The sequence below is a fragment of the Sceloporus occidentalis genome, unplaced genomic scaffold (genome assembly GCF_023333645.1).
Source record: "Sceloporus occidentalis isolate IW3139 unplaced genomic scaffold, rSceOcc1.0.p SCAF_2, whole genome shotgun sequence".
NCBI lineage: Eukaryota > Metazoa > Chordata > Lepidosauria > Squamata > Phrynosomatidae > Sceloporus > Sceloporus occidentalis.
This window is the reverse complement of record NW_028316982.1, coordinates 21,137,913-21,259,808: the sequence shown is the minus strand read 5'-3', so window position 1 is coordinate 21,259,808 and position 121,896 is coordinate 21,137,913. Positions and strand designations below refer to the sequence as shown.

Here is a 121,896-nt window from a genome sequence, read left to right as displayed (position 1 = left end):
CCTGACACCATTTTGAGAGGAGCTGTAAAGGATAATGGAGGTATTTGGGGGAAGTACAGCATTTTGAGGTGCTTGTAGGATTGGAATAGGAGATTTGTTTGTTTTCATCCATTGGGGTGACTTTCTGCATGGTCTGAGGGCAAAAATGGACCGAAAACATGTATTTTTAAAAAAGAACCCAGGGTGTATGAAGAACTGGAAGCTTTGGATACTGGTGGAGAGCTTCAGGTGTCATAAAAGTGAGATCCAGTGGTTGCACGTATCCCACTGGCTGCACTATACTCATTCTTGGAGTAGGCTATTTTGGAAGTATATTTCCATTTTTGGAATTGTATTTTCAAACAATTTGGTTTGCTCTTCAGTAGAGTTGTTGCTGTAATCCCTTAGAGCAAAATCTCTGGCCATTAAAAACCAGTCATGGTTTGTGCAGCCTGCTTCAGCAATTAGATTTGTCAAGCCACAAAGGAGATGATGGAAGTGGGTGTCATCAATTTGAAATGCTGGCACTGAAAACCGTTGGCAAGAAGAGAGGCATATGGAAGTATCTGTGTCAGATCTCAGCTGAATATTTGAAAAAGCAAGTCAGTGCTGCTGTTGGAAACAGAAAATATTATTATGGCAGGTTTCCCCCTCATTTTAAATGCTTCTTTCCTTTTGGGTTTTTTAAAAAATTAGGGTCATTAATGTTAGGGATGATGGGAGTTGCAGCTCTTCTCCTGGCTTTCACTCTCACCCCCCTGGTCAGCGGAAGAACAACCAGTTTGACCAGTAGCTCTGAGAATTGGCTGAAGATGTTTTCCAATCTTCTCTGGAGTCTGCTGGTTCTTGTTCAGCTCTCAAGACACCAGTCAACACAGTAGTCTTCTATAAAAGATCTACTTTTATTCTAATATATACATAGGGTTGCCATTTCACGGTGGTGGGCGGGACTTTCCCGCCCCCTGGGGGGCGTGCCTGGTCCCGCCCCGCCCCCGCCCCCATTCCCGGGTGGCTGCCCGACTCTGAGCTCCCAGGGCTGCTGCCTGCCTTCTATAGAGTGCTGTGCAGTGCAGCATGTTTGGAGCAAGCAGCAGGACGACTGAAACGAGCAGGGCGGGGTCTGCTGCTCTGCCCTGCCTCTATTGGCAAGCCCTCTGCCTCCTTATTTGGCATGCTCCAACGTCGAAGCAGGGAGGGCTTTGCACTCAGGCAAGCTTCTTTTAGTCCTTCCCCTCTTTCTCTTTCTCTTTCCCCTCCTTCTCTTCTTCTTGTTATTCCGTATTTTTCTCCTCCTCTTCCCCTCCTCTTTCTCCTCTCCTTTTTCTTCCTTTCTTCCCCTCCTCATCTTCTTTTTCTCTTTCTTCCTCTCTCTAAGCCCCCCTCCTCTTCTTCTCAGGGGCCCAGGGCTTCTCAAGGCTTTGCCCCCATTAGAAAAGAAAAAAGGCTTTGGATCTGTCCCATAAAACCCTCCTAAGTTGAGACATACCTGGGAAAAAGAGGGGGCGAGGCGTTTGGGGGGGGGGTTGGAGGGGGCAAGGAAAAGGAGGAAAGGGGGGAAATTGCTAAGAAGGCTTGGGAGTGTGATGCTTTGATCTGGATTCCTGCATGGCAGGGGGTTGGACTGGATGGCCCTTGTGGTCTCTTCCAACTCTATGATTCTATGTAGTTTGCAATGGCACAAGGGGCTGCCTGTGATCTTGCAAATGCTATGCCTGCTTGGGAGTGGGAAATGTAGAATTGGGCGGTGGGGGGTGTTTGGCCAGAAAGAGAAGTACATTTCAGCCTTCTGTCTAGGAATAATGCCAAAATGTCCTCCATTTTGAGCATGCCTAAGAAACATGCATTTATATTAACATTTTAAAAAAATTATCAATTTTTTCATGTGTCCTCCATTTTTTTTATAAAAATGTGTCCTACATTTGAAAATGTGGCCCTACATTTGTCCTACATTTGTCCCGGTTTGGAGGTCCTGCCTTATGGCAACCCTATATATACACTATGCACAAAACAATTCACTACTCACAAAACTCACACTACTATACTCCTCAATACCCACACTACTATACTCCTCAATACCCACAAAAAATATTGCCATACATTGTTGCTTATATAGGCATTTGTCTCTCCATTCATTATACAGTTGCCACCTCCTGGGCGTGTACATACATTATGATTGACATATCATACTTGGCTCAATCTTTACCTCACATTGCATCATACATTGCTGTCCACTCAATGACTTTCAGGTGATATCAATTTGCACCTTTTCACTTTGTCCTTGCCACATGTGTCCTTGGCTTTTAGGAACTTCTAATTACATTATATGCAACACCTATGTGCCATTTCAATAGCTTTTGCTGTGTCATGTTACTTTCAAATACATTCATATACATATTATATTTCTTGTGACTATATATCCCATGTTACTTTTTCCTGACAATTAATAGAAAATGAATTGATCACACTGGCCAGTTTAAAAGTGGTGCACGTTTCTCTGCCAGAGGGACTTATGAATTTTGGATAAACTTTTGGAATGAACTTCTTAAACTTAAATTTCACAATGTTGCACATGTTCTAGCAAAACTATGTTAGTTGTTCCTTGGCCTTCACATGGGTTGGTTAATGCATCCTGTAAATGAGGGTAGTTATAGTATCCTGTCTTGTTGTCCATAAGTAACACAATTAACATATCCCAATGAGCATTTTTGAATCCCATAACACATACCTTTCTTTTGATCTCTGCTTTCAGAGAATGTCATAGGATGTGGTGGTTTAGTGGCTAAGACACCAATCCTGACGATTGTAAGATTACAGGATGGCAGTTTGAGGCCTGAGTGCTGCATGGTGGGGTGAGCTCCTGTCACTAGTCCCAGCTTCTGCCAACCTAGCAGTTTGAAAACATGCAAATGCAAGTAGATAAATAGGTACCAATTTAGTGGGAAAGTATCAGCGTTAGGTGCAATCATTCTGGCCACAGGACCACCAGAGCAGTCCTCTGACAACCCTGGCTCTGGCTTAGTAACAGAGATGAGCACTGCCCCCTACGGTTGGTTACAACTAGATATCCATGTCAAGGGACTACCTTTACCTTTCAGAGATTGATCCCTGTTTGAATGGTAATGGAAGGTGTTTACATATCTGCCAAAACGAGAGTGGATTTGCAAAGTGTGAATGCTACTCTGGATACCACCTTTCTGCAGATGGGAAGTCATGCACAGGTAAAAAGTTTCATGGTATGTGGGGAAGGGGAATGGGTATATGGAAGAAAAAATCTGAATGCTTTGTACTTTCATAATCAGGTTTGTTGTTAATTGCCCTTGAGTCAACCCCAACTCATGGTGACCCAATAAATGAGACTTCTGTAATGCACTCTACATGGGGCAACCCTCATGCCACACTTGGAAGCTGCAGCTGGTCCAAAATATGGCAGCCAGATTGGTTACAGGGAGTTCGAAATTTGATCCTATTACACCTATCTTAAAATCCCTACACTGGCTGCCTATTAGCTTCCGGGCACAGTATACGGTGTTGGTCATTACCTATAAAGCCCTGCATGGCTTGAGTCCAGCTTACCTGAGGGAACGCTCCTCCCATATAATCCTTCCCACACTCTCAGGCCCTCTGTGAAGAATCTCTTGCAGTTTAAGAAAACCAGACTGGTAACAACTTCCCAGAGGATGTTTTCTGTTGCCACTCCAAAAATCTGGAATGATCTGCCGGATGAGATTCGCCATATAACATCTTTGGAGGCCTTTAAGAAGGCAATAAAAACGGATCTCTTCTGGCAGGCATTCCCAGATTGACCTCCTCAGAATGTTCACTCTCCAGTTGGGAATTGTCGTTTTTAATGGTATTTTAAGGTGGGAGGGAGATAGGGAAATTGATTTTATATGTTTTGCTATGTTTTTTCTTGAGGTTTGTTGTGTTTTATTTTTATTGTTCTTATGTTTGTTGTTACCCGCCTCGATCCAATACAGGGAGAGGCGGGATACAAATAATAATAATAATAATAATAATTATTATTATTATTATTATTATTATTATTATTATTATTATTTGAAAGACTGTTTATCCTTCACTGCTCTGCCTAGGTCCAGCAGATTTGGGCCTATGACCTCCTGTGCCACCAGGAAGCCCTGGTGGTTCAGTGGTTAAATGCCAGTACTGCTGCCACAAGGTTGTGAGTTCAATCCCAGGCAGGGCTTCAGAGTCCACTCAGACCTCCCTCCTTTTATAGGTCGGTAAAAGGAGTACCCAACTTGTTGAGAGCAATTGATTTACACATTGTAAACCGCTGAGAGAGTGCTAGTTCACTGATAAGTGGTATAGAAATGTACTTGCTATTGCTATTGCTATTGCTTGAGTCCATCCATCTGGCGTGTGGTCTGACTCTCTTTCTACTACCTTCTGCCTTTCCTAGAATTATTGTCTTTTCTAATTAGTCATTCTTTCTCATGATGTGGCCAGAGTATAATAGCCTCAGTTTTGTCATTTTGGCTTCCAGGGATAGTTCTGGAATGATCTGTTCTAGGATGCATTTGTTTGTCTTCTTGGCTTTCCGTGGTATCATCAGCATTCTTCTCCAGCATCACATCTCAAATGAATTAATTTTCTTCCTGTCTGCTTTCTTTGTTATCCAGCTCTCACATCTATACATGGTGATAGGAAATACAATGGCTTGGGCGATTCTAACTTAAGTGTTCAGTTGTTTATGTGTACACTTTAGGATCTTGTCTGGTTCTTTAATAGCTGCCCTTCCCATTTCTAGTCTTCTGATTTTTCACTGTAATTTCCATTCTGATCATTATTTGATCCAAGGCACAGGGAATCTTCAAATCTTTTTTACATTGTTCTGTATGTCTACTGTTTGCTTTCCTGTCTTTTTGAGTTCTGTTGTTCCCTCTGCCAAGTCTTTGGTAGTGACTGCCCTCCTATTCTCCCTTTTAATTCTGTTTGTACTGTATTCCGGCCTTTTGATTTCTTTTGGGTTGTTTCATCAGAGAGTTTTCTTGATGAAAGGATTTCACAAGGAGGCCCACTTTGCCTCCCTTCACAGAGTACTAAGATTTGTTAGCTATGGTGCCACTGCTGTTGCCTCTGTAAGATCAAATCTTCCACCAGTGTCATCCACCAGTGTCACCCACCACTACTGTTGCTGCCCAGTAGCTTTTTGTCCCATTGCTTTCTACAATTTTGTTCTAGTCTAGGTTGACTCACTATTACTTTCAAGCTCTTTTCCTTCTGTTCTTCTAATCTCTCCTCAGGTCATCCCTCTCAGGTCCTCCTTCTTTCCTTCCCTTTCAAATCTTCCCCTTCCCAATAGTCCACTCAAGCTAATCAAGCTCCTTCTTGACCATTCTTTCCTAGGACCTTTGCCCTCCTTGTGTCCACTCCCCATTATGTTTTAGGGCAACTGTGGCAGTGTGGCTGCTATCCTTCTGGACTCCCCCCCCCCCAGCCCTGCTGCCTGTTTCCTCTGGCCCTCAGCTGAAGCCCTTGGTGGCGGCAGCAGCAGCACAGGCTTCCTGTCTTTGGCTCCTTTCAGTCCTGCTGCCTGCCTCCACTGGCCCTCAGTTGGGGCCTCAATGTTTTCCCTTGACAGTGGTGGTGAATTGCATAATAAAATTAAACACAGTGTATGCAAGCGTGCAGCTCTGCTTTGATGGTAAGGTCCAAGGAAGAACTCTATAGGACCTTAGTTATTGGTCCTGGCTTGTGATGTTGATGCTTCCTCTTCCCCACTCTTGTTCTCCTGATTAATTCCCATGTGGCTAGAGAATTCCAGGAGTTGTGGCCCTAAAAACTTGCTTCCAAGCTTTTGCCCCAGTTTTATGCTCAGATTTGTAGACCTAAATATAACTTTCTCTTGCTCTAAACCCAATGGTATTCTGGATTTTTTCATTCCCAAAGTAAATTTTCCCAAGTCCAGTTCCCACTGTGTTCTGGAGAGCCTTGGCTTCCCTTGGAAGCTTTATAGGAACTTCTCAATGAAAAGCCAATTAATGGCAGATCAGTTTCCCTGAGATATAGCTTACACTCCACTATTGATCTTCCAGCAAACAAAGCACAACTGTAGGCATGTGAATTCTAGGGGGACATTTTAAATTCATATTAGGCAACAGTGAAGCCCAAAAAAGATGAACTGGTTCTCAGTGTGGGGAAAAAAACACCCCAAAATATGCTCCCTTTTTAGCTATATGAACAGATCAGTTGAAGCTGGTTGCTTTGATGGCAATGTGGCAGTTAATCCTCTATGTGGTTTAGTCTGAACTTTAAAGGAGTTGTCCAAGGTGCTGAGGCTATTTGGGTGAGAGGATTTGGTACCTTGAACGGCTCTTTTAGAATCATAGGCGGGATACAGACCGCCGCTTTGCGGCGGTCTCCCGCCGGCGCCATTTGCTCCGCGAGGGAGCTGCAGCAGCCAAACCGCGCGGCTCCCGCGCGGAGCAAAAAAGAAGCTCCATTTTGGAGCTTCTTTTTGCGGCGCCTTTATGACGTCGTTAGGCGCCTGGCGTGGACTCGCGACGTCATAGGCGCCGCGACACGTACGGACGCTCAGCGTCCGATACGTAAACATGGCGGCCCCCATGTGGAAGGGGCGCCGCCATGTTGTACGTATTCTATACGTACTAGGGTTAGGGGGGTGCGGAAGCACCGCCCCTTCCTAACCCTAGTACGTATAGAAGACGTACTATATGGCGGTCTGTATCCCGCCATAGAATCATAGTTGGAAGAGACCGCACGGGCCATCCAGTCCAACCCCCTGCCATGCAGGAAATCCATATCAAAGCATCCCCGACAGATGGCCATCCAGCCTCTGCTTAAAGACCTCCAAGGAAGGAGACTCCACTACATTCCGAGGGAGTGTGTTCCACTGTTCAACAGCCCTTACTGTCAGGAAGTTCTTCCTAATGTTGAGGTGGAATCTCTTTTACTGTAGTCCATTGTTTCGGGTCCTGTTCTCTGGAGCAGCAGAAAACAAGTTTTCTCCCTCCTCAATATGACATCCTTTCAAATATTTAAACAGGGCTATCATATCACCTCTTAACCTTCTCTTCTCCAGGCTAAACATCCCAGCTCCCTGAGTCATTCCTCATAGGACATGGTTTCCAGACCTTTCACTATTTTTGTCGCCCTCCTTTGGACACACTCCAGTTTCTCCACATCCTTTTTAAATTGTGGTGCCCAGAACTGGACACAATATTCCAGGTGGGGCCTGACCAAAGCAGAATACAATGACACTATTACTTCTCTTGATCTAGACACTATACTTTTATTGATGCAGCCTAAAATTGCATTGGCCTTTTTAGCTGCCGCATCGCACTGTTCACTCATGTTCAACTTATGGTCTATTTGGACTCCCAGATCCCTTTCACATGTAGTCTCATTCAGGGATCTGGGAGTCCAAGTAAATCAGTGCAGGTTCACTGTCCCAGTGACATCAGTGCCACCAGCTGCCATTGACATGGATTCCAAGGCACTCATCCATTTGGAAAGGGTCCTTCAAAGGTAGATGATTGAGAGGAGATTATTCATCTGTTCTAATGCTAATGCTTCTTTCTACCCTCTTTTGTCCTACAGATGTTGATGAGTGTGCAGAAAGGACATCCAGGTGTACTCATCACTGTGTGAACACTCAAGGGTCCTTTGCCTGCATTTGCAATCCTGGATTTGAGCTAGGGCATGATGGAAGGCAATGCTACCGTAAGTGATCTATAACTCTGTAAAGATAGATATATTTCCCTGCAGGGTCAATGAGATTATGGCAGGACAGACTCCTTGATGCACTGGAGGACCATTTAACACATTAGGGATTGTGTGCCTGTTCTTGATTTCAGGTTCTTAGCTTGTTCTTGTTCTTGTTTTGTTTTTGTTTATTAAAAACAGCCATTGTGATCAGAGCTGTCTGGCACAGCATACATGTACTTAAAAACATGTGCCAGGCTACAGGTTTCCATGTTCATGGATATGAATTGAGAATACTAAACTATGTCTCCTGCATTTCAAAAAGCAAACAAGGCTGCTGATTTACCATCAAGATACAGTGAATGATAATGTGTGTCTAAGCGTTCTTAAGAGTTACCCAAAGTACATGCTCAGACTACTGATTTTTAAGGCTGAATTTTTCCATCCATTGTCCTCCTAATTTTACATCCCAGGCACAGCCACAAAAAGAAAGAAAGAGGGAGGGAGGGAGGGAGGGAGGGAGAGAGAACAACTCACCTCATATATGCAAGCCCTTAAGTCTCCTAACTGACTTATAACTATAGTGTGATCAAGCCTGTAGTTCAGCCCACAAATCTCTGTTTTCAACACTGAAAATAATGAGGACATTGGAAGTCCAAGGCTACATAATTCTGAGACTATCAAATTGATGGCTTGCTGTTCTTCCATTTTATTTTTGCCTGAGTGATGCTCCTTCTGCAGATGGGGATTGTCAGCATGACAACACTTGATAGGCAGTGGTCAAGCAGCTATCCTTGTTGGAAGGTTGAAAACAGACGAAGGACAAAGTTAATTTCATCAAGTAAAGAAGCCATAGAAGTTGTTTTTAAAAGTATTATGTTTTAGCACATAGCTGCAAGGTATGTGAATAAGACAAAATCAGGGAAGGAATCATACAGTCCTCCAAATGTTGTTAGACTACAGCACCTCATCATTGTCTGTACTAGTTGGGGCTACAAGGTGTTGTAATTCAACAACTGGAGGGCTTCACAGTTCTCACCCCTTGGCTAAATAGTGTAGATCAGTACTGTAGATCAGCTGAGTGATGAAGGAAGATGGAAGGATGACATTGCCAGAGGATGCTGATGGCACATGGAGAAAGTAGAAGGTGCCTGGAGGCTTCCTAGCAGCACCCAAAACAGGTTGATAACATCAATATAATGACTTTGCTTGTGCACTATCCTGAGATCTTGTGATATAGGGCAGGATAGAAATAAATAAATTATACAGTCTATTGCATCCATGGAACTTACATAAATACTGACATACTAAGTTTCCACTGGTCTCCTCTATTTGAGATTAACAATTAGATTTCTGTCTTAGCATCTTGCATGTACAGGTTGAGCATCCCTAAGCCAGAAATCTGGAATCTGAAAACCTCCAAAACTGAAAACTTTCAAAGCACTGACATGACACTGTGCAGCTTCAATTCTGTAATATTTTGAATTGTAGAATACAAGTAGAATTGTAGGTACCTGTATTATATTTTCATGGCTTGAGAGAGATGTGGCTAGAGAGGGGTGCAAGGGTCTGTTAAATGCCAGGAGGCATGGATTCACACCAAACTTGAATTCTTGCTTTTTCTTGTCTCTCTCCAGCTGCTTCTAACTCCAGCCTAGCAAATTCAGTACAGGTATGTAGGGGTGCTTTGACTTAGTGGTTAAGACATCAGTTCTGATGACCATAAAGTTAGAAGATTGGCAGTTAGAGGCTGAAGTGCTGCATGATGGGTTGAGCTCCTGCCAACCTAGCAGTTTGAAAGCATGCAAATTCAAGTAGGTACCACTTTGGTGGGAAGGTAACAACATTCTGTACATTCATGCTGGCCACATGGCCACCAGAGTCGTCTTCAGACAACGTTGGCTGTTCAGCTTAATAACGGAGGTGAGCATTGCTCCTTACAGTCAGCTACAACTAAACATTCGTATCAAGTGGAAACTTTTATTTTTAACTTTTTTTTGTATTATGCTACCTGTTTTTCAAAATCTGAAAGGAAAAATAACCCAGTTCCAAAACTTTTCTGGTCCCAGGTGTTTCAGATAAGGGATACTCAGCCTGTACCACCATAGTGATTACTTATTTTGCCTCTTTATAGATGGTGCTATGGGATAAAATGGAGGACATTTGGCTTTTTTCCATCAAGTAGATCTTTCCATAACTAGAAGGCCATTAATGGTTACTAGTCAGGATGGCTATGCTTATTTCCCATTAGAGGGTACCATATATCAGTTGCTGGGGGACATGAGATAGGGTATGTCATTGCTCTCATGTCCTCCTAGTGGTCTTTTTGTAGACAACTGATTCTGGGTCTTTGTTTTGAGGGAAAGGCAAGATCTAAAAGTAATAGTAACAAAAACAAAAACTCTATTAGAATACAACTATAAGGGATAGAGGGATAGCACTTTTACTGTGCTTTATAATTAAATAATAATAATAATAATAGCACAACCTTCAAGGTGGAAGATTTGTAGGGAACGGAGGTAAAATATAAGAATGTTACACTTTGAAGGGTGTAAAATTAACATCTGCACCCGTTCAGAACTTCCTTCTGTATTTTCTTTGCAGAGAAAGGAAATGATAGAGAACACAGACTACAGCTATTTAGTTTGTAAGCAGGAGGTAAATATTTTTATCAAAATGAATTGAAGGAAAATGTATTGCCTATCAGGGATGAATGCATCATATAGAGAATGTTTTTATAGATGGGAAGGAGTCTACCAGCCTCAGTTGTATAATTTCCTTATATTAAATTAATCCATATATTAAAAGAACTTGGAATTCTTTTTGAGCTGCATAGAAATTATGCCACCTTTGGCTTCTTCCACCACTTCCTCTTGAAAATGGGGGAAAACCATACATACTGAAACTTTTCTGTTTCAGGTAAAAATACTGAGTTTCCAGGGAAATCTCTTTCCTTGAGTGTGTGTCCTTCTATGATCTAGGCACCATATATGGGTAAGAGGGATGTGTCCGGAGGCTTAAGAGTTTTTCAGGGTTTGCAACAGTACTCAAAATGTTTGTGGGGAGGAAGAAAGAACCCTAGGAGAGATGAAAAATTCAAAACAGCCTAGTTAGGTCTGAACATGCTCATTTGGCACAGAATGCTGACTGTCTTTTTGAGAGGAGCATTGAAACGCAGGGGAGGAGGGTGGAATAGTGTATTGTGAAAGGGGTTGATGGCTGGCAACATGAACAAGAGCACTTCCACATACATACAACATGTGTTTACATGTTACCCACTGGACACATCACTCATTGAATCTACCCTCTCCTGACACTGTTGCCAGCTATTATTGCTCCACCTCCTTTTCCCTAGCTTTACAACTACTTGATTGCCTGACATAGAGGCAGTGAGCAAGTAGACAGTGGTATCTCCTGCCCCCACTTCTAACCACTGTGGTCCAGAACAAGAAGCAAGTGAACAAGTGCAATTTTGCAATGGTGAACAAAGGGTAACTCCATGTAACGATTCCCCACCAATTCACAATTCTTTACTTCTTTGTGTCCCAACACCCCTGTGGGTTTTTAAAGGTCAGTAGCGTGGATGGATGTTAAATCACAGGCCAAGTGGATAGTTAAACAAGAATAAAAACACAGAATAGGCAAAGGTAACTTTGACATAAAGTTGTTACTATGTCTTCTTTTGTTACATATATATAAGTCTGGTTTTAACCACACCTATACTATCACTCAAGAAATTATGTAACCCAAGCCCCTCTTTCTGAGTCTGGCTACAATGAGTCTCTCCTTTCTAGACTCTCCAGAACTAATACTGTCCCTCTCTGGACCTAACAGACCCTTCATTGGTCTATCATCAGAATACTGTTCCCTCAGTCTTTAATCCTAATTATCTCCCCCGGCTCCAGCTTCATCTCTCAGGATTCCAAACCCCTAATTGACTCAACCCAACTGCCAAGCGGAATCTTTAAACTCTTCAGCCAGCACCTGATTGGCTAGCGGATCTCTGGCTTCTGATTGGCTGGTTTGTAAGTCAGTTCGTCACACTCCACACTACAGAATTATAACATATTGATGCCTTTAACTTCCACGACTATCCTGTGAAATTTTGGGATTTATAGTTTTTCAAGTACTTAGTCCTGTCTGCCAGAAAACTCTAGTCTTATTGTTCAGGAAAGTGCACAAGAGAATTGTGAGTACCTCACTCAACCACAAATGGGATGAAGTTATGACAGTTAAAGCGATAGCAAGCTTCTATAATTGTGCAGTTTGGATAAAACCAGGAAGAGCAAATTTAGCATCCTGTCAATGGGATCCTGTTCATCCTTGGCAGAGGCCTTTCCATGCTTAACCCTGATGCTGACCTTGCTCTATATTGCATCATTTTATTGCTGATCCCATTTTGTAGCAGGTCTCATCATATTTACTTACTGACAGTAATCTGATCATTTTCCTGAAAGGCATAGAAATGGAAATCGTCAACAGCTGTGAAGACAACAATGGAGGTTGTTCTCATCACTGTGAACACTCCACCAATGGGCCACTCTGTTCTTGTAAGCAAGGTTACCTCTTGGATTTGGATGGGAAGACATGCATAGGTGATGTATAATTAAATATATAACCTCTTTGAAGATTACTGTAGCTTTAACTGCCTAACAAACTGTTGTAGTGGGCTCTTGCTAGAGTTTGGTTCCAGGAAGCCCCATGGATGCCAAAACCCATGGATGATCATGTCCCATTAAGTATAATGGCATAATGAAATGGTGTCCCTTATATAATATGGGAAAATCAAGGTTATATATTTTTGGAACATTTTCAAGCCGTGGATGTTTAAATCCATGAATATGGAGAGCCAACTTTATTTGCATTGTACCTCTATGAACCTCTCCTCTCCTGCAACAATTCCTGTTATTTAAGGATGGAATTAGATAAATGAGGAAGCTGATGCCATGATTCGTTTTAGTAGGCCTTTGTCAATTTGCTTCCACATTTCTAACAAGATGTGTGCAAAGTGTGCAAAAATAAAAAAAGGACAGGGAAACCAAAAACAGAGTTGATCCTTCCCCCAAATCATATAACTATAGGATAGTTATAGCTGTGAAATCATTGATTTATAGGAGGCAATGGAAAAGTTAATTGTAGTCAGATAAAAACAAGGAAATTTTTACAACTCTGTCTAAATAATACTTTTTACACATTTGTCCACTGTCTTTCTGCCAGAAGTCTGAAGGCATGTAGAGTCAGGGAAATCCTATTTTATTTTCAAAGTAATCCTGTGAGCTATGTTATGAGAGATGGATGTATAAATGGATGAATAAATAGATACTTTTAAAAAATATGGCATGTGTATATCTGTTTATACATATAACCACATGTTCACATGCTATTTCTGTCACAGAGGCTCCCAAATATGGTGAACACAGCATATTAGTGTGATGGTAGAAACAATAAAATGGTGCTGAGATAAATGAGCCCTCAGCCAAAAACAATGCAAGGCAGCAAAAGCACTAGTGAGGCATAGGAGGGGGGAGTCAAACAGGAATGAAAGAAAGCCTTTCCAAATTGAAAGATTAAAGCAGAGATAGGCAATGTGTGGGCTATCGATTTCTGAAGACACCCCTCCCACTGCATCCCTTGTTACTGCTGTCAGTTTTGCTACCAAAACTCACCAGCTTGGTGAAAAAGCAGCATTTCATATTAAACTGCCACTTTCCCTTCAAACAAGGTGTGTGCTGCCTACATGCATTGTTTAAAAATAAACCTGTGTTCCTGAAAATGCAAGTCTAATTGTAAACATGATGTGTGGGGAGCAAATGCCTTTTAAATAAAAGATAAAGAGACTTTTAAAGCAAAAACAACCAATTTTTCTGTCATGCCACCAAAGTTTGGTAGCATATTCAGCAGTGGTGCAGTATGTGCCCTCACAATTTCTAGGAGAAATGACCTTTGACTCCAGATAAGCTCCTCACCTATGAATTAAAGAATGTTCTCACCAAGCCAGTACTGCACACAAACTCCATGGCTCAAAATTCCCTAGTGACCTTTATAGCTGAAGAAGGATTTGAACACTTGTCTCTTTTGTTCAAGTTTAACCACCTGTCTACTCGACTTTGCAGGTAGAAAAGCAATCAGAAAACATTTAGCTTTGAAGAATCAATGCCTAGAATAGGTCTCTAATTTTTTTGTTAGAAGCCTAGAAAAAGTGATTGGATGGCCTAGTGCCTAATGGCTATGTTTGTTTTTACACTTCTGTATAAACTATTTACTGTCAGCCCAGCCTGTCAAATACCTAAGCTAGCTCAGGGCAGGAAAACCATAAAATAGTCATACCTTTAACCAACAAAAGCAGCAAATACTTAATTTTGAAAGCTTTGTGTTACAGTGTTTGCAATAAAATATCCAGAGCAGGCAGCATTTGTATAACATTTCTAGTATTCAAAGCATTTCATAAATGTTTTGTCCAGTTTGATATTTGGTAGAAACTGGTAGAACTAGAAATGTCTACAGATGATTGTTATGAAAATGAAATGACAGCAGAGGCAGAGATTATCCCCCCCCCCCCCCCCCTTTATACCAGCAGTGGGCAACCTTTTGTCCTCTAGATGTTTTGACCTACAACTATCATCAGCCTCACCCAGACAAGGGATTATGGGAGCTATATTTCAAAACATCAGGAGGTACCACACTTTAGTATATACCTTGCATTCAGTGAGCATGACACTTGGAAGATTTTATTTGCCAAATGGTATATAAATGAGTTAGCAGCAGCAGCAGCCGCATGATGTACAAATATGGGAGGATGTGCTTGTAGTCTCCATCAAGAGAGGGACAAATAAACTATTTTGCAAAGGAAGAGAGAAGTATTTTCCCTTAACCGTGGGTTGGCAAATTGTGAGGTGGGGTGGATTTGAGGAAGAGGAAAAGCCTAGGAGCTGTGGTATGTTCTGAAATATTGCCCACCAGTTTTTTTGTGACATTTTTAGAAAAAGCAGTGTTGCTGGTTCCAATAACTTGAATTAATCAATTCCACAGTGGCCTTTAACCTCAATTGATTGATTACGCTTTTCTCTCTTCTCCTTGTGTTGACTGTACCCCCTAATAATGTTAGCACCCTTTCCAAGGTTAATTGCCACACTGACCTTTCTCTCCCCTTGTTGCTTCATTCAAGGAATTTTGCACATTCAGCATCAACTGATCATCTTTGAGATAACCAATCAACTCAGCTCAACCTATACTTTCTCTTTTTTTGGCCTTGTTTCATCTTATGTGGGTCAGCAGTTTTAGGACAAATGGAATCCCAGTTACAGCTAAAACACAATGTGATAGTGATGTTATTGAAGTGTCAGAAATTTTATTTTTAAAGAGAGAGAGATTATTGACTTTAAAAAAGTTACTATCTGAGCGAATTTTTTGTTCTGAGCATTTCTTGATTGTCTTTGTATTCTCTCTGATGTTCAGAGAGAGGCTTTCTACAGGAGAAATTTTCATAAGAATTCAAGTGTTGGCATAATGTATAAAAACCTCCAAAGAAGGAGATTCCACCACATTTTGAAGGTTTTTAAACAGAGGCTGGATGACCATCTCTCAGGAGTGCTTTGAATGTGAATTCCTGCATGGCGGAATTTGGACTGGATGGCCCTTGTGATCTTTCTAACTCTATGATTTTATGATTGGCCCTAATGGTCCATTTTAAAAGAAATATAGAGAGAGTAGTGTTATGGCTTTGGGTTCATCTATAAATGGTCTTTCAAGGAATCTCTAATTACAAAGAGATGTGGAATCCTTTTCAATTCTGTAATTTCTTAGTCTAGTGTCATGTAGTATAGTGGATTGAAATCTTTACCTAGCCATGGAGCTCAGTGGACAACCATGCCAGGTTCACTTTCCTCACCCCCTCTATCATCTTTCCCAAACATTCCAGTGCAGGACAGCAGAGTTGGAATCATGCTCAAGAAAGTAGGATCCATAACAATGAGGACTTTGATTAAACATTAGCAAGAATTTCCTGACAGTCTGAGCTGTGGGATAGACTGTCTCAAAAGATGGTGGACTTTCTTTTAATAAATAGTTTCAAACAGATGCTGCATTACAACATATTAGTAATGGTGTAGCAGCATATTTCCCTCATTGGCAGGGAACTGGATTAGATTATCCACTTGTACGATGAGCCCTGAGCTTTCCTAGCTACAACATGAATTTTCCCTACTTCATCAGTGTAGTCAAACATCATTTTCTAATGAAGGCATTTTTTTAAATTATGGGGTAGGGTAGGCAACATTGCTGTTGCTGCAGATAATGGTAATGAATGCCTTCAGTTCATTTCCAGCCTATAGTGATTCTAAGGAGAATCTATCATGGGGTTTTCTTGGCAAGGTTTGTTCAGTTGCTCGGAAGGAGTTTACCATTGCCTTCCTCTGAGGCTGAGAGAGTATGACTTTCCCAAAGTCACCCAGGGGCTTCCATGGCCAAGCAGGGATTTGAACCCTGGTCTCCAGCACCCTAGTCCAGTGCTCAAACCACTGTGTCACACTGGCTGTCTAAGGTGGGCAACACACAGCCCTTTAAATGTTTGATTGCAGCTTCTACCATTCCTTACCATTGGCTATACTGCATAGGACCGTTGGGAGTAGCAGTCCAATAATATCTAAAGGGCTGCTCTTTAGCCATCTTTGTTTTGTCCAGTCGTCTTAGGGCTCATCTGTTAGTGTGTATTTTGAACTCTTTCTTGTGTAAATTTCTTCTACATGTTTTGGAGAATGTGTTCACTCTTTTTCTAGACCTAGACGAATGTGAAACTGGGGATGCCTGCTGTTCACAGTTCTGCATAAACTATATTGGAAGCTATGAGTGCAGCTGCAAGGCAGGATTCCGGCTTCATCTGGATGGCTGTGGGTGTGACGGTAAATATTAGGGGTTTAATTCTTCCTTTCTTTTCCTTTCTTTCCTTTCTTTCCTTTCTTTTGAAGGAAGCAATGTGTACCAGATATAACTATAAGTCAATGTCATATATAAGTCGAGGACAAGTTTGGGGGCCAAAATTACAAATTTTGATATGGCCCATACATAAATCAAGAGTAAGACCTAGGGACATGTAACAAAAGATGTAGACAATGAAGCAAGGTAAAATGATGGCACAGAACTATAAAATTCCAGCATAACTATTTGTGCTCACCCTAAAGGATGGATAGATGGGGAGGGAACTCTAGTAAATGGTGGCTGCACTATTTGAAGGGGAGATGAACAGGGACAGGTGGGGCAAAGAAAACCCACACATGTCAGAAAGGATGAAACGGTAAAGCAAAGAAAATGGCAACTATGTTAGCAGTTATGATAGTCTTTAACTTTAATGTTATAACTTTGCCTGATTTTAAGGTTGACAAACATACATAAATATCTTAGATCAATATCACACTATATTGTTATATTGCTATTATACCACTTTAACTGCTATGGCTTCCTCCTGTCGAATTATGGGATTTGTAGTTTCGTGAGGCCTAAGAGCCGTTTGGCTAACCATTGCAAATGTCCCTCTCTAAACTGCAAATCTCAGGATTCCACAGGAGGCAGACATAACAGTTAAAGTGGAATAATGATAGCATAATGTGATATTGTTCTTATTCAAATCCTTTAGAGCCCAATTCCTCTTGGTCCTCCTTTGAGGGCAGTATCAAACAGCTGTAATTGCCACCATTTTCCTGGCCAGGCATTCAAAAAGCTCAGAGGCCATGTTGCAGCACAGAGAGTAGAGGGTTTTGCTGCTTTTTTTAGGTGCACCGAGGACAGGCTAAGCTCTCGCCTTCTGCCACTTAGAGAAGGAGATGGTTCCTTTTTAAAATAAGCATTGAAGTATAGTACTTACATTGACCCATGGATAAAATGACTCAAGTTTTTTGGGTTAGTTTTTTGACCAAAATTTCTAGACTTGTACACAAGTATATACAGTATTCTTAATCCATACTGACTTGTGCATTCTTGGTTTACTCTTCTTATTTCCTCCTAGATGTCGATGAGTGCCTGGCTGACACTGATGGCTGTGACCAACATTGTATTAATTCTTTGGGTTCTTATGAATGTATGTGTGAAGAAGGATACAGGCTCAGTAGCGTGAACAGACAGTCTTGCATTTGTAAGTTCTACAATGTATTTAAAAAGTCTTCTTAAATAAAAAAATCATATTATTTGCTAGGAGTTTTATAAGTTATGATGCTTTTATATTCAGAGTGAGACATTATAATAGTATGTAGTTCTTAAAAATGAGGTCCATTTGATTAGTTCCCATGCCAGTAAGTCTGATTTTGTTCAAATCCTGCAGTTCATTCAAACTACTTTTTAGTTAAAGATTATCATTTTGCAACAAACATCCAAATGACTTTTAGTGAGTTTTTCTTCATAGCTGTTGGCCAATATACAAAACCAAGGTACTCAGGGTAAGATTCTTCATCCCAGGATAGTTTTGTCATCAGTATAAACTCAATGGCTTTAGATAAATGACTCTGGAAGTTTTCATTCCATTTTTGTATTGTTTCGTGCTGCTTGTGTTTTTCTTGTTTACTGATGTAGATACCAGATTGGATCAATATTTTGATAACAGAGCTATCTAGGCATTAAAGAGGTCATGTGATGAGAGAAAAGGGGGATGTATTACCCTCTCTGCTGCATCTCTTTCTCCAGGGATCTAAGTTGCATGTGGAGCCCATATGACTTAATGGTCTTCCAGTAGTGGTGGGCCAGATGATGAGGATGTGACAGTAAGGGCATAGCCAAATAGCACCCCCTCATTCCCATCTAATCTAATTTTGTTCACATGGGAAAAATGAACACCTTTAAGAGGGCTCGGGGTCTATATACAAGACAAATGTAGTATTTAATAAGATGAAAATGTACAGACTACACTTCTTGTCTTAGCATTAGATGAAGATGAACTGGAAGAGGAAGAAGAAGAATTGGAGGTCACTGGGACTCATGATCTTCGTTTCAGGTGGCCACCCCAGCTTCTACATCTTAGCACTTCACTAGGCTCTTTCTATGATGGGGAAGAAAATGGCCTTCGTGGAGAATTTACTCATATTCACAAAGTTGGTGAGAGACTCTTTTAAATGGCCATTTATACTTCTCAGAATGAGCATACATACAGTCTCATATTCTAATCAAGTGAAGCACTGACCCTGATTGGTTGAGAACTTTTATAGTGGTGTATTTCTACACTGTGAAGAATTAGGAATCTCCAGAAGAAAAAGAAGCAAAGAAGCATTTGGCAGGGTTTTTTTCAATCAAGTTTCTGTGTGATGGAGCACTCTTTTTCACTAACAAAAACACTTAGAAGTGTTTTTTGTTTTGTTTTGTTTTGTTTTTTTTTACATCTTTAGTCTAACCACATCACTGTAGTTGCACTTCAGTTGTGGAACTCCCTCCAACGGCAAACAGGCTTTGAGTAGGCAGCCAAAACTACATTTTTTCATGTGGCCTTTTTTTTAATCTGAAAAACTTGTTTTAAAAAAACGCTTCTACAATTGTTTTTTAAAAATAAGAAATGAAAATGTCTTATTTTACTTGTGGGCCCTTGGTGGGCAGGAAAGTGATGCATAAATAGATGCTTTGAATAAATAATTATGGCTGCAATCTTATTGATTAGTCCCAAGTACAGGCAACATAAAGGTAAACCCCCTCAATTTAATGGGTGTACTCTAGTCAGAGTGGTAAGATTTAGTCCTATAAAAAGTATTTCCTCTTAAAGTTGTATTTTTATATGTATTACATTATGGTTTTTTTAGCTGAAAAAAATAATTGTAAATCAAAGACAACTATTTTGTATCTGCTCACTGATTCTGGATATGTGGATTTGGTCAGTTGCTTCCAAAGACAGACCAGACAAAATGCATGAATATCCCCAAACTTGCATTGAATTGTGTTTCTTTGATGAGGGCCAGGTTTGGTTTGCTATAAGTAGTTGTTCGCATTAAGGATGTTCAATATAAATGGAAGTAGGTGTGTCTAGACTACAAGTCTGACTCTTCTGTCTTTTTATTTCAGTTTGCCTGGGTAACAGGTTCGGTATTGACTGCAGCTTAAGCTGTTCAGACTGTATGAACGGAGGAAAATGCAACAGAAAGAACAATGGGTGTGATTGCCCACCTGGGTGGACTGGCATTATCTGTAATGAAAGTGAGTATTGTACTTATGGCAATATCCTGAAGACTTTCAAGTGGCCTTGTATATTATCAATATTAATATTATATGGCAAGTTTTGGTATCTAAAGAGCAAGGCACAACCATTTCTGTCACCACAATGGCAACCATAATTGGAGACAAAGAGAGGGGAAAGATTTTTTTAACATTTAGGCCTACAAATTGAGATTCTGTGCCATCAGAAAAAGAAAATACAGTTGGCCCTTCTTATACATGGAATTTTTATAAATGGATTCAAGCATCCATGGTTTGAAAATGTTCAACAAAAGTATAAATTTCAAGTATCAAACCTTGATTTTCCCATTTTATATAAGGGAAACCATTTTGCTATGCCATTGTATTTAATGGGACTTGAGCATCCACGGATTTTGTTATCTACGAGGGATTTTGGAACCAAACTCCACTGTATAACAGGGGTCCACTGTAACTATAGATCCAGTGGTGATAGATACTCTGGGAGCAATTCCAAACAGATTGACAAAAAATCTGAATGAACAGGTCATGGAGAGGATCACAGAAGCACAAATTACTAAAGGCAACACTACTTGTAATATGCCACATTATCTGAGAATACCCCAGCAATTCCTAGATTCCTGGGTAGATTCTGAATAATTGATGGTTGAAACTCCAGACAGTAACATTAGAGACTCTTTCACATCACACACTACAGTGCGCCCGCGCCATACGTGAGCGCGCCATATGCGGACTTGAGCGTATGCGCTCAAGCCATGGCGCGCACGCGGGGTGGAAGAGGCGGCGCATCCCATTCAATTGAATGGGCATGCGCGCCTGTTGCCCCCTGTGCGCGCCTGCGCCGCCGCGCCGCCGCGCACGAGCCCCATTGTTTCCAATGGGGCTCAAGCATAGGCAGAATTCGCCTTACGTGGAGGGATCCAGAACGGATCCCCCGCGTAAGGCGAGGACGGACTGTATCTAGATTTCCATACCTGGCTCCAACGTGGCTCCAATGTGGCTCAGTCGTTGCTCAAAGGTGGTGGAAGCACTCATGACTGGAAGCCAGGCATTCTTCCTTAATCATCATGGAAATGTGGTTTATTTATTTATTAATTTAGGTATTTGTATCCTGCCCTTCAGCCCTAATGGCTCTCAGAGCGGCTTACAATTATTATTTTTAATCAGACAGTTCCCTGCCCTCAGGCTTACAATCTAAAAGACACGAAACAAAAGGAGAAGGGAATGGTGGAGGGAAAGGGGATGAGGTCCAGTGGTTCTTCTCTCCCCGAGGCCTGGACCAAGGCAGATGGACAGGAGGGAGGGATCTTCCTTCTTCCAGGCTAGCCCTGATGGAGCTGGACCTGCCTGGTGACCTCCCTTTCAGGCCGGCGGATGGCAGTTATGGAGGGCGGAGTCTCCTCTAGCGTCCCTGATTTGTCACAAGGGGAGCAGATTTCCTATGAACGCAAACTTTGCGTTCATAGGAAATCTGCTCCCCAGGAATGATTCAGGAATGCTAAGGAGGGAGTGTTAATTGAATGACAATTAAGGAAGCGCACCTGGCTTCCAGACACGCTCACTTCCGCCACCTTTGAGCGATGATTGAGCCATGCTGGAGCAACGTTGGAGCCAGGAATGGAAATCTATATCCCAATTTAACTGCCATGACAGCATTCTATGGAGCCCTGGGGTTTGTGAGGAACTAGAGCTCTCTAATCTTTCCTTAAATGGCAACTCCTAGAATTTTGTGGGGTAGAACCATGGCAGTTAAAAGTGGAGTATAGAGCTATAATGGTGTCATGTGAAAAACTATAAAACCAAGGTCATTGTGATGATAATAGTGATAATAACTTTGCATTTCTTGGTTGCCATTTTCTGACAAAAGACTTCAGGTGTCTTACAGATAAAGATGTAAACTAACTAAATCAGAAATGAGGAATCTGTGACCCTCCAAAAGTAGGAGGAAACATAACTCCCATCATCCTTGACCAACAGCCATGGAATCCAACAGTCATGGAGTTTGGAAAGCTAAAAGCTCCCCACCTGGAAGAAATAAATCAAACTACACTATAAAGGACTGTGTGTTCTTCTGTCTGTATGTCTCTCTCTGTGTTGGTCTGTCAGTCTAACTATAGCTTCAAGAAAGCAAGACACTGAAACTTGACATGCACACTATGGCACACTAGGGGTGTGTGCCTTAAAGTTGCTTGTTTTTTTTCAAAGGGATCTTGCAGAACCTTTGAGACTAACAAAGAGAAAGAAGCTGGGAGAATAAACTTTCATAGACTTCTGTGAAAGCTTATGCTAACAACTTCTTTCTCCTAGTCTCAAAGGCACTACAAGATCTCTATACAGCTTAGATCCAGGCTACTTGAAGGACAGTATCTCCCTGTATGAGCTCCCCAGAGTATTGAGATCATCCAGAGAGGCCCTTCTCTCTGTCTCACTACCCTCTCAGGCATGTTTGGTGGGAACAAAAGAGAGGGCCTTCTTAGAGGCTGCTCCCAAGCTCTGGAACTCCCTCCCTAGAGAGGCCAGGATGGCTCCATCTTTGCTTTCTTTTTGATGGCAGATAAAAATGTTTTTTCTGCCACCAGACCTTCACATATTGATATGGGTGTTGTTTCGTTTTTGTTTTAAAGAGTTTTAAAATTTAAAAATTTAATCTAATGTTTTTAATTGGTGGAATTGTTCTAACTACTGGTTCTAACTACTGGTATATTGCACTTATTTTAATCTGTAAGCTGCCTTGAGTCACAATTTTAAGGAAAAGATGAAATATTAAGGTAATACCATCATCTCATTTTATCACTACAAGAATCCTATGAGTTAGAGTATGAGAAAGAGACATGTTCAGGACCATATATAACTAGCTTGATGGCTTAGTGAGAAATTAAATCCCACTTTTCCCTATCCAAATCCAGAATTATTTTCTGTAACACCAGTGGAGACCTAAGAAAATTATTTACCCATTGAAGAAATAGCCAGTGTCTCTCTATAAATTCCAGTTTTGTGTTCTGGTGTGCATTCTCTGGTAGGGATGTAATTCTTTGCTAATTTTGTTCTTGAAGGAAGCAGTTAGTAACTTTAGCAATTTTCTTCTTACACAGTTTTTGAAGACTTATTCTGGCCAAAATTCATGGGGGAAGGTTTGTATAGAAAATAGTATAAAAATATTTTCTGTGTAGAAAATGCTTTAGTTAGGGACTACTGGTAAATGCACATGTAAGTTTTGTGCAGAAAACCACCTTTTCTGCACAGAAAACAGCATTCTCTGTATAGAAAATGGAGAATAATATGTATAGAAAATAATATTGTTGCATAGACATGTGAAACACCTCCCCACAAACACCCAAGGATAGAGAAAACTCTATTTCTATAATCTGCTTTCCAGCTGTGAAGATTCTTATCCAGGATTCGTTTCATCAGGGTTTCCCAACACTTGAGCAACATTTCCCCACCATTTTGAGTGGAAATTTTCAAAATATTCTTTCCATCCCTATTCTTCATTAATATGAGATGTTGGGCAGTATATTGGGATCTTCCAAGACACCACATGAACTGAACCTAGGTTCAATATTTTATTGCATCTACACATTATAAAGAAAGACCAGTAATAATGGACAGCATGTGTTTCCAGAAACTGACCTGCCATTGTCAAAGATATCGCCAGATATTTTAGCCTCCTTGAATTCCATTTTGGGAGAAAAATTGAATGTAAATCCAATAATAATGATAATAATAATAATAATTTTATTTATATTTCCCACCTCTCCCTGCGGATCGAGGAGGGATTACAACAATAAAAACAACATTACAACAATAAAAGCAACAGTATCATATCAAATACACTCAGTAAAACAATAACACCACTATCAATATAATGCATAAATTAAATCGTTATCTAAAATACATACTATTACAAATGGAGGTTGAGCATTTTTTAATCTCTTATAACAGTTTGGGTGGATAGGCCTGTCAGAAGAGATCCATCTTGAGTGCCTTCTTAAAGGCATCTAAGGTGGTGATGAGACGGATCTCCAGCAAGCCATTCCCCAATTTAGGGGCTATGGCAGTGAATGCTCTGTGGAAAGTTGTTAACCTGGTCTTTACATGCTCTAATAAATTCTTCCCGGATATTCTGAGAGTGCAGGGCGGATTGCGTAGGGATAGGCGTTCCCTCAAGTAACTCTGGCCCTGGCCCAAGCCATGTAGGGCTTTAAAGGTAATAACCAACACTTTGTACTGCGCCCGGAAACTGATTGGAAGCCAATGAAGAGATTTTAATACTGGTGTTATAGGGTTTGACCTAGATGTTCCAGAGACCAATCTGGCTGCCACATTTTGCACCAATTGAAGCTTCCAAACTTGGTATAAAGGTGTTTCCATGTAGAGTGCATTACAGAAATCTAAACGAGAGATTACCAGTGCATGTACCACTGCTTCAAGGTCCTTTTGGTCCAGGTAGGGACGCAGTTGGTGTATCAACTGAAGTTGGTACCATGCACTCCTGGCCATCATATGCACATGGGATGATAGCTGTAAAGATGGGTCCCAAACTGTGAACTTTGTCCTTTAGGGGATGTGTAACCCCATCCAGGACTGATTGACAAAATTCCATCCCTGGACTTGGGTCTATTGCGAGTACCTCCATTTTCTCTGGATTCAGCTTGAGTTTGTTTTCCCTCATCCAGTCCATTACCAACCCAAGGGGGGCGTCCAGAGGAGAGATACCATCCTTAGTCACTGCAGCAGTCGGAGACATAGAGAGATAGATTTGGGTGTCACTAGCGTACTGATAATACCGTGCCCCATGTCTCCAGATGATCTCTCCCAGCGTCTTCATGTAAATGTTAAACAGCATGGGGGATAGAATGGTGCCGTGAGGGATGCCAGATGCCAGCTCTCTCCTAGAAGAGCAGCTGTCCCTCAGCCTCACCATCTGGAATCTGCCAGAGAGGTAGGAATGGAGCCATTGGAGTGCAGTGCCCCCAGTACCTAACTCCCTCAGGTGTTCCAGAAGGATACCATGGTTTATGGTATTGAAGGCCGCTGAGATGTCCAAGAGCACCAGCAGGGTCACACTTTCCCTGTCAATGCCCAGATGGAGATCATCATAGAATCATAGAGTTGGAAGAGACCGCAAGGGCCATCCAGTCCAACCCCCTGCCATGCAGTCAAAGCATCACCGAAAGATGGCCATCCAGCCTCTTCTTAAAGACCCCCAAAGAAAGAGACTCCACCACACTCCGAGGGAGTGTGTTTCACTGTCGAACAGCTCTTACTGTCAGGAAGTTCTTCCTAATATTGCGGTGGAATTTCTTTTCCTGTAGCTTGCTTGCATCCATTGCTCCGGGTCCTAGTCTCTGGAGCAGCAGAAAACAAGTCATCTCACTTCTCAATATGACATCCCTTCAAGTATTTAAACAGGGCTATCATATCACCTCTTAACCTTCTCTTCTCCAGGCTAACCATCCCCAGCTCCCTAAGTCATTCATCATAGGGCATGGTTTCCAGACCCTTCACCATTTTAGCCACCCTCCTTTGGACAGGCTCCAGTTTTTCAACATCCTTTTTAAACTGTGGTGCCCAGAACTAGACTCAATATTCCAGGTGGGGCCTGACCAGAGCAGAATAGAGTGGCACTGTTATTTCCCTTGATCTAGACACTATACTTCTATTGATGCAGCCTAAAATCGCATTGGCCTTGTTAGCTGCCGCATTGCACTGTTGACTCATGTTCAACTTGTGGTCTACTTGGACTCCCAGATCCCTTTCACACGATTAAGGCAACCATGGCAGTCTCAACTCCGTATCCTGTCCTGATAAATGAATAAATGTTTTTATTAGGTTTATGAAGGACCTTTAGATTCCTTGGAATATAGAATGAAAACCCATGTACTGCACCATGCTGAGTCATTTATGACAGAGAAAGAAGAATGTAGATAGCAGCCTCTACCTGGCATGAAGAGTGCAGTGATTAAACTGTTCCAATGTGTGTCTTCATGTCTTTTGGGAGCCAGATTCCATTTATTTCAATCTCCTTTTAAAGATTTAAAATTATTGAATACTACTTTGAACTGGGGATGATCTGCAACTGCAAGACACAGATACTCTCTGTGATGGAAAAGCCCATTTGATAGTTTAATCAGCTACTAGATTGACCCTGAGTTGCCTTGACATCAGGCTGATCTGACTGTATTCAGAGAAGCAGAAAGTGATGACCCAAGGATGTTGTCTGACACATATTCTCTCTTCAGCTCCTGTATACTTTCGTCCCAAGTGACAGAAAGCCAAAGTGCTCCTGAAGTGGCAACAATAAACCACCCTTCTGTCTAGACAGATGTCAGTCTTAGCTGATGTCATCTGCCATCAAAAATTAGTGTGTGCAGTTGGAAAGTGAGTTTCAAAGTCCACTCACCCATTTGCTTTGATATCTACCCACAGACTCAATTGTCTTTAGAACCAGAGCTCTGACTTTGAAAAACTTGTGAGATGCTAGTGCCTGTAGTCACTAGAGGATTCTGTGAGCTGTAAATTGTAGTCTGCAAAGGGAATTTTTCCAAGCTATGGCCAGAACTTGGTGAGATTCAAATGGGGAAAAAATGGATGTGTTCACAGGTGAGCAATTCATGACACTCTTCACGTTACATAGTTATTTCAAGCTGACATTTTTCAGTCTTCTTCAACAAACAATAGCAGGCTGATAAGTATTATTATCTATGGAAACAGCAAGGCATAAAATCTAGACTGTTCTCTAAGCTTTGTCTCATTTCAGCTTAATAGCTGAAGGGCAGTGTCTCTTTATTCCTGATGTGATTAGATTTCATTGCTTATTCATTTTGTACATATTTGGCTACAGCTTGTCCTATGGGGATGTATGGCAAAGATTGTAGCAGCGTCTGCAAGTGCCAGAACGGAGGCTCCTGTGACCCAGTAACAGGACAGTGTTACTGCCCTCCAGGGATTAATGGAAAGTTTTGTGAGGATGGTAAGGATTTTATTGTTTTGCTTTGCCTCATTTCCAGCTAAGTATTCTTTTTATTGCTTATGCTTATCTTCTTTAATTGCCACAGTTTGAAAGCTCATGTACATGGAATAGTTATATGTGTGACTGGAAGTGATGGTACAAACTCTTGAACAGTCATCTTGGACTGTAGAGTCTATACCCTTCAGATTCAGTTTTGTGTTGGCTTCTACACCATTCTGTTCCTAAATTACTATAAAGTCTTTTTGTACCTCCTGTGACATTTATCTGGAGTCTTTCTTGTCACACACACAATATAGAAAAACATCCGTAACTTACAAGGGTACGATGGCACACCATCAAAGGCTCCTAATGAATTCAAAGGCTGCCAACTTGGTCCTATATCAAGCAGGCGCAGGAGCAGCCACAGAAACTGGGAGCAATGGGGACCATTGTTCCAGAGACAGCAAAATTTGAAAAATGACTTTCTGGATTGCAACCCCCAGAGTTCTCCAGTGAGCTAGGGGATTCTGTTCACCAGCTGCAAATTCTAGAAGCTTTCACCCAAAGAACCAATTTTCCCAGGCACTGGTACTAGGTACTATGATAATTATTCATTGAAAATGGGATTCTTGGAACACCATATTAGATATGATGATAAATATGTGTATCTCTATTCGAATACCTTAGCTCTTCTGCAACCTTTTTGGGATAGTAACTCAGTGGAACATCCATAAACATTACATGACTGCTGTCATGCATCTTGTTGCAACCTCAGAAACCATGGCAATGAACATCCATTGACAAGGGCCTTTGTAATGAAGAGACTCTCCCTCAACATGTTGCTGTTCATAATAAATAGAGAGGTTTTCCCATATTGATCTTAGATGATAATTACACTGTGTTGTCTTTTTATTTTTTGCTGCATATATATCAGGCTGCCCCAAAGGACGTTTTGGGAAGCATTGTAACAAGAAATGCAACTGTGCTAACAATGGATATTGCCACAGGTTATATGGAGCCTGCTTGTGTGATCCTGGGCTGTATGGTCGCTTCTGCCATCTAAGTGAGTCAAGTAATACCAAATGCAGTAAAGAATGTATCTAGTGGATTAAAAAAAAATCATGACACTTGCAAAGTCTGTCTATCAATTAGGGTGCATAGAATTTTTTGTTTGTTTGTTTGTTTGTTTGAATGAGCACACACTTCTTTTTTTCCCAATCTGAAACAGCTTGAAAATTAATTTTAGAAAATATTTCTAAAACAAACAAACACAAACAAGCTTCATTTATATATCACTTCATACCACTTAAGCACTGTCTAAGCGGTTTACAACTGTAAGCTAATTTGCCACAACAGGTCATTTTTGCACTTGAGCAGAAAGTCCCTCAAGCATTTCTTCACATCTCTGGCAGTAAAGTACCAAATTGCCACCAAGTAAACTTATGGTGAACCTATGCAGGAGAGATCTCCAAGTCACCCTGTCATCCACAGCTCTGTTCAGGTCTTGCAAACTCAAGACTGCAGCTTCTTTGATGGCTCGTTATAGGTTTTCCCCAGTAAAAGACATTTAAAAGGGGTTTACCATGTCTCCTTCTGCACAGTACAGTACTAACAAGCATCAGCTACAGGATAACTCTGAGAGATCTTCCACCAGTGTCATTCCCCCAGTACTGCTGCTGCCCAGTAGTTGTTTGACACATTTTGTCTGGCTCTTCAGGAAAACACTGTCTGACATGGGAGATCATATGCAGCATAGCTTTTTGCCTCAAACATAGTTTGCCCATGGAAAAGTAGGGCCAGAGTGGAAAGCCTCAAATTAAATAAAAAATCATTTGCTTCCCTTTCATCACTCTCAATTCTGTTGCCTAAGCCAGATGCCTTATTCTGCCTAATAGTAGGGCTGGCCCTGTTCCATACACAGGGTGGTCCCTCATTTAAAATATATGTTTATAGCCTAAAAGCAAACTATATGTTTTCTTTCGAATCTCCTAATTTTAGCCATACACAAAACTAGGCAGTTTTACAGTGCAGTACACTGTACAGTCTATTCTTGGTTGTGCGTATCTTCAACTTATAACATCATGTGCATGTTTACATATGAGTAAGACCCACTGAGCTCAGTGGGACTTAGTGCTGGTTAAAGGTGTATCGGATTGTAACCTATATTGACTAAAGTTCATGACCAAAATTCAATTGCTAGTCCCAACTAGAGTAGACCAATTCAATCAATTTCTGAATAGTAAATCAACATTTATGTAAATATTCTGTAGATGGGAACAATTATAGTTAGGCCAGTATGATAAGTTACTAGTAGCTAAGATCTCTTTTTGGGACGTGGGGGGACCCAAAAGTAATACCTGCTTGCCTGTCTCCCTGTCTGAATCTTCAGGGACCACTTTTACTATACCAGTGTAATAATGATATCACTGTTTCTCTTTAATCTGTCCTCAGCATGCCCCAAATGGGTCTATGGATCTGGCTGCTCAGCAGAGTGCCAGTGTGTGAAGGAGAACACCCAGAACTGTGATCCCAGAAATGGTACCTGCATTTGCAAACCAGGCTATGAAGGAACCAAGTGTGAAAAAAGTAGGCATTTCCCTATATGGCTTGATTCTTTCTCCACATTGTTATTTATTCCTCCCGCATTCTGTAATGGTTTTGTGTGCTTCTCTACTGTGGTTAAAAACCCAAGTTTCTAAGAAAGTTTATTTTCCTTCACAACTGTTGTTAGTGAACACCAAATGTTTAGAATAGCAGTTTAAAATGGCTCTTACAATAGGTATTGTTATCAGGCTTCTATCTAGCTTTCAGGTGTGCTATGGTTCTCATTTTGCTGAGTGTTTTATGAAATAAATTATTTTTCAGTTTGTTTCATAAGCCATTTTGACTTCCTTGTGAAACACAAATAAAACACATAAACATTTAGTCAGACAAATGTATTGGTAAAATAAGGACTCAGTCATTGCCTCCTAAGTCATCCAAGTTGTTTTTATATCTGAAGCAAACCCTCTTTCAGACAATGAAAATGCAATCATAATAAATTGCATAACTAAGAATATGCTCCTCTTTCGTAATTCTTAGCAATATACAGGGGAAGTGTCTCAGACACAAGAACTCAAACAAAACAAGTCTGAGGATGTATCTACACTGCAGAATTGAAGCAGTTTGACGTCACGTTAACTGCCATGACTCTATCCTACAGAATCCTTGGATTTGTAGTTTGGGGAGGCACCAGAGCACTCTGAATACTGAATACCTCACCAAACTAGAAATCCCAGGATCCTGTAGATATGGCAGTTAAAGTGCTGTCAAACTGCTTTAAATCTGCAGTGTGGTTGCATCCTCAGACTTGTTTTGTTTGAGTTCTTGTGTCTGCGACTCTTCCCTCGCATACTGCTAAGAATTGTGAAAGAGGAGCAGTTATGCAGTTTATTATGATTGCATTTTGATTGTCTGAAAGAGGGCTTGTGAGAGGGTTTGTCTCAGATATACATGGCAGTGGATGGCACCCTGTAACTGATGACATGAAAAAAATAATTTTCATGATTGCCAGAATTTGTGGCTTGGGGTGGTGATCACATCACTCCGCTTAATGACAGTAAAAGAAAAGCAGATAATTTGTATTCCAGTTATCCCTTTGTTGTAGGATCCTCATGAGTAAGTGTAAAATGTGTCCATTTTTGCTGACCTGGCCAACAGGCCCACCTACTGTACAAACCTGATAGATGCCCACTGAACATCAAATTCAAAGAAATTAGACACAGAAAGATCAAGTGATACACATGTGTTTTAGTGAGTTCAAAGAATTCTGTTTGCTTAAAACAGTGAGATTTCTGTTTCCATAGCCATTGATCACAGAGTCCATGACTTGAAAACATTTTTTTACATATATAAATTCCCAAACACAAATCCCATTTTTTGCCCTTTTATATAAGGGACACCATTTTACTATGCTGTTATATTTAATGGGATTTGAGTAGCCATGGATTTTGGTATCCACAGGGGTCTTGGAACCAAACCCCAGTGGATACCAATGGTCCACTGTGTCTGTGTCTGTGTGTGTGTGTGTGTGCGCGCGCGCGCCAGCTGGTAAAATGTCAGGAACAAACTCTTCTAGGACATAGCCACATAGCCCAGAAAACCCACAAAAAACCATGGATGCCAGCCGTGAAAGCATTTGACTCAACAACCACTGTCACCACAGTTACGTGTGCTCTGTTCTGGTGGCACAACAAACTACAATCTCCAGAATTCCATAGCATGGAACCACAGAAGTTAAAATAGTGCCAAACTGGATTATTTCTGCAGTGCCTGTGAGACCATGAAACTGTAGACTGCAAATATCCGTGGCCAGCATGGAGAAACTTACAACTTCTGTATGTTTTTGAAGATGGAGTAGGGGCTGAATGGAAAATTCTGGCACCTCTATCACCTCTTTTTGAGTTTGTCAGGGGCCCACCTACACTCTCCCAAAACTACATAAAAATGTTAAACTGTTAAAAGGATGATTCATGCCTTTTTTTTAAAGTGAAAAGGGGTAGGTGAATATTAAAGCCAGAAATAGATTTCTGGCTACCTCCAGTTTCATTGAGAGGGGATGGTCTGGTCCTTGGGGGGGTGGGGTATTCAAAAAGAACAAAAATATCCCAAACCATCCAGAGTTGCTCAGTCTTGTTGGAAAGGATTCTCAAGCTCATTTGCCCTATTCCTAAGGCATCAAGACACATCATACACATCTGAATGCATGCAGCAAATCATACCCAATTAAGAGCAAGATGCCCCTAAATCTCCAGAACAACATATTCTGCAAACACTTGATGGTGTTTTGGTCACACCCGCAGATGCTTTTTAACCTCTCCTGGATCTTTTATTCTGTTGTTGACATCTAAGGATCAGCGTGACTCAAAAGGAGACCAACAGGATTACTAGCATGCAGCTGAGTAGTGTATATATTATGGATACCCCATTTCAAATAGTTAAAAAAAGAGGAGAGAAATACAAATTAAAAGAAAATCTGCAACCAGGAACAAACTGTTACAAAAATATAAAATTTTATAAAAAGGAAGAAGGACAGTGTGATTACTGATAAAGGGTGTGTGTGTGTGTGTGTGTGTGTGTGTGTGTGCGTGTGCTTGTGTGCGCGCGCACAAACTATGCACTAAGGAGCCATGAGATTTATTGAGGCCCCTAAATTGGGTTGCCAAGTCTGGACTATCCCAAGCTATGAGATTTCAGGTCCATTCCTCAGATGTAGAGATGATGCTTTGCCAGGGGCAGACCCTCATGATATCATTAAGTATAACATGTTAAGCATCAACCACAGCATTCATCCTGACATTCTTTCCCCTTGCACTAATAATCAGAGTGAAAATGCAGACCCTGAGATCTGGGAACCCCAGCCATAAGCAGGAGGAGACAGAAACAAATGTAAGGAGTAACTGGACACATGAGTGGGTGTGAGATTTGTTGCTGGTTCCTGGTAGAAAGTGGGATGCCATTCAGCTGCTGACTAGAGGAAGAGCTAGATTAAGCCAGGAGACCCATTATTTTTGTCTAAATAGCCCTCTGTGGGAACCAGAATGGCAGATTGCTGTCACATTTCAGAATGACATGTTGGTTAGGGGTTTTAGGAGATAAGTCTACAAAATTAAATTTGTCTGACAAGAAGGTTTAGCCAGATTTCCCTCATCTCTTTCTAAAATCAATGTTAGAAATGCCTTTACTAATAGTGTGTGTGTGCGCGCACACACACACACGCACACACACGGTGACAGGATAAGCTTGTTTTTTAAAGTCCACGAATAGTCTTTTAGTGAAAAAGTGTGTTAAATTGGGTATTTTTGCAAGTCAGTAGTCCTTATGCTGAAAATTGCATGAGTATTTTCATTTCAATTGCAACAGGAGTAGCTTTTGGATGTCTCAGTCTGTCTTGTTGTCAAATCCACATTCCCTGTCTCTTGGCCTGTTTTTAAAAACACTTAGCTCAGATGTTTAATATGAATCCTAAAGTGCCATATAATCCCAAAGGTTAAATTTCCAAAAAGTGAAATTGTCTATGCTCCATATTAGGATTAGTGTAAATCTTGATTCCAATTCAGACCCTGAAGAGATCTTAAATCCCCAACTTCTCCATGAGTTCAGAGTATCTGGAAACCTTCTAAGATTATGAAGGCTTCCTAGGAAATGATTGTTGGGACTCTGTTACCAATAAACACCTGTAAACATATGTGGCAGATTTCTGAAATGGAAGACATCATTTAATCAATACTTGGAAAGTGGGTATTTCTGCCCCTGCCAGCCCTCATCCACACACACACAATCAAGTTTGTCTTGTCTTATTCTTAGAAAATTATAATCTGATATTCCCTGCTTTCTTTCTTTCTTTCTTTCTAGATTGCCCTGATGGCTTCTGGGGTGTGAACTGTCACTTTGCATGTGATCCCTGTGAGAATAGAGGACAATGTAACAAAGAGACTGGTGTGTGTGAATGTCCATCTGGCTATATTGGAAAATACTGTAATGCTTGTAAGTATGAGTGTTTCTGTGTGGGTTGGGAGAAACAGAGATGTATGAAAAATGAACAAGTCATTCCCTTTAGAGGGACATCAGTATAAGCTTTAAAGATAACTAACAAACTAGAATGCAAAGGTATAAGTTTGTTTATGACAATTAGGATTCAGAGTGGGAGCAGAAAACATGGAAAGAAACATGTTTATTCTCTGATTATGATCTCTGTCACACACAAGCAATTGTGTGTAAGCTCACAAGTGACTAGCACAAGTGATTTCACTTTAATTCTAATGTGAAAAAAATAGGGCAAGAAGGAAACATATCACAGGATACCAGGTGCATCATCTGGATAGCCCCAGATCTAGTTTACTGTCCCAGGACCAGGAGTTCTACAGAATAAACTATAAAATCTGATTGGATTTCTGTATAATCAAAGCACAATAAAATAGTCTTAAAATAGTGAAATAGGAGGAGTGATTTCTACAGGTATGAAATTCCAGCATGTTGCACAACACAATTAATTACATTATTAAAAATAGCAACAAAGGAACAGTAATTTCCACAGAAATGTGATGCAAGTGGGAGTAATGGGTGGATCATCCTACTGTAGGCAGGATGATTTTTCAGGTCACCTCTTGTTTAGTGATCCACAATGAGTGGATCGTGACCAGCACTGTGTTCTCTCTCATGCCTTTGTTTGAGTTCATATATCTAACTGACAAGTACTGCATGACTTATCTCTTTTCAGCTTGTCCCGCTGGTTACCATGGAAAAAAATGCTTGCTGCAATGCAGCTGTAACAGCAATGCTTCATGTAACCCCATCACTGGTGAATGCTCATGTCCCCCGGGTTGGATTGACCGTGACTGCAAGCAGCGTAAGTCAAAGTCTCCATTATCGACACCTGCTTTTTCTGTCTCATCAAGCATAATCGAAATCCTGAAGTACTATCTTGCTGGTTTCTTAAGCAATTAACTTTCTCTCTCTCTCTCTCTCTCTATATATATATATATATATATATATATATATATATATATATATATCCCTGCTAATCTTATTGCTTCTGAAATTGTGTATTTATGGGTTTATGTAGCCTGGCTGTAGATAATCCTTAATTATCTAAGTCTGAAGTATGGAGAACGATGACTGGTGAGCCAGAGAAGCTTTTGATAGGAGTACTTTATTCCATCACTGTGCTCCAGTTCCTCCAAGCACACCCTGTGCTTTCAGCATTCAGATTGACAACCAGTTCCACCCCCTCCCCCCCCCACACACACACATACAGCCCATCAATTTGTAGTGCAGCTTAACTGGCTAATACCCAGTGTTGGTACAGGAAGATGGGAATGTTTCTCTCAACAACAGAGTGATCTGCACTGTCTTGAGTCTGAAAGACAGTCCCTCAGTTGGGAATATACATCTTGGTTTATTTCCTCCCCGACTCTGGATTGCCAAATGATGGCAATCAGAACATTTGTAGGGAGAAGATTATAAATTGCCATCAATTATCACATCTACCTGACTTGTTAAGCAGTGGTTACATCCCACTACACCATTCATCACAAATACATTCTTCATATAACTGGAGAGAGAACTGTATACTTGAACATCACTAGGTTGCCAACACAAAGACGAAATAGATTAAAGAAGATGGAGAAGCTCCAGAATAGGCAACAGAAGATGGAGAAGCTCCATTTTTGTGGCAAAAACAAAACCAGGCACCCACTGCAATAAAGACCATGAGCTACTAATATCCAAGATTAGAAAAAAGCTGAAGAAGAATGCCAAATCAATAATCATGCCAAAATATGATCTAGAAAACTTTCCAACCAAATTTGAAGAAAGTGTGAGAAAAAGATTTTCACTCTTAAGCCTTGTTGACCCAGAATGAGAAGACAGAAGTCGGGGACTTCTGGAATGCAGAAAGAGGATAATTGCAGACAAAAAGGAGATGAAACAATGGATGACAGACAAAATGCTCAAGCGGTTAAAGAAAGATGAGAAACAAATGAAAATGGGGACAGGAACAAAATCAGAACCATGAATCCTATAGCCCAACAATTAGTGTGCAAGTACAAAGGAAACTACTATAACAATTAATGCAGAAAAGATAGAAGCCAACAACAAAAAAGGAAGAACAAGAGACCTCTTCCACAACATCTGGGAATTCAAAGAGCAATTTAAGCCAAGGTTAGGGGTGCTCTGAAGTCAAAAGAGCATAATTCACAATCATGACAATTTTTTTTTAAAAAATGGAAACAATATACAGAATATCTATATAAAAATGTGAAAGGATACATGATACATGGGAAGAAGAAACTTACAAAGATGAACTATAAATTTTCCGAAGCAAACTGAAACTGAAATCTCCAAAGGCCATGGGACTGTACATACAAAACACCAACACAAGGATAGTGGACTCATTTATAAAAGGTAAGAAAGCAAGAGGTGACAATCATGGAATCTTAGAATTGCGAGAGACTACCAGAACCATCTATATCCAACCCCCTTCCAAGCAGAAATATGTAAACACTTCTGGAAGATTCCCATCTATATATCAGTCTATCAATAGCTGTTTGCCATGATGGCTATATAATCTCTTGAATTCACAGGAAGTATCTGCATACTAACTCTTCAGAAGAAATTGCAGGATAATCCGGCAGGGGCAACACTTACTCAATCCGGATATTGCTTCATATAAAGAATCATAGAATCATAGAGTTGGAAGAAACCACAAGGGCCATCCAGTCCAACCCCCTGCCATGCAGGATATCCAAATCAAAGCATCCCCAACAGATGCCCATCTAGCCTCTGCTTAAAGACCTCTAAGGAAGGAGATTCTACCACACTCCAAGGGAGTTTCTTCCACTGTCAAACAGCCCTTACTGTCAGGAAGTTCCTCCTAATGTTGAGGTGAAATCTCTTTTCCTGGAGCTTGCATCCATTGTTCCGGCTCCTATTCTCTGGAGCAGCAGAAAACAAGCATGCTCCCTCCTCAATATGACATCCCTTCAAATATTTAAACAGGGCTATCATATCACCTCTTAATCTTCTTTTTTCCAGGCTAAACATCCTGAGCTTCCTAAGTCGTTCCTCATAGGGCATGGTTTCCAGACCCTTGACCATTTTAGTCACCCTCCTTTGGACACGCTCCAGTTTCTCAACATCCTTTTTAAATTGTGGTGCCCAGAACTGGACACAATATTCCAGATGGGGCCTGACCAGAGGAGAATATAGTGGCACTATTACTTCCCTTGATCTAGACACTATACTTCTATTGATGCAGCCTAAAATTGCATTGGCCTTGTTAGCTGCCGCATTGCACTGTTGACTCATGTTCAACTTGTGGTCTACTTGGACTCCCAGATCCCTTTCACATGTAGTCTCATTCAGCCAGGTGTCCCCCATCCTATATCTGTGCATTTTATTTTTCTGCCCTAAGTGCAGTACCTTACATTTCTCCGGGCTGAATTTCATTTTGTTAGCTTTGGCCCGGCTTTCAAGTCTATTCAGGTAATTTTGAATTTTGATCCTGTTCTCTGGAGTATTAGCTATTCCTCTTAATTTGGTGTCATCTGTAAATTTGATAAGTATGTTCCCAATTCTGTCATCCAGGTAATTGATAAAGATGCTGAATAACACTGGCCCCAGGACAGAGCCCTGTGGGACCCCACTGGTCATTTCTCTCCGGGATGAAAAGGTGCCACTGTTGAGCACCCTTTGGGTTTGGCCGGTCAACCAGTTACAAATCCATGTAACAGTTACCTTGTCTAGCCCACCTTTTACAAGCTTGTTTGCAAGAATGTCATGAGAAACCTTGTCAAAGGCCTTACTGAAATCAAGATATAATATATCCACAGCATTCCCTTCATCTACCAATCTGGTAATTTTATCAAAGAAATAGATCAGATTTGTCTGGCATGACTTCTTTCTCTGAAACCCATGTTGACTTTTTGTGATTGTGGCATTCCTTTCTAGATGTTCACAGACTCTCTGTTTAATGATCTGCTCTAGAATCTTTCCTGGTATTGATGTCAGACTAACTGGATGATAATTGTTGGGATCCTCTTTTTTTTCCCTTATTGAAGATGGGGACAACGTTTGCCCTCCTCCAGTCTGCTGGGATTTCTCCTGTTCTCCAGGAGTTATCAAAGATTATTGCCAATGGCTCCGATATTACATTTGCCAGTTCTTTTAATACCCTTGGATGTAGTTCATCTGGTCCTGGAGACTTAAATTTATTTAGATTAATAAGGTATTCCTCTACTATCTCTTTACTTATTCTGTACTGAAATTCCCCTATTCTATCCTCTGCTCCATTGTCCTCAGGTTGAGCACCCTTTTCCTTTTCTGAGAAGACTGAGGCAAAGAAGGTGTTGAGTAATTCTGCCTTTTCTCTGTCTTCTGTTAGCATTTTTGCCATCTTCTCCACACAGTGGCCCTACCATTTCCTTCTTTTGCTACGGACATATAAAAAAAACACCTTTTTTATTCTTTTTAACCTCTCTAGCAAGCCTGAGTTCATTCTGCGCTTTAGCTTTTCTGACTTTACCCCTACAAATGCCTGCTATTTCTTTGAATTCCTTTTTTGTGATTTCCCCCCTTTTCCATTTCTTATACATGTTCCGTTTAAAACTTAGATCAGTTGAAAGGTCCTTAGTCATCCATCCTGGTTTCTTGAAACACCTCCCATTTTTCTTTCTCACCAGAACTGTTTGCAATTGTGCCTTCAGTATCTCCCTTTTGATAAACTCCCATCCATCCTGAACTCCCTTATCTTTTAGTATTTCTGACCACGGGATCACTCTCAATACTTCTCTAAGTTTACTGAAATCCGCTCTCCTAAAGTCTAGAATGCATGTCTGACTATGCCTGGCTTCTCCTTTCCATTGTATAACAAACTCCAGGAGAACATGGTCACTTCCACCTAATGATTCCACCACTTGCACACCATTAACCAATTCATCCTTGTTGGTTAGGATCAGATCCAAAATAGCTGACCCCCTTGTTGCCTCTTCCACCTTTTGGACCATGAAATTGTCTTCCAGGGAAGTGAGGAATTTGCTATACCTTGAGGATTTTGCTGAGTTTGAATTCCAGAAAATATCAGGATAGTTGAAGTCTCCCATCACTACTACATCTCTCCTTTCTGAGTGTGTGGTCATCTGTTCTAGAAAGGCATTATCCAATTCCTCCATCTGACTTGGGGGTCTGTAGTAGACTCCCACCATAATATCCTTGTTGTTTCCCTCCCCTTTAATTTTTATCCAGATGCTCTCCACCTGGCTTCCAGGATTGATGTCCTGGATCTCTTCACTGGTGTAAATACCTCTGACATATAGTGCTATTCCTCCTCCTTTCCTGTTTGGACTATTTCTCTTTAAAAGGTTATACCCCTCTATTTCCACATTTCAATCATGAGACACATCCCACAAGGTTTCAGTGAGGCCTATTATATCATATTTGCTTTGTTGTACTAGGAGTTCGAGTTTATCTTGCTTATTTCCCATGCTCTGTGCATTAGTGTAGAGACATTTAAGACCACAGGTCCCCTTTACTTGCTGCCTGTTCAAGTTTTTTTGCCTCCCACTGTTGGGTCCTTGCACTTTTTTTCTTGTTTCCTCTATGTCAGTTTGACTATTTTTGCCATCCCTTTTACCTTCCTTAATATTGTTTCCCTTCCCCTCGGAACTCAGTTTAAAGCCCTCCTGATCAAGTTCTTGAGACAGTTGGCAAAAACATTTCTTCCAACTGGCGTGAGATGCAACCCGTCCGTTGCAAGAAGTCTCTCCTCGTGGAACCGCAGCCCATGATCGAAGAATCCAAAGCGTTCTCGGCAGCACCATCTGCGGAGCCAATTCACACCTGCTATTTTCCTCTCCCTTCCTGGACCATGCCCTTCCACTGGCAGAAGAGACAAGATGACAACTTGTGCATCCATTTCTTTCAGCTTCCTACCAAGAGCCTCGTAATCCCTTTTGATGTTCTGAAGGCCATGTCTTGTAGTATCATTGGTTCCCACGTGGACCAAAAGGAAGGGGTATTGGTCAGTAGGCTTGACCAGTCTTGCCAGCCTCTCTGTCACATCACGGATCTTTGCCCTGGGAAGACAACATACCTCTTGAGATATCTTGTCAGGCCTACTAATCACTGCTTCTGTACCCCTCAGCAAGGAGTCCCCCACTACGACCACACGCCTCCTCCAAGGCTTAGGAACAACTGTTCCCTCGGGTGGGACTCTCAGGCTCCCCTGCTCTGTCCCTGAAGTCTGTCCATGCTGCTCTTCCTCGTCCTCCTTGATAAGGGAAAGAGCTTCAAATCGATTCTCTAGCTGCAAGCTCTCAGAACAATCCCTTCTTGGCCTACTTCTCTGTGTGACATTTCTCCAGCTGTTTGTCTCCTGTGTATGGGAAGTGACGTCCTCCGCCCCAGCAACTTCCTCTGCATGGTACTCATCCAAGATCGTTAGTTCCGTTGTGTCCAGGAAATCCTCTTGCTCCCTAATATGCTGAAGTGTAGCTACTCTGGACTCCAGCTGCTGTACTTTCTCCTCCAAGAGTGCTACCAACTTGCATTTGGTGCATGTTAAGTTCTCCACTTCTGTAGGCAAGAAGACAAACATTCCACAGGTGTTGCAGGTGACTGCAGTGGTTCCGTCAGTGTCCATACTGAAACGTCTTAGGAAATAACTGGAACAGGACTGGGGGCTTCCTCCTAAAACAAATCCTACAGAAAACACCAACATTAAAGCCCCTGATGTTTTGCCAGTTTCTGGCAGTGAGCTCAATCAACTCCGCCTCTGCTGTAGATCTCCTTGGATAAAAAATGGCTACCCAGCTACCTCTCTCCTCCTCCTCCTCTCTGTAGCAGGAACTGCTCTGGAGAGGCTCTGGGAGGAGTGTGTCCTGGACTGCAGCCAGCACACCCAAACAACGCCGATAAGAATGGCATAGCACAGCAATTGAAAGCAGTCTACAAACCTGCAAGGAGTGATAGTTAAGGAGCAAGCCGAAAGCCAGAGCCGAAGTCAGGCAAACAGAGGTCAGAGTAGTCAGTCCAGGGTCAGGGCAGTCAGAAGTAGCAAGAGTCCAGTCCATTCCAACGTCAAGAGTCAAGGCAACAAGGGGTCAAGATACAGGGAGCCAGTGCAGGCAGCAATCACACCAAAGGATCATGCAATAAACTCTGGCACTGAGTTGATGTCTCTCTGCTCCTTAAGTAAGAGAAATTCTCCCCTGTGCCACCTGAGGCTGATTTGCTAATTGCCTCTCTGCAATCCTCCTGGATCTACGCCTGCAAACACTCTCAGCCCTACTTTGCTTAAAGCAGTGCTTCTCAATTATTTTCTGTCATGCCCCCCCCCCGGAAGAAGAAAACATTTCACGCCCCCCGCGCCACTGTAAATAGTATTTGCTGAGGTCAAACGAGCCCCCCTTTACAGAGCCTCGCGCCCCCCTGGGGGGCACGCCCCACTATTTGAGAAATACTGGCTTAAAGGAAGGCACATCCAGGCATGATTCCTCCCCAGAGTCACCACTAGGCTGTTGCACCACAAGAGGAATCTCACCAGCACTAGGACCTGTCTGAGCCTCCTCCTCTGGGGCTGGGAGATCACAGCTGGGACCTGGTAGAGCAGGATTAACCCCTGGTGTAGCCTCAATTAGCTCTTGCTCTGGAGGAGGCCCATCCTCCTCCTCATCCTCCGAGACCTGCTCTTGGCTGGCCATGACAGAGTGATATAGAGCTAGTCTGTTAGTTCCTCCCCCTAGTGACTCACAGATGTGACTCACTGAAGCTCCACCCCCTCTGCAACAAGCACACTCTCCCTAGAGTTTTTTTTTAAAAAATTAAACAGTCACCACTCAAAATGGCTGCCCAGCTACCTCTCTCCTCCTCCTCTCTCTGTAGCAGGAACTACAGATATATCTAATTATATCCAAATTATGTTGGACTCTATCACCATTGGCCATTCTAATTGGGCCTGATGGGAGGAACACAGGTTACTCACCTCTAAATTGGAGGCCCATTTATGTTGTAAAACATTTCTTGCTTTAGCCTTGAAGGTGTGTAGGATGCTTCCCACATCTCCCTTAGGGGAACATTATACTCCTGATGAATGAATGGATTTTAACAATGGCTATATTTTAAACTGAGGGGCAGGCCTCTACAGTGGGCCCTCACCTTACGCGGGGATCCGTTCCAGATCCCTCCGCGTAAGGCGAATTCCGCCTATGCTCAAGCCCCATTGTAAACAATGGGGCTCGTGCACAGTGGCGTGGCGGCGCACGGGGCGCAATGGGGGTGCGCACCCATTCAATTGAATGGGACGCGCCGCCCCTTCCACCCCACACGCGCCCCATGGCTTGAGCGCGTATGCTCAAGCCGCGTAAGGCGCGCCCGCGTATGATGCGGGCACGCTGTATATTAGCAATTCTTATTGGTTTATTCAGCAAGAAGAACAGCTGTTTGTGAAAAACCTTAATAAGGAATACCTTATTAATTTTATTAAGGAAGGATTTTCAATGATTTGAAATTCTTTATACCATTGTCTTATGGTTGTAAGATTTTGCATGGTATATTTTGAATAAATTTTATATAAAAATAAAATAAGGGCAGCTGTGATTTTAATCTTCTGCAAGTCTTTTCAGAAGTAATTCCCACTGTCTTCAGTGGATTTGCTGTCTGGGATTTTAAATCCAAATCCAGATTATGGGTTTACTATAAGGATGTAGATGGCCCCTGGAATAGTGGACTAGATGGGCCTTGCTGTAATCCAGCAAGGCTCTTTTTATGTTCTTATGTATTCCCAGGATTGCCTCAGTGATTCTAGATACATTCTAGATACACACAAATGCCACTTTGCCATTTCCAATGAGAGTCCCTTTTGGCCCTTTTACTCACAGCTCCATGAAATCTTTTTCATCTTTGCAATAGAGGCAATACAAGATGTTGCTGGACTAACTCACACCATTCACAGCCTCCTAAGCCAGTAATAAGGAATGATGATAGGAATTGCAATAAAGTTGTAGAGAGGAAGACAACATTCCTAAAATGATAGTGTTACATCCATTGTTAAACTTTGTATTATTTTGCAGCTTGCGATCCTGGTTACTGGGGACAACTCTGTGGAAGTGTATGTGACTGCAGTAACGGTGATGGCAGTTGTGACCCTGTTACTGGCATTTGCTTCTGTGAAGCAGGTTATACTGGGAGACACTGTGAGCATAGTAAGCCATTAATCATTTGTTGGTGAAGTAGTGATTTTTAGAATAAAGGAGTGGAAATGGCTTTTGCTGATACATGCATCTAGGAGGGAGTCGATCTAGTATTATTTGCAGGATGTAGAGGAGTCTACTTGTAGGAACTCAGATTTCAGCCCATCAGGAAATTTACCTTAATATATATACTCTAAAAGAGAGGATTCCCCCCCCCCCCCACCAAGCATGTCATTGAGGCATGGAGCTTCCTGTTATGTATTGATGTACAGGTTAAATCTCCCTTATTCAAAACACTTGGGACCTGAGATGTTTTAGATTTTGATGTGAGGTTTAGTTTTGTTTTGTTTTGTTTTGGAATATCTGTATTTGCATAATTACATACCTTGGAGATGGAACCCAAGTCTAAACACATATACATCTTATGTATATATTTCATAAACATCTTATATACAGCACCCAAAGGTAATTTAATACAATATTTTTAATAATTTTGTGCATGAAACAAAGTTTGTGTACACTGAATCTTCAGAAAGCAAAGATGTCATTATCACAGCCACCCTTGAAAAAGTGTTGGTTTTTGGAATATTTAGGATTTCAGAATTTAGGATAAGGAGACTTGGCCTGTATCATAGTCATACTCTACTTTTCTACCAAAAAAGTGTGCCAATTAGCTCTTATGACAAAAAGTGAAACAACGTATTTGTGCATCTTTACCTCCCAGGAATTGATTTAGCCCATTTCTTTTCTTTAAAAAAAAAAAGGCGGGGGGATCCTTTAAAATTTATTTTTAAAAAATAAATAAATTCTGAATGGTTTCTTGAAGATAGGAAACAAGCATTGCCTGCATAGATATCCATAAAATATATGTTTGGAAATATTTTCCTCACCCCCAAAGAGATAGCTGTGCTTAGTCCACACATGCACTTGTATGTAATTAAAAGAATGGAAAGGAAAGAAAAAGAAGGCTTCTGCTTCTTCTTTAGATTAATAGCTTTATTTTAGTACAATATGTACATTTGTGGATGACTATCCACTGCCTCAGATGCATTGAAACGCTCTAAGAAAGTTGCTTGCCTCCACACTCCCCTCCCTCCCTCCCTCCCTCCCTCCCTCCCTCCCTCCCTCGAGCAAGCCTTTTAGGAATTTGAATTCAACACCCAATACCACATTGTGTGCATTGTCCATATTTCCTCAGAATGGCAATATCTACACCAAAACTAGGGAAAAATTACTTTGGGGGGGATCATCATCATCATCATCATCATCATCATCATGCTTTTTTCCAAAATTAAAACTCAAAGTGGGTTTAGAATTTAAAAGAACAATACAGTTGGCCCTTGGAACTCACAGGGGATCCGTTCCAGATCCCCCCCACCTTGTGGGTTCCATAGGCTTGAATGGGGTGCATGCATGCGGGGCATGCGCCCCATTGACATTAATGGCAGTCACCCCTCCGTGAATTTTCAAGTCCATGGATCTCAAGTCTGTGGACTTGGAGGGGTGACTGTATAATTAAAAACATACAAAAGGGAGCATTATAACAGAAATAAACTAATGCAGTATTAAAACACATAGCTCATTACAAGGATAAAATAATAATAATAGTAATAGTAATAGTAATAATACATTTTATTTATATTTCCCGCCTCTCCCAAGAATCGAGGCGGAATTACATCAATAAAATAATACAATAATACAAATACAATACTGAATTTACCACATGCCTATTAGTTCTCTAAAAACAGTTCATCAGTAGCCAATAATCATAGTCAAGAGTGGAACATCATAATAAGCTTTTATATGGAGTCCAATGGATAAGCCTACCAGCTTAAATACAGTTTAAAAAAGATGAAAACTTTTAAAAACAGTATAATTAAAACAGTACAACACTCCTAGCCCATTTTTAAGACTTTCTGTTTTAAAAGCCTATCTGAATAAAAATGTCTTAGTCTGCTGATGGAAGGACAGCAAGGAAACAGCTATTCTGGCCTCCCTGAGAAAGGAGTTTCAGAGCCTGAGGGCAGCCACTGAGAAAGCCCTCTCTTGTGTCCCCCTCATCCTCAGCTGTCCTTGCAATGAGGGTGGGACTGAGAGAAGGGTATCTCCTGAGAATTCTGGGGCTGCCACATAGCTTGTGCCCAGAAACAAACTGGCAGCCAGTGGAGCTGGTTCAACAGGGGCACTGTGTGGTCTCTGAAACATTCCCTAGTTAACAGTCTGGCTGCAGTTCTTTGGGGCTTCAAAGGCAGCCCCAACAGAGCATATTAGAGTAGTCCAAATGGGATGTAACTAAGGCATGTACAACCATAGCCAAATCTGGCATTTCAAGGAATGGGCACAGTTGGCACAGAAGCTTTAAATATGCAAAAACACTCCAGATCACTGCAGTAACCTGGGCCTCCAGGTTCAAAGCTGAGTCCAGGATTACCCCCAAACTGTGAACCAGTGTCTTCAGGGAGAGTGTAACCCGCTCTAACCCCATCTACAATACCCCAACTACAGGTCCCTGAATTCTTCTCCCAGTAGACCAAAAAAGGGAAATTTTCAAGTGGTGGTCCACGCACACTGCTACACTCTGTGGCTATTTTAAGACAAATGTCTTGAAAAGCAAGATCAGCCTTTCAGTGTTTGTGCATGTGGCAGCCATTTAAACTAATTGATGACCTTTCAGAATTGATGGCAGGCCTATGCCTGATTTTGTCCCTTTTTGTCTGTCTCTTTTTCTGTGTATGTAGAGTGTCCCACGGGAACCTTTGGCCTAAGCTGTAAATACAGCTGTCAGTGCAAGAACAGAGCTGTCTGTGACCACATGAGTGGAGCGTGTACTTGTGCAGCTGGCTGGATGGGAACCTTTTGTGAGAAAGGTATTATCTCATAGAATCATAGACTCATCTCCCTCTCCTTTCCACTCTTCTCTTCTCTCGGTTTCTCCTCAAAAAAACCAACAAAGAAGCAATGCATTCATCAATGGTGATGTTTTCTGCAGATTTTTCAGTCTGATGTAATGATCACATTGATCTGTTCAAGAGGCAAGGATAATTTACCAGGCAAATGATATCCTTGACAAGTGCAGACAAAATAGCCACAGTTTCTTAAATATGGTTAAAGAGATCAGGAGCCCAGGGCACAATTGGGTGCTTCCCATTTCGTTCATGGGCAAATCTATCAGTAATTCATTGCAGAACCCAGGAGTGTAGCTGCAGGGAGGAGAAATAAGGGCATTGCTGCCCCCCCCCCCATATAATTTTATGTGCCCAATAAAATTTCCCTTCAGTTTCCAAACTGAAAGAAAAAATACCATTTAGGTATCTAAAGGAAAGGGCCAGACAAAATATCCAAGAGAAGGCAAACACAGCAAATGTGCGTTCTAAGTGTGAATTATTTTCAGTGTCTCACTTTTCAAGGCTTGAAATTTGTGAATTGAAAGAAAATATCATTGTGGAAGCAGAAGTCTTATTTGGTAGAGGGGGAGTGTAGTTGTGCCCCTGGTCGAAGCTACAGTAACTGGAGTAACCATTCCTCCACTTAACCAGGATCCTTCATTTCTGTCTCTGATATAAAGAAATTTAGCAGCAATTCTATGTAACAGCAAGTAATTCTATATAACAGTAGTGGGAATCATGTAGCCCTTCAGATGTTGCTGAACTGCAACTCCCATTGGCATCATTGGCTGTGCTGGTTAGGGATGCCAACAACACTGAAAGGAGTAGGTGACTCTTAATTCTTCTATATGGGATTACAAGCACAGCCTGTTGCATCTTGCACCAGACCTTTAAAAAGGGTCCTTCTTTTTGTAGTATTTTCCAATCCTATTCTGCAGAAGCTGAGCAGGCATCAGTGAAAAGACTGAAAATGAGTGGCACGCTTCCCTGAAAGACAGTTTGTCAATCTCCACTTGCGATGTGAAGTCATAGAATTGGCTTACTTTTTTAGGCCACTATCAGAACTTGGGGAAGTTACGTTTTTGACTATAGCTCCCAGAATCCCACAGCCAGATTCACAACTGTGCTGCAGCCTAAATACTAACTTTTCCAAGCTCTGATCATGGTGTAGATGGGCTGACAGTAAGACTTAAGCTATCTACTTATGGTCAATGTCCCTTTTGTGTGCCATTCCATTTCCATTCCATCAATATACAAATATGGTGTTGGAGGGGGGAAGGGTTGCTTGTCTCAAATTTACCCTACAACAATCCCAGTTTGGCAGGGACAGTCGCGGTTCATCATCAGCTGCCCCACTTTACCAGCTCCTTTTAAAATGCCACAGTTTCTCTCTCTTTCTCTAATTTTCCCCTTTTGTCTTTGAATTCTCATTTTCTCCTTATCTGGGAGTGTGAAAAACAACTGTACAGGAATCTTCAAGAATCACATTCATCAGGCATATTTAGCAGGCAGATTGTGTGATCAGACTATGTGTTCTAGAACAAGTGGCAAACTCCTGCAACACACTGGCCTTCCATGGCACAGGCACATGGATTATTTATCAGGCAATATAGGAACTTTAGGAATAGTTCCTACAATGCAATGTGTTGCTTAACAACAGAAATGAACAAATACTGGGGTTGAGGGACTCTACTGAACGTCCATAGGACCTTGAAGGACTCACATACTCTTGTTGGGTCATCCTGCAACTTTTTAAAACTTTTTTCTATTTTTTTAAATGAACACATTCCCCTTAGTACTTAGGGGGCAGAGGAAGCCATTTTACCATGTTCCACAGCCTTCCCAAGCTGTTTTGGGCCTCAAGGAGTCCCTCCCCCCCCCAAGCAGGAAGTAAATAAAACGTCCAGTTCTTTTCATTTTAAATTTTTTGGGGCAGGGGACATGGCAAAATTTCCCCTCATAGCCCTTATGGGGCATTTACTCACTAAATAATTAAATGTGAGAGACTATAGTGACCTCTAAAACAGCCTTAGGAGCTTGTCTGTGACTATACTTTTCCCCACCATTATTTTACAACATTAATCACAATATAACAGTATACGCTATTTTACACACACACACACACACACACGCACGCACGAAAGAACTTTAGATTACTTTCTGCATCTACTGATCCACTGTCAAATGCTGCAAAGTTGCTTCACTTCCCAAAGCTGGACAGAGAAGAAAAGCAAGCGACACTCTATTTTGAATAAGTTAATTAAGATAATGTTAATTTAAACAAGTGTTTTGCCAAAAAAATAAATAAAAAATAAAAAATCTCTAGCTCATCCTATTTTAGAAACTTGTATCTTCCACACTGACTCTTTTGCACTGTTTGTCACCCATACGTGTTATGTTTCTTGTCAGCGCATAAGAATATGTGCCTGTTTCCTCATAGAAGCATATTGCTCCTTTGCAAATTGCACATCTATATCTTGCATGCTCCTGCTGCCTCCTAGTGGACTCTAGGGTAGTTTGCAGCATTTGGCAGAACAAAAAACTAAGTGATAGGAAAAGTATCATAGGCCCCATACAGACAGGCCAAAATAAAGCTACTTCGGGTCACTTTGGAGGTATGCTGTTTAAATAATGCATGTGTCCTAAGAGTCCAGAAGCCACGCCTAAGCCACGATCTAATCCTAAGGACTGGAGCACAGCTTTGGCGCAGCTTCTGGCCTCTTAGGACGCATGCATCATTTAAACAGCATATTTCCAAAGTGACTGGAAGCAGCTTTATTTTGGCCTGTCTGTATGGGGCCCTAGTACCCTTATGGAGATCAAATAGCAGTACGCTAGCGTTTTGAGTCACAGGACATTTCCCTCTGGGTCACTTTAAAAAACAACAACAACAGAAGACATTTATTTATAAATAAATAAAGGTTACTAACACAGTGGAAAAAAGCCCCCCCCCCCCATTTTCAGTCACCTTCCTGCTTTACAGATCCTATTTTGGGAGAAAGGCAGGATATAAGTGCAATAAATGAATAAATAAACAAATACAGATTGATTATGCTAATTTGTATCCAGTGCAAAATTCTTCTAATTCCTTGTTAAATGAGGTGGTGGCACTGTGGGAAAAGAATGCATCCCTTACTTGATACATCTTTCCTTCCTCCTCACCCTTGCTGTGGCACATGCAAAGAATCTATGTGCCCAAATGAAATAAGATGCAAACAATGGGTAAAGCTACTTGACCATATAAGCATTTAATGTGGCTCCTGTCTCAATTAATTTTGGAGTAGAAATACTACTGTAATTTTTTATGTTTGAGTTCCATCATGACTATTTTCCCACTGGTAGACATTCTAATTGGTTACTTTATTCATTGGATATGAGGAGTGGCTGGATGTAAAGTCTTTTATGGTAGTTAAAGGGAGGTGGGGGGGGGGCGGGAGAAAAGATGCTTGATGTACATCCATCTTGATGGGTAACAATGCAGAGGTCATCATAGTAGCCGACTCAGAAGGTTTCACATCTATGGGGAAAGATGCAATGGGTTATGTTTAGCTTGGAGAAGAAAAGATTGAGAGGTCATATGATAGCCATCTTAAATATCCAAAGGAATGTCATGTAGAAGATGGAGTGAACTTGTTTCCTGCTGTTCCAGAGACTAGAACGTGAACCGATATATTCAAATTAAAAGTAAAAAGAGATTCCACAGAAACATTAAGAAGAACTTTATTGTAAGAACTGTTGAGTGGAAAACATTACCTTGCCAGGGGATGTTCTTTGGTGATCTTTAGGCAAGCTGGACAGGCATCTCTCACGAATGTTGCAGTTGTGTATTCATCCATGGCAGGGATTAAACTTGATGGCCCTTGTGGCCCTTTCCAGCTCTAGGAGTCTATGGTATAAAGTGAATCAGTCTGTATAAATGCTGTTTGAAGGTGACCTCACATAGGTTTTGTGGGGAGAGAAGCAATCAACCAAAAAGTAAGAGAAAGGAGTGTTTCCTCCTTCCCTTCCTTCTCCTTGTCACCCTGGAATACAAGGCTGAAGCTTGCTAGGATGCAGATCATGGGATAGATAGGGTCCATGGGATACAGAATTCTTCCAAGGGGTTCAGCACCTGGTGATATGGGAAACTATCTATAGGGATAGCAATTTAGCATATGGCCTCAGCACAGTGCATTAAATAAGGATATATTTAATTGATTTGCTTTCTTCAGTGGATAATAACCCCAAGCACAAATGAGGTGTCACCACTGTGTGATGAGTTAGTACAATAAAGTGCCTTCACTCCTGGAATGCACAAAAAGTCACCCATCCAAACAGTAAATGTGTAAATGTTTATGTGTTTCTTCAATTATTTAACACCTAGATAGGAGTAATACTAACTTTTATTGGCCAAGATGCATACTGCAATCAGCTACTGAACTTAAATCATGAGATAATTATTGCAAACAGGCATTGCAGAATAAATCCTTCCCTTCCTTAAGTAGGAGTCAATTGACATAGATTATCACCAACCTTGTGTAAATGTAAATTTCTAAAAATTGATTCTTGATGTCTCATGAATCATTTGTTGAAACTCCCCTAAGACCCAAAATGGACCTTGTTTACATAGTGATTGTGAGTCAAGTATAATCAGAGCAAATCTATTCTCTAGTTTTTTTCACTTTTCTAGCCAATGTGCTACTGTAGGACTCTGTGGGAATCACACAGAGTGTCAACAAGTTTTTTGTGCCAAGAAATACAAAAGTGAATGGATGTTTACTTCTTCTTTTGAGAAGTTGTGCTATTGTACTGTTTGATTTTACACAGAGCATAGCAAGAGGATCCTGCAGACTATTTAAACAGTGAATTCCGAGCTGGAGGCTTCTAGGAATCACATTTCCTCCATTTTGGGGTATTTGGCTAGAAGAAGGAAAGTCCAGGGAGTCTAGAATGGAAAGAGACAGAAACGTAACCTAGGGGGACACACTGTTTTTGCCCTCTGTTATTACCTGGTTTATTCTAGAAAGGTATTAAAGATAATTGTTTTTGTTTGTTATTGTTATTAACAAGCATACTTAAAAGTCCAGCCTACAAAAGTTAAAAAAGCAATCATATTATCAGAAAATTTAAACCAATTAAAAACATAAATCATTTGAACAATAACCACAACAAATAAATGTCCAGCATGTTTTACAAGGCCTGCTTCCCTGCATTATAAGGTTTGTGCAATAAACTCCTCTGTCACTTAGAGCCTGTACAGATGGGCGTTATGTGCTGGCATGGGGATGTCGTGTACGCCGCCTGCTGCCCCCATACTGCCCCCACGTAGTCATCATGCCATGCACCAAATCGCGTGGGGGGGCATCACCAAAGTTCATCTCCTGTGGTCACTTCCCTCCCAATGTTCCAGTGTGGTCTATTGTGGTCTCCTCTGGTTTCAGTTTGACAGTTCTCTCTATCTGTGTCCTATTTTGCCCAACTTATTTTTATTAATAGCACAACCAGTTTCCTGATATTTTCATAGAATCATAGAGTTGGAAGAGACCACAAAGGCCATCCTGTCCAACCCCTTGCCATACAGGAACTCTCAATCAAAGCATCCCGAACAGATGCCCATCCAGCCTCTGTTTGAAGGCCTCTACAGAAGGAGACGCCACTACACTCCAAGGGAATGTGTTCCACTGTCGAACAGCTCTTACTGTCAGGAAGTTCCTCCTAATGTTTAGTGGAATCTCTATTCCTGTAGCTTGCATCCATTGATCTGGGTCTTAGTCTCTGGAGGGGAAGAAAACAAGCTTGCTCCCTCCTCAATATGACATCCCTACAAATATTTAAACAGGGTTATCATATCACCTCTTAACTGTCTCTTCTCTGGGCTAAACATACCAAGTTCCCTACATCGTTCATCATAGGGCATGGTGAACGATTTAGGGAACTGTGGTGAAAGAATTTCCACTTTCACACTTTAAGCTGTTTTCTGTTTTAATGAGGGTTGCAAGGTCCCTCATTCAGTAACTTTCAGAAGCAGCATAGCTGGGGATCTTTAACAGTAACTGCTGTTTCTGCCTTTACCTTACAACAGTATCAAATATTTTGTATTTATATATCCAGTTGTAGAGAGATTTGGTGTTTTTAGTTCACATACTGCCTTATTTCCAGTGCAAATCCAAATTCTGAAATGAAAATTTATATTCCTAAAAGCTCTGTTTTGTTAGAGTGGTGAGGAGCCTAGGGGAAGAATTTTGTTTTCTGGTATGGCTCCTACACATATCAGAATCACATCGTCTTTATTTTTCTGTCCTTAGCTTGTCCAGATGACTTTTTTGGGATTGACTGTGGCCAGATATGTGACTGCAAGAATGGAGCTGACTGTGATCACATCGCTGGAACATGTCAGTGTCTTCCTGGCTGGATAGGACCCAAATGCGACCAATGTATGTATTTATTACAGCAGAGTCTCCAGTAAAATCCTCACTGCACTACTCAGAATGCCTAAGCTAAGATCCAGCCACACGTGCATGCCAGATACATGAATGCAGCATGATTTATCCAGCAATTTCCCTTTTGGGAGTTTCTCAGTGGAATTCCCCAAGGTGCATTTTTTGCATTCCTTCATGTTCGAAAAGCAGCTTGCAGGTTGCTGGCAAGAATGGCTAGGCAGTCAGTAAAGAAATAAAGTTAGTTGTGAATTAACTATTGGTTATGTATGCATACAATGCTTTGTTGGATCAGAGCTGGACAATATTGGTTCCTATAGAATATAACAGGGTTTGATTAACAAAAGTATATGATGCCAATTACCATCTGATGGTCTAGCTATTTTAAATTATTTCCACATGCTGGCTGTGATTTCTCTCCTCTGTGTAGGTAACCGCATCCATGCATTATATCTGACACTACCCTTAATCACAACAGATTAATTTTATGGGGACATTTGAAAAGCAGATATTTCCATGGTGCATTCACTTTTTGGAATCACTGCAACATGGGATCCACATGGAGATGGGTCATGAGAAGAAGTTCAGCCTGCAAGCAAATCTTTAGTGATCATGTTAGCCCAATTCATACAATTTATTTCTATGTAGATCATATTTATGATGATCTATTGTGAAAAAACCCTTCATCTGAACTCACCCCTTGGTGTGGTGGTCTTATAATACAGGGCTAAAGGACTCATGTTCATCCAGATATTGTAGAACTCCAACCCCCATCAGCCCCAGTCACCAGGCATAGTGGGAGTTGGGAGTCTAACAACATCTAGAAGGCCAGAGTTTCCTCATCCCATTTGTAATTCATTATATTTTTCTTACGGTGAATTGTTGGGCTTTCACGCCTTCCTTTTAGGAGACTAAGCACAGTACAGAGCACCAAAAAACGGCGCCCTGCCAGCACCTGTTTTCTCTCCGCAGGGAAGCTGCAGCTGCCAAACCACATGGCTTCCCTGTGGAGTAAAAAGAACAAGTTCTTTTTACGCCACAGCTGCAACGTAACAAGTGCGCCACTGGCGCACTCATTACGCAAGCGCTGCACGGTGCTGTGCGGATGCTGCGTGGTGGTTGCGTAACAATGGCGGTGCCAATGTGTACAGGGCGCTGCCATTTTGATGCCCTCATCACGTGCTAGGGTTGAGGGGCATCTGGAAGTGCTGCCCTGAGGCAATGTTAGCACGTGACGAGGGCGTCAGAAAGGGCCGGTGTGTACCAGCCCTAAAACTGGCCTTCCCTGGATATACACAATCAGAAATAGAGATTTCCTAAGGTAAGTGTAACACCCACTGGATAAGTTTGTTGTTGTTGTGTGCCTTCAAGTAGTTTCTGACTTAGCCAGTATCATGGCTCCGTTCAGGAAGTATTGTGGTGGTTGCAGTGTCTCAAAACAACTATGTAAGCAGTTGCTACCTTCCCTACATCTAGTTAAACCAGCAAACAGCCGAGGAAGATATCTCTTGAGGGCAAAATCGAAGACAAATTACTTGTTGCTCTTCTTGTCTTTTCAGTGATCATAGAATGAGTTATTTTTGACACATACGCCATGCACCTGATGTACTGTATTTTGTAATGGATTTTGCTGCTAAAAGCTGCCAACTCTGTATTGTGTTACACAGCTTCTGCACCTCACCACAGCAGGTGGAATTCTACCAGTTTCACTGTCTTCTGTATGTGCAAAATGAGTTTCGACCAATAATTTGGACAGAATAGAATTCACTTTGTCTTGGTGGGTGTTTACAGTGTCTTTGTAGCACAACACTTTTTTTGCAGTTTGAGTCCATGCTGATTTCAATTAAAAGAATTCACCTACAGAGCAGTCTTTTGGACCAGACATGAGAACATGTGCTGTTTGCACTGTGTCAGAAGCCCTTGATATCCTAGCTGTTCATACAGCAGCCCTGCAAGGTAGGGCAATCCTGCAAATAAACAGCTGAATTTCTAGATAGACAGTTGATGGAGAGTGGCTTCCCTAGAGGCTGAATTTGGATTCAAGGTGAGATTTGACTCCAGGGATGATTTTAACCACAGTGGGACTGATCCAGGCTTATAAGGGGTGTTGGTAAATTTACTCACTGTGTACCAAGTCAGAATTGCAGGGCTCAAGGGACAGAAGAGAAAAGAAAGCAATTTCTTATTTCTTGCCCTCTGGCTTTGAATTTTCTTTTCATAAGTCCTGGACATAACATCTTATGAAATGATTTATGCTATTTTAGGCTGGTCCAGCTCCATCGGGGCTAGCCTGAAGAAGAAGAGCCCTCCCTCCAGTCCATCTGCCTTGGTCCAGGCCTCAGAGGGAGAGAAGAATGCTGGACCTGATCCCCTCCCCCCCTCACCATTCCCTTCTCCTTTTGTGTCGTGTCTTTTTAGATTGTAAGCCTGAGGGCAGGGAACCGTCTATTATCTCCTCTGTTGTAAGCCGCCTGGATACCCAGTGATTGGGCAGCATATAAATAAATCCAACAGACTATGATGTCAGGTAAAATGGCTTGTAGAAGAGATAGTGTAGAGTACTGGGATAGGCAGATTAAGGGTGCTGACCTACGTAACTAATTTCTGATCTTCGGCCAGGCATTCAACAAGGAGTTGGCAACCAAAGTGGTATCTACCCCCAAGGTTCCTACAGTTTGACCTGGAGTAACTCAAATGCTTGTTTAATTGAGATTGTTGGGACATACGCTTTCTAGGGCAATTGGAAAATAAGAAACTGTCCCTTGAAAGATAAATACATACATTCTAGATCTGTCGGCTGGGACAGGTAATGATTCCTGCATGTAACTGTCCCTTATGGGTAGTTTGAATGTTTCTGACATGCTTAGATGATACCTTGCCCTTGATTGTTGGGCTTTTGGCATGCTTAAACAAATTTTCATCTTTAGTTGGCATGATGACTTCCTTAAACAACATGAATGCTTTGGGTTGGCATGATCTCTTCCCAGAACAGAGTTAATTTGAGGGGCTCAGAAAATCTACTGCTTCAGATTGCCATGGATACTTTTTGATTATTATGGTTGTTTTCCCAAGTGCTTTTGAAATGGTCAGACAACCTGTTGCCTTTGCTTGGCATGATGACTTCCCCAAAATGGAATGAATAATTCTGGTATGCTCAGAGGATCTCCTCCTTTTGTTTTTCATGGGGACTTCCCCAAAACAGTTTGAATTAAATTGGAAAGTTCGAGTGCTTGTGATGTGCTCAGGGAACTTATTGCCTAAACTACTGCTATGATTACTTTCTTGATTGTTTTGGTTAATTTTCCAAGTGCTTTTGACATGCTCAGATAATCTCTTGCCTTTGGCTAGCATAATTTCTTCCCAGGACAGAGTGAATATTTTGTGCACGCTTACATAGTCTCATCCTTTTGGTTTTTTATGAGGACTTACACTGGGCATTTTGGATGCTTTTGTTGTGCACTGCCACTGCAGAACAATTGTCTTTGGTTGTTAGGATTGCTTTCTTAAATGATATGAATATTTTGACATCCTTATATTTGACATCTTGCCTTTGGTTTTTAAGTTGTTAGGTTTTTCTTTTGGCAGCACATTCTATATAGACTGTGGTTGTCATGTGAACTGCTAACTCATATTTAGCTTTTAAAGTTTATACACACTCCCTCAGAGAAACATACTGATTTAAACAGCAGAGAATCTTAATTTCTAGGCTAGTATGTACATTTTAGGGGGTTTCAGGAACTCAGTCCATTTATTTGTGTCTGGTCTTGTTATTTCATGGTTGGTCAACAATAGAGCTTCCCCTCCACCTCCCCCCTACAACTCTATGTACAACCTCAAGAGGTTGCATTCTGTTTTCAGTCCTTTTATTTTGCAGCAATGAGGTCCAGAACCTTGCTTAAGAACAAATACATTAACCTGGAAGATTAGGTTTGTCAGTTGTATCCTAGATACTATATTCTGTGGTTGTGCAGTGAAAATCTGACCTAGTTATTTGTTAAGAGGGAAATCAGGTTTTGCACCTCCATAACTGCCCTCTAAGTGCAGTGAAATATGACCATATTGTGTTTCTTCATAATTGCTGAAGAGCCCAGGGGAGTTGCTGAATCAGGGGCGATAGCTTTTCTTTGCTCACAGTCCATTTGCTCTGACATTCTAAACACCTGTAAAGTTAGCAATCTATCAGTTTAGCTTTGACTGATCTTTGCCAACTGCTTCCTTTAAAAAGCAGCCACCACCAAACTCAACCACCATCACTGGAAGCTTTGTTTCTCCATATTAACTTTAATTAAGAAATAAAGCCCTTCATCTTAAGTCATGCCTGTCTCCTTCATCTTCCCCACCAAAGCAGTCTGCATTTGTATATGAAAGCCACAATTTGTCCTTGTGCAATGGGACCATTAAAGCTTTCTCTACCACATTTGATTTATTGCTTGCACCAGTTAAGGTGCAATAGCCTTCACAACTTCGTTTGCCTCCAAGGGAAAGGGATAAGGTCAAACAACAATGCAGAAATGGAGCCCCTTTTTCCCCTCTTAGCTAAACAATGAATCACTGCTTTGATTTTTAAGAGTGGCCAATAATGCCTTGTAATACATGGGTGACACTGCTGGTTTCTTCCAAAGGTTGCTATTAAAATGGTTGGGTGATGGCTGGCTTCCAGGTCTTCTGGCAGTGCACACAACAACACAGTATTTATATTCAGGCCTGGCAGTACTGAGTGATGAAGAGATCTTCTCCTAAGACAGAAGTAAAAGGTTTTGAGGGGAGCACAAGACTGGTGCATAACTGAGACAGAAATTGATTTGCTCTAAGACTTAATGCTATTAAAAGCTGCTGGCTTCAGGCGGCCATTTTGGCGTGAATGAAAAAGCTTTTCAAAATTATTGATAAGGAAGGATGTAACCCATCTGCAGAGAACTTGTCAACAAGTGGGAATAAAATAAACGAGGGCCTCTTTGTTCCTTCTGTGTGCAGAGGACACCAGCCTGGAGGGCGAGTTTGAAACACTGATTCAAACAGTTGCAACATTTATGAGCTTTGCTGGTAGTCTTGTTCATGCTCGCACTGTGGCATTTGAAAGCTGCACAAATGGCTAGTTTGGCTTTCAGGTAGAATAGAAACCTTGGCGGTTTAAGTGCTGAAATAGGACTCTGGGAGTTTGAATCCTGCTCAGCCTTGGAGACCCACTGGGTGACCTTGAGCAAGAGTATCAGTATAGCATAGTGGTTTGAGCATTGAAGACCTGGGAGACCAGGGTTCAAATCCCCGCTGGGTCACAAAAACCCAGAGAGCGACCTTGGGCAAGTCACACTCTCTCAGCCTCAAAGGATGGTAACAGCAAGCCCCCTCTGAAGGAACTATGATAGGGTCGCCATAAATTGGAAATAACTTGAAAGTACAAAACAACAACAAATTGTAGCAAACTGCTGCTCACTGATCTAAGCAGGAGATTTGCACACCGTCTTTTCCTCTTACACAAAGCTAAACCTACCAAAACTGGAGAATCTGCACCCCCAATCTCTTGTCTGGAAATGACCCATGAAAACTGCAGGCTCGGGAGTAGACCCTGAAATCCAGCAATCCTATTCACAGCCAACACTAATCCCCCAAACCTGTTTAAAAAGAAAAAAAAATCCCTCTCTTTCATTCTTGGAGTGATTCAGTTAGGACAACTGCTCCTGAGTAGAATGATGCTCTTGAACTTTCTCCATTATCTGTCTGACAAGGGATTGAATGCTTTGAAATGGTTTTGTAACCCTTTCTAGATGATGGAACAGCAATAATAGTTTTTCATAAGTCCTCATGGATGTCTTCCAGTTAAGTTATGATGTGTTTCCATCCAACTATGTAATGCAGCCTTTCTCAAATAGTGGGGCGGGCCCCCCAGGGGGGGCACGAGGCTCCGTAAAGGGGGGCGCGAGGCTCTGTTATGCAGAGGTGTACTTATAACAATTTTATAGACAAATGATACTATTTACAGTCGCACGGGGGGCACGAAATGTTTTCTTCTTCCTGGGGGGGGGGGCATGACAGAAAATAATTGAGAAGCACTGATGTAATGGAAACCAAGCTCACAAAGTTTCTGATCTTTTATTGTTGGGCTGGGCAACTCTGGAAGACTAGGGGGTCACATTGATTCCTTAGGGGGCTTTATAGGGTTGGACCCTCTCACCATATACCCTCTGCAAAAAAAAAAATGTATTTTGTCCTCAAATGTCCAAAAATATTTATGTTTTGAGGAAGGAGGTATGGGGGCATTGGAGAGTATCAAACGGGCATGAGATAAGGAAGGGATCGCTCTTCCTTCCTTATTCCGTACTTAGCCCCGATGGTGCAAAAGGCTTTCAAACTGCAGTGCTGATCCCATCATTAAATCCCACCATTAAACCACCATTAAAGCGGCATTGTATTAATGCAAACTTCTGTTAATACAAAATGCTGGTGAATGTTGGGTTAATGCCAGGTTAATGAGGGGATTGGCGCAACTTCATCAGAAAGCCTTTAGCCATCGCTGTCATTCACACTTCCCAGAAGGGTTAAGTGTGAATGCAGTGTGAAAGTCCTTCCCGTGACAGCAAGCAATAGAAAGTACATTTCTATACCATTTATCAGTGCACTTAAGCACTCCCTAAGAAGTTTACAAAGTGTAAGCTAATTGTCCCTAGGGTTGCCATAAGTCAGGACCTCCAAACTGGGACAAATGTAGGACAACATTTTCAAATGTAGGGCACATTTTTTAAAAAGCAGAGGACACACGAAAAAATTGGATGATTTTTTAAAAAATGTTAATATAAATGCATGTTTCTTCGGCATGATCAAAATGGAGGACATTTTGGCATTATTCCTAGACAGATGGCAGAAATGTACTTCCCTTTTCTGCCCAAACCACCCCCCTCCATTCCAAAACACACATGACACACATTTGGGCATTGAACATGGTTTTATTTAACATTGCCTCTTGCATATTTCAGAGGCATATTGAATAACCAAACCCCTTGGGTTTAACACTTAGCATGGTTTAACATGGCTATGCATATTGAACATGTCAAGGTGGTTTAACAAGAAGTGCATTTGCCGTTTCAGGTTTCTTGCACCAACTATACTTCTCAGAAGTGTGTACTTGGTCAAGGGACTTTGGTTTTTCTTCACTGCGCATGAGTTTGTAAAAATCAGAGCAAATTACATTGCCCATGCCTCAGAGGCTTGCTGATATCAATATCACCACCACCATCATCACTATCATTGTCAAAACAAGGGAGACTCGTTAGCATTCAAAGCACCAAAAACACAGAAAAGACACTTTGGAAAGTCACACTATCTCGGCTTCAAAAACACTGAGCACAGGCCTTAGAAGCCGGCTGATATCAATATCACCATCTTCATCATCATCACTATCATTATTAAAAGTGATGAAGGCCTTGAGTTCTGGTCCCCACAGCACACTCCAGCTCCCAGAATTCCACAGCCTTGAGCTATAAAAGAGTCAGGACTTGGGTTCCGGTCCCAACAGCACACTCCAGCTCCCAGAATTCCACAGCCTTGAGCTATCAAAGAGTCAGGGCTTGGGTTCTGGTCCCCACAGCACACTCCAGCTCCCAGAATTCCACAGCCTTGAGTCAGAAAAGAGTTAAAGCATTGCCAGCCAAACTGGGTTATTTATCCAGTGTGGATGCAGCGCGATGGAGCCACTCCTGTCCCTCCCTCCCTCCTGGGCTCCCTTTTGCCTGGTGCCTCCCCCTCAGCCCCCCCCCCCCCCATGGCCCCCACGAGTCCTGGCTTCCCTCTTGTTGGGAAATGCAGGCCTGGCCAAGGAGGAAGTTGGGCACACAACAACAACAACAGCAGCAGCAGAGGCGGAAGTGGGGAGGAGGAGAAAAAAGAAAGGAAGGAGAAAGAAGGAAAGGAGGAGAAAAAAGAAGAATAGGAAAAAAAGATAAAAAGAGGAGGGGGAAGAGGAAGAGGAGAAGAAAAAGAATAGGAGGAGGAGAAAGAACAAGAGAAAGAGGGGGAAAACGAAGAGGAGGAGGAAGAAAAGAAAGAACAAGAGAAAGGGGGCAAAAAAAGAAGAGGAAGTACCTTGCCGGTAAAGCTCTCTCCATGCGGTTTGCACGGGGAGGAAAGAGAAGCTCCTCCTCTTGAGGCTGGCTGGCCAATGGGAGAGTGGAACTGGAACAGCCCTGCCCCCTGCTAGCTTTCACAGGCTCCTGCAGCAGGGGCGGGCTGTCCAGCTATTAGCCAGCCAGCCTGAAGAGCAGGAGCTCCTGCTCAGCCCTGCGCGCGCCCACACAAGAGCGCACAGGGCAGCCCAGGGCGCAAAATGGAAGCGCTGGAGGGCTGCAAAGGCCGCAGCTGGAGCAGCTGCAAGAGTGGCCACGTTGGTGGCAGACTGGCAGTCGGCAGCAATAGCTGCAGAGCGGCTGTAGCTGCTGCTATTGCGGCGGTACCCACAACGGCGGCGGCAGGGACCAACTCAACCTGGGGCAAACCCGGGGGAGGGGCAAAAATGGGACGGTACTGTCCCAGGGGCAAAAAAAGGGAATGTCCCACCCCCAGGCGGGATATGGCATCCCTAATTGTCCCCAACAATATGGGTATTCATTTTAGCGAACTTCTCAGAAGGATGCAAGCCTGAGTCAAGCTTGAGCCCTTTTGCTGGTATTAGAGTGAGTGGCTGCAGTACAGGCATTTAACCATTGCACCACCAGGGCTCTTCCTGCTCAGGAAGGACAGAACAGGGACAGGATATCCCTTTTGTGATAATCTCTATCTTCTGTGTGTTTTGGAGCCTTTCTTGGCCATTTTGGCCCCAGGAGAGGCCTCTTTTAGCAACAGGAAATGATCAGAAGTTTGCTTCCTTTTCTTCTTTTTTTTAAAAAAGACTTTTCCCAGGTTTGAATTGGTCCAGGGCCTGGGGCCCTCAAACATGGTGGAAATGCCCCCATGCTTCCTGGAGAGCATTTGGGGGCAAACTATTTTTTGATATCTTTTGCAAAATGATTTTGATCCCTGGTTGGGCTCCAAATCTGGAGTAAAACAATGACAAAAGGCAGAATGCACAAGCTTTTGTTTTTTTTTTTTTCCTTTCCTTTCCTTTCCTTTTTTTTTTTTTTTTTTGGGGGGGGGGGGAGATAATGTTTTGACCCCTGGATATCACTGGAGTTACAAAAATGGCCCTAGGGTTCACATGTAGCCAACAGGCCATACTTTGTCACACAATGGCCTGTTACAGACTGCCAAAATAAAGCTGCTTCGGGTCTCCTTGGAGGCATGCTATTTAAATGATGCATGGGTCCTAAGAGTCCGGCGCTCGCGCCAAAGCCACACTCCATTCCTAAGCACTGGAGTGCAGCTTTGGTGCAGCTTCCGGATTCTTTGGATGCATGCATCATTTAAACAGCATACCTCCAAAGAGACCCGAAGCAGCTTTATTTTGGCAGTCTGTAACAGGCCAATGAACTGAAGCTGCTTTGGAACTTGCATTGGCAGGTCTGTTTTCTTTCTTTTTAAAAGTTTTTCACTAAATAAGACCTGATTTTAAAAGGATACCTAACTTTGGGATCATTTTGGATTAAATCCAAACCCTCCTTTAAAATAAACGCTGCCCCAGATTTTGTGGTGCATCCTGTTGTTTGCTAGAGTAGAAACCATTCAGCATTTACTGACTGCTGACTAATCTGCAGCCTTTTCCTTGCTTCTCTATAGTTATTCTATAAAATTGTAGAGTTGGGAAGTACCACAAGGGTTATCTGATCCAGCCCCCAGCCATGCAGGAATAGATAACCAAAGGACTCCTGCACCATGGCCCTCTAACATCTTTTTAAAGACATTCAAAGTCTACCACCCTCTGAGGCAGTATTTTCCACTATCAAACAGATCTTATAGTCAAGATATTTTTCTAATTGTTTGGATGGACTCTTTTTTCTTTTAATTTGAATCCACTGGTTCACATTCTAGTCTTTGGGGCAGCAGAAAACAAGCTCGCTCCAACGTCTACATTTCTTCAGGTATTTAAAGATGACTGTCATCATTTTCTATGACCTATGGTACTTAAAACCAGGCGGGCTGCTCTGTTTTTCTAACTGTATGTGGTTTGAAAACTATGTTTTAAGACATTGATTTAATCTATTTTTTAAAATAATCTTTTAATCTTTTTATCTATTTATAATTATTATGTTCAGTAATGATGCGTATCACCTCAGGGACACCTGACAATCTGAGATCTGCAACGAATCAATCAATAAATAAAGGTTTTTGTTTCCGGGCACAGTACAAGGTGTTGGTTATGACCTTTAAAGTCCTACAGGATTTGGGCCCAACCTATTTGTGGGATCGCCTCCTTCCATATAATCCACCCTGCACACTCAGGTCCTCTGGGACCTTTGTTTTTCTTCCAATAAATTCTTGACATTCAGTGACTACTATGAATGCACAGTCCTCATTGGGCTGGGATTTCTTTTTTAAAAAGATTTTCATGTTGATTTGATTTATTTTTCACCCCTCTCACAAGATTAGGATTCAAGGCAGCTTACAGCAAGGTTACTTTTAAACGGTACAGAGAAAATGAGAGAGAGAAAATTAACACATTTCCATTCCTCATCTTTTGAGGGGTTTTTTTCTTTCATTGTACTTCTTTAAATCTGTGATTTCCCCCAAGCTTGTCTCTTGTTGCTAGGTGGTCCTATTTGGTCCACAAGTTGTCTGTACTCAGGGAGTGAGTTCAGCATTAGTAGGAGTGATGATGATGATGTTCCAGAGTCATGGAGCAGCACTTAAAATAGGTTCCAGGGCTGAACTGTGGCCAACCTTGGATCACACTGAGCTGGTCGGCAATGAGACAAAGCTGTGTAAGGAAGGTAGGTTTTCTTCCTTCTTCCCCTGGCAGAACTTTCTGTTCTTGTGTAGCACTCTAGAGGGCACCCAAAGGCATTTGTTTAGGTATTCACAACTACAAAACATTTGTAACTGTGGTAGCAGAACTTGCTGGGTTGAGAAGTGGTCAGCTGGAAGGAACACATTACATCTGCCAGTAACACCCAGAAGATGTGGAAGACGAAAACCAGATGGCTCACCCAGGGCAGGACAATATCTTATATAAATGAAGGCTTAGAATAAGAGTTAGTGGTTTTCAAGCACTTGAGTTCAGCCATTACAAATTTCATGGAGGGCATCACTTGCTGTGGCTATCATCATTTGGACATATCGTGAGAAGACATGACTCTGCCATGGAAAAGACAATAATGCTTAGTAAATAAAATGCAACAGGAAAAGAGAGAGATCACACAACTGATGGATTCAGTCAAAGAATCCACAATGCTATTTGAAAAACCCAAGCAGGGCAGCTGATGAATGTGACAGAGCCTCTCTCCAGACTGGCCCTGCAATGTTAAACCCCTGGGTTCCTGTTACTCACCTTGCCTATTTTCCCTTCAAGGTCCCTCCATGGATTGGATACTTGTTCATAGGTAGCAATGGGATTTCTATTTTCCAGGGAATTTCTGAAATAAGCCATTGGGGAAGCTCTATTGGTGAATGCCTTTTCCGCCCCAAGATCTTTTGTCAAGAGTGATGCTATATCATGATCTAGCATATCTGTTGGGGTCTCTTTGGAACAGGTAGTGATCACTGGGAGGAGCTCTGTAACAGTCATGATTCCACCTCCACAGTGATCCAATTCAGGGTGACTTTGGAGAATTGTTGGCTCAGCCATGTGTTGGATGCATCCACTATTTTTGGCATCTCGGAGCAGAATGTTCTCTAATCTCTTCCAGTATATGAACTGTGACATCATTCTAAGGCAGGAAGTAAAGTTGCATTAGGTTCCCAGGTGGTGCAATCCAAGAAGCATCTCTGGACCCTGACTGAGTTGGCAAAGGAAAAAGCAAAATGCAGTATTAACAGCATTTTGGCAGTTGCATAGAGGATAGCTGCCCATTGTTCTGGGAACTTATTGAGAAAATCTATATATATCTTCTAGGGTGGAGATGGAAGTATGTCTCTGATTTTAGTCCAGGGAGTAAATGTGTGTTGCAAAAGGTGAGTGGGGGGAGGGGGAATAATAGGGTAAGCACTGCAGGCTGGGAAGTATAGTCTACAAAAGTAATCTTTTAAAACTTTGGGGAAATTATTTCAAGATACTGATCTCACAGTCAGGATTGTGTGGAGGTTTTCCTACGTGCTCTGAGCAATGATTTTGAAAGAAACTCCCGACACATACACACAACATCGGACATTCACATCCACTTTCAAATAAAGCTATCAAGATCTGAAGAGGAAGGAGAATAAACCATGTAAATGGAAGAAAGCGTGTAAAAAGCATGACACATTTATTTTTGATAGTTTTATTTTGGGCAGTTTGAATATTCTTCTTGTAATTTTGTTAGAAGTGTTTAGCATATTTGTTATTTGGGGAGGAAGGGCTTTTTAAAAAACAAATGTACATGTTTATTTCAGTTTGCTTGTGCAGAATATAAACAAGATTTGTCCATAACACCTTTGCTGTGTTTCTCTGAGCAGGACTTGATAAAATCTCAACCTCATTTTGTATCAGTAATTTTGCCAGCTGCAGCAAGAAGAAAACCCTTGCTTTGGAGAAGAGGTCTCTTGCCAGACAGCAAATAAACAAATTGACTGTCAGACTGGCTGTGTAGAGCTGTTTGTTTTTTGCAAAAACATTCTGAAATATAGGACAAAGATGGTTGATCTGTCACACAAAGTATTCTGTTTTTGTTAGACAAAAAAAAATCAGATTTTTATTATGACCATACATATTTGTGGGCCCATGTTGATTTTTTACTCCTAATCAATGTACAAACACATGTGCATGACTGGAAAGAATGGCCCATCCCAAGATAATTTCTTTTCTTTGTTTCCCTTGAACTGAATTCAAAATTAATTTGATGTGCCTTTGATGTCTTGTGATTGGGCTTTGTGGTGCATTTTCTCTCCCTCTCTTCCTCTCTCACCAGCTTGTCAGGGTAACAGTTATGGACAAGATTGCAGTCAGAAATGCAACTGTAAGAATGGAGCACTCTGTGATCATGTCAGTGGAGCCTGCATATGTCCAGCAGGATGGAGAGGACCGGTCTGTCAGGAAGGTACAGAATGAATTTTACATTTGGATCAACTTTTTCCAAAGTGTAAATGAGGCAGTCAACCTGTGTCTGCACCAGAGTAAGATTTCAGTGGCTAAGGTGTTGGAGGGATTCTGGTCGTTTAGTCAAAAGAAGTATCTTTCTAGGCTCCAATTTGGATTATATCCCTTCAAATTGCAGGTAGAGATCATATGGTTGTATACACATCCCCTTTTGAAAATATCCTTTGCAAATAAAAGTAGGGCCCCATTAATACATAGCAAAACAAGTTGGTGGAGATGTAATAGAATGATAGAATGATGGAGCTGAAAGGGGCAGAAAAGGCTGTCAAGTCCAATCCCTGCTATGCAGGAATATACATGGGATGCCCATCCAACCTCTCTTTAAAGATCTCCAAAGACAGAGTCCTCTCCCAGCCCTCCAGTAGTCTATTTCACTGTTGAACAGTTCTTATAGTAAATAAGTTCTTCCAAATGTTTAGATGAAATTGCTTTTCTACACTGGCCAGAATGCTCCAGGCCACTCCCAGAGTATTCTGGCCCTGGAACTGACCTGGATTCCCCAAATTACCTCCACACTCCGTAGCAGTGCCAGGTGGCTGTCTATACATGCTTCCCTGTTGTGTCATCCAGTGTTGCCACTACAGGTGCAAGTTGCACCCTTTGAGATCAGAATGAGGCACCCAGTATCAACCATATGGTTGGGTGCCCCTTTGTGACCTCAGAGTGGCAAAGTGGGGAACACATGTATAGACAGCTGCCCAGCATCTCTACAGAGTACTCTGGGTTTTTCTATAAAATCCAGAGCAAAAGCTAAGTTTCTAAAAACCAATTTAATGGGGGGATAGGGGGGATTCAGTGTGAAACTGGCCTTATGTCATGAAGACATGCCACACTCACGTAGGAAATATGGTACTGCATCATGAAGACAGCTCACCATGAGGATCATTTTATTTGATCCATGTAGGTGAGCCCTAGGACTCTGAAAGACTAATATCTGAATCCCTTCTCAACCCCACTCTCTCAGCATAAAAGGGCGGGAATTGCAAAGCCCCTCTGAATAAATCTTGCACACAAAAAACCCTGTGATAGGTCATAAACTGGAATCAAATTGGATGGTCCTAGGAACAGTGAATGGTTTAGTCAAGGTTTTATTCTGATTTTGCAATAGACCTCAAGAAGACTGCAAAATGGGAGAGGGGGATCCAGGTATATTAACCGGTCATATGCATGCCAATTTGTTTATTTTTCTAATAAATTATTTTACTGTTTTAAGTGTTGGTTGACATACAAACAAGTTGAGAACACTTGCACACACATATATGGAACGTGAAACCAAATAAACCCATAATCATGTTTAATACAGAACGTAATGATTATATGTGGTATGCCATGCTTAGCATGTACTATTGAGTTAAAGGTATTATAAACTGCTGTCTAGGGGTTTATTTTCCTTTTTTGGGTTGGCTACCAAAGGGGCATTCACGTTTTGTCTTGATATTCACAGAATGTGAATAATATGTTCTAGAATATAACTCCCCAAGCTTCATAGAATCAAATTGATGATAAATAATCCTCCCCTGCATTGTTTACTCATGATATGGTTTATTTTTGGCTTCAGCTTCATGTGAAAAAAACTGTATACCCTTACTGAGGTATATATTGTTTTTAAAAGGTTTCTGCCTTTCTGCTAACAAAGAGGGAGAAAAAACACTTAAGATGGCTATGACCATAGGAGCGTACACCCAAAACTTCCTTCCAAAAATATGTCAGAGACAAACTGAAGGACAGTGACCACTCACCTATACTTTGTAAAGATTAAATCATATGTTCAGCTCTTCCATTATTTTTTTAAAAAAATAATAATAGCAGAGATGTCTTCCACAGTGTCTGGATATCTGCAGAAAATTTGAGCAGACTATGGAACTAGGCATACTAAGAAATGTTTTATATTAAGGAAGCTTCCTTTCTGTCCATATGATTTCTCCTCTTTAAATATGTAAGAAATAGACCAAAAACATATAATTGGACATCACTTACTCAATATGTAAGAAGATGCCCAACTTGAAATATGTTTTGACTCAGAAACACTGATTCTTCATGTAATCAGCAGAAATAGTGGGGTAGACAGCTTTTTCCCTTGCACTGACTGGATATATATCTTGAGATGTCAAAAGATGGTTGGTTTACTTATAAAGAAGCCTGACGCAGATGTGACATCATCCTCAGGGACCCATAGAGAACACCCAGGAAATCCTGGAAGATGCCTGTTGCTGTACATTTAGCTATAGGAAAATAGCTGGAAACTTCTCTGGCTATCTCTCTCCTCCTCCACTGGCCAGAAAATGTGTATGTTGGGAGAGGGCTACAGCAGAGAAAAGGTAGGTTTGGAGGGGTTTGAATGGGAGACATATTGCACGTGTACAATACATCGTCTGATCAAAGATCTTGGCCATCGTTATTTTTGAAAAAAATACTCCTCTGTGTAGCTTTACCAATTGTCCATATGTGTTAAGCTGAAATAAACTTTGTTCACAGCTTGTCCTAAAGGTTGGTATGGCAAGAACTGCCTACAGTGTTGCTCCTGTCAAAATCAAGCTACTTGTAACCATACAACTGAACACTGCATATGCCCAAGAGCTTGGACTGGAACAGCCTGTGGACTGGGTAGATTCCAACAAAGACCATAAACTTTGCTTGTTTTGTTTATTTAACTCAGTTTATCTCCATCACTGAAGTTCTTGTGGTGAGCAACAATCACCTTGATTACATTTCATTTTACCAGAGTTGAGGGGCTTAGACACCACAACTGAGTTCTCATTTGTAACCTTGAAGTGAAACTCTGTTTTGTTTCATCATAGAGTGTGCACATGGAAAATATGGAGAGAAGTGCCAACAGAATTGTAGCTGTAACAATGGTGGAATGTGTGATCACCGTTCAGGGAAATGCAGTTGTCATCCAGGCTGGATTGGGGACCATTGCGATACTGGTAAGAAATCTGATTTCAGTGCTTTTAATTTTATACAATGACCCATGATGATCCCTTTTCCTAATATTTATCTTAGTGTAACTTTCTGCAGTGTGTTAAACCTTCCTGCAGTACTGATTTCATTCTGTTTTGTAATGATGTGCTGTTTCTGCATACCTACGTTACCTCCCACAAATCTTTTTGATAGGAATCCAGAAGCTGAAGTAATAACACCTCTCAGTACTGGGGCATTCTCATTGATTTTTAATGGGAGACTTTAAAGTAAGACTTTGCCTAAGAATAGATTCAGGGTTTCCATCTTAAAAGCATTATATACTGAATAACTATTAGGGTTCAATCTACACGCTGTTCTTTTTCTGTCCTTTCAGATATGGTGACTCCAATCTTCCCTTTTTCTCTTTCAAGGTATGACTTTCTTTCCTTTTTTCAGATCTTTCTTCCTTGTCTTATATATGGCATTCACACTTCCCTCTCCCAACAATGCAAAATGATATAGCCTGTCTGTCTTAATTTGACATGGAGTATGATTGTCACTTAGGTAGGCCAAATGCTTTATATAAGTCAAGACTCTGAAAGCTTTCCCCTCACAGTGGAAGGCATTTCAGCTTCAAATAACATCTTCGTGGATCATGGTAGAGATCCAAGTATCTCTCCCCACTTTATAATCTAATCTGTGTTCAGTTTTATACTGCTGGAAGGGCAATGGAGGGAGACGCTTGGGATCTGTCAAGGGTCATGTAATATAGTAATCTGTAGTCCTTCACTAATCTTCTCCTTCTTTATAGAATTCCAGAATGCTTCTGTCCCCTTTTCCCCATCCCACATTCAAAAACCATATTTGACTGTCAAATCTTGGGAGAGAGGCATATTTTCTCAGTGACTACAGTTGGGTAGAATGTAGATCTACAAAAGCATATGTGTTTCATATTCATAGTCTAAATCCTTATGTATGCAAATCTGCAAATTTATAAGATGAATTGTGGGGAACCAATGGTCCTAGAGGTTTTACTGGACTGTGGCATCCACTGTCCCTCATCACTGGCAATGTTGATGGGATCCCACAACAAGCAATAACAATAGGAGCTTCATTTATATACCACTTCATACCACACTAAGCAGTCTCTAAGAAGTTTACAAATGTAAGGTAATTGTCCCCAATAAGCTGGGTACTCATTTCAATGACCAGCCATCTTCATCAATTTATGTATAAATTTTCAACGTCAATTATGCTGTAGGGCACATTAAGCATATTTGCGTTTCTAACAGACATTATTTGGCTTTTATTTGTTTTTGTTTTTCCTCCAGCTTGCTTGCCTGGCTTCTATGGCATTGGTTGTGCTGAGCATTGCAAATGCCCTTCAGGAGTCCCTTGCAACCATGTGAGTGGAGAGTGTGGCTGTCCTCCAGGTTTTGTGGGCAGTGGTTGTGAAAGAAGTAAGTCGTCTCTGTCATGAAGGAATAAGGTTAAATGTATGTCACATCCAAAGGCAGCATTGTATATAAAAAAATACTTGTCTCATCCAACAAAGCCATAAAGATATGGAAACACATGTTCTGTAGTGGTTTGCAACCACTCCTAGATGGGTTAGAAGATGACATTCTGAGTGAATTCTTCTCACTGTCTAGTCTGCAAGAACCATGGTAATTTCATTGTTTTGCCTTTAGGGATTTTGCTCCATGGTAACCAAGATGTTTTCTATGGAGAAGAGGGATGTTCGGCCCCCAAGCTCAATATAGAGTTTAAACAAACCACAGTGTCCTATGTTCAGATGAAATGGAGAACTGAGATTTCCTTTAAAGGAAGATATGAAAGCTTCCACCCTTCCTTGTGAATGTGAAAATGGAGGAGAGGGAAATATCTTGTAAGCTGAAGGCTCACCACAACTCATGCCCATTGGAGGAAATATGGCATCCCATTATAATTGACTTGAATTTTAATGATGTTTTTGTCCCATTGAACCTGGGGCCTGTTTTGTATGAACATATGTTCTGTTGAAAGACCCCATTGTTTATTCCACATTTAATTTCACAATACCATTGCAAATGCAAGTGTTAAAGCATTTATTCTGGCCACACACTTAGAGCTTTGTTGAAGTCTACTGAAGAGTCAGTTGTCTGCATCCACACTGCAGAAATAATCTATTTTAACTGGCAGGTCTCAGTGCTATGAAATCTGGGGAACTGTAGTTTTGTGAGACATTTAGCCCTTTCTGTCAGACAGCTCTGGTGCCACAACAAACTACAGTTCCCAGGATTCCATAGCACTGAACCATGGTTGCTGCAGCAGTGTAAACTGGATTATTTCTGCAATGCAGATGTAGCCTAACAAAACGTTCAAATCATTTTCAATGCAGTGGTTTCCATTTGTAGCCAATTAACACATTCAGAGGCATGTTATCATATGTTGTAATCAAGTGATGAAAAGTCACACAGTGTATATGCCGGTGCGAATTAGCCATTAAGTAACCTGGATGCTTTTTCGGTGTGTGTTCATCTTTGCTTTTGAAAATAAACACTTAAAAACACACTTTCATTTGTGGTGAGGAAAACAACACATAACATAAATCACAAGCATAAATGTAAGACCCGATGGCAAAAAGAAAATCAAGAAAGAAACTGCATAAACATTTGAAGCTGACTTGAAGCTTTCAGACATCTGTGGAGGAGCGAGTCACCCTGCATACATGGGGAACTCTCCTGAGTTTATTATTTTAGTTGATTTTCCTTGACATCAACCTATGACTTTCTCTAAGTGACAAGAAAATTGCAACTGGCCCTTGACAGTTGGGTACAAATTGAGTGAACAAAACAAAATCAAACCACAAAGTAATCCCCAAGAAACATAATAAACCCAAAGTCCCAAAGGGCAGCATTCTTCTGCAGGCACTGATCTTATTGAATAAATTCTACTCAGCTCTTTGTTTGAGTGCAATGTTTATCAAGACAAATGTAATTCATTGGTTTACATTTCCTCTTCCCTCAGCTTGTCTGCCAGGCACATATGGGGAGAACTGTAACCAACTATGTCAGTGCTCTGGAAAGAATGAAGAGTGCCACCATGTCACTGGAAAGTGTAGCTGCCTGCCAGGTTACTATGGAATCCACTGTGATCTTTGTAAGTGACGTCCGCTCTTAATCACCCTTTCTGATAAGCATTTGATTGGTTCATTGGTTAAGACTGAACTTCAGGATTTAGAACTTCAGACTTTGTTTTCTTAATGTTGTTGTTTTTAAAAACAACTTAAGGGCAGAGTCTATCTTGTTTTTATTAATTTTCATTTGGACTCTTTCCATCTGAAGAGTAGCATCCAAATACTTTAAATGAATAAAAGTGGAACTTCTATGCACTTTTCTTTATTTCTTTTTTAAACTTTCTTTTTTTAATACATGAACACTTCTATACAAAGAAGAAAGCTAAATGAAAAAGCAAAATTCCTTTTCTATCTTATGTTTGTTATTATATGTACGTACATATTTTCCTATTCCTTTGTCCACCCCAGATCCATCTTATGCTTATACAATTATGGTGAGAAGTTTGTACTGAATAATAAACTATTCTGTATAATAAACTAACTCATATCTTTTTTCACTAATTCGATATTGAAAGCTTTACTTACTCAAAATCTATTACTACAATTTGATCTTAGATTTCTATTTCTTCTGGTATGATATACCAGATGCATAAGATTTAGCTGCTCTCTTCCTTTACTCTTCCTTGTGTTTTGTCAGTCCATGAAACTTATTAAGCGCTTTTCTGAGATGGTAAAAAAAAGAAAACCTCTAATGTTATTGTTTAGGCAGATATTTAGCATCTGGGATTGTTTTTGTCATCTGTTCACATATTTTGCATATGTTTCTATAGATTGCCTGCTACCCATGAGAGCAAGTTGAATACTAAATGCTCTTCTGGAAACTGTAGTTTGCTGCACCACCAGTGTTCTCTGACAGAAAGGGCTAAATAGCTCACAAAACTACAACTCCTAGAATTCCACAGCCTTGAGCTATGGCAGTTAAAGCAATGTCAAACTGCATTAATTCTGTATTGTAGATGCAGCCTATGTTTGTAGAAACAGCCTGTTCCTATGGCTTTTAGTAACCAACTCAAGTACCTTGCTCTTCCTTCAGGTATATGCCTCAACATGATCACCATGCAGAAAGTTATATATCAAAAATATTTACCAAGTGAGCTCAGATATGTAGAATAATTCCATGAAGACTAAAGCTTGTCAGAAGTGAATGTAGAAATCAGATGTTATTTAGGATCACCCAGAGCACTAGCATTCAGCAAAGGAAAATCTATATGTAGGAAAAGCTTTTGTAGTATAATCCCCTTTCTGGAGTGGGAATTGCATGAGCAGACTAAGCAAGCATTGTATACACTGAGATACTGTACTGATCTAGATGTGATGCATCCAATGCCAAAGCTAACAAAATGAAATTCAACACAGAGAAATGTAAGGTACTGCACTTAGGGCAGAAAAATAAAATGCACAGATATAGGATGGGGGGCACCTGGCTGAATGAGACTACATGTGAAAGGGATCTGGGAGACCAAGTAGACCACAAGTTGAACATGAGTCAACAGTGCGATGCGGCAGCTAACAAGGCCAATGCGATTTTAGGCTGCATCAATAAAAGTATAGTGTCTAGATCAAGAGAAGTAATAGTGCCACTGTATTCTGCTTTGGTCAGGCCCCACCTAGAATACTGTGTCCAGTTCTGGGCACCACAATTCAAAAAGGACATTGAGAAACTGGAGCGTGTCTAAAGGAGGGCGACTAAAATGGTGAAATGTCTGCAAACCATGCCCTATGAGGAATGACTCAGGGAGCTGGGGATGTTTAGCCTGGAGAAAAGAAGGTTAAGAGGTGATATGATAGCCCTGTTTAAATATTTGAAAGGATGTCATATTGAGGAGGGAGCAAGCTTGTTTTCTGCTGCTCCAGAGAACAGGACCCGGAGCAATGGATGCAAGCTCCAGGAAAAGAGATTCCACCTCAACATTAGGAGGAAGTTCCTGACAGTAAGGGCTATTCGACAGTGGAACAAACTCCCTCGGTGTGTAGTGGAGTCTCCTTCCTTGGATGGCATTCTGTCGGGGATGCTTTGATTTGGATTTCCTGCATGGCAGGGCGTTGGACTGGATGGCCCTTGTGGTCTCTTCCACCTCTATGATTCTATGATTCTATGTCACCGTAATTTGTACTGCAAAATAAGGATGAAAGTGTATATTTCCTTTGTTGTTGTTGTTGTTGTTGTTCTTTGTTATTGCAATATAAATAATTGCTGGAGTTTATGATCCCAATCATGAATCTTTATCTGATTCATTTTGATAATCCCTACATATTCACAGTCATGGCAATAGTGTAGGGAATAGGGATTGTAAAAGTCCCCTGATCCTGCCTCAGCACAAGCTGATGTGAACAACAGAGTTTTGGTCTCCTTTCAATTGGGATACAGCAGTCTGACATTTCCACTCCCTTCTGGAAGTGATCTTCATTGCAAGGAGAAATTGCAACAGGTATCCTGTTTGTGATTGTCACACTGGAGATCACTGGTAGGAGGAGGTGAAAACAACGGTCTGCTGTGTTCTGACTGAGAAGACAATAGATATCCATAATTCACAGAAACTGCTGCCCAGTAATGCAGGATTGTGGGGAACAGGCAAGGATATGCTACTTAGTTGAGTTTACTAAGTATAGTTAACTAAGTTGCCTATCTGTATCTATTTATAAGTGCTGTAAAATATCGAAATATAGAAATTAAACATAATGATGACCAATAATGTACATTTCCAATTATGCTGTAGTGCAGTGGGAAACACACATCGGGCATTTCCCCCTTGCTCAGTGGGAGAAAGGTGTGTTATAAATTAATTAAACAAATGAACAGCAACAAAAAACAACCCAAACATCACAAACACTATGTGCAGCTACATGTCTGGTTTCATACATAACTGTAAGGGGCAAAGACTATATGCACTTTGCACAAGAATTGCTGCAGATATGCTAAAGAAATTATTGATGCAACCAGAACTGATTGCAATCTACAAATCTGGGATTTATAGAAATATACAAATCAAAATGTTATGAACTCAGAGAGATACAGACTCCAAGTTTCCAAGCTCCATCTTTAGTATATATCTTTGCATATATTTATATCCCATGCTCCCTTAATCATTTTAAGTCTATGGGGCAAGGTAAGAAATAAATTTCTATTGAACAACCAATTTATAGATGTGAGGAATTTATTGCAAAGCACATTCTGCTGAGGGATGATATTCATCCCAATTATGCATTTGCAGTTTTATTAAAGTTAAAAGCATTAATAGATGAATTACTATGATCAATCAATCAGTGCGTTTATCACAGTCTTTGAATAGTGTACATTTTTGAAGAAAAATATGCTAATTTATTGTATCCCCTGTAAAAGGGTGTTTAATACAGATGGCTGCATGAAAAGCAAAGATGAGTGCATCTTTTTGATTTAAGCAATGAACTTGACATGGTTTCCCTTGCTGAGAGACGTTCATGCTTATTTCAGTTACTGAATATGATAGTTGATGATGTATCTTACTTAAACTACAGCAAAATGTTCTAATACAGCTGAAGAGAAAAAATATCTGTAGATATTTGAAGGATAGTTGCAAGACTGATAAAAAAATTAGTAGTGTCTTATAAGAAATGGAAAAAGCCAGTGTGGTGTCATAGTTTGAGGGCTGGACTAAGACTCTGGAGACTAGTATTCGAATCCTGGCTTGGCTATGGAACCCAACTGGATGACCCTGGTTAAGTCACACACTCACAGCCTCAGAGGATGGCAATGGCAAACCCCCCTCTGAAGAAAACTGCCAAGAAAACCCAGTGATAGGGTTGCCTTAGGGTTGCCAAAGTCAGAAATTACTTAAAGGGCAACCAACAACAAAAATATGGCAAAATTTTAACTGAGTGACATCTTGGGTATTTTCTGACTTCATGAAAGTTCAAATATATTGCAGGTGTAAAAATACCCCATTTCCACAATACCTAAGCACCAAGAACCAGAAGCACATGCTCACATGAAGTGGAATGTTTGTTTTGCGGAGATGTCACTTCTCCATTCTGTGCAAAAGAGAAAAAAGTCACAAAAAAAAATCAACCCACTTCTGAACCCTCAAAATTAGGAAACAAACCCAAACTCTAAAAGAAAACATATGCAATTTATTTCCAAGAAAAACTAAAATTATTTGTTAATATGGGACCATTTTTACCACAATTAAAAAAACAATCTCTTCTAATGGACCATTCTTTGAGCCAGAAAATGAAAAAAAGTAAAGAAAAGAAAAGAAAAAAAAAGAATAGCATACAATTGAATCCAGATATGAAAGAGATGCATCTCAGAATATATGCAGTGATGTTTATTATTGAAAAACCCAATGTGTTTTGGTCTGTTAATATTTTAAAGCCTCCTTAGGGAGCTGAAGCAAAACAATCTGTGGACATTTCTGATGTAAAAGACTCCAATATATCTTATTGGCAACTGAAAACATACAAATTGTTCTCTTTGATGCTGTAGTGGTAGTTGCAAGCAAATTTCCCACCTATGGTGCACCATCTGCTGGTTTTCTTATCTACTGTCATACTATAGGAATAAGAGTGAGTGGATTTCTGTAGCATATGACATTCTGTTGAATGGTGACATATGACTTGTGTCCAGGCTATCTGAAGGACTGTATTCTCCCATATGAGCCTGTCCAGGCATTAAGATCTTCAGGGGAGGCCTTTCTTTCTGTATTACCCACACAGGCACATGGGACTTGGGATAGGGACTTCTCAGAGGCTGTACATAGATTCTGGAATTCCTTTCCTAATTAGCCAAGACTAGTTGTTCTTAATTCTGCAGAAAATTAAGTTACTTTTTAAACATTACCTTTGGGTATACTTTTACCTGTTTCATGTTTTTTTTTTTAGAAAAAAATCTGTATATGGGCCATAACAGACGGCCCAAAAAAAGCCTGCTTCTGGACATCGTCGGCAGGTGGCATTTAGATGCTGCATGGCCCAACAATGCTGGGAAGCCGGCTTGAAGCCATGTGGCTGCCTAGATGTGGGCAGCTTCATGACACTCTGGCAGTGCAGTGTTTGTACGCCACACAGAGCCGGAGCATCATGAAGCTGCCATGGGGCTGCAGTGGGGCTGGCAAAACTGCCGAAAAAGGAGCAGATCTTATCTGCTTTTTTTTCCAGCCAGGTTCAACACAGACTGGGGCCACAGCATGTGTTTGCCATGGCCCCAATCCATCTTCAGAAGGTGCTGTTTCAAGACACCCCTTCTGTCCTATCTGTCCCCCCCCCCCAATGTTTTAATTATTGTAAACTTCCTTCAGCTGCCTTCTAGGGGAAAAGCGGGATAAATAAAATAATAAGAAACAAAAACAACAGCAATCATGTCCATTAGAGCTTTAGTCAGCAGTTTTTGTTACAGTCTGCCCTCTGCATCCACAGATTCAACTAACAATAGTTTGAAAATATTCACACACACACATATAAAATTCCAGAAAACAAACCTTGATTTTGCCATTTTATATAAGGGATGCCATTTTACTGCACCATTATATGTAATGGGACTTGAGCATCTACAGAATTTGGTATCCAGGGGGTTCTGAAAACAAACTCCAGTGGATATTGAGGATCCACTGTATTTCCCATCAACATTACTTTAGCATATCATAACACTATGCATGAGAAGCCTTCAAGATGCTTGGTCATCAACTACCCTACTCAGGTCTTGCAATATTAGGGCCATGGCTTCCTTGATTGAATGAATCCAGCTGTAGTTTTGTCTCCCTTTTTACCTATTAACTTCTATTTTATTAAGCAGTATTGTATTTTCCAGTTAATCATGTCATCTCATGATATGTCCATAATACGACAGACAGCCTCAGTCTAGTCATCTTGGTTTCTAGAGAGAGTTCGGGCTTGAATTGCACTAAGACCCATTCATTGTCTTTTTAGCATTCCATGATATCTATGGAACTCTTCTCTGTCACCACATTTCAAATGAGTTGATTTTCTTCCTGTTAGCTTCCCCCCCCCCCCCCCCCGTGTTTATCTTTCATAGCCATACATAGAAATCTGTTCGCAAACATCTGGGTGATGAAAAATGCCTGAATGCTCCTAAATGTCAGTGTGGAAACATGGTTCAACTAGTGTTGTCACCACACTATAGTCAAGCTGAGGTTCCTATGATGTTTCAGGCTGCCTCCCAGGTATTTATTTATTTGTTCATCTATGCTTCCCTTTATAGTAACTATATGCAAATGGATCTTGTAGCACCTTTGCTACTAACCAAAAGAAACAAATTGGTAGCCTAAGCTTTCATAGGCTTGAGCCCCTTTGCTCAGATGCATATCTGAAGTCTATAGAAGTCTTTGAAATTTACCTTTATAATACCTAGTATCTTAGCACTGCTGCATTTTATGCCACATTCATCTGGTTTGTTGGGATTTACTTATGGAATCAGCACTAATCTCTGAACACAAGGAGCTGTTCATCTGTAGATAAAGCCATCCCTGGTTTATATAATGTTTGAAGCTCCTCAATAAACAATAGCCCACATCTTCTGAAGGGCAGCTAATCAATGGCTATATGCACCCATCTTATCTGACTTTTGCTTTCTCAAAGTATTCAAGTGTCTTGTGAATACAGAAACTATCTTCAGGATCATTATTATGCTCTGAATTGGAAGCATCTTGAGAATGGTACATTTCTATTTCCATGCCAAAAAGTGAATGATAGAAGATCACACATTCAAAATCTATTAGATTCTGCAAAATTATTTACTTATTCTATGCCACTGTTAGACCAACCAATAACTGCAGCTGAATAAAACAAAAACAATGAAACAGTGACTAGAAGAAGCATATAAAGAAGCTAGGACAAAACCAGCAGGAGAGAGTCAAAAACTCAAAACCAATGCTTCTTAAGTTATGGGAGACTGGGAAGGTATTTTCCCTATGTGCTACAGACCAGCACCATATTGGTATGCATTGAGTACATCTGCCCCCCCCCCCCCCCCCACTTTGTTCTCTGAAACTCATCAGGGAGCAGCAGCCAGTGGCTCACTGACTGGCTCTGGTCCATGGACTACCATTTTCATCAGCATTGTCTTAGAATGTATTGCACCAAAATGAAATCAGAAAAGTGCTAAATTCTAAACATACTAAAAGTAAGGCTTCACATACTTGAGAGATAAAAATATATCCAACTGGTGCTGAAGATGTGCATGTGGGTTCCAGTGGATGCCTGTTTTGGCAAGGAGTTGCAATAAATTACTTCTTGGCCCCGTATGTTTCTATGAAAAGACTGTAACAAAGGCAACAGATAAGTCTTTCTCAGTAGGGCAGTTCACAGACAAGGTGCCACCACCATTGAAAAGCTCTCACACATACTGTATATACTCATGTATAAGACTAGAAGTTTTAGTCAAAAAATTGACCCAAAAAATCTGGATAAGTCAACTTATCCATGGGTCAATGTAAGTAATGTGCTTTAACTCTCATAAAAATAGAAACCATCCCCTGATGAAATGCAATGGTGTAGTTTCTCCTGGAAGTGCTGCCCCCTTCTGCTCTTTCATCCATCCATCCTTCCGTGTGAACACAAGCAGTTATGCCTCCTGCAATTTTGCAAGTTCTTTGGCATCATTTCCCTTTGCTTCACCATTTAGACCCTTGGTTTCATGGCCTTAAGAAGCATTTTATCATATATAAATGAGTACAGGATGGAATGAGAGAAATCCTAACCATAGGCAAAGTGTGAAAGTTCTTTGACATCACTGAGCAGAAGGCATACATTGGCTTACACTCATGATGAGGTTGTATCATGCACAAACATAAAGCCTTGGAGGAACTGTAGTGTTTGTTTCTTATTTATAAATGATTGGTGTTCTACAAGATTCCTGACAGCTGGTAAGAGTAAAAGGGATGAAGCATGTGAGAAAATCTTAGGAGGAAAATCTTGTCTAAATAGGGTGATAGTGCATATCATCGTGAATTAGCATAATAATCTATATTCCCAACTTTATAATTAATTTACTCCTTTTGCCTCATCAAGTTTTCACAGTAAAAGACATTCATAAGTGGTTTAACAGTGCCTCCTTTTGTGCGGTACTAACAAGGGCTATCTAAAGTGCTACTGCTGATGTTTGTAAGAGATGTTACTGCTATTGCCACCACCCACTATGGCTGCTGTCCAGTAACATCCCCTCACCCGGTTGATGTATTTTGGCTTACTGGGCCTGGCTCTTCAGCAAAAAGCATGTCATACTTTGGAGGCCCTACCAGTAGCAATGCTACCATCAACATAGCCTCTTTCTTCCTAGGAGCACATAGTCCTAACACAACAGAAAGGCAGTACAAACTGGGGATAGGGAAACTTTGGCGCGGTACAGAGTGCCAAAAAGAGGCGCCTCCCCAGTGCCTCTCTTTGCTCTGCAGGAGTGCTGCAGCAACCAAATTCTGTGGTGCTGCTACAGAGCAAAAAAGGAGTGCCTGGAAGCGGCTCCTTTTTGCAGTGCCACTGTGATGCCAGAAAGCACCAGAGCTGGAAGCGGCACAGCTGCGATGTCACCGTTCTGTGCCCAGTCTGGTGGGCGTGCTGCAGCTGCAGCGTGTTCATGACGTGCAAGGATTGCCGGGCGTGTGGGCACTCCACCCACCAGGCAGCCCTCGCACGTGACAAGGATGCCGCAAAGGCCCATCTGTTCTGGGCCATAGTTTCCTTATTCAGGACATAATATGGAGAAACAGAATGATTTCCCATTGGCAAGAGGGTCAGACAGTGCTGCATGTTACCATCTCATTTAATGTATGTGCCTAACATATCATATGGAAAGCAAGATTTGACCGAGAAGAAGGGGAAAGAACATTAACAATTTAAGATATCCAACTAACACCATTCTACTAGCAGAAAATAGCAGAGACTTGGAATGATTACTGAAGATACTCAAGAAAGAAAGTGTAAACACAGGTTTACAGTTAAATATTGAGAAAACAAAAATATTGACCACAGATGAGTTACAGATTATGAAGACATTGAAATAGATATTTTCCATACCTTGGCTCAGTCAATCAGATTTGCAGTAAAAAACAACAACAGAAGACTGGGATGTGGGAGGACAGCTGTGAAGATAACTAGGCAAAGTCCTCAAATGTTTTGCCAAGAAATCCCCATAAGTTCACATTAGGGTCACCGTAAGTCAGAAATGAGGGCACACAGCAACCATGGATTACCAAAAAGATAACTAGAATAATAGAATCACAGAATGGAAGTTGGAAGAGACCTCAAGGGCCATCAGATCCAACCCGCTGCCATACAGGAAAACAAAGCATGAAATAGCATTAGAAGCAAAAAATAACTAACCTGAGATTATTGTATTTTGGACAAATCGTGAGACAATATGACTCAGTGGAAAAGACAACAATACTTATCATATTCAAAGGCAGTGGGAAACGAGGAAGACCATATTAAGATGGATTGAGTCAATCAAGGAAGCCACAGCCATGATTTTACACGACCTGAGCAATGCTGTTGATGAGCAGAGTTCTTGCAGGTCTCTCATGCATGAGGTCGCCACAAGTTGAAGCAGACTTTATAACAAATATCAAAGTGACTAACACAGAAGGGTGTAAAAATGAGCTATTTTAAAAAAGAAAGAAAGAAAGATGTTTCTAAATTCTTCTCCAAGTTCTCAGACCAATGTTATATGTTGAGTTCCTTGTGAGTTTTTTATTGAGAATGTCAAGGTCACTAGCCCTCAAAAAGTTCCTAAGAGGCTTAGGACATTAAAACTAAGCATGGATGCTGGTTTCAGAAAGAATATGCTTCAATTTACCATAAATCAAAAGTGATCTGTAAAGTCAGCTTCTTAAGTCACACAGTATTCATAGGAGCATACAAATTAAAACAAATTGTTATCCTGTCTCAAGACATTTAGAGTAACCTGAAGAACAAGCTTCCAGTTTTTGCAAGCCTCCCTTAACAATAACTTTTTTAATGTTTGCAGAGCCAGATGCCATATGACTTTTTAATGCTTTAAGAAAATGTTTGTAGAGCAGAGCATATGTGATGACTGATAAGAAACAGTGACTTGTGTGGTTTAAAAAGGAGGAAGATCATTAACTGTCTTAATATTTGCAGCTTGCTCCTTGCTGTTCATCTCTTCCTGTAAGAATAAGAGTAAAAATGATCCCTTCCTTTCTAGTATAGATTTTGGCAGACGGTATTATTTTCTGCACACAAACTAGAAAGCTAGATGGAATTATTTTAACCTTCTGCATTCTTTTAGCACTGAGCCCACAGGAATAGATGGGGTTTCATCCCTGGGCTAAAGGCATGCAAAAGAAGGCAAAAAGAAGGCAGACTCTAGCAAGGAAGCTTCTGCTATATACCAAGTCTATCACCAAGTCTATATACCATTGTCCATCTTGGACAATATTATCTGAACTGACAGCATTTCAACCACCTTTCAAACAAGAGTCTTTTCCACAACTACCCGCAGTAACTGGGGATTGAACCATGAACTTTTGGGATATAAAACATGTGCGGTTTGCACATACATCACTTGATAATATGGTACTTACATAGCTTTGCAGTACTTGAGGCATGACTCCAACTAGAGCTTTATTCAAGCATTTATTTCATTTTTGGAACATGTACAACATTCGGAGCTCATGCAAAGTTTGGAAATCACTTGAGGAAATAATGCAGTCCCTTATCACACAACTAATTTTGCCATTTTTTCAATGGAGATTCTGGCTTGTACAAAGTTTCAGTCCAGCACAACTATGCTGGTAGGGATTTTGACTCCTCAAGTGTTAAGTAGTGTTTAGAACTGTCTGTAGTTCTCAAGTTCTTACTAGAAAAACAGTGAGCTGACATGAGCAATGCAAATATTTGCCCTCCATATCCACAGATTTTTTATCCATGGATTCAACCATCCAGGGTATGTATATATATATATATATATATATATATCAAAACAAGGTTTGATTTTTGGAATAATTCATTCGTGTGTGTGTGTGTGTACACACACACACACACACACACACACACACACACACACACACGAATGAATTATTCCAAAAATCAAACCTTGTTTTTTTCAGTAGTTGAGGCATTGAATCCATGGATAAAAAATCTGTGGATACAGAGAGCTCAATCAAATGCCATAAAGAGAAAATATTTGCACTACTCATGTCAGCAAACTGTTTCTCTAGTGAGAACTACAGATAGTCCTTTATTCTATTCTATTCTATTCTATTCTATTCTATTCTATTATATAAAAAATTGATACTTTATTTTGAATTTACATGCACCACATTAAAACACACGCACATTTTAAAACAAAAGATATATCTGATCCTCAAAAGAACCTAGCATAGGCTATTTATCCTACAGTTCCATACCTTACATACTTACATTCACTTTCTCCCTTCCTATATTACCCTTCTGATTCTCTCTATCCTCTCACCATCCTAGCTGTTTCTTTCTTAACTCCTCAGTCTTCAATCTCCTTTTTCTCTTTTTTAATCCCTCCTTTCCTTTTCTGCCATCCTACCCTTCATCTACTCATTTCTTCCTCATCTTCCACTTTCATCTTCTTACCTTCTTGCCCTCTACTTACTCCTACCTTCTTCACATACTCAAATCTTTATCCACTTACTACACCTTCCATAAACCTTTCATCACTCTTCCATACCTAAAATGATCCTAAGTCATTACCTAATATAATATATAATATATAGTCCTAATATAATATATAATGGACTTGAGCAGCTACAGATGTTTTTGTATCCATGGGGTGTTCCTGGAACCAAACCCCAGCATATACCAAGGGCCCACTGTATGCACCACATGTACATCAATATATAATTAAATGACCAGGTTAATTTGCTCAGATGAAGTCACTTCTATCTTTCTACAGTACATAGAAATGTACATATGTCTGCTAATCATCCAGAGGTCAAAGGATTTCCCTCTGCTCATTTCCAACACACACTGTGAGCACTACTGGACAATGTATCTTGGTAATCATTCTATCAGATTCCAAATTATCCTTGCCACAGCTTGTTCAGACCAAATACAAGTCAAGGTGTAGTCAGAATTTGCTCACCTTTTCATTCTTCAAGAAATTTGCTTTAGAAAGGAAACAAAGATAAACTACTCCTGAGGACACATTTGCCATAACAGAATATGCAGCTAGGGGGCACTAGCTTGATTACAAAGTCTGACAAGTACATAAAAGGTCAGGTATGTATTAAAACATGTTTTTGATGCCCCAAAAACTGAGGATTTCTGGTATGCTACTAAAAAAAAAAAAAATGAAGAGATCAGCTATTCCTTCCCTAGTCAATTTGCCAAATGCTGTAAACCTCTTTATGTATGGAGATCTATTGTTTAAATAAAAATGTCACCTGATAAGGAGATGAGAGAGAACCTTCTCAACGGCTGCTCCTTCAGTGGGAGGGTAGGCTGCCCACGCACCCTCTCTATGGCAAAACAGAATTATTACAAATCATTGATCTCCGCCAATGAGAGGCGCCCGCAGCGTTTGTTCTCCATCTTCAACTCGTTGCTTAAACCTCCCTCTCCTCCTGTTTCTTCATCATTCTCTCCTAATGACTTTGCTAACTATTTCATCTCTAAGATTACCACTATTCGCTCTGAGATAGTCCCTCCTGATTCTTCTTCTGCTCTTAATCTTCTATCGCCTTCGCCTAACAAATTTTCTGTCTTTCCTCCTGCCTCTTTGGATGAACTCTCTACACTTCTGAACTCTTCCAAACCTGCAACCTGTCCTCTTGATCCAATTCCTACTCCTCTTCTAATCTCTATAGCTCCCTCCTTTCTGCCCTCGCTTCTCCATATCTTCAATCTCTCTCTCTCTACAGGCTCCTTCCCGTCCGACTTCAAACATGCTCTCATTTCCCCAATTCTGAAAAAACCTTCCCTTGACCCCTCCTCTTTGTCTAGCTATCGTCCGATTTCTCTTCTCCCCTTTCTTTCTAAGGTTTTGGAACGGGTTGTTTATTTACGCTGTCTTAAGTTTCTTGAAACCAACTCCATCCTTGATCCCTTTCAGTCTGGTTTCTGCCCAAGGCATTCCACAGAGACAGCTCTCACTAAGATCACGAATGACCTTTTACAGGCCAAGGCTAATGGCCTTTACTCTGTTCTCATCCTTCTCAATTTGTCTGCAGCCTTCAACACTGTTGATCACTGTCTCCTAATTGACATACTCTCTGACCTTGGGTTCTCAGACTCTGTTCTCGACTGGTTTAGATCTTACTTGTCTGGCCAATCTTTTGCAGTAGTTGCAGGGGGTCAGACTTCTTCTCCTGTTCCCTTATCTGTTGGAGTTCCCCAGGGCTCTGTTCTGGGTCCCCTTCTGTTTTCTCTCTACACACTGTCCTTAGGAAAACTCATCCGTTCTTTTGGTTTTTCCTACCATCTGTATGCTGATGACACCCAGCTATTTCTTTCTGCCCCTGACCTTTCTCCAAGGCTTGAACAGCAAGTCTCGTCTTGCCTCACAGCTGTCTCGCAGTGGATGCACCATAGGCGTTTGAAGCTCAACATGTCCAAGACGGAGCTTCTTGTCTTTCCTCCTAAACCCACCTTTCAACACTCCTTTTCTGTCTCTGTGGACAACATTTCTATTCAACCAGTCCAGCAAGCCCGCAGTCTTGGTTTTATCTTTGACTCTTCTCTGTCGTGTATCCCTCAGATCCAGACCACAGCAAAGGCTTGTAGATTCTTTTTGTACAATATTGCCAAAATCCGACCATATCTCTCCGCCTCTACTGCCAAGATCCTGGTCCATGCCCTAGTGATCTCACGACTGGATTACTGTAACGTCCTCCTGGCTGGGCTTCCTCTTTCTCACCTCCGTCCTTTAATCTCTGTCCAGCATTCAGCTGCATGCATTATCACTTCCACCCACCACTCTGACCACATCTCTCCTGTGTTGGCATCCCTTCACTGGCTCCCTCTCCCTTTCCGCATTCAGTATAAGCTCCTGCTGTCGACGTTCAAAGCCCTCCATGGACTGGCCCCTCCTTACTTATCAGACCTTCTTTCTCCTCACCTTCTCACTCGGGCCCTCCGTTCTGGTAGTCAAGGGTTCCTGTCTCAGCCCAGGATTTCCTCTGCCCCATCCCGGATTCGCCCCTTTTCACTTGCTGCCCCTCACTCCTGGAACCTTCTTCCCCCACAAGCAAGAGCCATCATCTCTTTAACTAGCTTCAAAACGGAGTTGAAAACCATCCTGTTCAGAGAAGCCTTCCCAGGCATTGCATAATTGTCGCTTACTATCTGACGTTCTTTTGTTTATCGAACCATTTCCTGTATTGCTATGTATTGTATATGTATTATCCTACTTGATAGTATGTATTTTCCCTGGATGAAGATTAACCTTCCATTTTGAAGCCAAGCCCTCCCTCCAGTCCATCTGCCTTGGTCCAGGCCTCGGAGGTAGAGAGGAACTGCTGGACCTCTTACCCTTTCCCGCCACCACTCCCTTCTCCTTCTGTGTCATGTCTTTTTAGATTGTAAGCCCGAGGGCAGGGAACCGTCTAACTAAAAAGATTGCATGTACAGCGCTGTGTAAATTTACAGCGCTTCATAAATAAAGGTTAATAATAATAATAATAATAATAATTTCCTTTCGCCAGCAGGCAAAAACATTCTTATTTAATCAGGTTTTTAATGCTTAAGCAGGGAAGGGTTGTTTTTTTTTTAATGCCAATATGTGTTTTATTGTTTTTAACTTTTGTATGTTTTTAAATCAATTTTACAGCGTTATAATATGGTGTGTTAAAATTTGACTTGAACTTCTTGTAAACATTTTTAATGTGTTATGGAAGACACCTGGAAAAAAGGTGGCATATAAATTAAGTAAGTAAGTAAGTAAATAAAACTTTAACTTTCATTCATTTTTAAGAAAGTAAAGACCTGAATTTGCTTTTAGTCTCCTATTCTTGGGACAAAAATGTGGACATTTGTTATGTTTTAAGTCAAAATTATGAGTAGATGAAAAACTGGCAGTGTTTCACCTGATATTGCTATACTGAGGAAAGAGTTTTTAGGAACCAAGAAATATAGGGCCCACCTGAACTGCCAGGTCTGACTCCATCCTTGATTTACATTAGCTTTTACTATCTTATGCATTCATCTTCTGTGTTAATTGCTACTGAAGTAAGTGGAATGTTAATACAATTATTGTGCACTGGTCTGTAGGGATATGGCATAATTCACCAGCATGCAACACTCCTGCACATATTTTGTGATGTTCTTGTGAAAGACTTTGTTGTTGTTGTTGTTAACTGCCTTCGAGTTGACCCCCAGGTCATGGTGACCCTGACTTTTTTAAATTCTTTGATGTCCTCCCTTATCCATCATATGTTTGTAGTGTAATCCCTAGTGTCCCTTTCTTTCCTGAACTCAGCTTGGACATCTGGCATTTCTCACTCCATATATGATAAAAGTCTTTGCTGTAAAATTTTGAGAATCACTTTGTTGCATGGGAGATTAATGTGATAGCCTAGTGGGATGGTCCAGTGGTTACTGCAATCCATGATGTCCCCTATCTTGGTGGCTGCAATGTCTGTAGTCTACTATTCTGTAGATAATTGTTTTGTTTTCTATTTTTGTTTGCAGATGTTAATTCTGAGTGCATTCTGTTTCTGTAGCCTGAAACAGCTCTTTCAATATGTCATCTGTTCCTGGAGATTAAGTTCCTCTGGGTATTTAGTTCTCACTGGTTGTTTTTACTATGTCTCTCCTCACTATTAATACCACCCTACTTTATCAGTTCCTGAATAAAACTCTACCTAATTATCCAATTGAAAATGTCCCATTCCTACCCACATTAGGTTTCTCATCCCAAGTACTATAATGTTTATATTCTTTGCTTATTTCACAGTGTCTGGTTTACAGTGTCTAGTTTCACTGATTCATGCATCTCACTTTTCATGTTCCTATTTTATGTGTTGGGAAGCTCCAGATTTTCTTTTGCATCTGACCATATCAGCAGTTGAATACCCTTTTGGCTTGATTCCAGTTTTGTCATTAATGCCGCACTACTTGTAGTTGTCCTTTTTAATTCATCAGTAGGTAGTGAACTGCCTTCTTACATGGGACTTTCATCTTCCTGTTCTGTCACTTGCCCTATTATGGATAGTCACATCATAGCTTTTTCAAGGCAGAAAACATTCAGAAATTATTTACTGGTGCCTTCTCTACACAGTAATAATAAGAGCTAGCTAAAGTGCTTCTGCGGTTGTCTCTGAGAGATCCTCTGCTAGTATCACCCCCTCCCACTACTGCTGGTCCCTAGTAGCTGTATTGCACATTTAGTCTGAGGGCTACTCTACACATCAGTGTATTATGTGAATTGCTGTGGATTTTTGTATATTCACATTGACACTTAATTTTCTTCACTTTCCTGTACAAATTCACATGTGCATCTATCCTGCCACTCCCACTGAAAATGCACATCCATGCAAAGCAGATGGACAGCCAGACATTTGATATTGTACATCCCAGGAAATACTTGCAGGAAATAACTCCAGTAAAAACTGCAAGCCCTTTTTCTGCAGAATTTATGGAGTTCCCCCACCTCCACAAAACATCCAAATTCTTCTGAATTGCATATGGCTGGATCACAGTCTATTTGATTTGAATGGAGAGTATTTTAATCATGTAGACAAGTCCTGAGATCTGAGCAAAAGCATGTCTGGTGTATCAGTATAGCCTCTTGCCTCATAGGAGCACTCAATGTTAGCACAGAAAGGTAGTGTCATGGTGGCCTATTAAAATTTCTTCTCTCCCTCCACCATTGTCTTTTAGCATGAGGTCCCAGTAGCATTTTCTCCATAATGAGAAAAGTGGTGGAAAGCGCAAAAGCAACTTTACTGGCAACAACAACAAAAAAAATCCACACGGTGACTGTTTCTGTGTTCTCTGGTAGGTTTTCTCCAGCCTCATACTGTCCAGATGTGTTGGACTAGAGCTCCTATCATTCCCAGTCAGCAAATTAGCAGGGGAGGATGGGGGTTTAAGTTTAACAAAGCATCTGCAGAGTGCCAAGTAGAGAGTGCCAAGCTAGATGGATCAACCATCTGACTTCATATAAGATCAGATTTATAGAGCACAGATCCAGTAAGTCTTTAAAAGGTTCAAGCCCCTTGGAAAATATCAGCCTGAGGCTGGTACAGTAAAGGTCAGAACTGGGCTCTTGTACCATGTCCATAGCAGGAGCTTTCTGTATGCTGTTGTTTTTTTTAACCCAACTCTCAAACATCCCAAGTAAAATGTACAAAGCCTCTTCCAAAGAACTTCAGCCGGACTGTGTCCAACCACCATGTGGTTGGATATGGTTGGAAACCTTTCCTGGCAACAACTGCTATATACTTATAGTAGTATGAGAGAAAAAAGCAGCACAAGAAATTATCCATAAAAGGTGTAGCTGGCTGGTAAGCAGAGGCTTTTAGCTGCCAAGAGCAACTGGGCTTTCATGTTCTTGAATTTTGGAGTGAAGAATTGAAATAGTGTCTTGGCAGAGACCAAAGGAAGCAGATAGCCTAGCAATAAGAATAGCTTTATTTGCCCATAAATCAATGCAAGGGCATATGCCTGATAGACTGTAGTTTAAAATAAGAAACAGAGAAAAGAAATCCACCATCTAGATTTGCTGCACTGAACTGTAAACTTCACGGTACAACTGAACCATATCCAGATGAAAGACACATAGAAACTGGGTGTTTTCACCGGCAACAGGTCAGAACTACACTTTACATGAACATGGTACTGCTGCTGAAAATGAAGCTTCCTGTTGACTCCCTGTCCCCAGCCATTAATATGGAACATGGTTGGAAAGGGCATGATTTAATGATATAGAGACATGGAAAAGTTGAACTAGGTGTTAAAAGCGGCATAAGGAGCTTGGCAAGAGATTGTGCTTTTTAATGATAGCCCCATGTTATTTATGTTATTCCTTCCTAATGGAGGGATTTTGCATCAGGTCGAACACCATACTGCCAATTTTATGTTTACATGTAAAGGCATGAAGGCACAGACAGACTATTAACTGTTCAAGCCCCTGAAAGAATGGAAGGCTTCAATGTCAATGGTGCAGTGATTTCCCTTTGGGTTTTAGATTAAATTTCAAAGGTGCTAGCCAAGGTGCTGAATCTATTTAGAGGATAGGGTTCAGCATCCTGGATAGCTTCTTTAAAGTTTAGACTAAAATATCAAATGATTCATTGGCCTGTTACAGACTGCCAAAATAAAGCTGCTTCGGGTCTCTTTGGAGGTATGCTATTTAAATGATGCAGGGGTCCTAAGAGTCCGGAGGTCGCGCCAAAGCCACGCTCCATTCCTAAGCACTGGAGTGCAGCTTTGGTGCAGCTTCCGGATTCTTAGGATGCATGCATCATTTAAACAGCATACCTCCAAAGAGACCTGAAGCAGCTTTATTTTGGCAGTCTGTAACAGGCCATTGTTTTCTTGACATCAGAACCACACACTTGCTCTGCGGATCAGTCCCTAACAGCCACTGTCAACCTGATCAACTGAGCTGTTGTTCTGTCTATCACAGTTATTATATCTGAATTTAGCCTAACTGAGACTACCTAAAGAAGTTGCAGTGTACAGGAATACCCCAGCTAACAATATAGATGTGTTCTTGGACATTATTTCATTAACAGAAAACTTGGGAATAAATGAAAACATAACATGGAAAGAATAGGGGAAGTTTCCTGAACAACAAAAGTGAGTATTTCAATTTCAGCAAATTTTTATTCAAAACTAACCAATATGCACATGTACAATGAAACAAGCAAACCTAATAAGCCTTGAATAGGTGAACAAAAACATTTTGAACCTTCCAAGGACTGCAAGAAGTCTTCTTAAATGAAATGGAATAAATAAATAAAATCTTACATCCAGGGAGTCTTTTTCTTTCTTTCACCAGTCTCTACTCAAAATGGTGCCCATAATCTAAGTCTTTTTTAACATGCTAGGTGTCACTGGTGAGGCAGGCTTATCTGCTGTTCCTATTTTTGTTTTGCTGTTCATGCCTGCTCAGTAAGGGTTTCTGGCAGCAGCTGCTATTTACCTTGCCTGTTGTAAGTTTACACATATAGCTACACTAGGATAATCTAGAATCATTTAGAGTAAAATCTCATTCTTTCCCAGGTCAAGATTTATTGCATTATTTACTGTAGGTGTGTTTCTGCAACACGACACTGAAAATTGCTGTTTCTTCAGCCCTCCTTCACCAACCTCTCTTTCCAAGGTTGCTTAAAAAAACAGTTTTGAACCTGGAGGAGGACAAGGAGGAAAAGGATAAGGAGCAGGAGTAAAAAGATTTTATAAAAAATGATCTTCTTTGTCAGAGGCTTTGCTAAATGAAGTATACCTGTAGATCAGTCTGATAGAAAAAAAATTCTATAGCTGGTAAAGTTAAAACTTTGTCCTTGAAGCAAGATTTGTTTGCATCCTACCACTCATTGCCTCTGTTCAAAACTGTAAGTAATGGGGGCATTTGATATGTTCTTTGCCTATTTGGTTTTTGAAGAGCAATTAAAAAAGCTGGTAAGGAAAATTCCCGTGACATGCTACTGCTGTGAAAGGATTTAGGAACTGTTGGTCATGGCAACTCTAATCCAGACCAGAAGGAAGAAATCAGGAAATGACTTAGGCTGCTGGCTGCCATTCCTGCAGTTCCCAGAAAAAACATAACACAGATACACAGGAAACTGTTAAATTAGAAAATGTCTTTATTAGATAACTGGCAGTTGGAAGCAGAATATCTTTTTTTAATGGATGCTTGGCCCACAAATGCGGCAGCTCCCTGTGTAAACTGGCCTCGCTATTTCTCCATTTGGGGAAAGTAGTAACAGACATGAATTGTGTGTTAAATAATAATAAAGTGTTGCCACAGGCTTGTATCATCCATATGCATTGCTCTCAAATGAACTTAAATAATAATTTAGGAGGATAAGTCTACTGGTAAAAACTGGATTACATGAATTACCGCAACCATTTGCAATCATGGAACAAAAGTGTGTCAGCTTGAACTGGGAAACAATTCCACTGGCTTTGCCAAAAAAGGGGTGGGAGAAAGATCCAGACTCAGGTGTTTGATGCTGAATAAATTCCAAGCTATTTACATAAAAGCCAAATAACTTGTGACCATAAAGGAAGTGGGGTGAGTGAAAGAGACATTCATCAAAAGACAAGCCAAATGAGGTCATTATATTGAGGGTGTGTTTTATCCGCTTGGTAGATATTTTAACAAAGGATGCAGGAGTGATTTACTTCTGTTTGCCAAGAAAACCAAGATTTCAAATAGATGTACAAAGAATGTGCAAAATTCAAGGCCTGGTTTTGTTTTTTGTTTTTTTGGGGAGGAGGGTTAACAAAAGAAATTTCTCCAAACAGAGGGAAATTGATAGATTCCAATGGATTGTTGGGCTGCTGACTTTATGTATATCCACTGAAAGGCTTTTTCTGATATGTTGCAGTTACTCATGAATACTTTTAGGAAAATATTTGACCCTTCAAAAACACACAGTAGTTGGCATCCTGATGGTCAATTCCATCAAGAGTAGATCCATTCAATTGATTGTTGAGGGTGAGTCAACACATAGATAAATCTAATACACTGGGCACTTGGTATCTGCTGAGGTTTGATTCCAAAATCACTTATGGATGCTCAGGTTCTATTAAATATAGTGGTGTAACAAAATGGTGTCCCTTATATAAAATGGCAAAACCAAAGTTTGCTTTTTAGAATTAATATATTTTTTTAAATATTTTCAAGCTGTGGATTCTGGAATCCATGGAGATGGAGGCCAACTGTAGCAACAATGGGTCTACTCCAGTCAAACCTAAGAGAGAATTAGACCACTGTTCAAACCAGCTAGATTCAGCATTTTTCATGGCAGGCAAATGGATTTATTTTTCAAAAAAATTTCTTACCTACTAACATGATTTTACATTGTGAAGAGGGAGCAAGTATGCTGGGAATGGCAGAGGTTAAAATATAAAATATTCAGGATGTTGGTAGGCACATATTCAGATGTTGGTAGGCACATATTTGGAGCATTTCACAGAGAGTGATATATATTTGGTATAAGCAGCTTGGTTGAGGCCACAGATGTAGGACAGCCATTACAATATGATCAGCTGGGTTTTAGGCATAGAGCAAAGGCATGTGGCCTACAGGGCTACATGAGGTCCAAGGCTATTTTTCAGTCTCCCAAATGTCCCACAGCACTCCTCCCCAAAAATCTGGATTTTAAAAAATCTTTGCCTAAAACTGATTCATGTTCCCTAGGGCATTTAATGCTATTCAGAATAGTGATCCCTGGAGTGACGCTGATCCATGAGTCATCAGGCACCAATCCCTGGAGAGTTATCAGGAAAGAAAGAAATAATTGAAACCAGTGATCATAAACATGGTCCCAGTCACAGGTACTCTAGAGGAAAAAGAGTCATTTCCTTCCTCACTCTCAGATAGCTTATGAAGAAAGTGGGGGTGATTTAACTATGGGGTTGTTTTTTCAGAGAGAGCTGTTTTGGACTTAGTTGACTTCTTGATTTTTAAAAAGGTTTCTCTTGGGTCTTAAACTAAAAATATGGTGAAATTGTCCCCATGCCCACAGAGGGGGTGGTAAACATTTTGAATTTATTTTTCAAATAATAATAATTATTATTATTTTACAATTTTGGGGAGCATGTGGGTAGGGCAGGGGGACACTCCCATTGCTGACATTTGACCATCCCAATCCAGAGAGTCTAGTGGGATCTAATGAGACAAGATAATGGTCCTTTTTTTAAAGGTAAGAGGATCACATCAGGGCATCAGGTTTGTCTGAATTAGTTTAGCTTCTCCCAACACAAAAACACAACATAATAGTGGCCTAAAATTTTACTGGCCTAGAAATTAATAGATATGCTTGGAATGATTCAGGAAGTTCCATTTGTTAGAACATGAGTCAGTTCTAGTCATGAATTCTGCTTGTGCTATAGTTTGATTCTTTCGGTTTTAAATTCCCCAGGTGGAACTCTTCTACCCATGTCTGGATTTTGATTTCAGATTAGTATGTGCGTATAAGATGTATCTGTGCTAATCAAAGTAATGGCCCATGGACTAGTTCTGGTTCACTGATCCATAGTGAATTTCCAGGAAAGAAAGAAGGAGTTGGAGTTAGTTGGCACAAAAATGTTACTGGTGCCTGCCTATTGGGGGTGGGAGTGAGTTTCCCACATCAGATAGCACGAGAAGCACTTAACTAATGTTGCTTTCTTCCTGCCGTAACATTTTGGATGGTTTTAGCATGGGACAGACTCAGTTTTGGAGGCAGACTAGGTCTGCAGGCCTGTGAGTCCCAGGCCCTGTTCAGATCAGCCATTAAGGCCAGCCTGGGGGTGGAATTGGGGCATCGCATCCACATAGCAAGCAGCATCATGATGCTCCTCTGGTGCTGTGGCAACATGGCTATGGTGCCCTTTCCAGGGCACAAAAAGGAATCACTTTTTGTGGCTCCTTTTTGCACCCTGGAAAGGCCAGATCAGGGCAGTGGCATACAGTTGCCATGGTCCCAATCTGGCTGAAGAAGGGACAGCTCCATGGCAACCCTTCAGGGCTGTTTGTACAGCCCCCCAGTTTGGATGTTCAGGGTGAAGATGTCCAACCTGAAGGATATGACCTCAAAGGGAGCTGTTGAATCTGCCTCGCTCCCAGATGAGGTGAACCACACAGTGATCTTCACCTATGCGGTGTCCCAGCTTGACATTCCATATCCTCCCCCCCCCCAAAAAAAAAAACAGGGTGGAAGTGGGTTTCAATTAGTTGGCAAGGAAATTTTCTTTTTGTTTGTTTGTTTGTTTGTTTGTTTTATTAAATTTTATTAAATTTACAAAAACAGACATACATAACATAAAACATTTAAGTCACAAACACAATCTCTCATATCAATTGTTTACCATCAGATGGAAAAAATTGAAAAAGTTTTCTTCGTTAACAATCCTCTCAAATACCACCTTTCTCTTATCTCTCTTATCCTTCACTCCTCTGAATCTTTCCTCCAATCTTGCGTCCTCTACACTCCATAAACTTTCTTCACTTACACTTACCCTCTTTCACATACTGACACATTTTCTTCACCTCACCAAACATTCTTCCTAACTTACAAAAACTACCTACCTACCAAACTAACAATTCCTACCTCTATCTACTCATCTAACATAAAAACACAGACCTTCCTATCTTGCACTCGGGAATAATCTTCAACATTTCATTTGTAATCCTATTGTTATTTACTTATTATTTATATCTGTATGCTACAATCTTACTGAATAGTTCTAAGAAGACTCCAGATTCTATGCATCTTCATGGCCCTTTCAAATTTTAAGTCATTTGAATTTTAATCTACATTTCTAGCTCCATCATATAAGTTGCAGTTATTTTAAAAGTATCTTAAACTATGAAGCCTTCTAAATAAAAGTTCTTTTCTTCTTGGTGCAGAAAGTTTATCACACTTTCCCACTCCTTAAAAAAGTCTTCCATGTTTTCGTCATTCAATAGTCTTGTTAATTTGTCCATTTTGGCCAAGTCTTAGATTTTTTCTATCCATTCCTGTATCTCAGGGGTGTTGTCATCTTTCCATTTTCGCGCCAATATTATCCTTGCTGCAGTGATTAAATGAAAGATTATTCTACCATATTTTTTCTCTAATTTGCTATCAGTTAAATTTAATAAGTAAATTTCAGGTTTGAATTCCATTTTAATTTTTAACATATTCCCAATTAAATTGTGGATTTCACGCCAATATTTTTGGATCATAGGGTAAGACCACCAACAGTGAAAAAACGTTCCTTTTTCTTTTGAGCATTTCCAACATTCATCTTTAACTCCGTATATTTTAGCTAATTTGTCCGGTGTAATATACCATCTAAATTTTCTGATGCTGGAATCTGGTGCCCTGTGCTATTTCTTCAATTTTAACTATGAATGTAAATGTTATTTTGATCTTACATACATTAATGAATAATTTCACCATTTTTCTACCCACTACATAAAAATGAAAGAATTGCTGCACAATTTTCAATCCAATCACAGTTTGGGACTCTTTACAGGAAAATTATGTGCAAATGGTGCTTGAGCCTCAGAACGTGACTTAACAAGCAAAAAAGGCCTTATTATGAAGGAAGCAGTGTATTCTGCACAACATTTGATATGTACTGCAGGAGAAAAATTTAAGGGGAGAAAATGCATTTTTGGTGCATAAAAAGCATGTACAGTTTTGACTAAACAAATTTTCACCCAACGAGCTGCAAAATACAAAAACTTTTGTTGCTGTTCCCATTTTCTCACTGGGAGCCATACGTGTCAAGGCACTTTTTTCACCAATGATGTGAATATTAAGTATTCTTTACATCTCTAGAAATAATTAATATAATCTGTGACCTTGGTACGCCAACAACAAACTTGTTCTTATTTCCTTATTTACCATATTCTGCTTACTTCTCACAGCTAAAGCTGCAAAATCTGCTCATACTTTTTATTCAGAAATTGCTAACAGCTGATAACAGATCAGAAAGAATGCTGTTCTACTTGTCCAGGACATCTTCTTTTTCTCTGGAACCTGTCATTGCCAAGACAATTACATCCATAATGACAAAATACTCCATTTCTCTATTTAGAGCAGGCATGGGCAGGTGCGACTCTCAAAATGTTTTTTGCATTCAGCTTCCATTAGGTCTAACCAGGATAGTCAAAGGTGAGAGATTATGAGTATTGTTGTTCCAAACCCTCTGGAGGACTATAATTGCAAATACCAGCTTTAGACAAAAAGCACATATTAGCCAAAGGGCCGTGATAGTGTTTTGGGGAAAGTGGAACCAGACACAGTGTTCTGTTTCAAGTGGGTGTCTCCTTCTATCGCAAGGAACACCATGCAAAGAGGAAATACATATAAAGATGTAGATGAATAGCCATCTACACAGTAGACTTGCAGAGGTTGAGTAATTATTTTCTTTTCCCCGGAAATCATCGGATTGCAAGTTGTCGGTGGAGCCAGATTAGGAATCTTCAACAGACCATTTTCATCAACTAGCTAAACAACATTTCCCAGGATTCTTTTCACCATTTAATGTTATCCAGTTTAAATGTATAGCTAGCATTGGAGACATCTCAAAAGTCAGTCCACACTGTGCCCCCAACTGTTGTTTCAAGTGCCCAATGACAGATACTGTCCCATTTTCTGTGTTGAAGAAAAATTTAACTGCTAATGGAAGAGGAGAGAGTACCATCTTGTTCTTATGCCTTTGTCAGGTGCTGGTTGATATGCTTGATAGAGGATGGCTTTATCTTTCTTTAAAGAAAAAAAACAAATCTTCAAGTTTAGTAAATGTTCATGACTTTTTCTTTTTATTTCAAATGTATAACCAAACTCAATGTTATTCAGCAAACCTACTGCCTAACAAAGAACAATTTTCCTGTGTCAAGGAAACTTTTGAATTTGCCATATTTTCTTTTAGCTTGTCCAGAACATCAGTATGGAAAGGATTGTAGTTCATTCTGCTTCTGTGGAACAGGATATTGTGATCCAGTGATGGGCAAGTGCTATTGTCCACCTGGCCTAATTGGACCAACCTGCCTTCAGAGTAAGATACGATCAGCTCTGAATTTGTATCAGCCAGAGCAAAGTTTGTTTTTTTAAAAAAAAAATCTTTATGCCTTGTATAATTAGTAATAATAATAATAATAATTTTTATTTATATTTCCCACTTCTCCCTGCGGATTGAGGCAGAATTACAACAATAAAAACATTGCAACAATAAAAGCTACAATATCATGTAAAATACACTCAGTAAGACAATAACACCACTATCAATGCAATGCCTAAATTAAATAGTTATCTAAAATACAGTACATACCATTATGAATGGGGGTGGAGCATTTTTTAATCTCTTATAACAGACTGGGTGGATAGGTCTGCTGGAAGAGATCCGTCTTAAGTGCCTTCTTAAAGGCATCGAAGGTGGTGATGAGACGAATCTCCTCTGGCAAGCCATTCCACAATTTAGGGGCTACGGCAGTGAATGCTCTGTGGGACATTGTTAACCTGGTCTTTACATGCTCTAATACATTCTTCCCAGATATTCTGAGAGGCATTCCCTCAAGTAACGCTGGCCCAAGCCATGTAGGGTTTTAAAGGTAATAACCAACACTTTGTACTGCGCCCGGAAGCTGATCGGCAGCCAATGAAGAGATTTTAATATTGGTGTTATATGGTCTGACCTAGGTGTTCCAGTGACCATTTTGCACCAATTGAAGCTTCCGAACTTGGTATAAAGGTAGCCCCATGTAGAGCGCATTACAGAAATCTAAAAAAGAGATTACCAGTGCATGTACCACTGCTTCAAGGTCCTTTTGGTCCAGGTAGGGACGCAGTTGGCGTATCAACCGAAGTTGGTACCATGCACTCCTGGCCATCATATCCACATGGGATGATAACTGTAAAGATGAGTCCAGGAGTACTCCCCAACTGCAAACTTTGTCCTTTAGGGGAAGTGTGATTAATAGCCACATGAAAGAGATTGTTTTCAACATTGTAAAGCATTGCCTACAAAGATAATAATATGGCCATGAATATGATCTATTTATGCTACTATACTGGAGAGAGAGGAGGAAAATATGTATAAATACAAGAAATACAATACAGTAGAGTACAGTACAGTACAGTACAAAATACTCCTTAACTGTTCCCCTGTTCCTCTGGACTAGACCAATCAGAATAAAGCAGCTTAATAAAGTTGTACGTACAAAGTGCATTGGAAGATCTGGCTTTCATCCTGTAAAGATGGATCTGCTGAATCTCTTAAATGAAGTAACATGAGACTTTATATATAACTTGCATTTTGTCAACCTATATTGCATTTGTAGCACATACGTACATTCTTGTTGTTTCATCCATTTGCCCTGTTGTACAGTTTTTCTTCTTTAAAAACTCTTTGTTAATTTACTAATTTACTATAGTGTGTCCCCAGGGAAGATATGGCCCCAACTGTAAACTGAAATGTATGTGTAAGAATGGTGGTATCTGTGAACCAGCAAATGGGACTTGTACTTGTGGACTTGGATGGACAGGAAGCTATTGTGAAAAAGGTATTGTTGCTTTCCATGTTCTTTCACTTGGTTGCTTATAGGTTATTCCCACACAAATGTGTGGCATGTGTTGCACATTTTCATAAATGCTTGACAAGATCATAATACTCTGGGTGAGTGATTTTTTATATAAAAGAGAGATCATCAATACACCTTCATGCAAGAAAGGGTGTAAGTTCAGTGACAGAGCACATGCTTTGAATACAAAAGATCAGATTCAATTTGTGACATCTCCAAACCAAATGTTTTGATACCCAGCACTGCTCTTGGAAGGCCCAAGTATGTCTTTGCCAACCTTCAACTATTGTGTCTGCTTTGCCTCTTCCTAGGTAAGACAGACCATAGTGGTTCATGTCTTAATTTCTTCCCAGCAAAATTACTGTAGTGTATTCTGTGCAGCGGTATTTGGAAGCTACAGCTACTGCAACATAGAGTGGCCAGACTTTTCTCTGAGTGCACTTTAGATCATTTGTCAGGTACCAACAACACTGGCTTCTATGTTATTTTCAAGCTCAATTTGAGGAGCTAGGTTTAGCCTACAAAATCAGAAATAGCTTGCATCCAGGATATTTGGGGGAAGGAAAACACTTCTCTCATATGATCCTGCTGAGATTTTGATAACAGAAGCCCTGTCACATGTCTCACCATCTTCAGTGGCTAGGGTGGTGAGTACATGAGACAGGACTTACTCTGTGGCCATCCCTTCTGATATTCTAGGAGGCATTAAAGGCTGAATTATTCTGTTTAGACTTAGGTGCTTAAAAACAGGACAGGGTTTCATTTTAACTGTGCTTATAAAAACTGATATTTAAAAATTACTTTAATTTGTTTTAAAGGAATGTTTTTGTTTTCATGTATTGCACTTCATCTTAGGAATCCTGGTGGGCTGAGAGGTGATAAACTCTGGTGATCTAGTCTCAATCAGTATGCAGTCCTGACCTACATGGCCAGTGGTTTGACTCACTATAAGTCAACTTCCTATGTTCCTAGAACTTCTGAAAACATTTTAACAGAATAGATGCTGCTCATTACTGTTTTGAAATTTTCCATATAGCTGAACCATGATTTGCTCATGTTGTTCTTAGCTGTATAAAATCATGTTTAATGAAAGCAAACTACCTAGCAGGTAGTAGAATGGGAGGCCATAATATATCTTTCATCATTCAGTTATTTTACATTTGGAGCAAGGATGACTTGTTTGATTTTTATATATATATAGTTGAGTAAGATTTTTTTCCCATCTCCCCCCCTCCCCCCCCTGCAGAATGTGCTCTTGGAAAATATGGTTTTGATTGTCAGCTAGATTGTGCTTGTCTGAATAATGGGATTTGCAACAAGTTTACTGGCTGCTGTCAGTGTGCGGAAGGTTATTATGGACATTCCTGTGAACATAGTAAGTAATCAGCCAAGGGACCTAAGAAAAGATGGCAGAAGCTCTATATAGCAAAATCAGTGCATGCCAAGAACAAGAACCTGAATGCCCATTGAAAAGGAAGTGATGTAGAGATGCTAGTGAAACACTAGCTTAGCAGTGGAATATCTGCTTCCTAGTATTATTCAGGAACACTTATCCATGTTTGTTGACATTGTATTATGTTGTTCCTGCTGCTTACTCCATATCATTGTCTAGCAATGTTAAGAAAATACTCAAGGGGTGACATCACCACAGAGTGTGTGATCTACTCATTATGGGAAAGTAATTTCTAGTGGTACCAGGACACTGTTCTTAGTGGATATAGTTCCTCTCAATGAGGAAGGGGGAAAGGAAAATAAGTGCCCTACACTGTTGCAATTATCATTGTTGTAACATAGCCTGCCTTTGAATGAACCACTTCTCTGCTCAGAAAGTCACATAAGATGTTCACACATAGCATTTTCATTATTCAGCTAGTGCAACATATCATTACACAGTTTAGGATTTTGCCACCCCAACATGTCCTCTCATTCATATAGTTCCTACTAGTCAGCTACTGGTTCAGTCTTCATGGGCTCTGGAACACTGTTTCTGCCTAACCCTTTTTTTAGGAGCAGCTATGTCTCTTCAGGAACTTGATGGGGGAAGACTGAGTCTTGCATTCAAAATTAATGCAGTTTGACACCACTTTACCTGTCCTGGCTCCATCTTGTGGAATTCTATAATTTGTAGTTTATTGTGGCACCAGAACTCTCTGATAGAGAAGGATAAATCACTCACAAAACTACAAATCCAAGAATTCCATAACACTGAGCCATGATAGTTAAAGCAGAATCAAACTGCATTAATTCTGCAGTATAGATGCAGACTTTTAAGACATGTTAGACTTGGTATTGTAGCATTCTAAATTTGTGGTTATTGTACGATTAAATATTGTGAAAAAATTATTTGCCTGCCATAAATAAATAAAACCCAACCCCATAATCTTTTGGGGTTTTTTTAGTCTGTCCTTCAGGGTTTTATGGTGTCAACTGCCAATACCAATGCAACTGTAAAAATGGAGCTGTATGCATCACAACAACTGGGCAGTGTATTTGTCCTCCAGGTTTCTATGGTGTACAGTGTGACAAAGGTAAGAACAGAATGCCAGAACCCTATTTACATTAGCCCAACTTCTTTGGCACTGGATGGGTGGACAGTTTAGCTATGTACAAGTTTCTTTATATTCAAACACTCAGTGGCATTACTATACAATTTTTTAGGGTGGGGAGCAGTAAGTATTAATTAAACAAAATTTTTAGGCAACTTGTATTGTCTTTCTTAGAACTGAAGTATACATTTCATATATCAATGACCTGTTTTTCAGTATGTCCTTCTGGGATGTTTGGGGGAAAGTGTCTGCACCAATGTAAGTGTGAAGGACCAGCTCAGTGCGATCCAGTTACTGGAAAATGCTTTTGCCCACCCGGCATAACTGGAGATAGATGTGATGTTGGTAAGATCATGGGAGAACACTGACCATTGTGTTTTTACACCTAACTGCTCAAAACCCTGAAACCAAATGATACAGCAAACATGAAGTGGTAAAATGAACTGTACCATTATAAGCCGCAAGCCATTTTCCACACCTGCAGAAAAAAGACTTACTGCCATAAACAAAAGATATATGTAACATACAGCATTCTGACAGATTTTTCTTTTCAATGAAAAGCAGCTGTCATAGAAGTCTTAGAGAAAAAAATCACTCAAACTGTATTATCTCTCCCCAGTTTAAAAAAAAAAATAGCACGATGGAACCTTTGATTTCCCTCAAGTGCAAATCCAATGCCATGTAATAGTTTGACTATCTAATAATACTATCCACACAGTAACTGTTAGAACTTACAAGTTTAAGAGGTGAACAGGTTGAGGGGAAAGGCTGCTAAGCCCTTTTCCTGCTTAAAAGGTCCTTCTTAAGTTAGTTTTGCATCCATAGGGAGAAAAGATATAGTTAATCTATGATGGATTGGGAAGCAATTAAAAAGCAAACCGGCACCGGCAGTCTGACATGGTATAATCCATTTTACCTCCAAAGATTCTGATATTATTCCCACCTCATTTTGCCATGTATGGTGATCAAGTCACTGTTAGAACTGCAAGGGCCCATAATTTCCCCCCCATTTTTTCCTGAAGCCTTATTTTTTAAAATATCACTTAAAATATTGGTTTATAGAAATTCTCTTCCACAATGATGAATGAGATGTTTAAGGCAACATGTTCATATATTTATTCCCCCTGCATTCTTTCAAAAAATATGTAGCAGGTAGACTGTCATATAAGACTATCTACAGCAGTATTGGAGTTAAAATAGCCATCCAGCCTACTATTATTATTTTTATATGCTCATTTTTGTCATACTTTGGTATAAATTTCTACAAACACTCACAACTGAGCCATTACAATTTCCTCTAAGTGGATTTTTGTATTAGTTAGAGTGAGTATTTCAATCTGTGGACTGTCTCATCATGATTTAATCACTCAAAGACTTCCCACGCCCCTGATAGTAATTTCAGTGAGAGAATATTTCCCTGAAGGAAAGTTCAAAGTTCCTATTACTGGAAGGCACTGTGAGGCTTAAATGTCATTTGTAGATGTGACCCCCAAGTAAAAAGGAATGGAAACAGTCTGTTGCTTACAGGTTCTAAAATCTGCAACCTAGAATGGAAGGGAAACAGTAGAAAACACTTTTAAACACACCCAGAATGTTGAAAACGTAGAAGATGGTGCCGCCCAAGAGCTAAAAGAAAGGAAATGACTCTTTTCCTAGCTTGCACAGTCCTGTGGTCAGGATTCCAACTAACTCAGTCTTTCAGTTCTTGTGGTCTGGATGGATGGACCACATATTACAAATGAGAAAGACTACATGAATTCAGACAGCTTTTCCAGCGATATATTGTTCATTTGTTTTTGTTTAGACAACTGGCAATCACAAGGGGGAAGCTCAACACAAAAAATGAGAGTGAAGTTTTCAACTCCTGCAAAAAAAGAAAAAAAATGGGAGTCATTTTTATTTTCTTCTAAACAATCAGTGCAACCCCCAAAGCTTAAAAAGCTGTTATGGGACTGGTTTTATTTGCATTTTTATTTTCAATTAGGCCCAGTTCATCTGTGATATAACCATGAGCAGCTGTGACTGTGCAGCAGCTATAAAGATAAAAGGCCTGATTTTAATTTGAACTCTAGTAAAGCACCCATTAAACAACCATAACATTAATTAAAAAAAAGAGCAAGAGAATATATAGCAGTTTTTTATTGGGTTGCTTTCTCCCCCTCTGCTAAATTAACATTGCAGACTTCCAAACAGATGTCTAAAATTCACATTGTTATGAACATGAAAATGTGGTTATTACTTAAATTAAAATCAGGCCCAGAGGTGTTTGCGAGAGCCTGTCTCATAACATTCCCTTAACTGAAAGAGCTAAAATGTCTGAATTAGACTAAAGAATTCTCCCACACATGGGGGTGGCAATTATAACTGGCCAGTGAATCATTCTAACTAATATAATAGCTCAGGTGCTTGTGAAAAGAAAAGATCTTTTGTGTTGATCACAATCCAGATGAAAGAAGGTGTGTGCAGGTTAGAAAGGGAGGTGTGGGGCAAGAAGGGTGTCATTAACAAGCACCCAGCAAGTCCCATCTAAACCCAGTTTTTACATTACTAAAGCAGTATGACAAGATTTCTGGCAGTTACCACACCATCTCTTGGTAATATAAAATTTGGGGTCCAGAGTTACATTTGGTTGTAGTGCATAGCTTCTGCATTGATGAAGATGATGCCAAAAACAATTGCAATAAACACAATGTTCATGGGCTAATTAACTACCTCCTTTTGTGTCTAGCAAAGAATTACCTATCCTGTTTTCGTGACTGGTCATGCCAGAGCAGAGCATGCTGGGAAAAACAGTGTCCTCCCTTTGTAATTCCACTTTCATATGTTTCTGGACTATATTTGACACCTATTTCTTGTCCATTTGCTTTGTTAACACTTACAATTCCCTTTCGTTTGGCAGAACACAGCTGTTTTGTGGATAAAAGAATGGGAATTGGACCTAGAAGACCTTCATTCCAATCCCTGATTCCACTGAAACACTTTACTTTTCTAATGCCTTTCAGCAAATATTTAATCAAGCAATCTATGTGATCAACGGAACAGCAGGTTAAAATTTGCTACCAAATTGTTTAGGGGAGTGATAACAAAATAAAGGATCCCATCCCATAAGGGGAAGTTCCATCGCCACTGGTGCAAATTTTGTGACAAATACATTTATATTGGCTTTTATTTTCAGTTTGCACTTGAAAGTGGCAGATTCAGCAGTTGTCATTTTTTGATTTGTACAAATAAGGACAATGAATGACTTTAGTCTAAAAGCACACTGCTGAACAGGGATGTAATTCTTCATTAGGTTTCTTCTCAGAGGTACCAAGAAATAACCAGCAACTTTCATCCCTATGTGGGAAAATCTTCAAAAATCACAGTTTTCAAAAACTATTCATAATTTGGGACCTAGGGGCTCTACAGATTGGCAGGAAGGGGCGGTGAAACGTTGCCTCCTTCTGCCCCAGAAGCAGGCTACGGCAACCACACTCTGTGGCCTGCGCACAGAGCAAAAAGAAGCCCCGAAAAGGGGCTTCTTTTTGTGCTGTAGAAAAGTCACCATAACCACTGTGGCACAGCATTATGATGCCCCTTGTGCGCAGCACTGTTTGGGTGCTGTGCATGAGGGACACCATCGTGGAGCACTCTGTGTAAACGGGCGAGTGCCAAGATGGTGCCCCAGCAAAGGAAGAAGGGCTTGGAGTATGTGAATGCTCAGCCCTTCTTCAGCCCTACTCCACAGTCAGGCTGGCACAAAGTGTTGGTCTGTACTGCCTCTTACTCTGTGGGGACAAAAAAATCTCATGTGGTTGTATTGTGGGGGACAAAAAAATCTCATGTGGTTGTATTGTGCAGAAATCAGTATTTTGTGTACATAAAACAGCTTTCTGCACATGAAAGCCTTTTCTGCATCAAAAATAATATTTCAACACCAAAATATTAATTCCTGCACAGAAAATGCTCTAACTGGAAATTTATTCTCTATAAAATTTGCACATTCATAATTTGCATAGAAAACAGCATTTTTATGCACAGGAATTAATGTTTTTGCATTGAAATAACATTTTCCACACAGAAATTGTTGAGTAGGCCCAAGCCATCACCTATCTTTGGGACTAGCAACTGGATTTATGACAAGATTAGAGCAAGGACATCTTCACTGATGCAAACTTGCTTTTCCTGCTCCCTTAGCTGTGCCCTCAGGTAACACAAGCACACCAGAAATATAGTGCAAAATTCTGTTGCAGGACCACACTTGTAAATATGTAATAAGTATACCAAATTAACTGCCATAAGATATGGGTGATCACCATTCATATGGCTTTTAAGGGGATTAGAAAATTCCTTGATGATAGGTTTGTTGAGAGCTATTTACAATGAAAGCCATAGAATCATATAGTTGGAAGAGACCACAAGGGCCATCCAGTCCAACCCCCTGCCATGCAAGAACTCACAATCAAAGCATCCCTGACAGATGGCCATCCAGCCTCTGTTTAAAAATCTCTAAGGAAGGAGATTCCAAATGGAAGCCTGCCTGTTCAAAGACAGTATACATCCAAATGCCAGATACCAGCAACAACAGTGAGGGAAGACTATTTTCATCAACCCTACCTGTGGCTTTTCTAAGTGATCTCTGGCTGTTTGCTGGTAGAAAAAGAGTGCAAGACTGGGAAAACCTCTGATCTGCTTGTTTGAGGCTCTTCCTGTGTTCAGCACTATATTCATTTTGAGAATTTATGGTCTATTAGATTCCCAAAATATTATCTGTATGATTTGTGTCAAGTCTCACATAATATATCTAACAGTGTATTTATCTATAATTCTCCAGGTGGCCCTCCAAAACTTCCTTCTTATGAAGAACAAATTCAGGAGAAAGGGAATGCTTTTTCAAGACTGCCACAACAGGAACACTCGGACTAATAAATGAGCTGTTTTACATGCACAGGCGGTATTTAACTCTGGAAATGAGAGCTGCTATTCATTTCAGCTTGAACTGTACTGAAAAATTCACACTTCTTCATGCAAGTTCACAATGTCCGTTAAGTAGCTAGGTCCCTTTTAAAATTGTTTAGCTCTGTTCTTTTCTGTTTGTTTATTCTTGACCTCCTGCTTCCTTCAGATTAATCTACTCTCAGTGTAATTTCCAAGTGTCAATCCTGTGTTTCTTACAACCACAAAACACAGAGAATTTTTCTTCTTTGTCATCAAACATATTGGGGGAACCGGTATTTGAAATGAAGGATCACAAAACTTTGTTTGCTACAGAAACTGCAAAAGAAGGATCTGAATAGGGTTTTTTGGTTGTTGTTTTTTCCTTTATCAAGCCAAAATATTCAAGCTGTGCTTAAGGAAGCAGAGTGTTTTCAAAACAAACAGTAGCCATTGTTTCAACAGGAGGAGATAATTAGCAAAAATAAAATATCTGTACCCCAATCCAGCAAGAAGCTCCACTTGCAGATGCTGACAAGCAGGGGCTCAGCACATCACAAGACAAGCAGAAGATTGCAGTGTTTTTGTATTTTTTTTAATCTGTATTGTTTTTTTAATCTGTAAACTACTTGTATCCCAATTTTTGGGAAAAATCAGGACGATGATGATGATGATGATGATGATGATGATGATGATGTAACAGACTTCCACATTCAAAAATCAAACACAGATATGAATACCTATTCAGCTAATTAAAATGGTTAAGGTTGGAATTGTGCATGCATTTACTGGAAAGCAAGCTCTAAATCAAGGTTTTTGATGCTGTTGGACTGCATGTCCCAGTAGCCCTAGCCATCCAGCAGTGAGGCATGCTGGGAACTGCAGTTCAGTAGTACCTGGAGGACCACATAATTCCCACCTCTGGCCTAAATCCAATTATTAATTGCAATGATAAAAGCCCCCATGGATCAATGGAACATACCGATATATTGACTTATCAAGTTCCCATTGATTTAGTGGTTCTACTCTAGTTTGGCTTAGTAGTTAGTTTTAAACCAAGGGTCAGAAATATTCAGAACTCCAGCCACTGGTGGGCTGCAACTCCCATCAGCCCTAGGAAGCATTCCAACAGTGAGGAATGCTGGGAATTGCTGTCAGATAACATCTGGAAGGCGGCATGGTTCTCATTTCTAATTCAAGCCTAAGACTGACTGAATGAAATGGGATTTAAGCTTGAGGAGACATGTATAGGATCTGCCATACTGTAAATTATGCTTTTGATATGGATGGAGATTATATGAAACTTGGGTGGGAGTGAGCAGAGAGTGAAGTCTGTGAAACTTAAGAATAATTATGAAGAATAAATTTTCTAACTGGAGTTTTTAATGGACCACTTTGTCTGAGTAAATAAGTCTTTAAATCTTTGAATGCTGTCATTATCCTGCAATGGCAGAGTTGTCATCATTAATGAATATATCTTTTGACGAATATTCTGAGGGCTGAAGTCTTACCCAAATCTATGACTTAATTTTTCATCTCTAGAGCCAATAATCCCTCTCAGCTGCAATGAGAGCTACTTAACATTAACAGACATTGATTATCTAATACTTTGCACTTCATCCAAAAAGTGTAAATGAGCCATCTCTTATTCACTTACTTTAAGGTCTAAATGCTACAAGTTCTACTTCCATAACAGTGAAACTCTAATGGTCTCGGATATTATTGTGTTTCCTGATATGTATTATCTCTAGATTGTCACCGTTCAGAAATTCCATATCGATATCATGCCGATAAAGTGGTTGAGAAATCACAGTAGTAATAAAAGATAAGGAACCATGTTGTGATAAATACCACAGGATCAATACAAAGATGACTTAGCTGTAAACACATTTCCAAGTCCAGCTCTTCTTCATGGGAAAAAAAATATTAGGCAAAACCATAATAAGGGGGAAGTGGGTAAGAAGTATAAAAAATTGACATGTTTGAAAAGTCTCAAAGTCTGAATTGTGGCAGAATACCTGAAGTGTTGTGTGTATTTAATTACACTAAGCCAGTGATGGCAAACCTTTTAGAGACCAAGTGCCCAAACTGCAACCCAAAACCCACTTATTTATCGCAAAGTGCCTTATCCCTCTGGCTTTATAGTAACGAACCCGGGCGAACCCTGAGCTGGAGTGATGCTGTGCATGCCCGCAGAGAAGGCTCTGAGTGCCCCCTCTGGAACATGTGCCATAGGTTCACCCTCCCTGGACTAGGCTGTGCTAAAAGCAAAATGCTACAAAGTTCTACCAGAGGCTACTGCAACAAAGATTCAACACTCACCCATTTTACACTAAAGATGCAGCTGCCTGAAGTTACTCAGATGTGCCTCCACCACTTGATGGAAAACAAATATCCTTTGCAGGGCAGATAATGAAGAAAGGCAATCAACTGAAAGTACAGTGGGCCCTTGGTATTAGGGTTTGGTTCCAGGACTTGCTGTGGAAACCAAAATTTGTTTATGTTCCACTCCCATTAAACACAATGGCATGGTAAAATGGTGTCCCTTATATAAAAAGATAAAATCAATTTGCCTTTTGGGATTTATATATTTTTAAAAATATTTTCATGCTGTGGATGCTGGAATCCATAGACACAAAATCTGTCGATACGGTAGACTGAGCATACAAATAATCAAGAAATAATGAGTAATTGACATGCTATATAGGTGCCCAGCTCCCGAACCAATTCTCATATTACTTGTGGAACTGTTAAAGTCACAACCATGTACAGTGGTACCCCGGGATACGAATGCACCGCGTTACGAAATTTCCGGGGTACGAAAAACCTAGATTTAAAAAAACTGTTCCGGGTTCCGAAGGATTTTTCGGCTTACGAAGATTTTTTCGGCGCGTTTCGGCGCGAAATTCAAAAGCCGCCGCTAGCCGCTAGCGGCTTTCCAGCGGCTTTTCGGGTTGCGAAATGTATCGGGTTACGAACGGCGCCGCGGAACGAATTAAATTCGTAACCCGAGGGACCACTGTATATTTATTTGAAGGATTGTACCATCCAAGGTAATTTATGTGGCTTGTTGTGTGCTTATTGTGTGCCTGCAAGTCATTTCTGATTTGCAGAAACCCTAAAGTGAACCCATCACAGTATTTTCCTGGCAAGATTTGTTCAGAGAGAGTTTGCCATTGTCATCCACTAAGGCTGAGAGTGTGACTTGCCCATGGTCACCCAGCAGCTGTTTGAACCTTGGTCTCCAGAGTGCCAGTCCCACTTCAAAACTACTACACCATGCTGGCTCTCTTAATTTATGTGGTACAAGTTGTTATTCTCTATCACAATGGGAATGAACCAGTAAACCCAAATCTTCATTCTGCTGTTAATAAATTCCAGCTTGCACCACATGGGGGCACATTCTGACAGCACAGTTGACATGGTGAACTCACTTTGTGGATAAACCCATAAGTAATTGGGCATACCAGGGTAAATTGGATAAAGGATTCAATGGTACCACCCCACTGCCACAACATACCCATCTGGTTTCATGGGTTCTGTAATGAAAGAGACATAACTGGTGAGTTTAAAAATGCCAACTCCACCTTAACTATTACTTTAGTGAGTCCCATTGCACATTCTTTGAGCTTTAACAGACTATACTTCTATCTAGTTAGTCTGCCTATCCATTTTGTGATACTTTTCTACCACGTACAGCACCTGACACATAGGTGATGATGCTTGTTTATAAGGAAAAATTTTTGTCTTCTGTCAGGTTCAATTAAATTGCCCTTCCCAAATAAGGTTAGGTCCTTTCTCTGAAGATGCCAGCCACAGATGCTGGCGGAACATCAGGAGCAAACTCTTCTAGAACATGGCTACATAGCCCGAAAAACCCACAAAAAACTATGGATGCCAGCCATGAAAGCCTTCGACTTCACATAAAGTTAAGTGCATTTAAGCACCAGTGAAATCAATGGGATAAATAAGTTGTATACACTGAGCATAAAAACTCTCTCTGGACTCTAGATAAATGATATATCTCCTGCTTTATGGCAAGAAAACTATAAAGAGATTAAGGTTCATTGCAATTAAGTTGCTTACTCAGGAAATATTTAATTTGATGTAAGTTAAGTATAGTGGTTGCACCTACACTGCAGAATTAGTGCAGTTTGACACTGCTATAACTGCTATGGTGCAATGCTATGGAATTCTGAGATTTGTAGTTTTCTGAGGTGTTTAGCCTTCTCTGTCAGAGAGCTCTGCTGCCACCACAAAACTACAAATCCCAGGACTCCATAGAATGGCACCATCAAAGTGAGGTGTCAAACTGCATTAATTCAGCAGTGTGGCAGCAGCCCAAGTGAATGGTGGTTGCAGTAGACCATATGGGATCCTATAGAATTTTAAATTTGATGACAATTTATCATACATAGGCTTCAGTCCAACAACCTCTCAGTGTAGTTCAAATAGCTGCATGCTAACCTACACTACACTGAGTTATATAGTCTCCCCACAACTTACTGCAAATCCCTTGAAGCAACTCTGCATGGAAATGCTGTGCTTTACTGCAAGCAAGCAGGATGAGACATATCCTGACACAGGAAACATAGCCAAGTGATTACAGTAGTGCTGAGGCCTCTGGAAGACCCCGGTGGATCTCATTACTGATGTCATCATTTTGCATCTGGCTATGGGGAGGTGCCAGGCACTTCTGCAATCCTGGCTGTTTGACACAAACCATAGAATAGCTGCTCAGGGGCTTTACATAAGTATTGGAGGGAGGATAGATATGTAGAGAGAGGGAAGATTAGCCCTCATGGTGCCCATCCACACATCTAAGGAATGCTTAGGTATGCATAATCAGTTATGTAATAGAATATGCTGGCCATAACATAGTAAAACTGAAGAATGTGTGGCCTTCCAGATTATGTTAGTCAGCATAATCTTTAGCTTTGACTTTATTGGTTAAGGCTGAGCTTGGCAATTCAGTAACTTTTAGACACAGCCACACATTCTCCAGTCCTGCAGTATAGAATTCATTGCTCCTTGCCCACCTTGGGCAGAGGGAGATAGCCCACTGATCAAGGGAAAAAAGCAGCTTAGCTATGCTCTTCATGTTTCCACTAGCATTTAATATGGAAAATGTGTGATGTGATAACATTGGATTGTGAATTGCTTTGTCCTTGCTTCACATTATTGGCTGCTGCAGGTGGTGGGGAATACAATGCAATGACTTCACAGTCATGTGCTTCTTTATAATCAAATTCATTCAGCCCACCCAGAAGCATGGCAGTTCTCCTTCAATCTGAATAGTATTTGAAACAGCAAAATATTACTTTGGATATGGTTTTAAGTGGGACCTGAGACCTTTTCATAGAGTATTTACATTTGGCTCAAAGCTTGGCAGAAATGAATTTCAAGTAACATAGTTGCTTATAAGGATCTGCATTTTTAAAAAAAAAAACGGCAAAAAGAGCTCATATTTCAAAAGCAAAATAGCAAGCAAGAACAAAGCCACTTTATTGGTATAATGAGTAGCATCTGCAAATTACTTTCAAAAGTTACTTTTAAAGGCACTGACAAGCTTTTTTTCAAGTGTTATGCCACTATCCCATCAATCCTTGGGATCCCCCCCCATCAAAAAAAGAGTAACACAAAGTAATGACAAGGCACTGAGCAAAAATTACAGTGGGCCCTTGTTATCCACTGGGGTTTGGTTCCAGGATGCCCCGTGGATAACAAAATCCATGGATGCTCAAGTCCCATTAAATACAATGGCATAGTGAAATGGTGCCCCTTATATAAAATGGAAAATCAGGGTTTGCTATTTGGAATTTATACTTTTTTGTAATATTTTCAAACTGTGGATGCTTGACTCCATTAATAAAAAAACTATGGATAAGGAGGGCCAATTGTACTTCTCAAACACTGTAATTAGAGTAATGACAATACATTAATTTTAAAATATTGCAAGAAGTACTGGAAATGAATTACAATGGAAAAGTAGCTTTCTAAATTGTGCCGTGAATGGTACATATAAGCAGAAGAAAGTGTGAAGCTGCACTCCTTGCTCCCAGCATCATATATCCACACTCCGCAGCTGTCCCAATTTGGCAGGTACAGTCCCAATTAATCCTCTAACTTCCCATTTTTTTCATCTACTTTAAAATCTTCCAGTTTCTTTCATTTCCTTCCATATTCTCCTTATCCTCAATTTATGTTGATTGGTGATAAATGAGTTCAAAAATGCAAAAGTAGTTTGCACCCAGCAAATTTAGTGTCAAGAAAGGAGAGGCAGAGCAGACTCTTGTCCTTTCCAGTGAGCTCAGGCAAAAGCAAACTATCATATATACTTGATTATACATCAATATCATTTATCATGTCCCTCCCTCTACATATGAAGCCGCTGGGAGAGATCATCCAGAGACATGGGGTGGGGTGTTATCAGTACGCTGCTGACACCTAGATATACTTCTCCATGTCTCAGTCTTCAGCTTTGACTTCAGATGGCATCTCCCCTCAAAATGACTATCTTAAAGCAGTAATGGACTGGATGAGTTAAAACAGATTGAAACTGAATCGATACAAATGGAGATACTTATGGTAGCAGCCCCGAACACAGGTATTGGGATACAACCTCCTGTCCTAGATGGGGTTACACTCTCCTCTAAGGACTGTGTTTGCAGTCTGGAGATGCTTCTACATCCGTCGCTTCAGGTGATAAATCAGGTGAATGGGATGGTCAGGAGTGGCTATTATCAGCTTCAGCTGATATGCCAGCTGCACCCTTTCCTGGAAGTAGGGAATCTCGAAACCATGGTACATGTGCTGGTAACCTCACATCTTGATTTCTGTAATGCCCTCTACATGGGGCTACCCTTGTGCTTGGTCCGGAAACTTCAACTAGTACAGAATACGGCAGCCAGATTGGTCTCGGGCACATCTAGAAGAGACCATATTACACCAATCTTAAGATCTCTTCACTGGCTGCCCATTAGTTTCTGGGCCCAGTCCAAGGTGTTAGTTATTACCTTTAAAGCCCTAAATGGCTTGGGCCCAACCTATCTCTGGGACCGCCTCCTTCCATATAATCCACCCTGCACATTAAGGTCCTCTGGGAGGAATTTACTACAACCAATAAAAACTAGGCTGTCTACAACTGCCCAGAGGACCTTCTCGGCAATCGCTCTCAGATTATGGAACGGCCTGCTTGATGAGACCCATCATATAGCCACTTTAAACAGCTTTTAAAAAGCTGTTATGACACATCTCTTCTGGCAGTCCATTCCTGAATAGATCACCAAGAAAAGGAAAACCAATATATTGACCCTGATCAGCTGCTGTTATGCTTTATTGCTTGTTGTTTTTTATTATTGTTCATTGTTAATCATTTTAATATGTTTTTTAATTGCAAACTGTTTAATCTTATTTTGAGGGAGGGAGGAAGAGAGGGAGGGGACATGTAATGTATAACTTTTAATGTTGTAAGCTGCCCCGGTTGCCTTGTTGGGGCAGGATAAAAAATTATTAGTAGTAGTAATGGGGGGGGGGGGGTTGAATTATGGATTATGCAGTCTTTGTACCCATGAGTACCTTCTATAAGGTATTTGCTCCATGGAAAGGCCAGATCAGGGCTGCAGCATGTGGTTGCTGCAGCCCCAATCTGGCAAAGATGGAGGCAGCTGCATGCCACCCCTTCAGGGATGGTCTGCACAGCCCCTTAGTCTCCTGCAAAAGGACAAGGGCACATTACAGACTGCCCTAAAGTGGGCGGTCTGCTGCCATCGTTATTAGCTGCGCCGAGAAGCCCCAGCGGCCAGACCGCAAGGCTTCCTGGCGCAGCTAAAAAGAAGCGCCGAAACGGCGCTTCTTCTTGGTACCCAGAAGTGGTGCCGCGAGGTGCAAGGCATGCACTCGCGGCGTCACTTCCGCCGCGCCATGTCCGGACGCTATGCGTCCGAGACATAAAGATGGCAGCCCCCGTGTGGACAGGCGCCGCCCTTTACTACGCGCTCCGTGCGTACTAGGAACGGGGCTGGTTAGGAAGGTAAGACCCTTCCTAACCCTAGCATGCCCCTTTCTAACCCTAGTACGCACGGAGCACGCACTTTGTGCGCGTTTGTAATGCACCTAGGTCATTTATTCTGCAGTAGATACATACAAGATGAAATCATGCATACTCTGTGGTGGAGCGGATAATGTTTTAAGTCCTGCCCCCATACATACTGTGTCTTTATGTTCATTAAAGCAACTATCAGACAGAAAAAAATAGTGATTATGCATTGTTTCTAATGAATTTCCATTGATAGCTTGCTTCATCATCCTTTTGAACTGTGTAAATAGTTTGTACTATAAACATGGCAAACACTGCTATAGTTGCAAACTCAGGTTTGAGTTATACATGAGAAAAGAGTGTTGAGGTGAAGGAAAATACATTTGGGAAATGTTAAGTTTTTACAATTTTCTGCCCTTTGGGTTAAATCGATTTTTGTAAAAAAACAAACAAACTCCTCTTTGGCTGAATGAAATACCAAAGGAAATTGTGTCACTCACAATATTGCTTAGCATGTTACATAGACGTTTAGCTATGAGGAATCTGGCCAGGTAGCTATTATATATTTTTTGTTTGCATGGGGAATATGTATAGTTTATATTTCATAAATGCACCATAAATGTTAACAGACTTGTTTATACTCTACTTTATAAGATTTCAGTATGAATTTTGTTCTAATACAGCTGTAGCTTAGTGCCAGCAGTGAAAACAGTAAAATAAATTATAAATGTGCCTGGACAAAGTCACTTTGGTTACTGATTAGTTTTGAAACCCTATTGAAATCAGTGAACACTGTGTTATCTCTTGTAAAATATGTATCACACCAGAGTCCTGGGGCATTACATTAGGTTTCACAGCTGCTAAACAAGAAGAAACAAAACTACCAATGAAGGAAATGGGACAAAAATCTATCATATTACTTTACTTTTTTGTCAGGGTTGTGTGTGAGAGAGATACACACCTTGTTTCTTTTGGCCAGTATGCAAACTTTTTAATTATTAATTTTATGTATTTAAAATTATTTTAGGTCACCCTTAGAGATGAATTCCACTCCACCGCCCCTGTTCTTTTTGACAAGGTTTGAGTGAATATCCCCCCCACCCCCAGTCTGTATATTTCAGTCTATTTTCAGCATTCATAGGAAGCCATATGTCTTATATTCTGCCATTCATTCCTTACAATGCAAAATTGGAGACAAGTAGAATCTCAATTTATGTTGGAATTGCATTCCTAGATTTGTGATGTAAATAGAGTATAAATTACATAGGGAATTATTTAGAGACTGGGAGAACGCATTCTGATGGAGCTGAATTAGCCATTTCACTCAACTCACCACTACTTCTAAAGAGGTTTAAAACATGAAACATCAATTTATCTTTTCCATGCTATAGAAATATACAGGTGCTCTCTAGAAGGAGCAGAAGCAGCAGCAACTGCTGATCCCATGATGGCTTCCGTACCAAAAATCCAAGATTCCAGTTTCTTGCTCCTCCTCATGCCCCCTTCTAAGCAGGCAAGAGAAACACTTGCTTCCAAACAATGGTAAGATCTGAGTATTCTGCTCCCACTTATGCTCCCCCTCCTAAGCAAAAGAAATCCCTTCTTTCTAATAATACCAAGATTTCAGTTGCTTTCTCCCCTTCCCTCTTTCTCAACCCTAGGCAGTTGAAAGAAAACCAGTCCAGTCACCTTCTCTTTCCACTCAAAACCCCATATCCAAACAGTCTTGCTGGTTCACTTCACCCTCCTCATTCTCTCACCTCTTCCTCTTTGCTCTCTCACATTTCTCAATTGCCCAAGCATATCAGGAGAGCTAGGCATTGTGAGTGATATTTCCATTTATTTGTTTAGAGAAACACTGCAAATTTGAAATTTTGTAAACTGAGGCAAAGCAATGACTCTCATCTATATTTGTTTCAGATTCAAAAGACAAAAATCAGTATATAATCCACTTCCAACTCAACCATGATAGATTTTATTGGGAGATGACAAAGATTGTTACAAACCTTGTCACCACAGGAGCTGCTCATTCCATAATTCTTTGTCCTTTCACTGCCACATCTCAAAGCATCTGAATCTTAAAGCTAGAAAGGTGGATTCTGTATTCCAGGCATGAGTTTGTATACATTTTGACTCATATAAGTTTTGACTCATAAAAACAGCTAGCAAATAAACTTTCATTGCTAATTTGGCATCAACCTATTTAGCATCCTTTTTTGGGCTTCACTGCCCACCCACCTTAAAAAGAAAGGGATGGTGACCTTGCAATTTCTGCAGCTGGTGGAGAGTGTCTTATATCCCTTCAAAACCTTTATAACTAAAGGATATGTAAAATAAATAATAAATAAATAAAACAAGAAGGCTTACTAAGAAACAGAAAACATGCTGAAATGGCAGCCAAGTAACAATGAATAAAAAAGAGAGAGAGATGTGAACTGGACAAAGAAAGAGCCCTGGCGGCACAGTGGTTAAAAGCCTGTACTGCAGCCACTCACTCAAAACCATAAAGTTGCAAGTTCAATACCAGCAAAAGGGCTCAAGCTTGACTCAGGCTTGCATCCTTCTGAGGTTGTTAAAATGAGTACCCAGATTGTTGGGGGCAATTAGCTTCCAGTTATAAACTGCTTAGACACTCCTAGTTTGGTATGAAGAGGTATATAGAATAGAATAGAATAGAAATTTATTGTTAAAAGCTAAAAGCTGTCACAATATAAAATATATCCAAACAGTAAATACAAAAACAGTGTTTAAAACAAACAAACAAACAAAAAACCCACCAAAGCATAAAAATCACCAAAAACAACAAGGTAAGGTTAATAAAAGAGATCCACCAACAAAAAACCAATAGCACATCATAAATAATAAAATAATAAAACCATAAATCTTGAATGGATCTAGCCATCATTCCGATCAAGAAAGCTAATCCTAATCTTGCTAGCAGCTAAACCAAATTTTGCTACCATAGAAGTAACAAATGCCTTGTTGCCAGCCAAAAGGACACAAGTCTGCTGAAAGCAAGATCTACCGGAAAGGGATTTCAGAATACAATCAAGAAACCTTTGTCTAGGAGATATATACAGAGGGCAATGTAGGAGGTAATGTTATATATTCCCTACTTCCCCGGTTTTGCAGATACATAGTCTTAGATGGACAGGAGGGTTATTATAGCTGCCCGTCAAATAGGCAGAAGGCATACATTGGAACCTTAGAGCAGTAAATGCTTTTTTAGCATGGGCCAAAGTAAGATTAATAAAGTAATACTCTAACCCAAATGAAGTCTTGTACAATAGGTACCAAGGAGAAAAAGAAGAGCTCGAAAGTGAAAGAAGATCGGCCCATTTGGAAGCAAGATAAATTTTCTCTTTAATCAGTGGCTTAACTCTACGGGTGGCATAATATGGAAGTGAGTCCACATTAATCTCATAGCTCTGTAATATTGTTCTAACTATAGATACCGAGGAGTTTGGAGAATTAAGTGATATTTATTCTAAAAAACATTTTTGGAAAGCCTAGAATCACTCACGGATAACAACTTTAACCAATAGAAGGCAAGAGCAGTATGTGTACCAGCTAGAAGAGTAGTTTGGCCTGTTTCCACTCTCAGAAAAGAAATGGGTACACTTAGGGGACAGCCAACAGGGATCTTAGAAATAAGTTCTGAACAGTTTCTAAATTTGAGACACTGTTGTATCCCCAAATTTCTGCTCCATATAATAACTGAGGAACAATTTTTCTTTGATAAACCTCGATCGTAGGTGCTACTAAGTGACCTCCTTAAAGTCTATGAAATTTCAACAGAGAATTTATAGAGAGGGATGATTTTAGTTTAGTAGCAAGAAAATGAGTTTTCCATGACAAATTAGATTGAAATCCAAGTAGTTGTAATAGGATTGTTGATTAATAGATTTTGCCTCCAGGCTCCACCTATGAAGTTTTGGGTTTTTTTTTTACCAAAAACCACAACTTTGGTTTTAGAGTGATTGACTATTAACATTTCCTTTGTACAATATTCATTTAGCTTCTTTAAGAGTCTGCACATTCCGATTAAGGTGTCCGAAATCAAAACAATATCGGCAGCATATAACAACACTGAAAGTTTAACATCCTGAACAGTAGCTGGGAAAAATTTTGATCCTTTTAAGGCCAGGATGACATCATTAATATAAAAATTAAATAAAAAAGGTGCCAGAAGACAACCGTGGCATACACCTCTATCTGTGGTGATACTATCGGATAGAAACCCATTTGCCCCAAGTCAAACCCTGATGGTAGTATTATGATGTAACAATTGAATTAGAAGGAGCAGTCTTCTATCAATATTTGCCGCCGCTAACTTTGACCAGAGTTGATCTCAGTTGACTAGGTCAAAAGCAGAGGTAAAATCAACAAAAGCAGTGAAAAGTTCCTTTCTATCTTTTTGGGAGAAAAGGTATATAAATGAAGCTGTTTGCTTGTTTTATTTGTTTGTTTTGCATCAAAAGCAAGATCTCAATGGACTGGATGACAAGATTATTTATACACTGTTGTTTTAGAAGTGGGATGGGGGGGTTGGGGAAGGGTTTAATTTTGAATTTTATTGTAATTTTGATGTATTTTCACTGTTGTAACCCGCCCTGATTCCGTATGATTGGCAGACTATAAATAAATCCGTTGTTGTTGTTGTTGTTATTCAGCTACTGTTCATGCCTGTGATCTCCATACCAAAACCTAGAGCAGACCTGCATAACTTGGCAGTAGGTAGGACCCAAAATTAAAATAGGCCTTCGTTGGGCTGCAGTTAGATTTTTAGTGGCTCACTGTCAAAATAAAGGTATAATTAATGATTAGGGTTCCAGAGCATGTGACAACTGCACACTCTGGAACCCTAATACATTTGGACAGCACCATCTTTACATGGTGCCATCAATATGTGGCGTGTGTGCACGATGCAAGCACAACACCATACCCACACCTCCGGCTGCTGTGCTTGCATTGTGGACGTGTCACAGTGTGCCAATGGTGCACTGATGACATCCTGCTTTTAGAGGGTTCTTTTCAGTGCAGAGGGAGCCTACATGGTTTGGTTGCTGTGGGCTCCGTTTGGAGGAAAAATGGGCACCTCCAGACCACCCCTTTGGGGCAGTCTGTCAAGCCCCATAGTATCCTGGGTTCAGTTTGGTCAAGACACGGCCTGGTCTTGAGATGCAGTACTTTTAGAGGGGTCCCTGGCAATACATGTTCAACCTTGTTGAACAGAGGTCAGGACAGCAGAGTGTGTGTGGTCTGAATGGTGTATCTTGCATCTCAAGGGTTGTTTCAAGGAAGCTTAATTCTTATAGTGGCAAGTACTGTGCCCAGAACTACTGTTGCCAGTGGAAGAACTGATTTCAGGACAGCAGGCTTCCCAAGAAAGGGATCTTTACCTATAGTAGTCATGGAACACTAGTCCAGCCCAGAAGCCAAAGCCACAAGCCAGCTTCCCCACTCCATTGGGACTCCTCAGAGGCAAGGGCAAAGGCAGAGGCAGCAGCAGCTGAAGAAAGGGGGCGTGGCCTGGGTGAGACATTTATACCCTCCCCAGCCACCCCCCTTAGGAACACTACTCCAGCCCAGAAGCCAGAGCCACAAGCCAGCTTCCCCACTCCGTTGGGACTTTGGAAGGTCCAACTTGGCCTTTTCCATCTTGGGACCAAGGAGCACCGGGAACACCTGTGGGAAGGCGGAGAGGGGGCATGTTTGTGGCAGGAGCACACCTTAAAGGCCAGCCTTCTGGACTCCTTCTTCACCCTGCCCCCGCTGTGTGTCTCCAAGGGACCGTCGCCGAGTTGCTGTGACCGGGTGGCTCTTTGGGTCTGGTTGTTAGGACTGCGCAACTGTGCTCCAGTCCAGAGAAGCCACCTTTGGAAGGTCCAACTCGGGAACTGTGCAAATGCGCATCTTTTGTGCAGTGTAGAGGGCACTAGGGGAGGGTCCCTGCTAGCTATGCCCAGCAGAGGAATGATTGCAGTATCTATTCTCTGCTGTTGTGTCGTGTGGTGGAGGGGGAGGGGTTATGGATGTGGGAAGCTTGCTGTTGAGGGAGGGGGTGGATAACGGTTTGGTTGCGAGTGGGGCTCCAATTGGAGTAGTGTGGGGCAGGGGGAGATATAGCGGTAGGAGAGTGGAGTCTCATTGGAAAGGAAGGCGAGATCGATGCGTAATATCTATCTCTCCTTCCATCCACTCTTCTAACCAAAGAGGTCTAAGGGTCAGTCTAACTGTACCACAAACCCTGTCTGTACTCCTATGCAATGCCAGGTCTGTAAAGAATAAGACCCATATAATTCACGATCTGTTAGAAGATAAGAGCTGTGACCTGGCTTGCATTACTGAGACCTGGCTAGGGCCTGAAGGCGAAGCTGTGTGGGCTCAGGCCCTCCCTGCCGGGTACTCAGTTAAGGACCAGACCAGGTTAGGTGGGCGGGGTGGGGGGGGAGTTGCCTTGATCCATAAGAACACCCTTTCCCTAACCAGGAGCCATGTCCGGCAAACTACTCATATCGAGTGTATTTACCTGACCCTAAAGGCCAGAGATAGTTTAGGGATTCTGTTGGTTTACCGGCCACCCCGTGCGCTAACAGACTCCCTGGCCGAGCTGACACAATTGGTCTCGGAGCTGGTGTTGGAGTCCCCTAGGCTTCTTGTCCTGGGGGACCTCAAAATCTCCTTCGAGACTAGCCAAGGTCCATCTGGTGCAGCTCGGGAGTTCATGGCTACCATGACCGCCATGGGCCTATCTCAATTGGTCTTAGGGCCCACGCATTCTGCTGGTAATACACTTGATATGGTCTTTTGTACGGACATGGAGAATCCGTGGGCGGAGGTAACCAATATCTCCGCCTTGTCATGGACGGACCATTTCCTGGTTGAGGTTAAACTCAAGGCTTCGACCCAGATCACCCCCGGGGGTGGCGGACCTATTAGAATGGTCCACCCTTGAAGGCTGATGGAACCCAAAAGGTTCCAAGAGGCCCTAGAGGGGTATATGGTTGGAACTGACGGCGATTCTGTTGATGCCCTGACTAACATCTGGGACACTGATCTCTCCAGGGCTATACACAGTATCACTCCCAAGCGTCCTCTCAGGCCTGCTTCCAATAAAAAGCCCTGGTATACAGAAGATCTCAGGGAAAGGAAGCGGGTTCTACGATGACTAGAGCGCGACTGGCGAAGACACCAGCGCTTTATCCAACAAGACACTCCTAGACTCTCTTTTAAAGGCCTATGGAGTGGTGATAAGTGCAGCAAAGAATTCGTTCTGTGCTGCACATATTGCGTCCGCGGAGTCGCGTCCGGCAGAGCTGTTCAGGATAGTGAGGGAGCTTACTCAGCTACCCTCCTCCCTGAACTCTATTTTGGAACCATCCAAGGCCTGCTGTGACGAATTTAACAACTTCTTCGCGGATAAAACTTCTCGGATAAGGGCTGATCTCGATGCCAGTATTTTGACAGAATCCAGAATAGAGGTCTCCAGAGCTTTCGTGGACTTGGTTATACTGGATCACTTTGAGTCTGTAAGTACTGAGGAAGTGGACAAGATCCTTAGAAGTGTTAGGAAGACAACATGCTCTCTTGATCCCTGTCCCTCTTGGCTGGCGGCTCAGGGGGGTGCGGCTGTAACAACCTTGTTACGCTGCATAATTAATTCATCCTTCAGGGAAGGTCGTTTTCCATCCAGCTTAATATTGGCCACTGTAAAACCGCTGCTAAAAAAGCCCTCCCTAGATCCCCTGATTCATAATAATTATCGGCCTGTTTAGCTGCTGCCATTTTTGGGGAAGATGATCGAGAGGGCGGTTGCCATCCAGTTTCAATCGATCTTGGATGATACTGATTTTCTAGACCCATTTCAAACCGGCTTCCGGGCGGGCTATGGAGTTGAGACTGCCATGGTCGCCTTGGTCGATGATCTCCGTCTGGGTATGGACAGGGGTAGCGTGTCCCTGTTAATGCTCTTGGACATCTCAGCGGCATTCGATACCATTGACCATGGTATCCTTCTGGAACGCCTGAGGGAGTTGGGAATCGGGGGCACTGCGCTCCAGTGGTTCCGATCCTACCTCTCGAGCAGACTCCAGATGGTGCAGCTGGGGGACGTGTGCTCCGATAAGAGGGCACTTACATCTGGTGTCCCTCAAGGAGCCATTCTGTCCCCCATGCTATTTAACATTTACATGAAGCCGCTGGGAGAGATGATCTGGAGACACGGGGCGCGGTGTTATCAGAATGCTGATGACACCCAAATATGTTTCTCTGTGTCT

General features: G+C 40.9%; 1 protein-coding gene across 1 annotated transcript; it reads left to right on the top strand.

Moving 5' to 3' along the window:
• Positions 1–7,626: 7,626 nt before the first annotated feature.
• On the top strand, positions 7,627–106,957 carry LOC149318034 (uncharacterized). Its single transcript, XM_089508897.1, has 24 exons — positions 7,627–7,683; positions 12,123–12,260; positions 16,440–16,562; positions 17,663–17,788; positions 18,568–18,741; positions 19,693–19,824; positions 26,666–26,794; positions 27,708–27,836; positions 29,225–29,359; positions 33,167–33,298; positions 34,032–34,160; positions 42,379–42,510; positions 45,237–45,365; positions 51,668–51,796; positions 64,765–64,893; positions 67,751–67,879; positions 69,185–69,313; positions 70,863–70,994; positions 96,472–96,597; positions 97,973–98,101; positions 99,366–99,494; positions 100,519–100,647; positions 100,882–101,010; positions 105,479–106,957. Exons 2-24 carry the CDS (start codon positions 12,131–12,133, stop codon positions 105,568–105,570), a joined length of 2,982 nt encoding a protein of 993 aa, XP_089365023.1. The 5' UTR covers positions 7,627–7,683; positions 12,123–12,130; the 3' UTR covers positions 105,571–106,957.
• Positions 106,958–121,896: the final 14,939 nt, after the last annotated feature.

Excerpts from the sequence above, each read along its gene's own strand:
- LOC149318034 (XM_089508897.1), top strand. The coding sequence starts at position 12,131 with ATGGAAATCGTCAACAGCTGTGAAGACAACAATGGAGGTTGTTCTCAT. Across the intron at positions 17,789-18,567 it reads GAACAGACAGTCTTGCATTT|CATTAGATGAAGATGAACTG; the intron begins GTAAGTTCTACA and ends TTCTTGTCTTAG. Across the intron at positions 64,894-67,750 it reads AGGACCGGTCTGTCAGGAAG|AGTGTGCACATGGAAAATAT; the intron begins GTACAGAATGAA and ends GTTTCATCATAG.